Consider the following 142,062-nt stretch of genomic DNA (forward strand, 5'->3'; position numbering starts at 1 on the left):
TTCAACACAACCATGTTTTGATACAAGACACTCATGTTTCTTGTCTTTTAGTATTTAAAGAGCTGTAAAAGGGTTTTTAAGGTTCCCAAGAAGCACTTATGTGACAAGTAAATGCTAAAAGACAAGATACATGAGCGCATGTATCAAAACACAGTTGTGCTGAAATCATTTCCCAAAAAAAAAAACAGCAGTGTATTCACAAATAGTCTTTTTACATTACAAGGGAGTGGCCCTGGCAAGAAAAAGGGGCGAATATATCATTTCCGGATAAAATTTTCAGGAGGTACCCAAAACAAAAGGTTGGGAAAAAAATTCATGCTTTTTCAAGAACTCAAAATGGAAATTTTCTCGAATAAGATTATAATGAATATTAAGTTGCATTGGCTTCTAGAATTTTTTTTTTAATCTACACGACCATCTTTTGATAATTGGACGAATCTCCACGTTTTACATTTCACCAATTGGTTGCTGAGAATTTTTGGGAATTGTAATAGCTCTTGACAGCTGGATAAAATGGTTTGGGGAGTGATAAATCGACTCCCCAAAAGGATAAATCGACTCCCCATGTGTCTATCTCTCTCCTCTTTCTCTAGAGGAGAGAGATAGATACATGGGGAGTCGATTTATCCTTTTGGGGAGTCGATTTATCACAGCCCAATTGTAGACACCCCATTTTGACCTTACCCTAATAGCGTTATTTGGTTGCTAGTCCTGGTAAACTAATGTTTTAGAGCCCCAAGTTTCACCCCAGGTTAGCTTAGGATCCCACCAGATTCCCCTAAAAATTTCGTCAAAATCTGAGCTAGTTTGGGTAGTGAGCAATGCCGTGATAGAAGTGTAGTTCAAATATGGAAAGGGGGTAAATTATCTGCACTAGGGGGTGTATTTTCCAAGCTATTGAATCAAAGGCATGAAAGGAGGGTGAATTATCTCGTCTGGGCCGCGGCTGATTTGCGCTCCCATCAAACTGTGTGCGCTCATCAAAATGGGGAGTGCCAATATCAGCGGCCATTTCTTGGTTTATATATGCCGGTGAAAGAGAAAAAGGGGAGAGGATTTTCTTCATCTTCATTAGAGAAGTTTCGAGAAATCTGAGAGAGAGAAAGTTGCAGGCAGCTTCCAATCTCCTTCTCCGACGGATCCACCGGCCGGAATCTGAGCTCCGATCGCCGGGTGCTCCGTCTAAAATCCTTCTAGTAGTCCCTTCTTCTGCTTTATCTTCGCTATTCCTCTGTTTCATTTTTTTTCCGCCTAAATCCATATCAAATATCTTCTTCTTCGATTAACTGTGCCGGATTCCGGTTAGGTTTTGATCGAGTTCTTGTTTCTCCATCTTCATTACACTATCCTTTATCATTGCTTTGAATTTGAGGTTTGAGATTTAATTTTTGTGGTTGAAAATCTTAGATCTTAGGTCAACAAAACCCTAGTCTCTTCTTATCTTTTCCTTCGGCCAGGATATCAAAGCTCCGGCCAATTCGAACTAGAAATCCTAGATCCAATTATTGGAATCTTGATCTGCCATTTCCTTAGCCAGAGCCATAGATCTACCTTGGAAATCGTGGATCGAACTTTGACAACCTTGGATCTGATTTATTGTCCATTGAAATTGATCATTGTAGAGGATCTGCTTGGAATTTGACTATTATTCGCGGATCTGCTTATTGAAGGACATCATATCAGAGAGCAAGATAGGAAGGGAGATCTGTGGAAAATTAGAGAGGGAAAGAGGCCAGTGCGATTCATTTTATTCAATCAATTCATTGATCTCTATGATCTCATGAGATCCAGCTGTCGATCCACTATCTCTGGCATCTTTGGCTTCAACTTATATCATTGGTAAAGGATATTCTCGATTCAGGTAATTTGTTTATTCTTTACATGATTTATGCGTGAAAATGGTTTTTAGATTAATTATGGTTCTTAGATGATTAATTACGAAGATTTTATTTCTCTAAATTTGCTTGGATAAGTAGTCCTTCATGCTATATGCGATGGATTTTGTGAAGAAAAGAGATATGAGTAGGTGAAATTTTCATATATGGTTATTATTCTCTAATTTCTACATTAATTGTATGTTTATCCTGAAATTTGACATGAAGAAAATGATTTTGTTTTTACTGATGAAAGACAAATTAGATGTTGCTGCATGCTTGTATTTTTAGCATATATTTTGGATAATTTTATATGGATTCAAGAGTATTTGGTCTGATGCTTTATTCTGGAATTATATGGGCAACAGTTATATCAGTTTTATATTTATATTTATTAGAATCTAGAAAAGGCAGAAGTTTAATGGCTCCATTTTGAGTTTCTTTGTACTTATATGGTCAGTGTAGAGATCAAAGCATTGAAATATCCTCATTATTTACCATCAGTTTATAAATTTTCTATAAAGTGTTTCCTTGTCTCGAAAATCAGTTGGTTGTTTCAAAGTTTAATTATATCTTATTTGCTGTCTTATTAGTATATGAAGGAAGCTTTGAATAGAGAGTGCTTTATATGCAAATGAGTATTAAATTTTAAATAAGTAGGGAGGTTTTTCTGGATGATATTTGGCTGAAGATAAAAAAAGAAAGAAAGAGTGGAGAAGTTAAGGCTATAGTTTTATTGAATTTTGAGGTGTATAGTTGGGCCATTTGAGCTATACCTGTTATGTTGATTGTATTCTTGATATGTGCTTCATTTAGGCTATGTCGAGCTTCAGTTAAAAAAAAATGCTATGAAATGAGATATATAGTTGGAATTCTTGGAATTGAGCCATGAATTTGAGTTTCCATTTTTTTGGAAGGTAAGTGAAAATTCTGTCACTTCTATTTTATTCCCCCAAGCCAAACCTTTAAGCAATTCCAGTTGGATGAAAATGTTCAAACTTTGTGTTATTCCTAAAACAATTTTAGGGTCTTGAAATGAATTTGGACGGTTATATAAAGAAGGAAGTTGTTGATCAAGTTCTGTCCAGGTTTGGGAAGGAAGCTTTATTCACAATAGTATAAATGGATATCTATACATGCATGTTAAGATATTATTGTTGAATGATAAATGAAATAGTTTGCCATTGAAATTGGATATTACAAACTTGGTATAGCTTTTCTGTTTGAAAGTCAATCATCATTTCCTTGTGAACTCCATGCAAAGCATAATTGGATAAAATTTTTTTAGGCCAAGGATCATGGATGTTGAGTAAACTTGGGTTCACATTGTATAATTTTTCCATTCTCTGTTCAGTAGGAATAATTTGATTGGACCCCTTTACCATTCAAGGGGCTGTGCTCTAATATTATGAGGTTTTGACACCTTTTGGCAATTTGTTTTGTTTGGGACAAAGTTGGTATCATTGCTGATGAGTATTGGGATATTGTGGCATCTTGTTGAGAAATGCTTGGTAAACTGTAAAATGCTTCAGTGATACATTAGTAGCAGGTGTATTAGAATGTTTCTTGAGTTGGGTTTGTTATGATGATGGCTTCAACTTTACAAGTTTCACCATGATTCTCTAAAACTGAAATATGCTATGGTGCAATTATCAGAGCGTGGTAGTGTCCTTGTCATTGCTATTAAAAAAAGCCTATTGTTTCAGTCCTTGAGGGAGATCATATCAGCACAACCATATTTTTATTGTTGTTACATGCCTTGACTATAGCTTAACTTAATCTATCTTGTTCTTTGAATTTTTGGCAGCCCTCATGGATGTTGAATCATAAAATGTTCGTAACAGCCCTTTATTTTGTCGAAGTCTGGTAAGGTCACATAGTAGCCCTTTTTGTTTTGTTGTTGGCAGGACCAATGCCATATATTGATAAATGTGCAAAATGAGCTTGTTGTGGGTGTGTATGCGTCTATGAAATCTGTGAATGAGTGAGTATGGGTGGCTATGAGTGCATATATATGTGCCTATATGTGTGTGTATGTTATGAGAGTGTGCAAATATCTGTAAAAATATATGTTTTTGGAAGTGCCATCAGTAGGATTATACTATAAACTGTCGTGATCTTTGGGATTGTATCAATTAATGAAATCATTATAAAAGTAATGTCTACAATTTTGCCATTTTTTTGTGAGTACCTGTTTGTATTGAAATTGAGTACCTTCATAAGATGTCTGCAATTTTATCATGTGTTGAGCATGATATCTTTAGGAATATCTGAAACAATTGGATCTAATGATTCTTAAAGGAGAAGTAAGGGCATGGAGATTGTTATGTGGCCTTATTTTAGGCTATTATCCTTTCTTAAGAGGATGTGGTGTTTGAATCCCCTGAGTTTAAATTCATGCTTCTATACTAGATGATTTTTTTATAATTCTTTGTGAAGGGCCTAATTTCTTTTGAAATATATTTTTGTCTATATTTACGAATGCAAAAAGTCAAGGCAAGCTGTAGACACCCCATTTTGACCGAACCCTAAACCCTTGCTTTTGTTTAAAAAAAAAAATTTTAATAGGTGAATATGATGTCCCAAAATCACTCCTAGCATAGGTCAGGGTCCCATTTAGGTCCCTCTAAAATTTCAGAAAAATCCGTCGCGGTTTGCATAGCAAACGAGAGGGGTAAGTAGTGTTGTATAAATTTAGTGTCGCAGAAGGGGTGTGCATTATCCTGACCAGGAGGTGACCTGGTGGGAATAAAGCGTGGGTAATTTGCTGCAGGAGGGTGTCCCTGGGTAACCAGAGAAGCACGAATTTATCTTTTTTTTTATCTCATTAAAATTTTTACATGGGCCACCCTATGCAACCAAAGCCAAAGGCAAATAACATAGAAGGGGGTTGTACCAAGACAACTTATGGGGGGTAAAAATTATGGGATTCTTCTATAAATAGAGGGCAAGGGTCTTCATTTTGAAAGAGGGGGTTTTCTCAAAAAAAAAATTTAGAGAGAGAGAGAGTAGATCTCACGATCCAAACCCTAGATTTTTGTCTTCTCCGGCAAGGTCCGACGAGCTCCGGCCATTCACCTAACTGCCGGCGAGCACTCTATGACTTCAACTCTACTTCGTTACAACATTAGCCATCCTCTCCTTTGTCATCCTCTGTCAATTCTTTCCTTTTTTGAGGGATCAAAGAGAAATATAGATAGAAACAAAGAAAAGAGTGGAGAAGGACTGGAGACAAGTTGTCAATGGCAATTTCTGAAGCTATTACTCTCATACTTTTGTGTTAAAGCTTTGATATAAAGAAAATACAACGATCTTGCTCCAGGTATTCTTCTTTCAATTTTTATTCACTTTTCATATGTATGAGTACAAATTCCTCTTCTGTAGAAAATCAGTTTTCTTTTGGATGCTTATTAAATGAGTTTTGTTTTTTACTCTGAAATTGAAACAGGTGCTAGATTTATAATTTTTCTTTGTTGTCTTATAAGATAAAAGGCTTGATTTTGATACAAATGAAGGGGAAAGGAGTGTAATTGATCAGATTTACAAAATATTTGAGATTTATAGCACAAGAGAGGGGTTCTTCCGGAATAATTCAGACAACAATTTGATTTTAACTCAGACTTTATTCTCATGATCACTACTGCCCTTGCAATTATCAATTTGTTAAAATGCATATTTTTTACATTTTTCCTTTTCTAAGTCAAGATCTGTTGAGATAGAGTAGAGTTGCTTGGGTGAATTTTTTAAGAAAAAGAAGAAGAAAGCTCCGATCATCGTTGATACCTCATATAATTCAAAGAAAAAAGGTTTTTTTTTTTTTTCCTTGTTAATTGATTTGTGAGGTTAACCATTTTTAGTTCTAATTCGTGGTCTATATGTATTGGTTAGCATAAATTTGTTTATGATTTCCTTTTGAGGACACACCTATTAGTACACTTTCTTGTGAATAAATGGGTGTTTGGGCTAAAAATTATTTTCTCTACTTTAATCACAACACCACTCATCTTTATAACTTATTAGAATCAGCCCCTGTTTCAGCCCATTATTTGAATTAGCCCATGTTTCGGTCCCTGTTGAATCAGCTCCTGTTTTGGTCCCTGCTGAGTCAGCCCCTATGTTAGTCCCTGTTGAATCAACCCCTGTTTTGGCACAATTCAGCCTTTGTTTTAGCATAAAGCATCCCCTGTTTTGGTACAGTGTAATCTCTGTTTTGGCACAGTTTAAGCCTTGTTTTGGCATAAAACAGCTCCAGTTTTTTTTGAACAATTCAGCCAAAGGTTAGCCCTATGTTTTGGCAATGTGAGCCCATGGTTCGGCCACTGTTTAGGACAATATCTGTCCACCAAATCTGCCCCCTGTTTGGCACAATTCTGTCCACCAAATCTGTCCCTGTTTTGGATTAGAATCTGTCCCTGTATAGCACAAATTCTGTCCACCAAATCTGCCCCCTGTTTGGCACAAGTTCTGTCCACCAATTCAGCCCTTGTTATGCACAGTCCGAATCCAAAATTCAGCCCTTGTTTTTATGCACATTTCAGCCCAAGTTTTCTGTGTCATAATGTCAGCTCATTCATTTATATTTCAGCCCAAGTTATGTGTGTGTGTATACATATATATGTATGAGTATGTGAGTGTATAGTTGGTTCATATGATAAAGAGGAGAAGGTATTATAAATATCTATATTTCAATTGGGATAAATGATTATATGAATGTGATTGTATCATATAAAGTGTCTTCTGTCAAGCTTTATTGATATTCATAGCCATGTTATGTGTTAATTGGTTCTTGCTCACCAAATTTATGGGAATAGCTTTGAGCAGGGGATTTTCATGTATTTACACCATCAATTTCATTTAATGGCATTGAATCCTTTTGTTCCTCCCATCATATTAGACAGTTGGTTGAATTCTCAGAAAGGTGGTCATTTTGACCGGGAGCAAGACAAGAAATGCAAGCTTTTGTTCATATTATTGCTCTATCCTATGTCCTAACCTATAGCATTAGTCAGTTTCAGCAATAGTATGAAACAGGTCTGCCATTGTTATTTCAATCAATTGCTCATCATATCCTTTTGTGAAACTACAATAGTTTAGGTGGTTTACCTTGGTATAATTCGTGAGGCATGGCGATGCCCATAGCAGCCCCACCTTGTTTTCCTTCAATTTTTGCTTATGAGTTGGTGATGTTTCTATTTATTCTAGATGAATTTTGTGAGAATCCTTTTTAGGAATGGTAAGGACCCTTGATTATTAAGGTTATCATCATTTCTTATAATGACACAAGCTTAGCTTATCTAATCGTTTGCCCCTAACAATTTTTAACCAAACTTTGTTTGAACATTGGGTTAAAATGCATGCCTCAACATGTGGCTATGATATTAGCATCATCCCTGTTTCCATGTTTGCTTGAGTGTCATTTTGTTCATACAATGGAAGTGAATGTTTCTTTCATTTTACACTTTGTATGCTTAGAAAATACCCTTAAATGCTTGCTGTCCAGCCCTTTGTTTTCTATTTTCGGATTTCTAAAACTTAAAATCACCAAAAACAAACATATCAATTTTGTAGATCTCGTCAAGCCGGTCAGTTCGACATATGGCGGCCCAAATTTGGCCAAAAGACGAGAGAGTTATGCCCGTTTAAAGTTTTCAGCCCATAATGTTGTTTTTGTCAAGTTTTTTTTTAGAAATTTTCGTGTCGAGTAATTTTTGGGGTGCTTTTGATCGGAATTGTTCGAAACTGTCAACTGGAAAAGTGTTCGTTATAATATCTCCTAAAACTGTCTTATTGAGCAAATATTTTCATAAATGCTTTTTAATATGTCAAAAACGACTTGCAAGCTTCAGTTTTCCTGAAACAATTGTCATTTCTGCAACAGCAGCTTGTTGGCCATTTTTTAGGCTATTCCAGGTCTTTTCGTCCGAAGCCATATAAAGAAAAAATGTTCTTAAAAAGATTTTCTAATACTTTGTCCTTGAGTGAATTTTTCCAGAAGCGATGTTTTAAGTGTCAAAACTGAGCCCGAACTTTCAGTTAAAACACTAATATGTCTTTTAATGGCGATGGATCGGAAGAGGCCATTTTCCAGCCACTTCTGGCCAGATCCAAACAAAGTGGTCAACTGAGAGAATGTTTCTTATGCTGAGATCTACAATTTTGATTATTAGAGTTTTTGATGGTTTTGATGTTTGAGGGGTCCAAAAGTCAGTGAAAAGTTGCATTTTTCACACTATATGTCATAATTGTGCTATTTCTTGAAAATCATGGACAACTTGAGCTCTATTCAATTTTAATGATTGTTTTGGATGTTTTGAGCTTGGTAACAAGTTTTAAATCATATATTGAATAATATTCATGAATTGTTTGGCAGTTTTCGACCCTTTTTGGTGAAAATTACATGTTGAGTGGAAAGTTCATTTTTTTATATTTTTTATTTTTAGATTGTTTTGAGCCTATATTGATTATAATGCTTGTATTGAGACATGATGAGCATGCTAGCAAGTCACAAATCATATATTTATCAATTTTCATGATTTACTTTATATTTTAGAGCCTTATTTGCAAAAATTGCCTATTGTGTAGAGTGCTTTCAATTTTATTTTTTTATGTTAAATGAGTGGAACTCCTGCTATATGTCAACCTAGACATCTAAACTTCTAGGATCACTTCCAAATCATGTCCAGACCTTCCAAATTCCATGAGTCTCATTTTAGGGGACACACTTTGTCTCATTAGAATGTTTTCTTTTTTTGGAGACAAGTCTTGTCTCATTTAGAGAGTTTTCCCTTTAGAAGGCTTACCTAGCCTCATGTTAGAGCCCTCTTTTCTAGAGCGAGTCTTTGACTCATTTGCCCTCCCTTATAGAGCAATAGAGAGTCTTGGACTCATTGGCTTCCCATTTAGAGTTGGTTATCCTATATATTAGGAGTTTGCCCCGTAGCCTTTTGGTTCGTCTGTTAGATAGGAGTTTATCCTTTAAGATGCTTTTACCTGCTAGGGATCTTGGATCATTTTCATTGTTCTTGGGACACCAGTTACTTGTTGTGGATCGTCTCTTTGAGGCGTTAGTTGCTTGTTCGGGGTTTCCCCTTTGGATTTAGGGCTTTGCCCTAGTTTGTAGTGTTACTTGCGTGTTCCCTTTAAAAGTGAAAACATTTAAAGGTCCGAAGCATTGGAAAAGCTTTAAAATCCAAAAAACATTAGAAATTTGAAACTCAAAAACATTTGAAAAACATTAAAACCGTTAAATCATTTAAAGTGTTAGGAGAGTTCGTTTCGAACTACGTTGGCTTGATCCTCTCTCACGAGGTACGTAGTGCAGCTTGGGATCCACATCCCAAGTCCAGCCAAACCTTTAAAAATAAATTTGTCAAACCTTCCAAAAAAATACAAAAGCTTCTAAAAAACCTTTTCAAAAAGATCTTCCTCTAGAGTTAGGAGTCTGTCCTAGTTGTTTGATGTGTTCTAGAGTTAGGAGTTTGTCTTGATTTGTATTGATATGGTGTGTCTTGTCGTGTGAGTGTCCCTAGAGTTTGGAGGCCTCGAGTCGATCGGTTAGACATTTAGTCGAACCGATGGCTAGACTAGGCATATAGTCAGCCTATGGTTTTCATTAGGTTGCACAGCCTAGTTACACATAGGATGTAGGACCCACCTGCATTAGCTTAAGGCTAAACAACTTGCATTAGTTAGGGCATATAGAGTCCTAAAAATTACAATTCACTTGAACTTAAGTGATCGTACAAAAAGCTTTAAAAATTAGTCGAGTCTAGTGGAATCGAGTCTAGGATAGCGGTTCTAGATGGTTAGGCATCGTAGTTTAGAATAGGGCATCGAACTACGTGGACTCCGATTCTTCCCGAGGCCGGGATACGTAGCGCAGCTAGGATGGATGGCCATTCTGGTCCGAGTCCAGTCCTGCATTAGAGTTTTAGGATTTGTCTATTTCAGTCATATATAGCATTGATTTGTGTTTTATGTTTTGATGTGTTTTCTTACTTTCTTGTACTGATACTATACCTTTAGCTGTAGCTTGCATGTGTATGCCCACCAGAACTTAGACACCCATTAGGTATGTCACTCATAACCTAGCTTTGCTTAGGTAACACATTTTTCATTTCATTTTGTATGTTTATTTCTCCATCCTCAGGAAATGCATGCTTAGGTAGACGATTCCTGAGAATTGTTCCTATTTCATATGATTTTCGCCCGAAACTCTTCGAAGTTAATAATAAATGGCATAAGAGACCAAGTGTTCGCACTCGGACGAATTGGGGGTGCTCTTAAGACCTTCTCCATTCGTAATCAGGCACGAACCCATATATATTTCTGGTTATCCATGGTATACGGAGCCTATTTTGTTTAAGGATCCATGGCCGTATACCATGGATGGCGACTCTGAGTTTGTTTAGGTACGTTTCGAATCCGGACTTGTTCCCGAATCGAAAGGTATCTCTTTTATATCGCCACTCGTGCTATGCTATGAGAGTGGCATCCGTTTCGAGAGTTCCTTGGTAGAGCTCTCCTTCACACGTGGATGATCCAAGAGGCCGCCGGGGCTTGTCCCCCACCTCTCTCCCGGATCGGGGTCCACACAAGCCAGTATAAGTATTAGACTATATGTGTAGACAGCATATGTGAAAAGAGATTACAAATTCTCTAGGTGTTGTTTGGAGTATTTGATTCTATCGCAGGGCATTTGAGTCTTTTCAGGCGTGAAATTTGATTTGCAGAATTATTTGCAGGGGATGATATCAGAGTGATTATGATCTTAGAACGTTAGGTTCCCTCATTGCTTTGGCGATGAAGGCGTTAGCCCAAGCCTTTTTTTTATAGAGGGACTTGCTTAAGTCCTAGTAACACTCCCCTCTTTTGTTTAGCAGGCTTGCCCAGCCATTTAGAATTTTTTTTGATCTTTTTTTTGGAACCCTTCTCATTAGAAGGGCAATGAAAGAGTCATCTAGAGCTTTCATTTAGGAGACCATTGTGGTCTCATTAGGGAGTTATATTAGGAGACATGCTTTGTCTCATCAAGGCGATTTTCTCCTTTGGAAACAAGCCTTATCATTTAGAGCCTCCCTCTTTGGGAGTTTACTTTAGTTTAGTAAAGAATTTACCCATATGAGGCATTCCTTGCCTCACTTATAGAAACCCCATATTTTGGTGGCTTTATTAGAGAGTCTTTGACTCATTCACCTTCTGTTTTGGTGGCTTTATTAGAGAGTCTTTGACTCATTCTTTTGGTGATTTTCCTAGAGAGTCTTTAACCCATCTGTCCTTTTGGTAGCGCAGATAGTCTTTGACTTGTTCGTTCATCTCCTTAGTATTTTTAGTTAGGAGTTTTCTCTTTAGTGTTGTCGCTTTTCTTCTTTATAGACTAGCAGTCTCATTAGAGCTTTGCCTTTTGAGATCTTAGATCATTTCATTATCATTAGTTTATTTGGTTTAGGGGTTTCCCCTATTGACCCTGGGGTTTGGCCCAGGGCGTTGCTTTGTGTGTTCCCTTAGGTCTTTGACCAAAAGGGTGAAAACAGTTAAAAATCCAGAAAACATTTAAAACACTTTTTAAAAAAATATAAAAAAAATCTTTGGAAAAGCTTTAAAATCTCCAAAAACATCAGAAATTTAAAACATAAAAAACATTTGAAAGGCTTTAAAACCTAAAAAAGGTCTAAAGTGTTGAGCTTTAGGAGCGTAGTAGGAGAGTTCATTTCGAACTACGTTGGCTTGATCCTCTTCCACGAGGTACGTAGTGCAGCTTGGGATTTATATCCCAAGTCCAGCCAAACTTTTTTTGTAAATAGCATTTTAAATCTTTTTGAATAAGCAACCTTTAAAATCTTGTTTTCAAAAGATCTTCCTCTAGAGTTAGGAGTTTCTCCTAGATAAAGAGTTTTAGAGTTAGGAGTTTCTTTTGATAAGATGTTTGATTGTTTGTTTGTTGTGTGCTTGTTTTAGAGTTAGGGGTCTGTCCTAGAGTTATAGGAGCACCTCCGTCCGGTCAGTCGGCGATCCACATCGCCGAGTGATGACTAGAGTAGGATACGCTAGTCCACCCTTTGTTTTTCTTAGGAAACACAGCCTAGTTACACATAGGTTGTAAGAACCACCTGCATTAGCTTAGGGCTAATCTGCATATAGTTAGGGCATATAGGGTGTCCTAAAATTCATAATTCACTGAAATCTAAATGATCGCCCAAGAAGCTTTAAGAACTAGTTCAGTTTTTTTTTAGATCGAGTCTAGGATAGAGGTCTAGGTGTCTTAGGCATCATAGCTTAGAATTAGAGTAGGCTTCTTTGGAGGCGGGGATACGTAGGCTTCTTTGGATTCTCGTGGAGGCGGGGATACGTAGGCTTCTTTGGATAAATATCAGACCATCCGAAAACTCGGGCTTAATCATTAGAGTCTTAGGATTTGTTATGTCGTGTGTTTTGCTATGTTTTCTTACTTTCTTGTACAGACCCTATACCTTTAGGTGTAGCATGCATGCGTTTGCACATCAGAACTTAGACACCCATTAGGCATGTCACTCATAACTTAGCTATGCTTAGGTGACACATCTTTTATTTTATTTTGTGTGTACTTATTACTTCATCCCCGAGTCATGCATGATTAGGTCGACGTTCACTCGGGGATATTTTGTTCCTATTTCACATGATTTTGCCCAAAATTCTTTAGAGTTAATGAAAATGGCATAAGAGACCAAGTGCTTGCACTTGGACGAATTGGGGGTGCTCTTCGGACCTTCTCCATTCGTAATCAGGCACGAGCCCATATATATTTCTGGTTATCCATTGCACAGAAGATTTGATTTTGGGGTTCCATGGCCTATCCATGGATGGCGACTCTGAGTTATTTTAAGTGCGTCTTGGTTTCGATCCTTGGCTCCGGATCAAGAGGCATCTCTTTCTTTTTATATCGCCACTCGTGCTATGCTATGAGGGTCGCACCGTTTCGAGAGTTCCCTGGCAGAGCTCTCTTTCGCGTGGATGATCCAGAGGCCGTTGGGGGACCCGTTTCCTCATCGTATCTCAGATCGGGGTCCACACCAATGGTTTAAGACAATGAGATTGCTCTCATTATCAAAATGTGGTAGTGCAAATATCTGTGGACCCCGATCCGAGAGAGGCGGGGGGACGTGCCCCCACGCGAGTCTCGGGATCATCCACGTGAAGGAGAGCTCCACCAAGGAACTCTCGAAAGAGTGCCCCTCACAGCATGAGTGGCGATGTGAAGTGAGATACTGTAGACACCCCATTTTGACCGGACCCAAAAGTGCCCAAAATTGAATAAAGTTCCCAAAACCCGAGTTTCAAAACCGAATTTAGGGTCAATTTCAAATTCTCAAAATCGATCTCGAAATTTCTGAAATCTCCAGTCCTGAATGCGAAAGAGCCTGAAAAGTTTAAAATTCCGTCGTTTACAAAGCATTCGGAAACCCTGAAAGAGATACTGATGTCGTTTTCCTTCATTCAATGTTGAAGAAGGGTGGCTTATCGAAGCAGGGATGTTCCCATGTATTCTTAACCCAAAAGAGAAATGGCGAGCTAGGTGAGTGCGCCTACAAAAAAATAAAAATAAAAATGTTTGTTCTCTTATCACTTTCTTAGTTAAACCAGGCTAGAAGGGGAGTTATTTAGACAAGGAATGGGTGCCAATACTAATCCTTGTGCTAAATGGAAAAATGATATATTTGCCCCTCCCCTTTGCCTAGCCAGCCCCCTATAGGGTAGCAGAATAGTCATAAATTTATCCAAAGGGGTTGTCTCGGGAGAAAAGGGGTGTGCGAATTTTTCACCTCCCTATTTAACCCATCGAGTTAGGTTTTTTTGAGAGGAGGGGAAACCCATTTTTGAGCAGCCGCAAGAGGGAGAGAGAGACCGAAGAAGAAGAGGGTGGAGAAAACCCATCTCCTCCACTAGCCGCCGATCATCTCCACCATCTCCGGCGAGCCACCGTCAGCCACCTCTGTTGCTGCCTCCACCACCTTCTCCCAGCCACCGACTCCAATCGGAGATCCGACCACCGGTTAGCACCACCCCTTTTTTTCTTCCCCATTTTCTTCTTCTTTTCTTCCAACAGCCACCTCCATCCCCACCCTCGAAACCCCTTCTCTTCTCCCAAACCCATCTCCGGCCGATTACTCCTCCACCGGCACCACCACCTCCATTAAAAACCTCCACCACCACCATTAGACCCTCCTCCATTGCTCCTCCATTAAACCCTCTATATCTCCACCACTCTCTCCATTCTCCTCCCCCTCTGCAAACCCCTAATCCAAACCCATCCCCTCCATCTCCGACCTTCACCACCAATTCCACCACCACCACCCCATTCCCATACCACCTGCAACACCCAAACCCATTTCCACCTTCAAACCCATCCAAATCCGGCTAGCTCCATAACCTCCTCCACTTTCTTCTTCTCCCCATCACCTTCTCTGTTTTTTTTGCCAAACTAAAACCCATCTCACAAACCCCATTCTCCAGCCGAAACCCCATCTCCTCCGGCCACACCATCTCCTCACCTCCGTCCATCTCAGCCGCACCACCTCCACCTCTATCCCACCACCACAACCTTCTTCTTCTTCTTCTTCTTTCTTTCATTCCATTTACCTTTTTTTTTTTTTAAAAAAAAACCCACTCCTCACCACCACCGAGCCACCATCTCCGGTATCAACTTCAAATTTCACTCCTCCATCCGAATCCCACATCAACCACCCTTTTCTTCACAGCCATATCCTCCCTCTCTTCTCCATTTCCAAAACCGACCACCATCTTTCACAGATTTTACCCAAACCAGGCCCTAAACCCATTTCATTCCCACATCCAATTTCAGCCATCCTCTGCATCAAATCAGCGGGGATTCCATCTTCTTTTCCCCACCTCTTGGATTGCCCCCACTACCTCAGCCACTACCTCAAGTTTTCATCTCAGGTAATTTCATTTGAGCTATTTCCTTGTCATTTTCATGGTCTGAATATTTAACTCTCTACTTAGATTGGTTTTAAATTGGCTGCTCAGAATGTTTCTTGTGCAATATTTGATGTTAATTTCGTTCCAGCTGAGATTTGATACTTTGCCCCATGTCGTGGCTATAAGTACATGAATCATCTAGGGTTAATAGTTTGATGGTGTTCGTATTCGCTGCTCGTCATATGGCTGAATTTATGGGTTCCATGTCAATAGTTTTCTCTGAACTATATGCATTTTATTTGATAAGTTGTATGTGGAAATCAATATTGGAGTAAGGTTTAGCTGCTATGCCTTTGAAAATCTTGGGGTTATCTTGCACTCTTCAAATTAATTTTATGAATTCTTGATTATTGGAGATTTGAGTTTGAGGGCACTACACTGTTTCTGCTATCACGTGTCTTTATATCCTTTGGTCATGATTTATGCTTGCAAGGTTGGGGGAGTGCTAATTAGAAGCCTCTAAGGTCTTGGTTAGATGTGATCGCCATTTATCCATGCGTGTTTGAGTCATTGTCTTGATTCTATGTATCTCAAAATTTGCATGACCAAACTGTCATTTGTCTCTACTTGGGTAATATTCATATAGCCTAATAGTTTTGGTGTAGGCTTTCCCTTCCAAGGGCTCCCTTGAATGCACTTTTTTTTTTAGAATGTGTTTTCCCCATCTTAAGGCCATCTGTAGTATGTTTTCGATTGCCTTCATCCATATTTCTTTCATTCTTTCGTCTATTCCAAGGGTTGTTATTCTGTTAGTGTTCCTATACCAATTCATTTGATATCGCCTTGGTTAATTACCTTCATTTCTCTCGCATTTATATATGATCGGCGCTACTATAGAGTTGGAATTGTGAATTGTTCTTGGATTTGGTTCAGAAATTTCTGAAGCCTTAGCCGTATGATGATTTGATTTCAAGGAATTTTAAAAAAAAGCGATACTTTCGTATGGAAGGTCTTCTACTTAGTCTTTTCGGGATTTTATTCATATTCGCTCTTTGCAAAGGCGATGAAGGCGATAGCCCAAGCCCATCTTTAGGGGACTCGCTCAATCCAAGTAGCGCTCCCCTCTTTTGTTTAGTAGGCCTACCCAACCTTTTGGATTTCTTTTAACCATTTTTTTTATTTTAAAGAACCCTTCTCTGGGCAATGATAAGGTTACTTGGAGCCCGTCTTTATGTTTTGTGGCTCACCGCTTCGCACTTGGATCTGCACAAGTTGATGTCCCATGTATGCACTGAAATTTTTAATAAATTGGAATTATCATAATCTTTTGATTTTTTTTTTATATATTCTTCTCTTGTACTAATCTTTGAGTTAGGTTTTGAAGATGATAATAAATGGACTGCTCAGGTGAGACTCTCTTGAGGTTCATAAACTTGTCTTTTATTTAAATAAATTGTTTTAGGAAAGAAAGAGATCAGATGACTACTCTATTCGATATTATCGACATGAGTACTGTCTGATCTCAAGGCGGGCTTAGAAATATTATCCTGTGTATTTGTGATATCAGATGATTACTTTAGCATCATCTGATTTCACCCCCATATTGGGGCAGTGGTACTTGTGGTTGGGCATAGAAGTGTTTAATGTTGTTTCTTGCTTTATTAGGCTATCCAGCGGCTGGTCTGGACTAATTAATGTTGTTTACCATTTTATGGTTGATATTCTTACAGATTGTGCACTCTTTAGTTGTAAATCATACTTTGCGGATATTTGTTTTGTTTTTATAATAATTGATTGAAAATTTGAGTTTATCTGGTAGCCTTTTCTTCTCTCTTTGATAGACTAACACAGTCTTATAGATTTCTATTATTTTTCTTTAGATACTAGAATCCCCTCTCATTGCGAGGGCGATGAAGGCGCTAGCCCAAGCCCATCCTTAGGGGACTTGCTCAGTCCGAGTAGCATACCCCTCCTTTGTATATAGGAGACTTGCCCAGTCTCATTCTCTTGCTAAACCTCCTCTTTGTGCATCGTTTGGTTTTGGGAGAACACCCTACTCGGCTTGGCAGCATACCCCTACCCTTATGGGTATTGGGTTGCACATTTGTTGCACCCTAGGGCTAGGTAGCTGTCCGGCCCGGCTGGGTGTTTTACCTTTGCCAAATATGCACAGGGTCTCTTTTTCCTTTTTACGTCATTTGTGTCTCGGAGACAAGCCTTGTCTCATGTAGAGAGTTTCCCCTTTAGGAGGCTTACCTAGCCTCATGTTAGAGTGGCCTCCTCTTTTAGAGTGAGTCTTTGGCTCGGTAGTGTTATTAGAGAGTCTCTGACTCATTTGTTCTCCCGTCTTTAGTGTTTTTTTTAGTTAGGAGTTTCTCCTTTAGAGTTGTCGTTATTCCATTTTAATTAGAGACTAACTCAGTCTTATTAGAGCTTTGCTTGTTTGAGATCTTGGATCGTTTTCTCTCTTCTTGGAGCGCTATCTTTCTTGTTGTGGATCGTCTCTTTGAGACCTTTGTTGCTTGTTTGGGGTTTCCCCTTTTTGCTTTAAGGCTTTGCCTTAGTTTATGGTATTACTTGCGTGTCCCCTTTAAGATTGAAAGCATTTAAAGGTTTAGAGCATTGGAAAAGCTTTAAAATCCAAAAACATTAGAAATTTAAAACTCAAAAACATTTGAAAACTTTAAAAATATCAAAAACATTTGAAAAACATAAAAAAACCTTTAAAAATCTAAAGTGTTGAGTGTTTCTTTTAAAAGCGTATTAGGCGAGTTCGATTTTCGAACTACGTTGGCTTGATCCTCTTCCACGAGGTACGTAGTGCAGCTTGGGATTTACATCCCAAGTCCAGCCAAACCTTTTTGTAAATAAACGTTTTAAACCTTCTTCAAAAAACCTTTAAAATCTTGTTTTCAAAAGATCTTCCTCTAGAGTTAGGAGTTCCTCCTAGATAGAGAGTTTTAGAGTTAGGTTTTTTTCTTTTGATAGGTTGTTTGATTGTTTGTTTGCTGTGTGCTTGTTTTAGAGTTAGGGGTCTGTCCTAGAGTTATAGGAGCGCCTCCGTCCGGTCAGTCGGCGATCCGCATCGCCGAGTGATGACTAGAGTAGGATACGCTAGTCCACCTTTGGTTTTTCCTTAGGAAATACAGCCTAGTTACACATAGGTTGTAGGAACCACCTGCATTAGCTTAGGGCTAACCTGCATTTAGTTAGGGCATATAGGGTGTCCTAAAATTCACAATTCACTGGAATTTAAATAATCGTACAATAAACTTTAATAACTAGTCAGGTCTTTTAGATCGAGTCTAGGATAGAGGTCTAGGTGTCTTAGGCATCCTAGCTTAGAATAGATGCGAAGAACTACGTTGCCTTGATTCTCGTGGAGGCGGGGATACGTAGGCTTCTTTGGATGAATACCAGACCATCCGAGGACTCGGGCTAATAATTTAGAGTCTTAGGATTTGTTGTGTAGTTATTGTATTTCTTTTGATGTGTTTTCTTACTTTCTTGTACTGATCTTATACATTTAGCTATAGCTTGTATGTGTTTGCACATCAGAATTTAGACACCCATTAGGTATGTCACTCATAACCTAGCTATGCTTAGGTGACACATCTTTCATTTTATTTTATGGGTGTTTATTATCTTTGTCCTCAGGAAATGCATGCTTAGGTAGACGACTCCTGAGGATTGTCCCCATTTCACATGATTTTTGCCCAAAACTCTTCGAGGTTAATAATAAATGGCATAAGAGACCAAGTGTTCGCACTCGGGCGAATTGGAGGCGCTCTTCGGACCTTCTCCATTCGTCATCAGGCACGGACCTTCTGTATCTCTGGTTATCCATTGCAAACAGAGCATTTGTTTTGGTTCCATGGCTTGTCCATGGATGGCGACTCTGAGTTATTTTTAGATATATCTTGGTTTCGAGCCCTGGCTCCGGATCAGGATGTATCTATTTCCTTTTACATCGCCACTCATGCTATGCTGTGAGGGTGGTATCCGTTTCGAGAGTTCCTTGGCAGAGCTCTCTTCCATTGTGGAGATCTTAGAGGGTTGCAGGAGGGATCTCGCGTCCCTCGGCACCGTCCTCGGATCGGGGTCCACAGATACCTCTCGATTCGGGGACTAGCCCGGATTCGAGACGCACCTTAAACAAAGAAAGAGTCGCCATCCAAGGAAGCGGGCCCTGAATCCCATGCTGTGCTCTGTCGCAACAGATAACCAGAGATATAAAAGGTCCGTGCCTGATGACGAATGGGGAAGGGATTAAGCGCCCCCGATTCGCCCAAGTGCGAGCACCTGGTCTCTTATGCCATTTATTATTAACTTTGAAGAGTTTTGGGCAAAAATCATGTGAAATGGGAACGAATATCCCCGAGATAACGTCTAGCTAATCATGCATATCTCGGAGATGAATAAGAAGCACACACAAAAAGAAATGAAAGATATGACACCTAAGAATAGCTAGGTTATGAGTGTCATGCCTAATTGGTGTCTATGTTCTGATGGGCAAACGCATGCATGCTACAGCTAAAGGTATAGGATCTGTACAGGAAAGTAAGAAAACACAGCAAAAACATACAATATGACAAACCCTAGACTCTAATGCGATAATTGACTCGGACCAAGATGGCCATCCATCTTAGCTGCACTACGTATCCCGGCCTCGGGAAGAATAAGAGCCAACGTAGTTCGGCGACCTATGCTAAACTACAATGCCTAACCTTCTAAGACCGCTATCCTAGACTCGATCAACTAGACCTGACTAGTTTTTAAAGCTTCTTGCGCCATTGCTTAAGTTCAAGTGAATGGTAATTTTTAGGACTCCCTATATGCCCTAACTAATGCAGGTGGACCTACACCCTAAGCGTGACTAGGCTGCGTGTCCTAAGGAAAACCATGGGCTATCTAAGTGCATTCTAGTCTAGTCATCGGCTCGACTAAGTGTCTAACCGACCACGATTCGAGGCCTCCTAACTCTAGGGACACTCACACGACCAGACACACAAAGCAACACAATCAGGACAGACTCCTCACTCTATGACACCCCAAACGCCTAGGACAGCCTCCTAACTCTATGGGAAGATCTTTTGAAAATTGTTTCCAAGGTTATTTTGAAGGATTTTTGTATTTTGAGAAGACTTGAAAGGTCTTGAAGCTTATGGAAGTTTTCGAAGTTGTGAAGGATATTTGCAAAAATGGTGACTGAACTCAGGATGCCAGCTGCACGCCTGAGCTGCCTACGTACCCCTCAGCTAGGGATCAAGCTATCCGTAGTTCGGACCAGATTTTCCTAACTACACTCTAATGACTCGAGATTTCTGAGATTTTTGATTTTTCAGATGTTTTTGATGTTTTTGACTCAACAGGACAGAATCCTATCATCATAAGGGGAGGACAGACTCCTGATATCCCGCAAAGGTTGGACAGCATCCTATGCTTTGCGGGGGGGAATGAACAGAATAACAACTCTGCAAGGGTTGGACAGCATCCTATACCTTGCAGGAGCGGATAAAATCACACGATTTGACGAGGGGATGGACAGAATCACGACCCCTATGATGATAGGACAGACTCCTGAAAGACTGAAGGACTGACTCCTATGCTGAAAGCGGACTCTGGAAGATGGAAAGGCGGAATCCCAAACTTTATGAAGGGATAGGACAGAATCCTAAACTCTACAAGGGTAGGACAGACTCCCAAACCCTAGGACGGTAGGACAGACCCCTAAACCCTCTACGACCGACTCTATAGAGAAAGGAATCCCTTAACCTGCGAAGACCCTAAGGCAGGAAGGGAAGGGGTTGGCTCAAGATACATTCCGTCATAGCCTGAAGCCCGACAAGATATTCCCAAAATCGATATATCGTCCATAAACTGGTCAAAGTTCTGAAGACCAAGGAATTTCCTGACACCGAGGAAGATCCCAAAAATAGAAGAAGAACCAGTAGAGTGAGAGAATGAGACAATTGGAAATGGGACATTGAAGCTCAAATCTAGTTGAAATTGGAGGGTAAAATGTGCAAGTTACCCTTAAAGTCTAGAACAAGAAATTAGAATGAAGGGCCAAACCTATGACATTTCGAACGAAACATACACATGTCTTTTGGATGCCTACTGTAAAGATCAGGAAGAGAAAAACGTAAGGATGCAAGGGACTGGATCCTTGCCCTTACACAGCCTCGGTATACTTCAAAAGTTGAGTATCAAAGTGAGGTTCAAGTTGGGAATGAGACTACATTTCCATCTTCTCTAGTGGAAATATAAACTCCATTTGCTAACGGGTCACGGGCTAAGAAATCTATAGAGGGTTCACTTGTATTTGAAGTGATCTCTCTCCTTGACAGAATCTGAATCAAAAGGGGGCATCATACGGGTGTTGGGCTCATACAATATATGATCCACGATCGACCTCCACATTTCGATATTTGATAATGGCACTACCAATTTGGTTGCACTCCAATAAAGACCACGGGTAGGGAATGTAATCTAGACCAAGAAATGAAATCTATCATTAGGAAAAATATTAGCCCAACAATTCACACATAGCAGGACAAAGGGACACGATATGAGAAAATGGAACATGCGTTATCTCCTTCTCGCGTATGAGTTATGCTGCAAAGACCTCGAACAGATTATGGACTGTACATCGTCATAATTTGAGCAATGCGGGTCTTACCGTATTTCAATGAGCATACTCTCTCATTATAAACCAAGAATGAAAACTTTGATGCCTTGCACGAGTTCTGATGTCCGATTGTGGCCCAATAGAATACTAGACACAACAGAGAGAGCATATGTACTTAGTCCTTTCCTGAAATCAATCTGAATTTAACAAAACAGAGAGTGAAATGTAGCTAGGACTAACTTAAGGGATTCATCAAAAGGAAGTAGCAGAAAGATGACAATCAAGAGAAAAATAGGTTTCATACAGATACCTCCCAAGATCCAAGCAACAATCAACAAGATTCATGGAACATAATTCAAAGAAGCTGTAAAGCAACAAATTGCTAAACATAGCAAACATCAAAGCCAAGATTACCCACACAAGATTAAACAAGAAAGGAAATTGCAAGGAGAAGATAGAACTGATGTTACCTCTCGACCACGTCTTCTCCTCTTTGCCCAAAATGCCCAAGAAGATTCTTTCTTCTACCCAAGTAAAATCTTCTCCTTTTCTTCAATTTCCACAAAACCAGAGAGTTCTCAGATCTCTCTCCTTTCCCTTTTCTTCTTCTTCTTATGCTAATCCCTCCCAATTTCAGATCTGGGATGACAGGAAATGGGGATCCAATCGGCGGAGTGGGTGGCTATAATGGAGGCAAAGGGTATAGAAGTGGGGGCTATGGGTGGTGGTAATCGGAGAAAATGGGCATTTGACGACCAAAAAAATAAAAATGGAGGTGACGGCTGGGAAAACAGGGTCACGGAGTTGGATAAGAGAGTAAAAATGGATGAAATGGCCAAGAAATAGGGTTGAGAATGGAGATGGGCGATGGTCGGAGAAGGTGGGAGTGGCAGCTTGGGAGGCCGAAAATGGTGGATGGGCGGCAGCTTGGGAGGTCGGAACTCCGGCGAGACACCGGAGAAGACACGGTCGGGCCGAGCCTCCCTCTCCCTCTCTCTCTCTCTCTCTCTCTCTCTCTCAATCCTCTGTTAAATAATAAAAGAAAAAAAAGGGAATGGAAAATAGAGAAAAAGGAGGTGGGATGGGTAGAAATGGGATGGAGGATTTGGGTTTAATGGGGGTTGGGAAAAACAACGAGGTGGGGGAGAGGGTTTCGGTGGGTTTCGGTGGCTGGAGGAGGTGGAAAGGGGTCGGAGATGGTGGGATGGGTTTGTAGAGATAAAAATCGAGGTGGGTTTTGATGAAATGGGTGGAGGAAGAGGCCGGACGGTGGTGGGGTTTGGCTGGCAAAATGAAGAGGGTTTGGGTGGTTTTAAAATGGGTTTTGCAGAAAACAGGGGTGGATGAAGAAGGGGTGGCTGATGGGAGAAGAAGGTGAACGTGGGTTTTGCAAAAATCCGTGTGGAGGTTGAAGATGTGGGTTTGGTCGAGCGGTGGCCGGCCGGCGGGAGTGGATGGATGGGGGTTTGGAGGTGGTGGTGGTGGTTGGAGAAAGGCTTGCCGACGGCGAGGGAGGGGGTTTGGCCGGAGAAAATGGGTTTTGGTGGACAAACCAAAGCGGGTTTCGTCGGGAATAGCAGAGGTGGTGGTCTGTGGTGGTGGAGGTGGGGTGGGATTTGATGTGGTTGCTTTTGAAGTGGGTTTGATGGGGGTTTGGTGCGAACCGAATGGGTTTTGGGTAGAGGGTAGAGATGGGTTTGGATGTTTGGGGGTAGAGAGGAAGAAGAAGGTTTGTGGATGGGGGCTTGCCGGATTCCGGCAAGCTCGCCGGAGAAGAAGGTGTTCGTTTTTTTTTTTTTTTGTTTCTTTTTTTTTGGTTTTTGAAATGGGTTTTGCTGATGGAGGCTAGGTGGAGCTGAGTTTGTTCTTCTCTCCCTCACTCTTTTTCTTCCTCCCTCTGTTGCAAGAGAAAAAAAAATGAAAACCCTTCCTTCCAAGGAAAAAAAATGAAAAACCCTCCCCAAACCCTAATCAATTTGGGTTTTTTAAAGGAAATGGGTGATAACTTTGTACCCCTCTTCTTTACCTGGACAGCCCTTCCTAATGTATTTGTGAAGAAATTTTAACCAAGGGGGGGGGGGGGGGGGGGGGGGCAAGTAGAAAACAGGGTGAAGATTCTTCTTTCTCCAAATGATCCTCACCCTTAGATTTGATCCAAGGGTCCCTAGGGATTGCTTACACCCTAAGTATTATGAGAATTCCCAAAAATACCCTTCTAAAGGTGACAAACCACCATTTTACCAACAAAAATATCTTGTCTTTTTTGGAAAAAGGGGGGGGGGATATCCACACAACCATGCTTTGATAATTCACCCTACCACAGCCCAACTTTAATTATCGCACATACTTCGCCTGTCTTATTCTTCATTTTTCGCCCGATTGCCCTGAAATTTTACAGGGGGATTCTCGAGAATACTAACAACCTCCTGGGGATTCTCGTAATAAGGTGCTCCAAGACTCAAACCTTCTTCTCATTCTGGGCCCAGTCCCCAGGAATTTTTGAGATTAACTTCGGAATACTTGGGACTCGGAATTTGGGAATTTTATTCAATTTTGGGGATTTTTAGGGCCTTGTCAAAATGGGGTGTCTACAATATCACTCCCCATAATTTATTGTACCCACTTTACCCTTACATCAGTTGTGTATATATGGCCGCGAATTCAGTCTTCCATGCTCACACCCATAGTTAGCAAAACTTTGTTTTAAATGGATTTTTTTGTAAAAAAGAGTCTTGTTGGTTCGCCGTTTAATATTTCGTTTAAAACTTTTACAGCAAAATAACTTTGGTTTTTTTAGGAAAAAGGTTTAAAATGCGTGTTAAACATTTTAAAACATATTAAACACTTTTTTTTTACCAACTTTTCAATTTTACGCCTGCGTAAATCCTATCCAAACCATTGTCACCTGTCACTGATAAGATCAGACCATTGTAAATCTCTCAAACAGAAAAATAGAAGATCATTTATATACATCCATAAACATACAATTACATAGATGAGCAAGTCCTTTGATAAGAGACAACACCATTTACATTAATAAGCTAAACCATGACAAGCCAACCAACTTATTCTTCTAAAGCACTCCACAATTGCATTTTTCTGAATCTCTGTCACATTTTTTTAAGGACTTTGATTCCCTTCCAATGAGACTCCATGTAATTAGAATCGTTATCTTGTGCATAAACACCACATTTAAAGTAATGAGAAGCTCCCCCATGATCAGATGCCTTTAATTTTAGAACCCCATTGATAAAAACCCAAACTTCTCCAGCGCCAACATCGTGGATAACGTTTAATCGAAACCAACGATCGTATATATCCAGGATTATTGGGGCCCTGTAATATGTAAGTGTACCATTGTAGACCCGCATCATCAGTGTTGTGGCGTGGCCGTATGCACCAAATAGTTGCATGACACAGACCCCGGTTGTCCCGTTGGGAACAAACCCGTGCCCTTCGAATTGCCACACACCGGAGGAATAATCGTAGCCCTATAAACATACAAATATGTAAATGATAAAAGGAGAAAGATTAATTTTTTATAAAAAAAGTACACCTAGTTGTAAGATTAGTAACATAGTTGTGGTTGGAACATTATTAAGGCCATTTTTGATGGCCATGAAAGCTTTCTCCATGGTATATTGGTTTATCAAGTGGTGGGAGATGGGCAAGGAGGGCGGGAGAGGGAGAGAATTGAAAAGATTTCATTGAAAAGATTAGTGGTAGCCAAACATGGCTCAAGTGTTTGGTTTGGATGTTTATAGTTGGCCTATATTTTGAGAAAATCTTTTTGAACAAATCACCATTTTCATTGCAAAAAAATGGTCATTTTATGGTGTAGGCGCACCACCTCATGTACGATAGCTGGGTCTGGCTATTACTAGCCACACCATTGCCTGTTGCATGTGAGAGCAGCTACAAGTACGGGCTCACTTTTAAGCAGATTTTGTCTTCATTCATGAGGTGGCTGCTCTCAAATGCAACATGCCATCCACGAAATGCCTTTTGCGATGGATGCTACCAAATCCCCCCCCCCCCCCCCCCCCCCCCCCCTACAAATGTTTCTTTGTAGTTATTATCTTACATAATAGACAAATACATTGACGGAGCCCATGCTCTATTATAACTTGGTTCGTTCCATTATATATTAATAAGTACTTGATGATTTTTTTCCCAAATAATGTGACGCTCAAGTTTATTAAGACCATGATTGAAAAAAAAATTAAATTAAGGGCGAAGAAGAGATGCAGAGATGGTTTACCACTATTCGGATCTCAGTTCGTGGTTTGGTCTTGCTAGTGGGGGAGTGAGGCTTATCAGTAGAGTAAACCCAGAGCCTGTGGACTCCACTGATGAAGCTATATCGCGCACTTTGGGGCAAGTCGTAAGGTCTTTGGATCACAAAGTTAGAGGAGTTGAGAGGGAGAGAGGTGAACCCGGCCATCGGATCTGCACCTTTGGCTCTTTGGGTGCAAAGGTGGAGAAGGACTATATAGAAAAGTGCCAAGACAAAGCAAGAATAACCCATTTCTTCTTCTTCTTCTAATTCCAAGTCTTGCAAGAGTGTGTAAGGAGTTGGAGCTTGGATGTGTAGAGTGTTAGGTTAATAGGGGTCATTTATAAATGGGTTGGAAGAGCAAGGAATAGGAGTGGTTGGAGTAATGGGACAATGGGACGGCAATATATATGAATTCCTCTTGTTAAAATAATCGATGTGAAAGGATCATAATGTTTTTTTTTTTTTTTTGAATGGCAAGGAGATAATGACCATAATGTTTAGAACCCGGATAGAACTGAAGCAAGTCAATTTGTGTCAAAGTCACAAACATAATGGTAACAGCATCTTCGTGATATTATAACTTTTTTATTTGTGTACTCTTCGTGATTTTTATTCTTAAATATGGGGTTTGCTCCCCCATCCAAGGCATCGTGTTAGATTTTCTCAATTCTTTAGTTTACATGTTATCCGAGGATCCTAAGGCATATGTGTCCTATCAAACCATGCCCTCCAAGCTTCGGTTTAGTAAAAACCAATTGATTCCTAGTTGGCTCTGTTGGGAAGTTGCCTAGTTTCCCCCATACACCTGTTTCCCATTGTAAGTAGGTTACTAGTTACAGTTGGCGCTCTTATTTTTTATATTCCTGGTGGCATCTTTTTAAATAAAATGTTAGAGCACATTAAGTATTAGAAAGTAAGTTTATCACCTAATTTTTCGTGCAATCTTACCACCCCTTAAATTTCAATTCTTTTTTAGCATCTAATACTTAGAGAGAGGTAGGAAGAGAGAGATGAGCGCTCTTACACTTGTCATTTGAGAGAGAAAAGTTAAAGGTCTTACACTCTTATGATTAGGAACATACTATATATACACACACCCTTCAATAGTCCAATCTTGTTGGAATGCTAGTCGTAAGAAATGTGATGAGGATCTATGAATTTTGATACTTGTTTTCTTTTCTATTTCCTTTCTCTCTTCCTTCTCCCATGTTGTACGGTTGTACCCAAGGTTTCAAATTTCGGTTTCGGAATGCGTTTCGGTCCTCACTGAAACCGAAATTTCAGCTGAAATTTAGGGAAAATATTAAATAAAGAATAAAATCCAGATTTTTTGGTCATTCTCCTTAATTTCGGGGAAAACGAAATTTCGATCAAAATTATGAAATTTCAGTCGAAATTTTGTAATGTTTCGGGTTTACCCAATTTCGGTTTCGGTCTCACCAAAACCCAAAATTTCGGATATCGGTAGAAATTTAAAACCTTAGTTGTACCCAAGGTTTCAAATTTCAGTTTCATAATGCGTTTTGGTCCTCACCGAGAAATTTCGAACGAAATCTAACGAAACCAGATAAAATAATATTTTATCCCGTACAAAATTTCGGTTGAAATTTCAGAAAAATATTAAATAAAGAATAAAATCCAGAGTTTTTGGTGATTCACCTTAAATTTAGGAACGAAATTTCTGGGAAAACGAAATTTCCATCGAAATTTTGTAACCTTTCAGGTTTATCCAATTTCGCCTTTTGTCTCAACCGAAACCTTAAATTTCAGTCCGAAATTTAAAACCTTGGTTGTAACTACATATAGTATTGTAAAGTACATATACTTCCAACAACATTTTTTAAGAAGGTACTCTCTTATATCTTATATCATTAGAGTTTTCTATTTTTTCCCTATTAAGTATTAGAAATAAGAGATTACCAATGTAGAAACAATGTCGCTTCCAGGTCTAGCAATAGGATATAAGAGATTTGTTGGAATTTAATGGTCTGATCTGTGACTTAATCGAACCCGAGAATTGTTACTTGAAAGGAGAACTTTTGTCTGTTGGAAACCAGAAATGTAAATAAACCAGTACTTATCTTTTTTGTAGAAAAACGTTTCTGGAAAACCCGATTAAGAAGAAGAAGGCTGAGTCGTGCCACTGGTCACTCTCCTTAAGAATCGTATCCGCCCCCTACCGGTGCAACCGGGATCCGCAAACCGATGCTCCAAGATAAAACAGCCAAAGTTGGCTCCAGTCCACGTGCACTCGCTGACTGGTCCACCCAGAACCACCTTGGAATAGTGCTCAAACACAGAAAGATTGGAGGAAGAAGATGATAAAAAACAGTACAGAAGTTGCCTTTAGAAATTAGAATTCTTGTACATAAATCTGTTTTCCAAACGGTGTTGATCTCTCCTTTTTATAGATGATGAGGAAGTGACCGTTGGGAGTGATTAATCACCACCATTAGTGTCTTAAACGTTTCTCTCCCAACAGTCACAAATATGACTGTTGGATATGAAACGGTTTGCACACTTATTAGGGGTGTCAATACCAAAACATGGGGAGATTAAAAAGCAGATTTAAATTTAATGAGAAAAATTAAATATGATTTGGGCACTAAAAAGATACTTTAATTGTACCCAAACCCGGACCTCGGACCACGGGCCACGGCCCGGCCCGGCAAGGCGAGGCGTGCGTGCGCGTTTGTATGTGTTTTTTACACATGGGCTTGTGCTCTTCTAAAAGCCCAAGACCCAACAAATTCTAAAGCCCCTTGAAGGCTCAAGCCTTTCTCCAACTCTCCATCTTATATGGATGAGAAAAATTCTCTCAAGCTCCTATGTGGGACTATTTATTTTGCCTTGGTTTAGAGAGCACAACATTCACACACACACACACATCAAGGTCTTGGGTTCAAATCCCCATTCTTGCAATTGATTCTAGTTTTCAAAGAAAGAGGGGGATAACTTTAATTTGAATCTTCCCTCCAAATTTTAAACACCAAACAAAAGCATCTTTGACTTTTCTATTTAAAATTTTAGAAATTGTCTAACAATCCCCCACAAGATTCAAAATACAGTTGCAATTTGAAAACGGAAGTATTTGAGCACATTAGAAAAATAGAGTGGATTCATACCGGTGTCTTTTGGACTTCAACCGATATTTAGGATAAACAGATTAAGTTACCGAGTACGGGTAGAGTTATACTCCTTCAACCTTTCCTCGTAGGTGTAACCGACTAACCTGTCACCCACACCCTACTATCGATTCCTTGGTGATTCAATCACAGTTTTGGAACATTTTGGCATTGTTCCCCTCTTTGTTCTCATGAATGTTCTAGAGAATTACTCGTTAAATTCTCATAGGAAGCGGCCTAACCTCCACATTCACTTAAGTCAGTCGTCAAGTATGCACTGCAAGTAACATACCACCCGATACAGGTTATGAACTGATTAAGAGCCTATAACTCATCATTTCTCATTTGCAGTGAGAACTATCTTCCAACATTTTGCATTAGGAGTAGGGGGTGATAGTGTTAACAAACCATCCGGTGACTTGTTAGTACCTATTGAACCAAATTCCAGGGATCTCCTTTCACATTGGTTGGGTGTCCATCACTAATGGTTCATGCCACGAGCTTTAACCCCATTCCTTGCGATGCCTCATAAACCACTTTGTTTATCTGTGGCTTTGTCAGAGGATCTGCCAGATTCCTCTCCGACCTTACAAAGTCGAGTGCTATTGTTCCCTCACTCAAGTATTGCTTCACCAAATTATGCCTTAGGCGAATATGCCTTCTTTTGGCATTATAGGTCTTACTTTTGGCCTTGGCTAAAGCAGCTTGACAGTCACAGTGTAAAGACACTGAGGGAACCGGCCTTGGCCATAAAGGCACATCTACCATAAAATTCCTGAGCCATTTGGCTTCAGCTCCTGTTAGGGCTAAGGCTATAAATTCCGCTTCCATAGTGGAACTTGTGCTACATGTTTGTTTAACCGATTTCCACGAAATCGCACCACCACCAAGGGTGAATACATATCCACTGGTAGACACTGAATCTCCTGAATCAGAGATCCAATTCGCATCACTATAGCCTTCTAAGACAGCAGGAAACCCCCTAAAATGCAGTCCAAAGTTCATTGTACCTTTTAAGTACCTCAACAACCTAGTCAAAGCCTGCCAGTGTTCATGTCCGGGTCTATGTGTGTGTTGACTAAGTTTTCCAACTGCTAGTGCAATGTCAGGTCTAGTACAGTTCATTAAATATGACACTGAACCTATAATACTTGAGTATTCCTTTTGGGATACCATCTCACCTTTGTTTTTCTTTAGGTGAACCTGACAATCTAAATGTGTCTTTGCAGGTACCCAAACCCGGACCAGGACCCTGACCCGGACCGCGGACCATGGGCCACGGCCACTGCCCGGCGAGGCGCGCGCGCGCGTGTGTTTTTTACACATGGGCTTGTGCTCTTCTAAAAGCCCAAGACCCAACAAATTCTAAAGTCCCTTGAAGGCTCAAGCCTTTCTCCAACTCTCCATCTTATATGGATGAGAAAAATTCTCTCAAGCTCCTATGTGGGACTATTTATTTTGCCTTGGTTTAGAGAGCACAACATTCACACACACACATCAAGGTCTTGGGTTCAAATCCCCATTCATGCAATTGATTCTAGTTTTCAAAGAAAGAGGGGGATAACTTTAATTTGAATCTTCCCTCCAAATTTTAAACACCAAACAAAAGCATATTTGACTTTTCTATTTAAAATTTTAGAAATTGTCCAACAAGATTATAAATTTATGGTGCATTCATTATGAGAGCCCCAACAGTATGTGTGTTTTGCGTGGAGGCCAAAATAGAAGTTTTGGAAATCATATTGAAAGAAGACTAACACATGACCAAAACACAAGGGAAGAAAACTTGGACAGTTTCTTTTCAAGGTGATTATCTTTGATTCTTCAAACTAGGAAGGGAAGGAGAAGAACAACGTCGATGTAAGCTTTTGTGCTGACCATGTAAACTGAGTGTGTTTTTTGTGTCTGTCAATTTTCAACAAAGTGGTATCAGAGTTGTTAAGGGGAGAACTCGCTCTTAAAAGCTAAGGGAGAGGGTGCCCAAGTCCTTATAAGCCCATCCACACCCATTCACTTTTCTAATGTGGGAACTTTGCTTTTGTGTGGAGCCCTCGGCACAACAATCTTCCCCTCCATGCAGTAGCAACAAGGGAATTACAAGATCTTTCCCGAGGGATTTTTCTCTTTCCTCAAGGGGCTTACTGAGATCTAGCTTCCCTGTCAAGGGGAGGGTTTCCAAGTCCTTATAAGCTCATCCACATCCATTTGGGATCTTTTCTTTTGTGTGAAACCAACACGCTCATTTCTTCTCTCTCTCTCTCTCTCTCTCTCTCTCTCTCTCTCTCTCTCTCTCTCACACACACACACACACACACAAACACAAATTTTTGGGTTGTCCTCTTCCAAGGCCATATGGGAAACCTTGGAGAAGATGTTAGCATCTCCATCTCGTGCTCTAGTCATGCAGACTCTGTTGAACTATAGACCATATACAAGGACAATCTATCCATAACTATCTTTACATGGCTAAGTCCAAGTAATAATGGTTTGGATTAATGCTAAGTTCAAGTAATGGGTTAGCCTTGGTCAAGAGTATTAAACCTTCTCCTAACTAGCATGATGACTACTCACACCAATAACTTGTCCTTGTGAAGATCTTCACGGCCTCCTTTTCAGCCATGAATTAAGGTTGGAGATGAAAGCTCGATCGCTCTTCCACGTTACTACACCGGGAATAAATCTGGGTAGTGGCCGTGGCCGTGGTGTTGAATATTTTCAAAATATTTTTATTTTAAAACTGTGAAATATAGTTTTTGTTTTTCATGTGAAAAGGGTGCTTCATGTCTTTTTATTTTCTATAAAAGAAGATCAAGGGTCTATCTAAAACAATCTTCAAAATTGTCTAGGATTTTGAATTTGTGTGCTTCCTTGTCCCTTTTCCTTCCATCTAAATGCGCCTATTTCCTTGTCTTTCATGTGGATTTTATTTCCATGCACGTAGCAACCTGGATATTGTGGGACCGAAGTCATTTTTCAATATGATGCAAATGAGGTGTGTTTCAGTATTGGAATCAATGTAGTCAAATAATCAATATGGATTACTGAACCAAGGGGTCCTGCCTAATCCCAGCTTGCCTAAAAAAAAAAAAAATCATTTCCAAAAAATCAGTTCTCATTAGGGGATACTAACCATTTAATGACGACAGATTACAAAGGGATGATGGAATAAAAAAGGATTTGTTATTTGTTGGGCCCATAACAAATAATTAAAACAATCCCGTCGATGTTACTTTCGCGTGGGTCGCCCTTGAATGTGGGCCCACTATAAACAGAGGGCCAAACTGTTGAACAGATGTCACTCGGATGGGGCCCACATATTCTCGTGTAGTTGATTGGTCATTTTAAAATGACATGGCTAGACATTAAGCCAACGTATATACAGTTTCAAACCTTGTTTGCTTCCTAAAAGTTTTGGATGTTTGAGTAAATAAAGGTCATAATTGTCGCTAAGTTGGGGTCACAGGCAAGATTGATTTTGGCATTTCCTTCATGTCCATTTGCTTACTTCTCTCTATAAAAATAAAACGACAATCCCCCAATTATTTATATTCTATAGAATGGAAAGTTAAGAGTATGGTTTTAAAATTTAAGATTTCATAATCACCAAAAAAGTGCTTAAGTGTAGGGAAAGAGATTGGAATTAGTGATTAAATTAAAATTAGAATTGCTCATGCATATAGACTAGCTAATAATGTAGTCGTGATGTTTCTAATAGTGTTAATATCTATTCTATCTAAAATATATAGGAAATCTTATTTTTCACACACTTGACACTTTTCTAGCATTTTTCCACCTCCTTCCTTCTCACACCCTCTCACGTAGTTGGGCCCTCGAATATTCCATGGAATAATTTTTCATGGTTGCCAACATGGCCTCATTTAAAAGATGGGCCCTTAGAAAGATAACAATATATAAATCCTTCATACCATTGAAAGATAACAAGATAACGAGACTCCATGTAGTAGGAATCGTCACCTTGTGCATAAACACCACACTTGAAGTAGTGAAATGTCCCCCCACTATCATTGAACTCTAATTTTAAGATTCCATTGATAAAAATTGAAACTTTTCCGGCCCCAACATCATGGATAACATTTAAGCGGAACCATTCATCATAGATATAAGGAACCAGAATCTCCCTCCTGTAGTACATGCATCATATACTCGTATCATCAGTGTTGTGTTGGCGTTCTTTGCACGAAAGAGTTGCATGATACACACGCCTGATGTCCCATTCGGAACATAACCATATCCTTCGAATTGCCATACGCCCGAAGAATAGTCATAGCCCTGGGAGACCAATTCGTAGAATGAATGATAGAGGGATTCAAATTTTGCAAGTTAAAAGATTTTTGCAAATGATTAGAAAGTCGTCTTGAAATTTATTTAACAAGATGTGCGTTTGTGTGTGTACTTATTTCTCTAAGTGTATGTGTTTTCTGGATTAGGATGTGAGTTCCCTTTTCACTTGAGTGTTTATTCAATAAATTTGAATTTCTCGTGAGATTTACAACTAATATATAAGAAATCGGCAACTTATATAGTTTTCAAATTCCTGGTTTTAAATTAATCTCGTGAGATTTACAAATAATAAATAAGAAATCGGCAACTTATCTAGTTTTTTAATTCCTGGTTTTAAATTAAGAAAATTCACATTTTATCCAAGAAATAGGACAAATCCTAATTATTCAGGGCTATTTGGAATTCACAATTGATTTTGTTATAATTAAAATGGTAGTAAACATTATGTTTTTTTCTTGTTGAAAATCGGCTGGTATCCATGTTCTTCCTATTTTAACCAACCAACATTGTGGTGAATATCTATGACAATACCTAATATGTAGCAGTAACCACGCAATGATATCACCTATTTAATTTTCCGATGTGGGATTATTTTGCTTTCACGTGGAACCCCCCAATAATCTACCCTCCACGTGGAAGCACTGTGGACAATGTCGCCCCTCCACGCAATAGGAACGTGGAAACTACGAGATCTTCCCCGAGGGATTTTTCCGTCCTCGGAGGCATAACGGGGTTACCGAGATCTTCCCGGGAGTTACCACGCCCCAGCTCTGATACCATTTGTTGGGACCCGGGTAGAACTCACCCTCAAAAGCTAGCTTTTAGGGGCGAGTTCTACCTGGTTAAATTCCCTACAACTGGTATCAGAGCCGGGCACGTGGTAACCCCGGTTTAGCCCCTGAGGATAAAAAAAATCCCTCGGGGAAGATCTAGTAGTTCCCACGTTCCTGCCGCGTGGAGGGGCGAGATTGTCCACATTGCCTAAACCCAGCTTGCCTTTAAAAAAAAAAAAAATCATTTCCAAAAAATCAGTTCTCATTAGGGGATACTAACCATTTAATGACGACGGATTACAAACGGATGATGGAATAAAAAAGGATTTGTTATTTGTTGGGTCCATAACAAATAATTAAAACAATCCCGTCGATGTTACTTTCGCATGGGTCGCCCTTGAATGTGGGCCCACTATAAACAGAGGGCCAAACCGTTGAACATATGTCACGTGGATGGGGCCCACACATTCTCGTGTAGTTGATTGGTCATTTTAAAATGACATGGCCAGACATTAAGCCAACGTATATACAGTTTCAAACCTTGTTTGCTTCCTAAAAGTTTTGGATGTTTGAGTAAATAAAGGTCATAATTGTCGCTAAGTTGGGGTCACAGGCAAGATTGATTTTGGCTTAATTATAACTGCTCCCCTTGGCATTTCCTTCATGTCCATTTGTTTACTTCTCTCTATCAAAATAAAACGACAATCCCCCAATTATATATACTAGTAAAAATGCACGCGCGATGCACGTGTATCCATTTAAAATTGTACAGATCACATCATAGGTTGATCTAAACCATCCATGTGATGGAACACAACATCAATAGGTTGTGCCCGTAAAATCATTTCCATAGGCTGATCCTAGCCCTCTGATCTATAGAGGTTTCCATGATTGTTGTTCCTCTTAAGGTGCCCAGAATTCGTCAATATTTTTACAGGTGTCATGCATTCGTAATCTCAACATTTCTGTAATTTGACCCGCACATAGTGAATACGGAGAAGTAGTTTTTTCGTCATCGTTAGGGGTGCAACTTGGGTGGCAACCCGACCCAATTCGGGTTGGGTTGGGTCGGGTCGGGCTGAGCCGATTTGATACGGTACCAATTGTTGACCACCTCAACTCAAGCCGGGTTGTTTTGGATTTTGAGAACCAATAGTGAGTCATCAATAATCAGTTTTTAACTCACAATCAGTTCTCAAAATCCAAACCAAATAGGGACTAACAATTAACAAAGGGAAATATTATCCGCACTACTATATTTTGATGATCAGACTCCTCACTTTATTCAAGTATGGTATGGCCCGCACCATAGGATTATCCAAACCGTCCATTGTGGACTGTGGAGACTATTTCAAATTAAAAAAAGAAAAGCACAAATATACAGAACTTTTTCAGATAGAACCCAAATTCGGGTTTCGGGTCGGGTTGCCCGACAGCCCAACCTGATTTCCAATTGGGGTTGATTTTTCCCAACCCAACCCAACCCGATTTGCGAAAAATCTTAACCCGACCCAACCCAAATTCGGGTTGAACCCGTCGGGTTCGGGTTGAACCCGAACCTGCGTGGGAACATCCAAGTAACAACGACAGTTTGAAATTATATATAGTGCTAATGTCCTCACTACCATATTTTATAATGGCACTACTCACTGTATTTTGATGATCGCACTCCTCACTCTAGTAAATTGTACGGTGTGGCCCGTACCCTGTGTTGGTACTTTTCGTATGTAGATTACGATTTTTCCCTGAAATAATTTCTCATAGAGATAGATGTTAGATATCAGCAAAGGGGTTAATGGTAAAAGAGTAATGCTGACGTGTAAATCCCAGATAAAAAGAAAAGAAATTTCTTTTGGATGGGCCACTTCCTACATAGGTTGTGCCCCAAAAATAATTTTCATACGTTGATCCTAACCCTCCGATCTATAGAGGGTTATAGGTTGATCTAAACCGTCCATGTGATGGAACACAACATCAATCGGTTGTGCCTGTAAAACCATTTCCATAGGTTGATCCTAGCCCTCCAATCGATATAGGCTAATCCTAGCCCTCCAATTGATAGGGGTTTCCATAATTGTTGTTCCTCTTCAGGTGCCCGGAATCCATCAATATTTTGTAAGTGCCTTGCATGAGTAATATAAAGTAGTTCTTTCGTCATTGTCATATGTCTTTACCTCTTCTTCGTAGTTTTTTCCCGTAATTGTCATAGACAGGTACCCGTGTCGGTATTTTTCGTATGTAGATTACGATTTTACGCTCAAATAATTTCTCATAGAGACAGATGTTAGATATCATTAGCAAAGGGGTTAATGGTAAAAGAGTAATGCTGACGTGTGGATCAAAAGGTGAGACACAAGCGAAAATAACGGCAAATGACACAAATGCCCTTACATGTGGGATACAATTGGAATTATGGCAGTGGGACACAAGCGGAAATAACAGCAAAGGGTGGAACACATTAACCCATCATTTTGCCTTTATATATAGTAGTTAGATTAGATTAGATTAGATTAGATTCTATAGAATGGAAAGTTAAGAGTATGGTTTTAAAATTTAAGATTTTATAATCAACAAAAAAGTGCATTAGGGTAGGGAAAGAGATTGGAATTTAGTGATTAAATTAAAATTAGAATTGCTCATGCATATAGACTAGCTAATAATGTAGTCGTGATATTTCTAATAGTGTTAATATCTATTCTATCTAAAATATATAGGAAATTTTCTAAAATATATAGGAAATTTTATTTTCACACACTTGACACTTTTTTAGCATTTTCCACCTCCTTCCTTCTCAAACCGTCTCACGTAGTTGGGCCCTCGAATATTCCATGGAATAATTTTTCATGGTTGCCAACATGGCCTCAGTTAAAAGATGGGCCCTTAGAAAGATAACAATATATAAATCCTTCATACCATTGAAAAAAAGAACACCATTTATTACACTTACCGGACAAAACCATACACATTTGTAACCACCCCACAATACTTAAAAAAGTCACACTCATGGGTGCATCCCATTTATAAATCACATTTTTTAAGACTCCATGTAGTAGGAATCGTTATCTTGTGCATAACACCACATTGAAGTAGTGAAATGTCCCCCCACTATCATTCACCTCTAGTTTTAAGACTCCATTGATAAAAACAGAAACTTTTCCGGCGCCAACATCATGGATAACATTTAAGCGGAACCATTCATCATAGATATAAGGAACCAGGACCTCCCTCCTGTAGTACATGAGTTTACCATCATATACTCGCATCATCAGTGTCGTGGCGGTGCGATTTGCACCAAAGAGTTGCATGATACACACGCCTGACGTCCCATTTGGAACATAACCATATCCTTCGAATTGCCGTACGCCCGAAGAATAGTCATAGCCCTGGGAGACCAATTAGTAGAATGAATGATAGAGGGATTCCAATTTTGCAAGTAGTTAGAAGATGTAACCCAGATTCGCGGATAATTGGGCAAGTTAAAAAGATTTTTGAAAATGATTAGAAAGTGGTCTAGAATTTTTTGAAAAAAATGGATGTGTGTTTTATTTAACAACATGTGCGTTTGTGTGTGTACTTATTTCTCTAAGTGTATGTGTTTGCTGGATTAGGATGTGAGTTCCCTTTTCACTTGAGTGTTTATTCAATAAATTTGAATTTCTCGTGAGATTTACAACTAATATATAAGAAATCGGCAACTTATATAGTTTTCAAATTCCTGGTTTTAAATTAATCTCGTGAGATTTACAAATAATAAATAAGAAATCGGCAACTTATCTAGTTTTTTAATTCCTGGTTTTAAATTAAGAAAATTCACATTTTATCCAAGAAATAGGACAAATCCTAATTATTCAGGGCCATTTGGAATTCACAATTGATTTTGTTATAATTAAAATGGTAGTAAACATTATGTTTTTTTCTTGTTGAAAATCGGCTAGTATCCATGTTCTTCCTATTTTAACCAACCAACATTGTGGTGAATATCTATGACAATACCTAATATGTAGCAGTAACCAGGCAATGATATCACCTATTTAATTTTTCCATTTTGAATAATTGTTTTAGTGGATTGATATATGCACACAATTATTTCTCTAATTAAGAGACAGCAAATTAAAGCACATAGGAGAATAGTTAAGTGTATGTGTTGGGTAGATTAGGATGTGAGCTCCCTTTTCACTTGAATGTTTATTCCATAATTTTGAATTTCTCATGAAATCTACAAATAATAGATGAGAAATCAACAACTTATTTGGAAAATGCCTGTTTTTTTACAAAGAAAATTCACATTTCATGCAAACAAAGAGAGAAATCTTAATTATTCAGGATCATTTAAAGTTCAAAAGGGGCATTAGAAATCCCGAATCTTGTAATTATTCACAAAATTTTGTAACTATGTTGATAGCTACAAAGTGTAATAACAACAAGCAAGTTTTCAATTATACTTTAACATAAGTCAGTTGACATTAAATGAAGAAACTTAGGAGAGTCCGAGAATATGTACACGTATACGAATCTCGCTGCGAGGCTTGGTGTTGCTGTTGCGAGAGAGCGGCTTGTCGGTGGAGAAGACCCAAAACCAGTGGATTCCATCAATGAATCTATACCGTTGGTTTTCGGGCAAGTTCCTAGGTTTATGGATGTGAAAGTTAGAACTGTTGAGTGGAAGGGAAACAAATCCTTCCGTCCGATCAGACGGGGCCCAACCAATGGCTTTGTCGTAGATGCAAAGGAAAATGGTGAAGATTGAAACTGCTAAGAGAGAAGAACCCATCTCCTTGTTCTTCAAGAAGAAAGGAGAAGATAGATGAAAATGGATATGGTATAAGGGGAGGAAAAGTGAAGGATAAAAGTGGAAGAGAGGGGTTCAAATTAGTGAATTCTCCTCGTCAAGAAGTTCATGTTCTTCATTTACAAACTGACAAAGAGAATGATCACATTTTATTTTGGTAACCTAGTCAATTATTGGTGCAATTTGGTCCACCAAGGCAAAGAACTATAATTTTTTGTTCCACGTACTCTTTAAAATTAAGACTTTCACCTATGTCAGTTTGTCTTTCAAAAAAAAAAAAACTATGTCAGTTTGTCTTGTATGTGAAAAAAAAATGTAATCAAATACAAGAAACGGTGGCAGTGGAAGTGAAATTTTTGGTTAAGCTTTCGGAGCAATTGGTTGTTTCACAAACCCTAAAAGCTTATAGCTATGGAGAACTAGAGATTTTTTTATAATTATAATAGCTAGGCTGTGGATGTGAGCTTGATGGAGATTAATTATTTGAGTTTGTAATGGCTGACAGAGAGAAAAGTATGAAATGAAAGAGAAAAGTGTTCCTGCGCAGGAAGTTAATTGCGCATTAGTGGCTTATAAAGCCTCCCATTGGTTACTCTTTGTGGACCCGCGAAGGTGGACCTGATATACAAACCAATGGGAGGCTTTATAAGCCACTAATGCGCAGGTAACTCCCTGCGCAGCTGCGCAGGAACACTTTTCTCTTTCACAAATATCTACTTTACCCATTTATTTCATTAACAAATTAAACCACAAGAAGCCAAGTATATACAACACAGCACAAAGTTTCATATGCATGTTTTCATTTGTTTTCCCCTTCATCTCAATCACATTTTGTTAAGGACTTTGATTCCCTTCCAACGAGATTCCATGTAGTAGGAAGGCGTCCTTTGTGAATAAACACCACATTTGAAGTAATGAGAGGTCCCCCCATGATCATTCGCCTCTAATTTTAGACCACCATTAATGAAAACCCTAACTTTTCCGGCACCAACATCATGGATGACATTTAAGCGAAACCATTGATCGTAGATATGAGGAACCAAGACCGAGTTCAGGTAATATGAAAGTGTACCATTATTTACCACCATGGCAAGTGTTGTGGCTTGGCCACTTGCACCAAAGAGTTGCATTATACACACGCCAGACGTCCCTTTGGGCACGTACCCGTGCCCTTCGAATTGCCACACTCCGGAAGAATAATTATAGCCCTGTTACAAACAAATTATCAAAGAATTTTGAAGTAAAAATGATTAAATAACACCAACTCTTGCAGCTTAAGTGTCTGTTTGTTTTAGATTATGACAACCGATTGTGGAGTCCCCAGCCAATTACGGGACTCAAATTTAGTACAATATCGGTTCAATAATCTGTTGGGAGTTCACAATCTGTTGTCATAATCTAAAACAAACAGTAAGCTTTTGGAGTAATTGGTTGTTTCACATGGTATCAGAGCACTGCCTCACGGCACTCACGGCAGGTCTGGGTTCAAAACTGATAGTAAAAGATTCACATGTACCGCAAACCCAAAAAAGAGGAGCCACACATGAGAGGAAGTATTGAAGTATAAATGATTAAATAATACAACTCTATATATCAGCTTAAGCTTTTGGAGTAATTGGTTGTTTCACAAAGATAAACAATGGGAGAAAAAATCGGTAGTTGATATCTTATATTTTAGGTGCTAATAATACAAAAACAAAATAATTGGGTAGATTGCATTCGGAAAAACTACCAAAGACATCAATTTCTCCGTATTCCACATTTAAAGCGGTAAAAAATATGGTTTTTTTAAGGGATGTGGAGTAGCTTATGGAGATTCTCATTCTCCCATTTCCGCAGTTTCGTCCGCTCTAAAAGAGAGAAAATGATAAGCATTGTGAAATGGGCCCTTAATCATTCCTTGTTAGGATTTTTATATCCTTTTGAATGTGGTGATCAAGAAAATTATTATAATTAAGCTCTCCTTGGATCATTTTGGCGACCTTGTCTAAGGCTTGTTTATAGTAACATAAACAAGTTATATTTATAGATTGTAGTTAGTGCAATAATAATTATGGTAACATGTATGATCACCTTATCCACATAACCAAAGAAAAAAAAAATTAAAATTATCTGACATAAAGCTATTTACATATAAAAATATAAAAATAGAAGAGATGCAGAGATTCAGAGATGGTTTACCACTATTCGGATCTCAGTTCGTGGTTTGGTCTTGCTAGTGGGGGAGTGAGGCTTATCAGTAGAGTAAACCCAGAGCCTGTGGACTCCATTGATGAAGCTATATCGCGCACTTTGGGGCAAGTCGTAAGGTCTTTGGATCTCAAAGTTAGAGGAGTTGAGAGGGAGAGAGGTGAACCCGACCGTCGGATCTGCACCTTTGGCTCTTTGGGTGCAAAGGTGGAGAAGGACTATATAGAAAATTGCCAAGACAAAGCAAGAATAACCCATTTCTTCTTCTTCTTCTTTTTCCAAGTCTTGCAAGAGTGTGTAAGGAGTTGGAGCTTGGATGTGTACAATGCTAGGTTAAAATGGGTCATTTATAAATGGGTTGGAAGAGCAAGGAATAGGAGTGGTTGGAGTAATGGGACAATGGGACGGCAATATATATGAATTCCTCTTGTCAAAATAATCGTTGTGAAAGGGCCATAATGTTTTCTTTTCTTTTTTTGAATGGTTAGGAGGTAATGACCATAATGTTTAGAACCCGGATAGAACTTAAGCAAGTCAATTTGTGTCAAAGTCACAAACATAATAGTAACAGCATCTTCGTGATATTATAACTTTTTTATTTTTGTACTCTTCGTGATTTTTGTACTTAAATATGGGGTTCCTCCCCCATCCAAGGCATTGTGTTAGATTTTCTCAATTCTTTAGTTTACATGTTATCAGAGGATCCTAAGGCATATGTGTTAAATATGGGGTTGCTCCCCCATCCATTCCGAAAACTGAAATTTCAGGAAAATATTAAATAAAGAATAAAATCCAGATTTTTTTATGCTTCTCCTTAATTTTGGGGAAATTGAAATTTTGATCAAAACTATGAAATTTCAGTCGAAATTTTGTAATGTTTCGGGTTTACCGAATTTCGGTTTCGGTCTCACCGAAACCCTAAATTTTGGATTTCATTAGAAATTTAAAACCTTAGTTGTACCCAAGGTGTCAAATTTCAGTTTCGGAATGCGTTTCGATCCTCACCAAGAAATTTCAAACGAAATCAAACGAAAAAAGATAAAATAATATTTTATCCCATACAAAATTTCGGTCGAAATTACAGAATTTCGTAATTTAGGCTGAAATTTCGGGAAAATATTAAATAAAGAATAAAATCCAGATTTTTTGGTGATTCTCCTTAAATTTAGGAACGAAATTTTTGGGAAAACGAAATTTTGATCGAAATTTTGTGACCTTTCAGGTTTACCCAATTTCAGTTTTGGTCTCAACTGAAACTCGAAATTTCGGATTTTGGTCAAAACTTAAAACCTTGGTTGTACCTACATATAGTATTGTAAAGTACTTGTACTTCCAACAACATTTTTTAAGAAGGTGCTCTCTTATATCTTATATCACTAGATCTTTCTATTTTTCCCTTATTAAGTATTAGAAATAAGAGATTATAAATTACCAAGGTAGAAACAATGTCGCTTCCAGGTCTAGCAATAAGATATAAGAGATTATAAATTTATGGTGCATTCATTATGAGAGCCCCAACAGTATGTGTGTTTTGCGTGGAGGCCAAAGTAGAAGTTTTGGAAATCCTGTTGAAAGAAGACTAACACATGACCAAAAGACAAGGGAAGAAAATTTGGACGGTTTCTTTTCAAGGTGATTCTCTCTAGTTCTTCAACCTAGGAAGGGAAGGAGAAGAACAACGTCGAAGTAAGCTTTTGTGCCGACCACATAAACTGAGTGTGTTCTTTGTGTTTGTCAATTTTCAACGAAGTGGTGTCAGAGTTGTTAAGGGGAGAACTCGCCCTTAAAAGCTAACCGTTAAGGGAGAGGGTGCCCAAGTCCTTATAAGCCCCTCCACAGCCATTCACTTTTCTAATGTGGGAACTTTGCTTTTGCGTGAAGCCCTCAGCCCAACAATCTCCCCCTCCGCACAGTAGCAATGTGCGGATTACAAGATCTTTCCCGAGGGATTTTTCTCTGTCCTCAAGGGAACACCGGGCTTACTGAGGTCTAGCTTCTCCGTCAAGGGGAGGATTTCCAAGTCCTTATAAGCTCATCCACATCCATTTGGGATCTTTTCTTTTGCGTGGAACCCAACACGCTCACCTCCTGTAGTACATGAGTTTACCATCATATACTCGTATCATCAGTGTTGTGTTGGCGTTCTTTGCACGAAAGAGTTGCATGATACACACGCCTGATGTCCCATTCGGAACATAACCATATCCTTCGAATTGCCAAACGCCCGAAGAATAGTCATAGCCCTGGGAGACCAATTAGTAGAATGAATGATAGAGGGATTCAAATTTTGCAAGTAGTTAGAAGTTGTAAACCAGATTCTCGGATTTTTGAAAATGATTAGAAAGTCGTTTTGAAATTTTTGAAAAAAAAATGGATGTGTGTTTTATTTAACAACATGTGTGTTTGTGTGTGTACTTATTTCTCTAAGTGTATGTGTTTTCTGGATTAGGATGTGAGTTCCCCTTTCACTTGAGTGTTTATTCAATAAATTTGAATTTCTCGTGAGATTTACAACTAATATATAAGAAATCGGCAACTTATAAAGTTTTCAAATTCATGGTTTTAAATTAATCTCGTGAGATTTACAAATAATAAATAAGAAATTGGCAACTTATCTAGTTTTTTAATTCCTGGTTCTAAATTATGAAAATTCACATTTTATCCAAGAAATAGGACAAATCCTAATTGTTGGGACCCGGGTAGAACTCGCCGTCAAAAGCTAGCTATTAAGGGAAGGGAACCCATTCCCTTATAAGCCCATCCACATTGTCACACTTTTCCGATGTGGGATTATTTTGCTTTCACGTGGAACCCCCCAATAATCTACCCTCCACGTGGAAGCACCGTGGACAATCTCGCCCCTCCACGCAATATGAACGTGGAAAATACGAGATCTTCCCCGAGGGATTTTTCCGTCCTCGGAGGCATAACGGGGTTACCGAGATCTTCCCGGGAGTTACCACGCCCCAGCTCTGATACCATTTGTTGGAACCCGGGTAGAACTCGCCCTCAAAAGCTAGCTTTTAGGGGCGAGTTCTACCCGGTTAAATTCCCTGCAACTGGTATCAGAGCCGGGCACGTGGTAACCCCGGTTTAGCCCCTGAGGATGGAAATATTCCTCGGGGAAGACCTCGGTAACCTCGGTATGCCTCCGAGGACTGAAAAATCCCTCGGGGAAGATCTCGTAGTTCCCACGTTCCTGCCGCCTGGAGGGGCGAGATTGTCCACATTGCTTCTGCGTGGAGGGGGAGATTGTTAGGGTTCCACGCAAAAGCAAATAGTCCCACATCAGAAAAGTGATGGGAAATGGGCACCCTCCCTCTAACAGGTAGCTTTAAGGGGCGAGTTCTACCCGGTTAAATTCCCTACACTAATTATTCAGGTCATTTGGAATTCACAATTGATTTGTTATAATTATTTTTTTATCCTTTTATGTACAGTAATTAAAATGGTAGTAAACATTATGTTTTTTTCTTTTGAAAATCGGCTGGTATCCATGTTCTTCCTATTTTAACAAACCAACATTGTGGTGAATATCTATGACAATACCTAATATGTAGCAGTAAACACGCAATGATATCACCTATTTAATTTTTCCATTTTGAATAATTGTTTTAGTGGATTGATATATGCACTCAATTATTTCTCTAATTAAAAGACAATACGTGTATGTGTTGGGTAGATTAGGATGTGAGCTCCCTTTCACTTGAATGTTTATTCCATAATTTTGAATTTCTCATGAAATCTACAAGTAATATATGAGAAATCAACAACTTAATTATTTGGAAAATTCCTGTTTTTTAACTAAGAAAAATCACATTTCATCCAAAAAAAGAGAGAAATCTTAATTATTCAGGATCATTTAAAGTTCAAAAGGGGCATTAGAAATCCCCAATTTTGTAATTATTCAGAAAATTTTGTAACTATGTTGATAGCTACGAAGTGTAATAACAACAAGCAAGTTTTCAAGTACACTTTACAATAAGTCAGTTGCAATCAATAAAGAAACTTAGGAGAGTCTGAGAATAAGTACACGTATACGAATCTCGCTGCGAGGTTTGGTGTTGCTGTTGCGAGAGAGCGGCTGGTCGGTAGAGAAGACCCAAAACAGTGGATTCCATCGATGAATCTATACCGTTGGTTAAGTTCCAAGGTTTCTGGATCTGAAAGTTAGAACTGTTGAGTGGAAGGGAAACAAAACCTTCCGTCGGATCGGACGGGGCCCAACCAATGGCTTTGTGGTAGATGCAAAGGAAAATAATGAAGATTGAAACAGCTAAGAGAGAAGAACCCATCTCCTTGTTCTTCAAGAAGAAAGGAGAAGATAGATGAAAATGGAAATGGTATAAGGGGAGGAAAAGTGAAGGATAAAAGTGGAAGAGAGGGGTTCAAATTAGTGAATTCTCCTTGTCAAGAAGTTCATGTTCCTCATTTACAAACTGACAGAGAATGATCAGATTTTACTTTGCTAACCTAGTCAATTATTGCAATTTGGTCCACCAAGGGCAAAGAACTATATTTTTTTGTTCCAATCTTTAAAATTAAGACTTTCACCTCTGTCAGTTTGTCTTTCAAAAAAAAAAAAAAAAACTATGTCAGTTTGTCTTATATGTGAAAAAAATGTAATAAAATACAAGAAGTGGTGGCAGTGGAAGTGTTTAAATTTTTGGGTAAGCTTTCGGAGCAATTGGTTGTTTCACAAACCCTAAAAGCTTACAGCTATGGAGAACTGGAGGATTTTTTTTATATAAATAATAGCTAGGCTGTGGATGTGAGCTTGTTGGAGATTAATTATATAAGTTTGTAAGGGCTGACAGAGAGAAAAGAATGAAACGGATTTCACCTCCTTTACTGCAAAATAACACCATTTATTTCATTAACACAAGAAGCCAAGTATATACAACACAGTACAAAGTTTCATATGCATGTTTTGATTTGTTTTCCCCTTCATCTCAATCACATTTTTTTAAGGACTTTGATTCCCTTCCAACGAGATTCCATGTAGTAGGAAGGCGTCCTTTGTGAATAAACACCACATTTGAAGTAATGAGAGCTCCCCCCATGATCATTCGCCTCTAATTTTAGAACCCCATTAATGAAAACCGTTACTTTTCCAGCACCAACATCATGGATAACGTTTAAGCGAAACCATTGATCGTAGATATGAGGAACCAAGACCGAGCTCAGGTAATATGAAAGTGTACCATTATATACCACCATGGCAAGTGTTGTAGATTGGCCACTTGCACCAAAGAGTTGCATGATACACACGCCTGATGTCCCATTCGGAACATAACCATATCCTTCGAATTGCCATACGCCCGAAGAATAGTCATAGCCCTGGGAGACAAATTAGTAGAAGGAATGATGGAGGGATTCAAATAAATTAGAAGTTGTAGCCCAGATTCGCGGATAATTTGGGAAGTTAACAGACTTTTGAAAATGATTACAAAGTAGTCTTGAAATTTTTGAAAAAATATGGATGTGTTTTTTATTTGACAACATGTGCATTCGTGTGAGTGTGCGCGCGCGCGTGCGTGTGTACTTATTTATCTAAGCGTATTTGTTTGCTGGATTAGGATGTAAGTTCCCTTTTCACTTGAGTGTTTATTCAATAAATTTGAATTTCTCATGAGAATTGCAAATAATATATAAGAAATCAGCAACTTATATAGTTTTCGAACTCCTGGTTTGAAATTAATCTCGTGAGATTTACAAATAACATATAAGAAATCGGCAACTTATATAGTTTTTGAATTCCTGGTTTTAAATTAAGAAAATTCACATTTTATCCAAAAAATAGGACAAATCCTAATTATTCAGGGTCATTTGGAATTCACAATTGATTTGTTATAATTATTTTTTTGTCCTTTTATGTACCGTAATTAAAATGGTAGTAAACATTATGTTAAAAAAAAATAAAAAATAAAATAAAATCGGCTGGTATCCATGTTCTTCCTATATTAACCAACCAACATTTTAGTGAATATCTATGAAAATACCTAATATGTAGCAGTAAACATGCAATGATATCACCTATTTAATTTTTCCATTTTGAATATTGTTTTAATGGATCCATATATGTACACAGTTATTTCTCTAATTACGAGACAACAAATTAAAGCACATAGGAGAATAGTTAAGTGTATGTGTTGGGTAGATTAGGATGTGAGCTCCCTTTTCACTTGAATGTTTATTCCATAATTTTGAATTTCTCATGAACTCTACAAGTAATATATGAGAAATCAACAACTTATTTGGAAAATTCCTGTTTTTTTAACTAAGAAAAATCACATTTCATAAAAAAAGAAGAAGAAGAGAGAAATCTTAATTATTCAGGGTCATTTAAAGTTCAAAAGGGGCATTAGAAATCCAGAATTTTGTAATTATTCAGAAAATTTTGTAACTATGTTCATAGCTACGAAGTTTAATAACAACAAGCAAGTTTTTAAGTATACTTTACCATAAGTCAGTTTCAATTAATGAAAAAACTTAGGAGAGTCTAAGAATGTGTACACGTATACGAATTTCGCTGCGAGGCTTGGTGCTGCTGTTACGAGAGAGCGGCTTGTCCGTAGAGAAGACCCAAAACCAGTGGATTCCATCACTGAATCTATACCGTTGGTTTTCGGGCAAGTTCCAAGGTTTATGGATGTGAAAGTTAGAACTGTTGAGTGGAAGGGAGACAAAACCATCCGTCGGATCGGACGGGGCCCAACCAATGGCTTTGTGGTAGATGCAAAGGAAAATAGTGAAGATTGAAAGAGCTAAGAAAGAAGAACCCATCTCCTTGTTCTTCAAGAAGAAAGGAGAAGATAGATGAAAATGGCTACGGTATAAGGGGAGGAAAAGTGAAGGAAAAAAGTGGAAGAGAGGGGTTCAAATTAGTGAATTCTCCTTGTCAAGAAGTTCATGTTCCTCATTTCTTAACTGACAGAGAGAATGGTCAGATTTTATTTTGGTAACCTAGTCAATTATTGGTGCAATTTGGTCCACCAAGGCAAAGAACTATAATTTTTTGTTCCACTCTTTAAGATTAAGACTTTCAGGTGTTTCACCTATGTCAGTTTGTCTTTCAAAAAAAAAAAAACTAAGTCAGTTTGTCTTATATGTGAAAAAAAATGTAATAAAAAACAAGAAACGGTGGCAGTGGAAGTGTCTAAATTTTTGGGTAAGCTTTCGGAGCAATTGGTTGTTTCAGAAACCCTAAAAGCTAATAGCTATGGAGAACTGGAGGATCTTTTATATATATATAGCTGACAGAGAGAAAAGAATGTGGATGTGACCTTGATGGAGATTAATTATATAAGTTTGTAATGGCTGACAGAGAGAAAAGAATGAAACGAATTGCACCTCCTTTTTTGCAAAACAACACCATTTATTTCATTAACAAGTTAAACCACAAGAAGCCAAGTATATACAACATAGTACAAAGTTTCATATGCATGTTTTGATTTGTTTTCCCCTTCATCTCAATCACAGTTTTTAAGGACTTTGATTCCCTTCCAACGAGATTCCATGTAGTGGGAAGGTGTCCTTCGTGAATAAACACCACATTTGAAGTAATTAAAGGTCCCTCCATGATCATTTGCCTCTAATTTTTGAACCCCATTAATGAAAACCTTAATTTTTTCGGCACCAACATCATGGATAACGTTTAAGTGAAACCATTGATCGTAGATATGAGGAACCAAGACCGAACTCAGGTAATATGAGGAACCAAGATACGGATTACAAACGGATGATGGAATAAAAAAAAATTTGTTATTTGTTGCGCGGGAGATGATATTTTCACTCCCCCTGCGTTACGCATGCGCTCCCTTTATAACGTGATTTGACGTAAAAAAGTGTCAATCATCGCCCTTGTTGGGCCCATATCAAATAATTACAACAATCTCGTCAATGTTACTTTTGCGTGGGTCGCCCTTGAATGTGGGCCCATTATAAACATAGGGCCAAACTGTTGACCAGATGTCACACGGATGGGCCCCACGCATTCGCGTGTAGTTGATTGGTCATTTTAAAATGACATGGCCAGACATTATCCCAACGTATATACAGTTTCAAGCCTTGTTTGCTTCCTAAAAAATTTTGGATGTTTTGAGTAAATAAAGGTCGTAATTGTCGCTACGTTGGGGTACCGGGCAAGATTGATTTTGGCTTATAACTGCTCCCCTTGGCATTTTCCTTCGTTAGCATTTGTTTAATTACTTCTCTCTATCCAAACAAAACCACAATCCCACAATTATCTATATTCTATAGAATGGAAAGTTAAGAGTATGGTTTTAAAATTTAAGATTTTATAATCAATAAAAAAGTGCATAAGACTAGCTAATAGGGAAAGATTTTACAAAACCATACGCATTTGTAACCACCCCACAATACTTTAAAAAGTCACACTCATGGGTGCATCCCATTTATAAATCACATTTTTTAAGTACCTTGATTCCCTTCCAACGAGACTCCATGTAGTAGGAATCGTTATCTTGTGCATAAACACCACACTTGAAGTAGTGAAATGCCCCCCCACGATCATTCACCTCTAGTTTTAAGACTCCATTGATAAAAACCGAAACATTTCCGGCCCCAACATCATGGATAACATTTAAGCGGAACCATTCATCATAGATATAAGGAACCAGGACCTCCCTCCTGTAGTACATGAGTTTACCATCATATACTCGTATCATCAGTGTCGTGGCGGTGCGATTTGCACCAAAGAGTTGCATGATACACACGCCTGAAGTCCCATTCGGAACATAACCATATCCTTCGAATTGCCATACGCCTGAAGAATAGTCATAGCCCTGGGAGACCAATTAGTAGAATGAATGATGGAGGGATTCAAATATTGCAAGGAATTAAGAAAGTCCACATTTTATCCAAAAAATAGGAAAAATCCTAATTATTCAGGGTCATTTGGAATTCACAATTGATTTGTTATAATTATTTTTTTATCGTTTTATCTACAGTAATTAAAATGGTAGTAAACATTAATCTTGAAAGTCCACATTTCATCCAAAAAAAGAGAGAAATCTTAATTATTCAGGATCATTTAAAGTTCAAAAGGGGCATTAGAAATCCCGAATTTTGTAATTATTCAGAAAATTTTGTAACTATGTTGATAGCTACAAAATGTAATACCAACAAGCAAGTTTTCAAGTATACTTAGGAGAGTCTGAGAAAATGTACACGTATACGAATCTCGCTGCGAGGCTTGGTGTTGCTGTTGCGAGAGAGTGGCTTGTCAGTAGAGAAGACCCAAAACCAGTGGATTCCATCAATGAATCTATACCGTTGGTTTTCGGGCAAGTTCCAAGGTTTATGGATGTGAAAGTTAGAACTGTTGAGTGGAAGGGAAACAAAACCTTCCGTCGGATCAGACGGGGCCCAACCAATGGCTTTGTGGTAGATGCAAAGGAAAATAGTGAAGATTGAAACAGCTAAGAGAGAAGAACCCATCTGTCCTTGTTCTTCAAGAAGAGAGGGGAAGATAGATGAAAATGGATATGGTATAAGGGGAGGAAAAGTGAAGGATAAAAGTGGAAGAGAGGGGTTCAAATTAGTGAATTCTCCTTGTCAAGAAGTTCATGTTCCTCATTTCTTAACTGACAGAGAGAATGGTCAGATTTTATTTTGGTAACCTAGTCAATTATTGGTGCAATTTGGTCCACCAAGGCAAAGTACTATAATTTTTTGTTCACGTCTTTAAAATTAAGACTTTCACCTCTCAGTTTGTCTTTCAAAAAAAAAAAAAAAACTATGTCAGTTTGTCTCATATGTGAAAAAAAATGTAATCAAATACAAGAAACGGTGGCAGTGGAAGTCCCTAAATTTTTGGGTAAGCTTTCGGAGCAATTGGTTGTTTCACATACCCTAAAAGGTTATAGCTATGGAGAACTGGAGGATCTATATACTAGGCTGTGGATGTGAGCTTGATGGAGATTAATTATTTAAGTTTGTAATGGCTGACAGAGAGAAAAGAATGAAACTAATTTCACAAATATCTCCTTTACTACAAAACAACACCATTTATTTCATTAACCACAAGAAGCCAAGTATAACACAGAACAAACTTTCATATGCATGTTTTGATTTGTTCCCCTCATCTCTATCACATTTTTTTAAGGACTTTGATTCCCTTCCAACGAGATTCCATGTAGTGGGAAGGCGTCCTTTGTGAATAAACACCACATTTGAAGTAATGAGAGGTCCCCCCATGACCATCCGCCTCTAATTTTAGAACACCATTAATGAAAACCCTAACTTTTCCGGCACCAACATCATGGATGACGTTTAAGCGGAACCATTGATCGTAGATATGAGGAACCAAGACCGAGCTCAGGTAATATGAAAGTGTACCATTATATACCACCATGGCAAGTGTTGTGGCTTGGCTACTTGCACCAAAGAGTTGCATGATACACACTCCAGACGTCCCTTTGGGCACGTACCCGTGCCCTTCGAATTGCCACACTCCGGAAGAATAATCATAGCCCTATTACAAACAAATTATCAAAGAATTTTGAAGTAAAAATGATTAAATAACACCAAGTCTTGCAGCTTAAGGGCCTGTTTGTTTAAGATTATGACAACCGATTGTGGAGTCCCCACCGATTATTTGACACAAATTTAGTGCAATTTTCGGTCCAATAATTAGTTGGGGACTCCACAATCGATTGTCATAATCTAAAACAAACAGGGCCTAAGCTTTTGGAGTAATTGGTTGTTTCACATAGTATCAGAGCACTGCCTCAGCACTGCCTCACGGCAGGTCTGGGTTCAAAACCCGCCAACTTCTTGATATTAAAAGATTCACATGTACAGCAAACCCAAAAGAGAGGAGCCACACATGAGGGGAAGTATTGAAGTATAAATGATTAAATAATACAACTCTAACAGCTCAAGCTTTTGGAGTAATTGGTTGTTTCGCAGAGATAAACAATAGGAGAAAAACAATTTCTAGTTAATATCTTATATTTTAGGTGGAAAGAAAACAAAAAGGAAATAATTGCGTAGATGGCATTAGGCAAATCCTACCAAAGGCATCCATTTCTCCCTATTCCACATTTAAAGCAGTAAAAAATATGTTTTTTAAAAAAAAAAAAAAAAAAGGGATGCTGAGTTGCTTATGGAGATTCTCATTCTCCCATTTCCGCAGTTTCGTCCGCTTTAAAAGAGAGAAAATGAGAAGCCTTGTGAAATGGGCCCTTAATCAGTCCTTGCTAGGATTTTTATATCCTCTTGAATATGGTGATCATGAAAATTATTATAATTAAGCTCTAGGATCATCTTGGCGACCTTGTCTAAGGCTTGTTTATGGTAACATAAACAAGTTATATTTATAAGCTGTTGTTAGTGCGATAATAATTATGGTAACATGTATAAACAACTTATCTACATAACCATTCAAAAGAAAAGAAAAGAAAAAAACCAGCTACAAAGGTGCTCACATTGAACAATGTCATCAAAGGACATTAATAAAGGCACAGAAGAATTTAAAATTAAAATAATAATAAATGTGCATTGGTGAGATTAGGGGTGGACATGGTTCCGGTTCAAACGGGGAACCAAACCGAACCGGCACATTTGGTTCGGTTCGGTTCGGTTCTAGATCTATATGGTTCGGTTCCGGTTCGGAATTCTGGAACCGGTGTAAATTCGGTTCGGTTCTGGGTTTGAGATCCTAGAACCGAGAGCCGACCCTCACCTTAAAACCTAATGCCTCCATTTGATAAAATCACCCCACCCCCTTTTAATTCACCCCTCTTTAATGTGTTGCTTTGTAGTTCATATATAATATTTGCACTGCCCAAATTTGTGCCTGTTAGTGTTTGTAGTTCATTTATAAACAAGACTGAACCGAACCAATTATAAACACGATTAGGCAAAATATCTACATTTGGTGAAGGTTTGGTAAACCAAGAACCGAACCGATTATATATGGTTCTGGTTCGGTTCGATTCCAAACATATATGGTTGGGTTCTGGTTCCAATTTCAGGGAACCGATTATATATGGTTCGGTTCTGGGTATACGCCAAAACCGAACCGAACCGAACCATGTCCACCTCAAGGTGAGATGGTCCAATGGGGTTACCCTTGTAGCCGGGTTTTTTTTTCAATGGTAACCTTTAGTTTAGCATTCCTCTTATAAATATTATTTGCAAATAAGACCACACGCATATAAGATTAGAGATTGTTTTAACTCCTTTTTTGCAAGATCGCCCTTCAGTTTAGCATTCCTCTTATAACAGTTATTTGTAAATAAGACCACATGCATATATGATTTGATATTGTTTCATCGTGACTTCACCCAAAAAACAGTGAGGGGTGACGTACTAGTCGACTTAGTCTCGATCATGTGAAACAATTAATCTTATATATGATTATACCCAAATATTGGGTTATTCAAGGAGGTTCAACATCTCCACTGAAAATCCAGTTCAAATTTTAGAGTTGAGGCCATGATTAGGGCCCAACACTTGTTCAAGGTATCAACCTACTTGGTTGAGTCCGGGAACTCCCTACAAGGTGTTGGACTCACCCATCACAGCAATATATTCACGATTGAAACAAAAACAAAAGTAGAGATGCAGAGTTTTAGAGATGGTTTACATGTATGCGGATCTCAGTTCGTGGTCCGGTCTTGCTTGTGAGGCTTATCAGTAGAGTAAACCCAGAGCCTGTGGACTCCATGGATGAAGCTATATCGCTTATTTTCCGGCACATCGTAAGGTCTTTGGATGACAAAGTTAGAGGCATTGAGAGGAAGAGAGATGAACCCGTCCGTCGGATCTCCACTGACCCCACCTTTGGCTCTTTGGATGCCAAGGTGGAGCAGGACTATATAGAAAAGAGCTAAAACAAAGCCAGAAGAACCCATTTCTTCTTCTAATTCTTCTTCTCCTCCTCCTTTAAGAGAATATATAGAACGCAAATAGGATCAAATAGCTACAAGAATTATAATAGTCAAGTGGGTAAAAAATTGAAAATCTCTAGAGAAGGACAATCCACACTGGCTCTAGCAAGACGATCCTCCTAGCCTTCGCCGACCGCTGGAATATAATGGAACCAAACCGGTTAGCCTTACAAGATTGTCGTGTCTATATAAGTTTGTCTAATCCAATCTATCCTCTTTTGTCAAACAAAGTAAGCCAAGTTCTGCATAAGCATAATTTATACTTCAGACACAAGCTACTACATGGTCACGTCCTACGCCACCCACCCAATATTCTAGTGAAATGTACATAAACTATAATATATGTATTTAAGTAGATATAAATCTAAAAAAAAAACTTCGATGCATCCAAAACTCGATTGCCATTTGGGTTGAGGGCCCTTGATCAACACTTCAACTATATTTTGATAATGGGACGCAAACCTTGTTTTTACACTTCTCTAATCGGCTGCTGAGAGATTTTTGGGAATTGTAATAGCCTTTGACAATTGGTTAAAACATGTAAAACAAAGTGAGTTTGTCCCATTATCAAAACATGGTGGCACCAATATATACATAGGGATTTGGCACGGAATTTTGTGCAAAGCCATTTCGCATCTCGCTTTTCCAGGGAGAACAGCCACACATGATCACTTTTTAGCAGATTTTGTCTTATTCATTCAATGCGTGTGAGGTGGCTGTTTCCTCCGGCAAAAGTAAACCACTAAATGGCTTCCTGTGAAATTGCCTAGCAAATCTCATTTACATATATATTGATAAACTGAAGAGCAACATAGCACTTTGATGGTGTGGATCCATTGGGAGCACCATTGCGGGTGGTTTTTCAAGGAAGCCCTTCAGTTTAGCATTCCTCATATTCAATCAGATGTGCGAAAAGCCACTTCTGATTAGTTGAAGGAAGAATGTTAATCACAGATGCACATTCATAAAAAAGAGTTTCAAGCATTATCTTTATTTTCTTTCAGAAAAGCAACCAAATTCTAGCAGCATCTAAGCTTAAACATTTTTGCATGAGATGTTGAGGGTGAGAAACAATTCTATATACATTAGATCCAGAAGAGGGTCCTTTTTTTTAATGGCAATAAGGGGCACTTTTGAATGTTAGACTTACCTTCTTTTTTCAGATTCTTCTTGGAAAATTCTCCAATCACTTCTTCAATTTTCGTAAGTGAAAATTAGATACAGAATGCTTCTGTTTTAACAGATATTTTCAACATTTTCTGACAGAGAAGAGACCTCCCCACCATAGAGAAGGTTTCTAACATGGCCAATCAAGTAGCAGTGAGGGCCATAGCATACACTTGTTAGATATCCTCCATAGAGCAAGCAATGAAGAGCAAATAGAACAAGACCCTTCCAAATGGTTTCTTCTTCAATGTATGCAACTCCTTCACATTCACAACCACCAATAAGAGCCTGTGCTTCATGCCTCGCTGTCATTCCCAGCCAGTGGAAATCCAATGGGTCATTAATATCCTTCAAGTAAGGTAGGCCATGAACCAAGAAAGGCCAGACCTTCGGCGAAATCCTTGAGACGCAAGCAAGAAAGTCTTTACACACCACATCAAACCCATCACGCAAAACAAAACCAAGTTCCAACTCTGTTAATAGCAAGCACTTTCCACTTCTCTGAGTGAGCAGAGAAGAAAGGTTAAACCCAGAACTCTTTTTAATGATTGAGCTCCATTTCGAGCTTTAACAAGTCCCATTAAGGATTCCTCGGCACTTACCCAAAAATGTGCGGCTGGTGCAATTAAAGAAGAGTCAGACGAAAATAAGTGGTGGGTCGCACCTGCGAGCAACAAGGAGTATGCTGCACCAGCCCTGCTCAACTCAAAAGCTTCCAACTGATTGTCTTTACCAGAATCAAGTGTGTGGATCCTATAGGCGGATGCTAGTGTCATGTAAGAATTGATAGAGAGATGGTGCAAGGGGTGCAATTTGAAATTTGATGGTGATGGTTCCAATGGCTGAGATTGTTCAGTTTTGGAACTTTCAATAAGCATCTTTTCAAGCATTTCACAGCAAGATTCAGGATTCCCAGATGACATGTACTCAGTAATAGCTTGGTCTAGGCAATCAGTTAGCTCTCTATATGCCTCCTCTATGCACAAGCTGTGGTCTAAATCCAAGCAAGTAGAGTGGTTGGCAGCATTTTGCTGCAAATTGATACACCAAAAGTATATTAGATCCCATTCTCGAGTTGGAAGCTAAACAACTCGAGCATGTCTAGTATGTATGATCGAAGTGTTAAAACATTATTTGCAGAGATGGTCAGAGCATAATGCTGCTAGAAGATATCTGCTGCCTCAGAATCAGAACAAAAATCCACATTTTATGGAGCCACTTCTCATTTTTCATGAAATAAAAATTAATAAAAAATAAGTCAAAGTAGGTGGTAAAATCAAAACAATATAAGGTTTTGCATTGGAGGCTGGACGGGAGTCCGGGACACTAGAGAAGATATACATGGTGTCCTCTTCAAGAAGGATAGAAGGATTTAACTCAACATCACAAGCTATTGGCAGTACAGTTGCGAGCTTCAGCACTAGGACAGTCCGTTAATGAACGAAGAAATATTAAAATGTTCCCAAAAGATATAGACAAACTTCTTAAACATAAAACCAAAAAAAATAATGTACATTTACGATCACTCCCTCCCAATGCAAGAAAAGATGGTTCAATTTGGTTTCTCCAATAAAGGGCATGATGGAGAAACACTTGTAGGTTCCAAATCATTGTTGCATCACACATCCGTTGCTTGTTCTGGTGACCGTGGCATTAACAAGGAGAGACTAGACTAGAACAAATATAATATACAGTATAGCACCACAAAACAAATTCGAGAATGAACCATTCAAAAAAAAAAAACAAAAACAAAAACAAAAGCAAACAACTAGGTTAATATTAAAAGAGATTCTGTAAGGAGCAGTAGGGCTTGCACCACTAGGTTAATATTGCATTCTACTAGATGGGTGGAGCCTTTACCAATAACCTAAAGCCATGAACAATTATGCTTCCTGCAACCTGCACTTAATTCGCAACTTTGTGCATCTAAGAAAGGCATCCCCAGAATTTCAAACAAAAACATTCTTCCTAATTTGTAGCCATAAATTATTGGTTGAGGCCCTCAAAATGAATGGACTAGCTAGCTAGGGAGCTAAGGTTCTAGTACTTCCTGCAAGAGTTGCAGAAAGTATGCCTAGAATGTGGAGTTTCTTGGCGGTATTTAATTATTTATACAAATTTTTCTGTAGCAATTTAAACAATTACTCCTGCTGAGATATATTTATGTACAGAAGCAATTTTAATCTTCAGGGAAACAAAGCTATGATACATCTAAAAACAAAGCCTGCCACTCAAAACAGCATGAACAGCATTCGTCATGATACAATGAGAGTAAAAATACAAAAATATAAAAAAATCAACTCAAGTACTGAATTAAGCCGAAGAGATGACAGGTAATAAGATTTTTTTTTCATCTTATGACAGGTAATAAGATTATAAGCTAACACAGTGCTTACGAAGGAAAACAAAACACAAAAAAACAGATCATGCTTTTATTATGTATCATTTCTTACTTGTAAAATACGATCCACATATGCTGGTGGTGACGAATTACATCTGTCACAGCAGCAAACAAATCGATATTTTTCCCACAATTCTGACTGCCTTATTGCCTGTAAATATAAATCGGAACTCACAAAAGATTATCAATCATGAAATAAACTGAAGTAAAAGTAATGATGCTACTGAAAAATGTAACAGGATATCTTAGCGAACAACATCAATGGTCATGCTAGAGTGGACATCTACAAAGATCGAAAAACCTTTCTATGAGATTTTTTTTCTTGAAATGGTAATCAGATTTTATTGAAGAAAGCAAAAGAAAATAGCAATACAAAAATTATATAGGGGGCAGAGATTTTCCCTCAAAAATAACCCCTCTGATCTCTAATCATCCCATCTTTACTGGACAGACACAGGTTTCCAACAGAAGCATAATCAAAATTCAGCTGGGGAATGTTGGAACCGGAGGGTTTCCATCTCACTTTCATTTTGCCTTTAAACACTATAAAAAATTATCACCAACCACTTCCGATATAGATCTTGAACCGAACATCCCTTGAACCCCTCCCTTGTTATGGCCCACTAAAAATAGTACTTTTGATTCCACTAAATACCTTACTATTAGTGGATCTCTTGTTATAAAAAATTCTTCGGTTTCTCTCCGCCAAATCATCCAAATGACCACAAAGGATTAATTGACCAAAGAATATGGCCTTTCGCACTCAATTGCCTAGTCCATAGGCAATCCAAGAGGTCCATATCGTATTGAAGGAAAACCCAATGAAACCGAACCTCATGCCACTCAATACTCACAAACTCAATTTGAATGAATAGGTGGTTGGAAGACTCTTCTTCCTTCAATCAAAGGTCACACAGGTTTCCCAATTCGAAACTCCTCTTTAATAGATATAGAGTGCTAATCTTTTGGTGCACAACTGTCCAACAAAATCTTTGGACCTTGGGCAGCCCAAGACTTTCAAATTTTCATCCATCTAAAAGACGGATGCTCCCTTTTCACCAAAACATGGAAACCGACCAGATTAAGAAAATCCCATTAGGATATGAGCTCCAACTCTATAAATCAAAAATAGCAGAAAAGATGACAGAAAAGAGAACAAGCGAGTAGATCCACATCGTTGTTGGCTAACAGCCAAACATGTCGAAACTCAATCGAGTGTCCCTCCGATACACCCAAGATCTACTCAAAAGCATTTGTAAACCTCTAATGGTAATTATTGTCACCTTTGATCAACTTGATAACATTGAGGGAATCTCCCTCAGTGATAATATGACACAATTGATCGTGCTCCAACAGCCTAACTCCATGAAGTAGCTCCTGAACCTCATATCACACCTAGAGGTCCTGGATATATACAAATTGTCTCTCTTTGGGCATTTTTTAACAAATTGCCAATCCCCGCCCGACCTAGGTTACCAAGACGAGAACCATCAAAGTTCAATTTCAGTGTCGATGCATGTATTTTGCAACTAGTGGCCTACATGATAGTCCTAGTTGGGTGTTGCATGTGTATGAATCTGAGTCAACACTCAACCCACTATTTTTGTTAGCTTCTTCAAATGTCTACCCAATCTAACATGGTAAACACATCAGCTGTGTTGCCCCTGAAATAAGACTTCCATTAAGTTTGTGGTAAGATAATGAACAAACTCCCAAGAACAATATTTCAAGAGGAAGATGGGTAGCAAGGACTAACAAAATATGCAAGTCTTGTTGAAAAAAATCAAGAGTTACCATGTAAGTCCAGATTAACTACTTATAGAAGTAAAAGAAAAACTAATTACAAACTCCTAGCATCTATATGTACCCATTGTTAGAGTAATTAGGTCAAGCAAGAGGTTGCTTGAAGCATTACACCCAAGGTATCTAATTTGGAATACCAAGTTTGTTGCCTCCAGCCCCTATATATATATATAGATACACTAGGGTTATAAGAGGTTAATGGGCTCCAGCCCATATGGGCCCACTACACCTGATCCATTACCTATTGGGCTTATATTAGAACATACATGGGTTATATTATATACCCAACAATCTCCTCCTATGTTCTACATATAGCACAATCCAATAGATAGAAAGTGTAATGTTCACAACAAAATATTGAATCATCCACATTACCATATGGTCTATATCATAAAAGATCTGTAATCTAACTAAAAACACGAATCCTTTTATGACAAACCAAGAGTTTTAGATATACAACAAGCTAAACTCAACCAAAAGGTAGTTTCACATATAAGTGAACCCCACTGATCTTAGAGGAATTCATTCATGGGGTATGATTCTCATCGAGATCCAAAATAAAGTTCCACAAAAAAGTGAACTCTATACATACTGAAATAAAAGCATAGTCTTTATGACTTTATAAGATTTAAGTAAGTCATCTTCATCAAAGTCCAAATCAAGACAAGCTCCATCTTTTCGCCAATCCCTGTGAATTACCAAATATGGATTTCATGAAAATAAATCCAATAATTTGTGTAAAACACTAAAGTATCTAGTTCTACCTGAAGAAGAACTTAGTACAATTCCATAATTCACGAAAGTATCTAGTTCTACCTGAAGAAGAACTTAGTACAATTCCATAATTCACGAAAGTATCTAGTTCTACCTGAAGAAGAACTTAGTACAATTCAAAATGACTGAAAAAAATATCAGTATCACTCTCACTATAAGCATCATTGTCAAGTTTCAATAAAGAACAAGACTTAAACAGCTTCATTTGCAAATAACCATTTTTTATTGTCAAGTTTCAATAAAGAACAAAACCAAATAGTTTCTTTTGCAAAGAATCATTTCATGTTTATTTTTTGAAATGTTACAGTCATCTTATCCATATTTGAGTTAAGCTGTATCATAAAGTTTGGAATGTACAACCTTTCCCAAAAAAGGACATGTCATCAAATGTGGAATGACATACAACAACTGTAAACATCATCGAAACATATCAAGTGCCTGTCTTAGCCAAAACAGAGGGAGATTCGAAAAATTCAAAATAACATGGATGTAGGTTAAGACATGTCTACACGGTCTTTAACCCCATCTCCCCCACAATTTTGAGTATTCGATCTTTGGTCAGTCCCTGTTGTGAGAGCATCGACCATATTATCCTTCGATCTCACATCAATCAAAGTGATAATCCCGTGTTCAATGAGATAATTCAGCATGGCATGTTTCAGCCTAAGATGTCTCCTCTTACCATTAAAGAATGAGTTCTTCACAATCGTAATTGTAGCTTGATTATCACAGAACACACTTAAGGAACTAATCCTTAACTGGGTCAATGGAATGACCATAACCATGATCAAAATCTTTATCTCATCTGCTTTCATTTGCAACTGAAGCTAGAGCATAAAGTTTCAATTCGACTTCCACACGACAGCAGTAGATTTGCTGTCCCCTGATTCTGATCCCCATGATTCATCAGAATATTCTTCCACGAGAAGTGGATGATCATCATAGTTTTGAGCATACTCTTGAGTACACGAAAGGTATCTCATCAGCCTCATAAGGGCATCTCTATGCTCATGGCCATGATTGCTAGTAAAACGACTCAGCATGCCAGCTATAAAGGCTATGTCTGGCCTAGTGCAACACAAACATGAGGCTACCAATCAGTTTAGAATAATCTAACTGACTCACACTGTCTCTTCCTTAGAGATCAGCTTCTTCGTATAATTAAAATGGTGTCTCAATCGGTTTGCACTCACTGCATCCTCAAAAAGGAAAGTAGTTGGTCATATAATGGGCTAGGCCAATGGTGATTTCCTGCCTTTCAAAAAACTGACTTTCATACCAAGAATGATGTTAACAACACCCAGGTCTTTTCATGTCGACGTCTTTACCCAAGAGTAGTTTCACATTTTTCATCACAGAAAGAGATTGGAAAGAAGAATCAACATCTACATACAAACAAATAATCATGACCTTATTCGATACAAAACGATAGTAAAGGCATTTATCCGAGTTATATGTCAGAAACCCAAAGCTCTATACTACTTTGCCAAATTTCTGATGTCACAATTTAGGTGCTTGATTAAGACCATAACAAACTTTGTATAATCATAGACAAATATCTACTTGCAGCCCGCAATCTTAGCCCCTTTTGGCAAATCGACTAGCTGCCAAGTTAGATTTTCTAACAGAGAGCTCATTTCATCATGAATGGCTTCTGCCCACAACATAGAGTCCCTAAATCTCATCACGTCCTGATAGGATGATGGATCATTCTCCAATTGGTAGGTCACAAAGTCCTCACCAAATTCTTGGGTACTCTATCACATGGAGGAGCATATAGAGATTTAGGATGTGATTTGCAGTCAAAGCTGCCTCTTCCCAAATGCAACTAGGCATGCCAGCTAATATTAACATGGAGTTGAACATTGAAGTTAACGTCATGTTCTTACACTCAGCTATGCCAATTGATTGAGGCGAGCGAGGAGCAGTAGTTTCAAGGATTACGCCCTGAGAGGCACAGAATTCCTTGAACCCTGTCAATGTGTATCTTCTCCTTCTCTATCACCCCTAACTCTCACACTTGTCAAATGTAATTGACATATATAATGGTATCTTATGAGTATTAGTAAATTAGACCATTTTGTGATAGTGCACATGTCCCAATCGGTTGTGTAACAACTTAGGAGCAATTAGCGGTGAACTAGCCTAGTTAGGATAGATCTCAAAGGGAACTCCAGTCTTTTCCATTTTTAATAACAAAAAATAAATTGGAAAGAGTGCACCTGATTTGCGAATCGCGAGAACCGTATCACGTGAATCAAATCGAGAACCAAATCGCAAACCAAATCCACAACCGACGGCTCAACAAACAAAGCTATGAGCCTAATCGAGGAACGAAAGCCAAGAACCAAGTCATTCCGCCCACAATAATTTTCCTCTAAAGTGTCGGCTCCACCACAATCCACAATCCAATTACCCACTCAAATTTACCAAGGCAAGTCCTTTTTGAGAAAAGGGGTTTCGGCCAGGAAGGTTTTGGTCTTCAGTGATGCAACCACCAAAGTGTTGTACAAAAAACAAAAGTGAAGAACCCCAACCCCTACTGCCTTGAGATCCCCAACAATTTAGAGAGATGGAACCCCAAAACGAAAATTCCTCTCCCTCCAAAAACGAGAATTCCCACTGAAATTACATAGGAGCAATGATTCTCCAACAATCAACGGCAAAGAGGGTTCTGCTCCTAGAGGAAACCCCAAAAAACTGAGAAATTTGTGCCGTGAAGCTTCCTGCCTCGAGTCAAAAGAAGAAGATGGGTTTCCGCCCAGGCACGAAACCCACTTTAACAGACCCCAAAATCAAGATTTTGATTCCGCAAAAACAGATGGTCGTATAGTTTCTTCTTGGAGAAGCAAACCTCAAGAACCAAAATTCCGATCCTACCCACTTCCAATCAAAATCTGTGGGATTGAAACGCAATTAGGGGTGTAAATGGATATTCGGAAATTCAATTACCATCCGCATCCGAATCCGTTTAAAGCGAATATTATCTGAATCCGTTTCAAGCGGATATTATCCGAATCCGTTTATGAGATATCCGGAATGACACACTATCTTTTGTTTCTATAAGAAAAGTGAATATTCTTTTTAGAAAAAAAATATAAAAACAAAAATAGCCCAAACCCATTCCATCAAAATAGCCCAAACTCATTCCATCATATACAAAAAAAAGGAAAAACTCAAAGACAACTACCAACACTATCATCCATCCCCATCCCCATCGCCTCCCTCTCTCTCTCTCTGCCTTTGTTTTAAAAGGAAGAAGAGGATCTCATATATTTTAGGGTTTGAGAGTTAATTTTGTGAAGAGAATGTAGAGGTCTAATTTTAAGGTTTAGAAAATTCATTCGAGTAAGTAGGAGAAAAAAGATAAAGTGCTGCAATAAAATGTTCGAATTTACCGGATAAACGGATACGGATAATATTCGAATTCGAACAATATCCAACGGATACGAATTCGGTAATAGATATTAAATATCCGTCGAATCCGAATCCGAATTCGGATGGTGTATACTGTAATCGAATTCGGATATAGCCATATCCGCTCCGAATTCGATCCGTTTACACCCCTAAACGCAATCAAGGTCTATTGGAGAGAAGGCCACACCCAAAACAGGGGTTTCATGTTAGAACAGTTTTGCACAAAGCAATCCGATGGATTCTTCTCCAACTACAACCCATATCTTGCTTGAGAGAGAGTCAACTCGTCTCTGTTTTGTTCTCCACAGAACGTGAGTTGCAGAGACAGGCACAAGAGAGAAGAAACCCACCCCCAAAGCTTTCTCCACACCCAAATCGATTCTCTGATAGAATCCAATGAAGAAGAAAAAATTGACGTTAGTGTAGAACCACTCCCAAATCGATGTTTCGGGGGTTAAAACCCACGCCCAAAACGATTAAAAATTAGGGTTGCAGAATAATGCTTCAAGATTGTTAGAGTAATTAGGTCAAGCAAGGGGTTGCTTGAAGCATTACACCCAAGGTATCTAATTTGGAATACCAAGTTTGTTGCCTCCAACCCCTATATATTATATATATATATATATATATAGACACACTAGGGTTATAAGAGGTTAATGGGCTCCAGCCCATATGGGCCCACTACACCTGATCCATTACCTATTGGGCTTATATTAGAACATACATGGGTTATATTATATACCCAACACCCATATCCTAGTGCATCAAATTCAAAATTCTACAAACTACCAGACTGTAATCATACTGTATTGCATAAAGATAGGTAAGAAATGGCAATGTACCTTAGGCTGCAACAAGTCAGCGTATGCAACACACACCTCTTCCCCTTTCTTAATCGACTTTATACTTCGTATCATGACTTTCGGCCCATATTTACATGATCCTGCCTTAGATCGATAAAAAGACAAAAAAAAAAAAAAAAAAAAAACTTGGGTATCAAAAGAAGAACCCAAAACAATCCAAATCAAGAAAAAAATAGAATATCACCATTAGTTAATTTGTCTTCATCACCATTCCAAGCCTTGAACTGCAACAAACATAGAATTAAAAAACACTCACTAGATGCACACACACACAAAAAAACAAAAGGGGCGGGAGGGGGGGATTGAGATTTTTACTCCCTTGTTTTGATAATTACACCTTCAAAAGATTTGTATGTAAGGGGGTGCAGCTATCAAACAAGGGGGTGTAAATATCACATTCCGAAGAACAAAAAAACGTAAATCCCAGAACCTACTTACCGTACCCTCTTCTCCGCAAGGGGTAACACGAAAACCCGGTTCGAGAGAACCCGGTTCACCAATAAACCCGGTCAAGGAGAACCGGTAAGAAGCATTAGGCGAGCAACTATGGTTAAACCAAGAGAAACCCGGCCCGTAAACCGCTACCCCAATCGTGCGCCCTTCGCTAACCTGCACCTCAACGGCGTTCGTTAGCACGAGGCACAAGACCATTTCATCCGTCGCACTCTCTCCCACAACATTTCCAAACCGTCCGTCGCGCATTCTTCTCGCCAAACACATTATTCTCCCTCCCTCACTAATTCTCCCCGATATATCGAATTTCTCGCGATTAATCATCAACCCGCCGATTCTCCCCGAGACGAGAAACTCGGGAGAGAGAAACCCTAGCTTCTGGAAGCAGAGGAAAAGGCGGAGGGCGAGTCGGAGTTGGGATAATTCGGAAGGCCACGTGGAGGTATCGGATTGGAGGAAGAGGTGGCACTCTCCGCTGGACACGTGGAGGTCAGCGTCAGCGTGACGGCAGTGATGGGAGCAGTAGAGAAGTGAAGAATTGCAGTGGGAATTGCAAGGGATAGGGACGGGATTGTGGGAATTGTTAGGTTTAGGTTTGGGGATTTTGGGATTTAGAGGGTGAAAGCAAGAGGAGCAATGGGAATGGAGGGAGGAATCGGAAAGGGTGAAGGCGAGTGGTAAAATTGGGGGTGTGACATCTTGGCCTATTTCGATCTCCTCTGGAGCTCTCATCTCCATTTCTTTTTCATTCTGTTTTTCGGAATTGATGGAGGAGTTCTTTTATCGTTGTTTGGTTAAAAGGTGGGGGTACGAATGAGATTGTGCCCAATATCTGATAGGAATGTGCCACGAAGAAGTATACTGTGCCCTAGGAAAAAAACAAGCTATATAGTCTAAGGACAACTATTTTTTTGAGTGATCCGAAAGGTGGCCTGAAAAAACTTGGACTGAGTTTGGATTGGTGGAATCATTGAAATCTATGTCCTAATGGAATGGGAAAAATCAAAATTTAGGGAAATGTTAACGAGGGCACTCCTCACTTTATTAAAGGAACAATTATCAATGGGGACAAACATTAGGTGAAATTATCAACACGACCCGTGCTTTTCAAAAATTAGACAAAAGAGGTCTTGTCAGTAAAAGTTGGACGAAAATGCCCTTTGGCATTTACAACACATTTTGACCTTGTTTTTTCCTTCTTCCCTCTACTTTTACTTTTCCATTATCACCTTTTTTATTTTCCTCCTTGTTCAGCGACCATTGTTGCTAGCAAATCTTGAAAACTTGAATGTTGAGTTCTTACCATCTATCTCTTTGTATCTAGGTTTTGTTTTTCTTTTTCTTTTTTAGGGTTTTGCACTATTTTTCATTCATCTGTTTCTGATTTATCTTGTTTAGGGTTTAAGCAGTTTGTATTTTAGGGTGTCATCTGGAGATAATGCATGAATGGCTTCACTCACTTTTTTGGAAGACATGAATGGATGGCTACATATTTTTTGATGTACTTAAATTTTTTTTGTAATACACAAATTGGGATGTAATACATGAAACACATTTAATGAAAACAACATCCATTTCTTTTGTTATTTCTATCATGAGCATAATTGTAGTGCCATTAGAAGAGCTGTTATATGCAGGGGGTTTTGTAGCAGAAGGGGTTTATCAACTCTCTTGAAGGGGGTTAGTAACTCTCAAAAGTAGGGTTACCAATTTTCGAATGGGCTTATCAAGTGCTTGAAAATTGGCCGAGGATACTGGAGTTTTGGAAGGGGGCTTTCAAGCCTCTATGATTGGGGTTATCTAGTATAAAAAATGGGGTTACCAATTTTTGAATGGGGTGATCAAGTCCCTAAAAATTGGCCAAGGGTACTGGAGGTTTGGAAGGGGGTTTTCAAGTCTCTGGGATTGGGGTTATCTAGTATAAAAAATGGGGTTACCGATTTCTGAATGTGCTTATCAAGTCCTTGAGAATTGGCCGAGGGTACTGGAGTTTTCGAATGGGGTTTTCAAGTCTCTGAGATTGGGGTTATCAAGTATCAAAATGGGGTTACCAATTTTCGAATGGGCTTATCAAGTCCCTGAAAATTAGCCGAGGGTACTAGAGTTTTGGAAGGGGTTTTAGAGTATTTTGGATTGGGGTTATCTAGTATCAAATGGGGTTACCAATTTACGAATGGGCTTATCAAGTCCCTTAGAATTGGTCGAGGGTACTGGAGTTTTGGAAGGGGGTTTTCAAGTCTTTGGGGTTGGGGTTATCCTATATCAAAATGGGGTTACCAAATTCTGAATGAGCTTATCAAGTTCCTTATGAACACATTTTTACTTGCTGTTTTTTCTTCACTCTATGCATGGAGGCCGAAGTAGAAGTTTTGAAAATCCTGTTGAAAGAAGACTAACACATGACCAAAAGACAAGGGAAGAAAATTTGGACCGTTTCTTTTCAAGGTGATTCTTTCTGGTTCTTCAACCTAGGAAGGGAAGGAGAAGAACAACGTCGAAGTAAGCTTTTGTGCCGACCGCGTAAGCTGAGTGTGTTCTTTGTGTTTGTCAATTTTCAACGAAGTGGTGTCAGAGTTGTTAAGGGGAGAACTCGCCCTTAAAAGCTAACCGTTAAGGGAGAGGGTGCCCAAGTCCTTATAAGCCCCTCCACATCCATTCACTTTTCTAATGTGGGAACTTTGCTTTTGCGTGAAGCCCTCGGCCCAACAATCTCCCCCTCCACACAGTAGCAATGTGCGAATTACAAGATCTTTCCCGAGGGATTTTTCTCTGTCCTCAAGGGAACACCGGGCTTACTGAGGTCTAGCTTCTCCGTCAAGGGGAGGATTTCCAAGTCCTTATAAGCTCATCCACATCCATTTGGGATCTTTTCTTCTGCGTGGAACCCAACACACTCATTTCCTCTCTCTCTCTCTCTCTCTCTCTCTCTCTCACATACACACACACACAAATTGTTGGGTTGTCCTCCTCCAAGGCCATATGGGAAAACTTGGAGAAGATGTTGGCATCTCCATCTCGCGCTCTAGTCATGCAGATTCTACTGAACTATAGACCATATGAAAGGACAATCTCCATAACTATCTTTACATGGCTAAGTCCAAGTAATAATGGTTTGGACTAATGCTAAGTTCAAGTAATGGGTTAGCCTTGGTCAAGAGTATTAAACCTTCTCCTCACAAGCATGATGACTACTCACGCCAATAACTTGTCCTTGTGAAGATCTTCACGGCCTCCTTTTCAGCCACGAATTAAGGTTGGAGATGAAAGCTCGATCGTTCTTCCACGTTACTACACCGGGAATAAATCTGGGTCGTGGCCGTGGCCGTGGCCGTGGCCATGGTGTTGAATGTGGGGCCACTATAAACAGAGGGCCAAACCGTTGACCAGATGTCACGAGGATGGGGCCCGTGCATTCTCGTGTAGTTGATTGGTCATTTTAAAATGACATGGCCAGACATTAAGCCAACGTATATACAGTTTCAAACCTTGTTTGCTTCCTAAAAGTTTTGGATGTTTGAGTAAGTAAAGGTCATAATTGTCGCTAAGTTGGGGTCACAGGCAAGATTGATTTTGGCTTAATTATAACTGCTCCCCTTGGCATTTCCTTCATGTCCATTTGTTTACTTCTCTCTATCAAAATAAAACGACAATCCCCCAATTATTTATATTCTATAGAATGGAAAGTTAAGAGCATGGTTTTAAAATTTAAGATTTTATAATCACCAAAAAAGTGCTTAAGTGTAGGGAAAGAGATTGGAATTTAGTGATTAAATTAAAATTAGAATTGCTCATGCATATAGACTAGCTAATAATGTAGTCGTGATGTTTCTAATAGTGTTAATATCTATTCTATCTAAAATATATAGGAAATTTTAGTTTCACACACTTGACACTTTTCTAGCATTTTCCACCTCCTTCCTTCTCACACCCTCTCACATAGTTGGGCCCTAGAATATTCCATGGAATAATTTTTCATGGTTGCCAATATGGCCTCAGTTAAAAGATGGGCCCTTAGAAAGATAACAATATAAATCCTTCATACCATTTAAAAAAAACACCATTTATTACACTTACAGGACAAAACCATACACAGTTGTAACCACCCCACAATACTTAAATTAAAAAAGTCACATTCATGGGTGCATCCCATTTATAAATCACATTTTTTAAGTACCTTGATTCCCTTCCAACGAGACTCCATGTAGTAGGAATCGTCACCTTGTGCATAAACACCACACTTGAAGTAGTGAAATGTCCCCCCACTATCATTGAACTCTAGTTTTAAGATTCCATTGATAAAAATTGAAACTTTTCCGGCCCCAACATCATGGATAACATTTAAGCGGAACCATTCATCATAGATATAAGGAACCAGAATCTCCCTCCTGTAGTACATGAGTTTACCATCATATACTCGTATCATCAGTGTTGTGTTGGCATTCTTTGCACGAAAGAGTTGCATGATAGACACGCCTGATGTCCCATTCGGAACATAACCATATCCTTCGAATTGCCAAACGCCCGAAGAATAGTCATAGCCCTGGGAGACCAATTAGTAGAATGAATGATAGAGGGATTCAAATTTTGCACGTAGTTAGAAGTTGTAATCCAGATTCTCGGATTTTTGAAAATGATTAGAAAGTCGTCTTGAAATTTTTGAAAAAAAAATGGATGCGTGTTTTATTTAACAACATGTGCGTTTGTGTGTGTACTTATTTCTCTAAGTGTATGTGTTTTCTGGATTAGGATGTGAGTTCCCTTTTCACTTGAGTGTTTATTCAATAAATTTGAATTTCTCGTCAGTGTTTACAACTAATATATAAGAAATCGGCAAGTTATAAAGTTTTCAAATTCCTGGTTTTAAATTAATCTCGTGAGATTTACAAATAATAAATAAGAAATAGGCAACTTATCTAGTTTTTTAATTCCTGGTTTTAAATTAAGAAAATTCACATTTTATCCAAGAAATAGGAGAAATCCTAGTTGTTGGGACCCGGGTAGAACTCGCCGTCAAAAGCTAGCTATTAAGGGAAGGGAACCCATTCCCTTATAAGCCCATCCACATTGTCACACTTTTCCGATGTGGGATTATTTTGCTTTCACGTGAAACCCCCCAATAATCTACCCTCCACGTGGAAGCACCGTGGACAATCTCGCCCCTCCACGCAATAGGAACGTGGAAACTACGAGATCTTCCCCAAGGGATTTTTCCGTCCTCGGAGGCATAACGGGGTTACCGAGATCTTCCCAGGAGTTAGCACACCCCAGCTCCTGATACCATTTGTTGGGACCCGGGTAGAACTCGCCCTCAAAAGATAGCTTTTAGGGGCGAGTTCTACCCGGTTAAATTCCCTACAACTGGTATTAGAGCCGGGCACGTGGTAACCCCGATTTAGCCCCTGAGGATGGAAATATCCCTCGGGGAAGATCTCGGTATGCCTCCGAGGACGGAAAAATCCCTCGGGGAAGATCTCGTAGTTCCCACGTTCCTGCTGCGTGAAGGGGTTAGATTGTCCACATTGCTTCTGCGTGGAGGGGGAGATTGTTAGGGTTCCACGCAAAAGCAAATAGTCCCACATCAGAAAAGTGATGGGAAATGGGCATCCTCCCTCTAACAGCTAGCTTTTAGGGGCGAGTTCTACCCGGCTAAATTCCCTACACTAATTATTCAGGGTCATTTGGAATTCACAATTGATTTGTTATAATTATTTTTTTATCCTTTTATGTACAGTAATTAAAATGGTAGTAAACATTATGTTTTTTTCTTTTGAAACTCGGCTGGTATCCATGTTCTTCCTATTTTAACCAACCAACATTGTGGTGAATATCTATGACAATACCTAATATGCAGCAGTAAACACGCAGTGATATCACCTATTTAATTTTTCCATTTTGAATAATTGTTTTAGTGGATTGATATATGCACACAATTATTTCTCTAATTAAAAGACAACAAATTACAGCACATAGGAGAATAGTTAAGTGTATGTGTTGGGTAGATTAGGATGTGAGCTCCCTTTCACTTGAATGTTTATTCCATAATTTTGAATTTCTCATGAAATCTACAAGTAATATATGAGAAATCAACAACTTAATTATTTGGAAAATTCCTGTTTTTTAACTAAGAAAAATAACATTTCATCCAAAAAAAGAGAGAAATCTTAATTATTCAGGATCATTTAAAGTTCAAAAGGGGCATTAGAAATCCCGAATTTTGTAATTATTCAGAAAATTTTGTAACTATGTTGATAGCTACGAGGTGTAATAACAACAAGCAAGTTTTCAAGTACACTTTACAACAAGTCAGTTGCAATCAATAAAGAAACTTAGGAGAGTCTGAGAATAAGTACACTTATACGAATCTCGCTGCGAGGTTTGGTGTTGCTGTTGCGAGAGAGCGGCTGGTCGGTAGAGAAGACCCAAAACCAGTGGATTCCATCGATGAATCTATACCGTTGGTTTTCGGGCAAGTTCCAAGGTTTCTGGATCTGAAAGTTAGAACTGTTGAGTGGAAGGGAAACAAAACCTTCGGTCGGATTGGACGGGGCCCAACCAATGGCTTTGTGGTAGATGCAAAGGAAAATAGTGAAGATTGAAACAGCTAAGAGAGAAGAACCCATCTCCTTGTTCTTCAAGAAGAAAGGAGAAGATAGATGAAAATGTTTATGGTATAAGGGGAGGAAAAGTGAAGGATAAAAGTGGAAGAGAGGGGTTCAAATTAGTGAATTCTCCTTGTCAAGAAGTTCATGTTCCTCCTTACAAACTGACAGAGAATGATCAGATTTTATTTTGGTAACCTAGTCAATTATTGGTACAATTTGGTCCACCAAGGGCAAAGAACTATATTTTTTTGTTCCAATCTTTAAAATTAAGACTTTCACCTCTGTCAGTTTGTCTTTCAAAAAAAAAAAAAAAAAACTATGTCAGTTTGTCTTATACGTGAAAAAAATGTAATCAAATACAAGAAATGGTGGCAGTGGAAGTGTTTAAATTTTTGGGTAAGCTTTCGGACCAATTGGTTGTTTCACAAACCCTAAAAGCTTACAGCTATGGAGAACTGGAGGATTTTTTTTATATAAATAATAGCTAGGTTGTGGATGTGAGCTTGTTGGAGATTAATTATATAAGTTTGTAAGGGCTGACAAAGAGAAAAGAATGAAACGGATTTCACCTCCTTTACTGCAAAATAACACCATTTATTTCATTACCAAAAGAAGCCAAGTATATACAACACAGTACAAAGTTTCATATGCATGTTTTGATTTCTTTTCCCCTTCATCTCAATCACTTTTTTTTAAGGACTTTGATTCCCTTCCAACGAGATTCCATGTAGTAGGAAGGCGTCCTTTGTGAATAAACACCACATTTGAAGTAATGAGAGGTCCCCCCATGATCATTCGCCTCTAATTTTAGAACCCCATTAATGAAAACCGTTACTTTTCCAGCACCAACATCATGGATAACGTTTAAGCGAAACCATTGATCGTAGATATGAGGAACCAAGACCGAGCTCAGGTAATATGAAAGTGTACCATTATATACCACCATGGCAAGTGTTGTAGATTGGCCACTTGCACCAAAGAGTTGGATGATACAGACGCCTGATGTCCCATTCGGAACATAACCATATCCTTCGAATTGCCATACGCCCAAAGAATAGTCATAGCCCTGAGAGACCAATTAGTAGAATGAATGATGGAGGGATTCAAATAAATTAGAAGTTGTAGCCCAGATTCGCGGATAATTTGGGAAGTTAACAGACTTTTGAGAATGATTAGAAAGTAGTCTTGAAATTTTTGAAAAAATATGGATGTGTTTTTTATTTGACAACATGTGCATTCGTGTGAGTGTGCGCGCGGGCGTGCGTATGTACTTATTTATCTAAGCGTATGTGTTTGCTGGATTAGGATGTAAGTTCCCTTTTCACTTGAGTGTTTATTCAATAAATTTGAATTTCTCATGAGAATTGCAAATAATATATAAGAAATCGGCAACTTATATAGTTTTCGAACTCCTGGTTTGAAATTAATCTCGTGAGATTTACAAATAATATATAAGAAATCGGCAACTTATATAGTTTTTGAATTCCTGGTTTTAAATTAAGAAAATTCACATTTTATCCAAAAAATAGGACAAATCCTAATTATTCAGGGTCATTTGGAATTCACAATTGATTTGTTATAATTATTTTTTTGTCCTTTTATGTACCGTAATTAAAATGGTAGTAAACATTATGTTTAAAAAGAAACAATAAAAAAAATCTGCTGGTATCCATGTTCTTCCTATATTAACCAACCAACATTTTGTTGAATATCTATGAAAATACCTAATATGTAGCAGTAAACATGCAATGATATCACCTATTTAATTTTTCCATTTTGAATAAGTGTTTTAATGGATCCGTATATGTACACAGTTATTTCTCTAATTACGAGACAACAAATTAAAGCACATAGGAGATTAGTTAAGTGTATGTGTTGGGTAGATTAGGATGTGAGCTCCCTTTTCACTTGAATGTTTATTCCATAATTTTGAATTTCTCATGAACTCTACAAGTAATATACGAATTTCGCTGCGAGGCTTCGTGCTGCTGTTACAAGAGAGCGGCTTGTTCGTAGAGAAGACCCAAAACCAGTGGATTCCATCAATGAATCTATACCGTTGGTTTTCGGGCAAGTTCCAAGGTTTATGGATGTGAAAGTTAGTGTTAGAAAAAATTGATGTGCAAATCTGTAATTTAGGATTCGAAAAATACCTTATAAGAAATTAATCTCACAACTTGAAGACAGAGATTACTAATACTATTTTCTGCAATAATAATCTGTGAAGGAAAAATAAATCGTTAGATCACTTATCGAGTTGAGGCACGAAGAATCTTCGTTGTCCTTAAGGTAAATCTCGCCCCCACTATGACGAATCAACGGTGCAGATGGGCGTCTCGGCGTATGCCTCCAGGATACAACAACTCTCGCTCCAGGGGTGTGCACTCACGCAGCCCAGATGCCTAAGAACTTGCTTATATTTGCCAAAAGCCTTGAGCAGAAAACCAGAGAGAAAGCCAGAGAAGAGAAAGAGCAGAAGAAGAATCCGTCAAGGATGATCTTCTGTTTTCTCTAAAACCGATTTATATAGAAAGGTAATCGATCCGTTATGATGAAACGTCTCACTCTTTTAGTGCGTGAGAGACGTTTTCCAAACGGTCACTAAACCACGATTAAGAAATCTCAAACGGTAAAAAAAGAATTAAAACAAAATAAATAAATGCTTGACCGTTAAAAGGAAAAATAAATAATAGAAAAAGAAAAGAATTAGGTCCACGCGCGCGGCTGAGCCGCGCCGGGCCGGGCGGCGCGCGTGTGTGGTAAGATCAAAAGCCCACCGGACCCAAGTGGGCGATCCGTGCGCGTAGGATCCCCATAACCTCTTGCTCATTTACAAGGTTAAGAGAGTGAAAGTATATATATGGCCACTCTCATCCTCTTACACTTCCCATCTAGGACTAAAGTTTTCTCATGACTTTAGTCTTTTTGGAGGGAAGCCCAAAAGCATACATAAAATTACTAAAAACACCCCATTGTAAGTTTGAATTACAAAAAGACTTCTTTTCACATAAAGAGTCAACAGTTAGAACTGTTGAGTGGAAGGGAGACAAAACCATCCGTCGGATCGGACGGGGCCCAACCAATGGCTTTGTGGTAGATGCAAAGGAAAATAGTGAAGATTGAAAGAGCTAAGAAAGAAGAACCCATCTCCTTGTTCTTCAAGAAGAAAGGAGAAGATAGATGAAAATGGATACGGTATAAGGGGAGGAAAAGTGAAGGATAAAAGTCGAAGAGAGGGGTTCAAATTAGTGAATTCTCCTTGTCAAGAAGTTCATGTTCTTCATTTACAAACTGACAAAGAGAATGATCACATTTTTTGTTCCACTCTTTAAGATTAAGACTTTCAGGTGTTTCGGAAAGTTTGTCTTTCAAAAAAAAAAAAACTATGTCAGTTTGTCTTATATGTGAAAAAAAATGTAATAAAAAACAAGAAACGGTGGCAGTGGAAGTGTCTAAATTTTTGGGTAAGCTTTCGGAGCAATTGGTTGTTTCAGAAACCCTAAAAGCTAATAGCTATGGAGAACTGGCGGATCTATATACTATATATATATAGCTGACTGAGAGAAAAGAATGTGGATGTGAGCTTGATGGAGTTAATTATATAAGTTTGTAATGGCTGACAGAGAGAAAAGAATGAAACGAATTTCACCTCCTTTTTTGCAAAACAACACCATTTATTTCATTAACAAGTTAAACCACAAGAAGCCAAGTATATACAACATAGTACAAAGTTTCATATGCATGTTTTGATTTGTTTTCCTCTTCATCTCAATCACATTTTTTAAGGACTTTGATTCCCTTCCAATGAGATTCCATGTAGTGGGAAGGTGTCCTTCGTGAATAAACACCACATTTGAAGTAACGAAAGGTCCCTCCATGATCATTTGCCTCTAATTTTTGAACCCCATTAATGAAAACCTTAACTTTTTCGGCACCAACATCATGGATAACGTTTAAGTGAAACCATTGATCGTAGATATGAGGAACCAAGACGGAGCTCAGGTAATACGAAAGTGTACCATTATATACCGCCATGGCAAGTGTTGTGGCTTGGCTGTTGTACGTAGTCACACTATTTGTTGTAAACCATTAATAGAATTGGAATGTATAGAAGAATTGTTAGTGAGATAATCAAATAATGAAGTGAGGTACGGTTTACCGAATCTCCTTAAAGCGATTTGTTCCTGCCTATGGTGCAAAGATAATGAACAATGCTTCCCAAGATACAACACTTCCAACCAGGCTTGATTAGCACTATCAAACTTGGGCGCGATCGAAATTTACTTAGATCAACACACTCAGAGAAAACATTTGGAAAATTTGATTTGATATCAAAATGATGATCAAAAGATAGTTTTCTTTCAGAGAACAACTCTTTCTGCAGAAGAAAAATTGTGTCTTGGATGAGAAATTCGTTTGCTATTTATAGAAAATGAATGGACATGTCTTTTCACCAAAAAATTAAATGGAGAATTTGTAACGTTCAGGAAATAAATAGAGAATTTATAACTGTCATGAAATGAATGGAGAATTTGTAACTTTCAGGAAATAATGGACATGAACCATTAAACCATTTTAAGTTACAACAATCCATTTTAAATTACAAAGGAAATAATGGACATGAGCCATTAAACCATTTTAGGTTACAACATTGGCCACTTGCACCGGCCAAAGAGTTGCATTATACACACGCCAGACGTCCCTTTGGGCACGTACCCGTGCCCTTCGAATTGCCACACTCCCGAAGAATAATCATAGCCCTATACCAAACAAATTATCAAAGAATATGAAAGTAAAAAATGATTAAATAACACCAACACTTGCAGCTTAAGTGTCTGTTTGTTTTAGATTATGACAACCGATTGTGGAGTCCCCAACCGATTACTGGACTCAAGTTTAGTACAATATCGGTCCAATAATTTGTTGGGAGTCCACAAGTGGTTGTCATAATCTAAAACAAACAGTAAGCTTTTGGAGTAATTGGTTGTTTCACATGGTATCAGAGCACTGCCTCACGGCATGTCTGGGTTCAAAACCCACCAACTCGTTGATAGTAAAAGGTTCACATGTACGGCAAACCCAAAAAAGAGGAGCCACACATGAGAGGAAGTATTCAAGGATAAATGATTAAATAATACCAGTCTATATATCAGCTTAAGCTTTTGTAGTAAGTGGTTGTTTCACAAAGATAAATAATGGGAGAAAAAATCGCTAGTTCAATCTTATATTTTAGGTGCTAATAATACAAAAACAAAATAATTGGGTAGATGGCATTCGGAAAAACTACCAAAGACATCCATTTCTCCCTATGCCACATTTAAAGCGGTAAAAAATATGTTTTTTTAAGGGATGTGGAGTAGCTTATGGAGATTCTCATTCTCCCATTTCCGCAGTTTCGTCCGCTCTAAAAGAGAGAAAATGATAAGCGTTGTGAAATGGGCCATTAATCATTCCTTGTTAAGATTTTATATCCTTTTGAATATGGTGATCATGAAAATTATTATAATTAAGACTTGTGTTGGGGTCATATGGCTCTCCTTGGATCATTTTGGCGACCTTGTCTAAGGCTTGTTTATAGTAACATCCACAAGTTATATTTATAGACTGTAGTTAGTGCGATATCATTTCCAGAAAATCATTTGTCATTAGAGGATCCTAACCATTTTGTGACAACGGATTACAAACGGATGCGCTCTCTTTATAACGTGATTTGACGTAAAAAAGTGTCAATCATCGCCCTTGTTGGGCCCATATCAAATAATTACAACAATCTCGTCAATGTTACTTTTGCATGGGTCGCCCTTGAATGTGGGCCCATTATAAACATAGGGCCAAACTGTTGACCAGATGTCACACGGATGGGCCCCACGCATTCGCGTGTAGTTGATTGGTCATTTTAAAAAGACATGGCCAGACATTATCCCAACGTATATACAGTTTCAAGCCTTGTTTGCTTCCTAAAAAATTTTGGATGTTTTGAGTAAATAAAGGACGTAATTGTCGCTTCGTTGGGGTACCGGGCAAGATTGATTTTGGCTTATAACTGCTCCCCTTGGCATTTTCCTTCGTTAGCATTTGTTTAATTACTTCTCTCTATCAAAACAAAACCACAATCCCACAATTATCTATATTCTATAGAATGGAAAGTTAAGAGTATGGTTTTAAAATTTAAGATTTTATAATCAATAAAAAAGTGCATAAGACTAGCTAATAGGGAAAGAGATTATAATTAATTTAGTGATTAAATTAAAATTAGAATTGCTCATGCATATAGACTAGCATTTTCCACCTCCTTCCTTCTCACACCCTCTCACATAGTTGGGCCCTCGATTATTCCGTGGAATAACTTTTCATGGTTGCCAACATGGCCTCAATTAAAAGATGGGCCCTTAGAAAGATAACAATATAAATCCTTCTTACCATTGAAAAAAAACACCATATATTACACTTATAGGGCAAGATCATACACATTTGTAACCACCCCACAATACTTAAAAAAGTCACACTCATGGGTGCATCCCATTTATAAATCACATTTTTTAAGTACCTTGATTCCCTTCCAACGAGACTCCATGTAGTAGGAATCGTTATCTTGTGCATAAACACCACACTTGAAGTAGTGAAATGCCCCCCCACGATCATTCACCTCTAGTTTTAAGACTCCATTGATAAAAACCGAAACATTTCCGGCCCCAACATCATGGATAACATTTAAGCGGAACCATTCATCATAGATATAAGGAACCAGGACCTCCCTCCTGTAGTACATGAGTTTACCATCATATACTCGCATCATCAGTGTTGTGTTGGCATTCTTTGCACCAAAGAGTTGCATGATACACACGCCTGAAGTCCCATTCGGAACATAACCATATCCTTGGAATTGCCATACGCCTGAAGAATAGTCATAGCCCTGGGAGACCAGTTAGTAGAATTAATGATGGAGGGATTCAAATATTGCAAGGAATTAGAAGTTGTAGCCCAGATTCGCGGATAAATTGGCAAGTTAACAGATTTTTAAAAATGATTAGAAAGTGGTCTTGAAATTTTTGAAAAAATATGGGTGTGTTTTTTATTTGACAACATGTGCATTTGTCTCTGTGCGCGCTCGCGCGCTTATTTATCTAAGTGTATGTGTGCTGGATTAGCATGTGAGTTCCCTTTTCACTCGAGTGTTTATTCAATAAATTTGAATTTCTCGTGAGATTTACAAATAATATATAAGAAATCTTCAACTTATATAGTTTTTTAATATTCCTGGTTTTAAATTAAGAAAGTTCACATTTTATCCAAAAAATAGAACAAATCCTAATTATTCAGGGTCATTTGGAATTCACAATTGATTTGTTATAATTATTTTTTTATCCTTTTATGTACAGTAATTAAAATCGTAGTAAACATTAATTTTATTTTATTTTATTTTTTGGAAAATCGGCTGGTATCCATGTTCTTCCTTTATTAACCAACCAACATTGTGGTGGATATCTATGACTAGGGGTGCAAGTTTGGCCCTGTCCGCCCTGACCAGCCCTAAGCCCGAACAGGGTCAGGGCTGGATTTTCCAACCCTGAGGGCGGGTCAGGGTTCATTTTTTTAGACCCTGACTCAGGTCGGGTCGGGTTCTGGGTTAATGCCTCGGGTACCCTGACCCGGCCCGACATTATGTTTTATGTTTTCTATTATCTTGGATTGATGTTTTTTTAGATTATTATTATTAATTGTCTCTGTTGCCCGTCATGTTGTTGAATTCATATTGTCTTATTTTGTTCCCTTTCTCTGTTTATTGATCATTTTGTTCTATATGATAAGTGGTTGCTTTATTTTTGGCACTCTTAACAGGTACTTGCACTAGGGTCAATTAGGGCCGGCCCGGCTCGGCCCAGCCCAATCAGGGCCCATCAGAGTGGGCCAGGGCCAGCACTGAGCCCTGTAGGACGGGCAATGGGTTGAGGTTTTTCGGCTCTGACTCAGGGTCAGGGCGGGTCAGGGCCGAGATAATGGGTTCCAGGGTTGGGCTAGGGTTTTGAAAAACCCGACCCTGTTGCAGCCCTATCTATGACAATACCTAATATGCAGCAGTAAACATGCAATGATATCACCCATTTAATTTTTCCATTTTGAATAATTGTTTTGATGGATCGTTATATATGTACACAGTTATTTCTGTAATTAAGAGACAACAAATTAAAGCAAATAGGAGAATACTTAAGTGTATATGTTGGGTAGATCAGGATGTGAGCTCCCTTTTCACTTGAATGTTTATTCCATAATTTTGAATTTCTCATGAAATCTACAAGTAATATATGAGAAATCAACAACTTATTTGGAAAATTCCTGTTTTGAAAAATCACATTTCATACAAAAAAAGAGAGAAATCTTAATTATTCAGGATCATTTAAAGTTCAAAAAGGGCATTAGAAATCCCGAATTTTGTAATTATTCAGAAACTTTTGTAACTATGTTGATAGCTACAAAATGTAATACCAACAAGCGAGTTTTCAAGTATACTTTACCATAAGTCAGTTGCAATTAATGAAGAAACTTAGAAGAGTCTGAGAAAATGTACACGAATACGAATCTCGCTGCGAGGGTTGGTGTTGCTGTTGCGAGAGGGTGGCTTGTCAGTAGAGAAGACCCAAAACCAGTGGATTCCATCAATGAATCTATACCGTTGGTTTTCGGGCAAGTTCCAAGGTTTATGGATGTGAAAGTTAGAACTGTTGAGTGGAAGGGAAACAAAACCTTCCGTCGGATCAGACGGGGCCGAACCAATGGCTTTGTGGTAGATGCAAAGGAAAATAGTGAAGATTGAAACAGCTAAGAGAGAAGAACCCATCTCTCCTTGCTCTTCAAGAAGAGAGGAGAAGATAGATGAAAATGGATATGGTATAAGGGGAGGAAAAGTGAAGGATAAAAGTGGAAGAGAGGGGTTCAATTAGTGAATTCTCCTTGTCAAGAAGTTCATCTTCCTCATTTCTTAACTGACAGAGAGAATGGTCAGATTTTATTTTGGTAACCTAGTCAATTATTGGTGCAATTTGGTCCACCAAGGCAAATAACTATAATTTTTTGTTCACGTCTTTAAAATTAAGACTTTCACCTCTCAGTTTGTCTTTCAAAAAAAAAAAAAAAAAAACTATGTCAGTTTGTCTCATATGTGAAAAAAAATGTAATCAAATACAAGAAACGGTGGCAGTGGAAGTCCCTAAATTTTTGGGTAAGCTTTCGGAGCAATTGGTTGTTTCACATACCCTAAAAGCTTATAGCTATGGAGAACTGGAGGATCTATATACTAGGCTGTTGATGTGAGCTTGATGGAGATTAATTATATAAGTTTGTAATGGCTGACAGAGAGAAAAGAATGAAACGAATTTCACAAATATCTCCTTTACTACAAAACAACACCATTTATTTCATTAACCACAAGAAGCCAAGTATAAAACAGAACAAACTTTCATATGCATGTTTTGATTTGTTCCCCTCATCTCTATCACATTTTTTTAAGGACTTTGATTCCCTTCCAACGAGATTCCATGTAGTGGGAAGGCGTCCTTTGTGAATAAACACCACATTTGAAGTAATGAGAGGTCCCCCCATGATCATTCGCCTCTAATTTTAGAACACCATTAATGAAAACCCTAACTTTTCCGGCACCAACATCATGGATGACGTTTAAGCGGAACAATTGATCGTAGATATGAGGAACCAAGACCGAGCTCAGGTAATATGAAAGTGTACCATTATATACCACCATGGCAAGTGTTGTGGCTTGGCTACTTGCACCAAAGAGTTGCATGATACACACTCCAGACGTCCCTTTGGGCACGTACCCGTGCCCTTCGAATTGCCACACTCCGGAAGAATAATCATAGCCCTATTACAAACAAATTATCAAAGAATTTTGAAGTAAAAATGATTAAATAATACCAAGTCTTGCAGCTTAAGGGCCTGTTTGTTTAAGATTATGACAACCGATTGTGGAGTCCCCAACCGATTATTTGACACAAATTTAGTGCAATTTTCGGTCCAATAATTAGTTGGGGACTCCACAATCGGTTGTCATAATCTAAAACAAACGGGCCCTAAGCTTTTGGAGTAATTGGTTGTTTCACATAGTATCAGAGCACTGCCTCACGGCAGGTCTGGGTTCAAAACCCGCCAACTTCTTGATATTAAAAGATTCACATGTACAGCAAACCCAAAGGAAATATTCACATGTACAGCAAACCCGCCACACATGAGGGGAAGTACTGAAGTATAAATGATTAAATAATACAACTCTAACAGCTCAAGCTTTTGGAGTAATTGGTTGTTTCGCAGAGATAAACAATAGGAGAAAAATAATTTCTAGTTAATATCTTATATTTTAGGTGGAAAGAAAACAAAAAGGAAATAATTGCGTAGATGGCATTCGGCAAATCCTACCAAAGACATCCATTTCTCCCTATTCCACATTTAAAGCAGTAAAAAATATGTTTTTAAAAAAAAAAAAAAAAAGGGATGCTGAGTTGCTTATGGAGATTCTCATTCTCCCATTTCCGCAGTTTCGTCCGGTTTAAAAGAGAGAAAATGAGAAGCCTTGTGAAATGGACCCTTAATCAGTCCTTGCTAGGATTTTTATATCCTCTTGAATATGGTGATCATGAAAATTATTATAATTAAACTCTAGGATCATCTTGGCGACCTTGTCTAAGGCTTGTTTATGGTAACATAAACAAGTTATATTTATAAGCTGTTGTTAGTGCGATAATAATTATGGTAACATGTATAAACAACTTATCTACATAACCATTCAAAAGAAAAGAAAAGAAAAACACGAGCTACAGAGGCGCTCACATTGAACAATGTCATCAAAGGACATTAATAAAGGCACAGAAGAATTTAAAATTAAAATAATAATAAATGTGCATTGGTGAGATTAGGGGTGGACATGGTTCCGGTTCAAACCGGGGAACCAAACCGAACCGGCACATTTGGTTCGGTTCGGTTCGGTTCTAGATCTATATGGTTCGGTTCCGGTTCGGAATTCTGGAACCGGTGTAAATTCGGTTCGGTTCTGGGTTTGAGATCCTAGAACCGAGAGCCGACCCTCACCTTAAAACCCAATGCCTCCATTTGATAAAATCACCCCACCCCCTTTTAATTCACCCCTCTTTAAGGTGTTGCTTTGTAGTTCATATATAATATTTTCATTGCCCAAATTTGTGCCTGTTAGTGTTTGTAGTTCATTTATAAACAAGACTGAACCGAACCAATTATAAACACGATTAGGCAAAATATCTACATTTGGTGAAGGTTTGGTAAATCAAGAACCGAACCGAACCGAACCGATTATATATGGTTCTGGTTCGGTTCGATTCCAAACATATATGGTTCGGTTCTGGTTCCAATTTCAGGGAACCGATTATATATGGTTCGGTTCTGGGTATAAGCCAAAACCGAACCGAACCATGTCCACCTCAAGGTGAGATGGTCCAATGGGTTTACCCTTGTAGCCGGGTTTTTTTTTCAATGGCAACCTTTAGTTTAGCATTCCTCTTATAAATATTATTTGCAAATAAGACCACACGCATATAAGATTAGAGATTGTTTTAACTCCTTTTTTGCAAGATCGCCCTTCAGTTTAGCATTCCTCTTATAACAGTTATTTGTAAATAAGACCACATGCATATATGATTTGATATTGTTTCATCGTGACTTCACCCAAAAAACAGTGAGGGGTGACGTACTAGTCGACTTAGTCTCGATCATGTGAAACAATTAATCGTATATATGATTATACCCAAATATTGGGTTATTCAAGGAGGTTCAACATCTCCACTGAAAATCCAGTTCAAATTTTAGAGTTGAGGCCATGATTAGGGCCCAACACTTGTTCAAGGTATCAACATACTTGGGTGAGTCCGGGAACTCCCTACAAGGTGTTGGACTCACCCATCACAGCAATATATTCACGATTGAAACAAAAACAAAAGTAGAGATGCAGAGTTTTAGAGATGGTTTACATGTATGCGGATCTCAGTTCGTGGTCCGGTCTTGCTTGTGGGTGTGTGAGGCTTATCGGTAGAGTAAACCCAGAGCCTGTGGACTCCATGGATGAAGCTATATCGCTTATTTTCCGGCACGTCGTAATGTCTTTGGATGACAAAGTTAGAGGCATTGAGAGGAAGAGAGATGAACCCGTCCGTAGGATCTCCACTGACCCCACCTTTGGCTCTTTGGATGCCAAGGTGGAGCAGGACTATATAGAAAAGAGCTAAAACAAAGCCAGAAGAACCCATTTCTTCTTCTAATTCTTCTTCTCCTGCTCCTTTAAGAGAATATATAGAACGCAAATAGGATCAAATAGCTACAAGAATTATAATAGTCAAGTGGGGAAAAAATTGAAAATCTCTAGAGAAGGACAATCCACACTGGCTCTAGCAAGTAGGCCAAGTTCTGCATAAACATAATTTATACTTCACAGACACAAACAACTACATGGTCACGTCCTACGCCACCCGCCCAATATTTTAGTGAAATGTACATGAACTATAATTTATGTATTTAAGTAGATATAAATCTAAAAAGAAAAAAAAAAAAAAAAAAAAAAAACCTTCGATGCATCCAAAACTCGATTACCTTGTGGGTTGAGGGCCCTTGTTCAACACCTCAACTATATTTTGATAATCGGACTCAAACCTTGTTTTTACACTTCTCGAATCGGCTGCTGAGAGATTTTTGGGAATTGTAATAGCCTTTGACAACTGGTTAAAACATGTAAAACAAAGTGAGTTTGTCCCATTATCAAAACATGGTGGCACCAATATTAGTAACCTGTATATACATAGGGATTTGGCCCGGAATTTTGTGGAAAGCCATTTCGCATCTCGCTTTTGCAGGGAGAACAGCCACACATGATCACTTTTTAGCAGATTCTGTCTTATTCATTCAATGCGTGTGAGGTGGCTGTTTCCTCCGGCAAAAGTAAACCACTAAATGGCTTTCTGTGAAATTGCCTAGCAAATCTCATTTACATATATATTGATAAACTGAAGAGCAACATAGCACTTTGATGGTGTGGATCCATTGGGAGCACCCTTGCGGGTGGTTTTTCAAGGAAGCCCTTCAGTTTAGCATTCCTCATATTCAATCAGATGTGCGAAAAGCCACTTCTGATTAGTTGAAGGAAGAATGTTAATCACAGATGCACATTCATAAAAAAGAGTTTCAAGCATTATCTTTATTTTCTTTCAGAAAAGCAACCAAATTCTAGAGCATCTAAGCTTAAACATTTTTGCATGAGATGTTGAGGGTGAGAAACAATTCTATATACATTAGATCCAGAAGAGGGTCCTTTTTTTTAATGGCAATAAGGGGCACTTTTGAATGTTAGACTTACCTTCTTTTTTCAGATTCTTCTTGGAAAATTCTCCAATCACTTCTTCAATTTTCGTAAGTGAAAATTAGATACAGAATGCTTCTGTTTTAACAGATATTTTCAACATTTTCTGACAGAGAAGAGCCCTCCCCACCATAGAGAAGGTTTCTAACATGGCCAATCAAGTAGCAGTGAGGGCCATAGCATACACTTGTTAGATATCCTCCATAGAGCAAGCAATGAAGAGCAAATAGAACAAGACCCTTCCAAATGGTTTCTTCTTCAATGTATGCAACTCCTTCACATTCACAACCACCAATAAGAGCATGTGCTTCATGCCTCGCTGTCATTCCCAGCCAGTGGAAATCCAATGGGTCATTAATATCCTTCAAGTAAGGTAGGCCATGAACCAAGAAAGGCCAGACCTTCGGCGAAATCCTTGAGACGCAAGCAAGAAAGTCTTTACACACCACATCAAACCCATCACGCAAAACAAAACCAAGTTCCAACTCTGTTAATAGCAAGCACTTTCCACTTCTCTGAGTGAGCAGAGAAGAAAGGTTAAACCCAGAACTCTTTTTAATGATTGAGCTCCATTTCGAGCTTTAAACATAAAACAACAAAAAATAATGTACATTTACGATCACTCCCTCCCAATGCAAGAAAAGATGGTTCAATTTGGTTTCTCCAATAAAGGGCATGATGGAGAAACACTTGTAGGTTCCACATCATTGTTGCATCACACATCCGTTGCTTGTTCTGGTGACCGTGGCATTAACAAGGAGAGACTAGACTAGAACAAATATAATATACAGTATAGCACCACAAAACAAATTCGAGAATGAACCATTCAAAAAAAAACAAAAAACAAAAACAAAAGCAAACAACTAGGTTAATATTAAAAGAGATTCTGTAAGGAGCAGTAGGGCTTGCACCACTAGGTTAATATTGCATTCTACTAGATGGGTGGAGCCTTTACCAATAACCTAAAGCCACGAACAATTATGCTTCCTGCAACCTGCACTTAATTCGCAACTTTGTGCATCTAAGAAAGGCATCCCCAGAATTTCAAACAAAAACATTCTTCCTAATTTGTAGCCATAAATTATTGGCTGAGGCCCTAAAAATGAATGGACTAGCTAGCTAGGGAGCTAAGGTTCTAGTACTTCCTGCAAGAGTTGCAGAAAGTATGCCTAGAATGTGGAGTTTCTTGGCGGTATTTAATTATTTATACAAATTTTTCTGTAGCAATTTAAACAATTACTCCTGCTGAGATATATTTATGTACAGAGGCAATTTTAATCTTCAGGGAAACAAAGCTATGATACATCTAAAAACAAAGCCTGCCACTCAAAACAGCATGAACAGTATTCGTCATGATACAATGAGAGTAAAAATACAAAAATATAAAAAAATCAACTCAAGTACTAAATTAAGCCAAAGAGATGACAGGTAATAAGATTTTTTTTTCATCTTATGACAGGTAATAAGATTATAAGCTAACACAGTGCTTACGAAGGAAAACAAAACACAAAAAAACAGATCATGCTTTTATTATGTATCATTTCTTACTTGTAAAATACGATCCACATATGTTGGTGGTGACGAATTACATCTGTCACAGCAGCAAACAAATTGATATTTTTCCCACAATTCTGACTGCCTTATTGCCTGTAAATATAAATCGGAACTCACAAAAGATTATCAATCATGAAATAAACTGAAGTAAAACTAATGATGCTACTGAAAAATGTAACAGGATATCTTAGCGAACAACATCAATGGTCATGCTAGAGTGGACATCTACAAAGATCGAAAAACCTTTCTAAGAGATTTTTTTTCTTGAAATGGTAATCAGATTTTATTGAAGAAAGCAAAAGAAAATAGCAATACAAAAATTATATAGGGGGCAGAGATTTTCCCTCAAATAACCCCTCTGATCTCTAATCATCCCATCTTTACCGGACAGACACAGGTTTCCAACAGAAGCATAATCAAAATTCAGCTGGGGAATGTTGGAACCGGAGGGTTTCCATCTCACTTTCATTTTGCCTTTAAACACTATAAAAAATTATCACCAACCACTTCCGATATAGATCTTGAACCGAACATCCCTTGAACCCCTCCCTTGTTATGGCCCACTAAAAATAGTACTTTTGATTCCACTAAATACCTTACTATTAGTGGATCTCTTGTTATAAAAAATTCTTCGGTTTCTCTCCGCCAAATCATCCAAATGACCACAAAGGATTAATTGACCAAAGAATATGGCCTTTCGCACTCAATTGCCTAGTCCATAGGCAATCCAAGAGGTCCATATCGTATTGAAGGAAAACCCAATGAAACCGAACCTCATGCCACTCAATACTCACAAACTCAATTTGAATGAATAGGTGGTTGGAAGACTCTTCTTCCTTCAATCAAAGGTCACACAGGTTTCCCAATTCGAAACTCCTCTTTAATAGATATAGAGTGCTAATCTTTTGGTGCACAACTGTCCAACAAAATCTTTGGACCTTGGGCAGCCCAAGACTTTCAAATTTTCATCCATCTAAAAGACGGATGCTCCCTTTTCACCAAAACATGGAAACCGACCAGATTAAGAAAATCCCATTAGGATATGAGCTCCAACTCTACAAATCAAAAATAGCAGAAAAGATGACAGAAAAGAGAACAAGCGAGTAGATCCACGTCGTTGTTGGCTAACAGCCAAACATGTCGAAACTCAATCGAGTGTCCCTCCGATACACCCAAGATCTACTCAAAAGCATTTGTAAACCTCTAATGGTAATTATTGTCACCTTTGATCAACTTGATAACATTGAGGGAATCTCCCTCAGTGATAATATGACACAATTGATCGTGCTCCAACAGCCTAACTCCATGAAGTAGCTCCTGAACCTCATATCACACCTAGAGGTCCTGGATATATACAAATTGTCTCTCTTTGGGCATTTTTTAACAAATTGCCAATCCCCGCCCGACCTAGGTTACCAAGACGAGAACCATCAAAGTTCAATTTCAGTGTCGATGCATGTATTTTGCAACTAGTGGCCTACATGATAGTCCTAGTTGGGTGTTGCATGTGTATGAATCTGAGTCAACACTCAACCCACTATTTTTGTTAGCTTCTTCAAATGTCTACCCAATCTAACATGGTAAACACATCAGCTGTGTTGCCCCTGAAATAAGACTTCCATTAAGTTTGTGGTAAGATAATGAACAAACTCCCAAGAACAATATTTCAAGAGGAAGATGGGTAGCAAGGACTAACAAAATATGCAAGTCTTGTTGAAAAAAATCAAGAGTTACCATATTAGTCCAGATTAACTACTTATAGAAGTAAAAGAAAAACTAATTACAAACTCCTAGCATCTATATGTACCCATTGTTAGAGTAATTAGGTAAAGCAAGAGGTTGCTTGAAGCATTACACCCAAGGTATCTAATTTGGAATACCAAGTTTGTTGCCTCCAGCCCCTATATATATAGATACACTAGGGTTATAAGAGGTTAATGGGCTCCAGCCCATATGGGCCCACTACACCTGATCCATTACCTATTGGGCTTATATTAGAACATACATGGGTTATATTATATACCCAACAATCTCCTCCTATGTTCTACATATAGCACAATCCAATAGATAGATAGTGTAATGTTCACAACAAAATATTGAATCATCCACATCACCATATGGTCTATATCATAAAAGATCTGTAATCCAACTGAAAACACGAATCCTTTTATGACAAACCAAGAGTTTTAGATATACAACAAGCTAAACTCAACCAAAAGGTAGTTTCACATATAAGTGAACCCCACTGATCTTAGAGGAATTCATTCATGGGGTATGATTCTCATCGAGATCCAAAATAAAGTTCCACAAAAAAGTGAACTCTATACATATTGAAATAAAAGCATAATCTTTATGACTTTAGAAGATTTAAGTAAGTCATCTTCATCAAAGTCCAAATCAAGACAAGCTCCTCCTTTTCGTCAATCCCTGTGAATTACCAAATATGGATTTCATAAAAATAAATCCAATCATTTGTGTAAAACACTAAAGTATCTAGTTCTACCTGAAGAAGAACTTAGTACAATTCCATAATTCACGAAAGTATCTAGTTCTACCTGAAGAAGAACTTAGTACAATTCCATAATTCACGAAAGTATTTAGTTCTACCTGAAGAAGAACTTAGTACAATTCAAAATGACTGAAAAAAATATCAGTATCACTCTCACTATAAGCATCATTGTCAAGTTTCAATAAAGAACAAGACTTAAACAGCTTCATTTGCAAATAACCATTCCTAATTGTCAAGTTTCAATAAAGAACAAAACCAAATAGTTTCTTTTGCAAAGAACCATTTCATGTTTATTTTTTGAAATGTTACAGTCATCTTATCCATATTTGAGTTAAGCTGTATCATCAAGTTTCGAATGTACAACATTTCCCAAAAAAGGACATGTCATCAAATGTGGAATGACATACAACAACTGTAAACATCATCGAAACATATCAAGTGCCTGTCTTAGCCAAAACAGAGGGAGATTCGAAAAATTCAAAATAACATAGATGTAGGTTAAGACATGTCTACACGGTCTTTAACCCCATCTCCCCCACAATTTTGAGTATTCAATCTTTGGTCAGTCCCTGTTGTGAGAGCATCGACCATATTATCCTTCGATCTCACATCAATCAAAGTGATAATCCCGTGTTCAATGAGATAATTCAGCATGGCATGTTTCAGCCTAAGATATCTCTCTTACCATTAAAGAATGAGTTCTTCACAATCGTAATTGTAGCTTGATTATCACAGAACACACTTAAGGAACTAATCCTTAACTGGGTCAATGGAATGACCATAACCATGATCAAAATCTTTATCTCATCTGCTTTCATTTGCAACTGAAGCTAGAGCATAAAGTTTCAATTCGACTTCCACACGACAGCAGTAGATTTGCTGTCCCCTGATTCTGATCCCCATGATTCATCAGAATATTCTTCCACGAGAAGTGGATGACCATCATAGTTTTGAGCATACTCTTGAGTACACGAAAGGTATCTCATCAGCCTCATAAGGGCATCTCTATGCTCATGGCCATGATTGCTAGTAAAACGACTCAGCATGCCAGCTATAAAGGCTATGTCTGGCCTAGTGCAACACAAACATGAGGCTACCAATCAGTTTAGAATAATCTAACTGACTCACACTGTCTCTTCCTTAGAGATCAGCTTCTTGGTATAATTAAAATGGTGTCTCAATCGGTTTGCACTCACTGCATCCTCAAAAAGGAAAGTAGTTGGTCATATAATGGGCTAGGCCAATGGTGATTTCCTGCCTTTCAAAAAACTGACTTTCATACCAAGAATGATGTTAACAACACCCAGGTCTTTTCATGTCGAAGTCTTTACCCAAGAGTAGTTTCACATTTTTCATCACAGAAAGAGATTGGAAAGAAGAATCAACATCTACATACAAACAAATAATCATGACCTTATTCGATACAAAACGATAGTAAAGGCATTTATCTGAGTTATATGTCAGAAACCCAAAGCTCTTTACTACTTTGCCAAATTTCTGATGTCACAATTTAGGTGCTTGATTAAGACCATAACAAACTTTGTATAATCATAGACAAATATCTACTTGCAGCCCGCAGTCTTAGCCCCTTTTGGCAAATCGACTAGCTGCCAAGTTAGATTTTCTAACAAAGAGCTCATTTCATCATGAATGGCTTCTGCCCACAACATAGAGTCCCTAAATCTCATCACGTCCTGATAGGATGATGGATCATTCTCCAATTGGTAGGTCACAAAGTCCTCACCAAATTCTTGGGTACTCTATCACATGGAGGAGCATATAGAGATTTAGGATGTGATTTGCAGTCAAAGCTGCCTCTTCCCAAATGCAACTAGGCATGCCAGCTAATATTAACATGGAGTTTAACATTGAAGTTAACGTCCTGTTCTTACACTCAGCTATGCCAATTGATTGAGGCGAGAGAGGAGCAGTAGTTTCAAGGATTACGCCCTGAGAGGCACAGAATTCCTTGAACCCTGTCAATGTGTATCTTCTCCTTCTCTATCACCCCTAACTCTCACACTTGTCAAATGTAATTGACATATATAATGGTATCTTATGAGTATTAGTAAATTAGACCATTTTGTGATAGTGCACATGTCCCAATCGGTTGTGTAACAACTTAGGAGCAATTAGCGGTGAACTAGCCTAGTTAGGATAGATCTCAAAGGGAACTCCAGTCTTTTCCATTTTTAATAACAAAAAATAAATTGGAAAGAGTGCACCTGATTTGCGAATCGCGAGAACCGTATCACGTGAATCAAATCGAGAACCATATCGCAAACCAAATCCACAACCGACGGCTCAACAAACAAAGCTATGAGCCTAATCGAGGAACGAAAGCCAAGAACCAAGTCATTCCGCCCACAATAATTTTCCTCTAAAGTGTCGGCTCCACCACAATCCACAATCCAATTACCCACTCAAATTTACCAAGGCAAGTCCATTTTGAGAAAAGGGGTTTCGGCCAGGAAGGTTTTGGTCTTCAGTGATGCAACCACCAAAGTGTTGTACCAAAAAACGAAAGTGAAGAACCCCAACCCCTACTGCCGTGAGATCCCCAACAATTTAGAGAGATGGAACCCCAAAACGAAAATTCCTCTCCCTCCAAAAACGAGAATTCCCACTGAAATTACAGAGGAGCAATGATTCTCCAACAATCAACGGCAAAGAGGGTTCTGCTCCTAGAGGAAACCCCAAAAAACTGAGAAATTTGTGCCGTGAAGCTTCCTGCCTCGAGTCAAAGGAAGAAGATGGGTTTCCGCCCAGGCACGAAACCCACTTTAACAGACCCCAAAATCAAGATTTTGATTCCGCAAAAACAGATGGTCGTATAGTTTCTTCTTGGAGAAGCAAACCTCAAGAACCAAAATTCCGATCCTACCCACTTTCAATCAAAATCTGTGGGATTGAAACGCAATTAGGGGTGTAAATGGATATTCGGAAATTCGATTACCGTCCGCATCCGAATCCGTTTAAAGCGAATATTATCTGAATCCGTTTCAAGCGGATATTATCCGAATCCGTTTATGAGATATCCGGAATGACACACTATCTTTTGTTTCTATAAGAAAAGTGAATATTCTTTTTAGAAAAAAAATATAAAAACAAAAATAGCCCAAACCCATTCCATCAAAATAACCCAAACTCATTCCATCATATACAAAAAAAAAGGAAAAACCCAAAGACCACTACCAACACTATCATCCATCCCCATCGCCTCCCTCTCTCTCTCTCTGCCTTTGTTTTAAAAGGAAGAAGAGGATCTCATATATTTTAGGGTTTGAGAGTTAATTTTGTGAAGAGAATGTAGAGGTCTAGTTTTAAGGTTTGGAAAATTCATTCGAGTAAGTAGGAGAAAAAAGATAAAGTGCTGCAATAAAATGTTCGAATTTACCGGATAAACGGATACGGATAATATTCGAATTCGAACAATATCCAACGGATACGAATTCGATAATAGATATTAAATATCCGTCGAATCCGAATCCGAATTCGGATAGTGTATACTGTAATCGAATTCGGATATAGCCATATCCGCTCCGAATTCGATCTGTTTACACCCCTAAACGCAATCAAGGTCTATTGGAGAGAAGGCCACACCCAAAACAGGGGTTTCATGTTAGAACAGTTTTGCACAAAGCAATCCGATGGATTCTTCTCCAACTACAACCCATATCTTGCTTGAGAGAGAGTCAACTCGTCTCTGTTTTGTTCTCCACAGAACGTGAGTTGCAGAGACATGCACAAGAGAGAAGAAACCCACCCCCAAAGCTTTTCCACGCCCAAATCGATTCTCTGATAGAATCCAACGAAGAAGAAAAAATTGACGTTAGTGTAGAACCACTCCCAAATCGATGTTTCGGGGGTTAAAACCCACGCCCAAAACGATTAAAAATTAGGGTTGCAGAATAATGCTTCAAGATTGTTAGAGTAATTAGGTCAAGCAAGAGGTTGCCTGAAGCATTACACCCAAGGTATCTAATTTGGAATACCAAGAGGTTAATGGGCTCCAGCCCATATGGGCCCACTACACCTGATCCATTACCTATTGGGCTTATATTAGAACATACATGGGTTATATTATATACCCAACACCCATATCCTAGTGCATCAAATTCAAAATTCTACAAACTACCAGACTGGAATCATACTGTATTGCATAAAGATAGGTAAGAAATGGCAATGTACCTTAGGCTGCAACAAGTCAGCGTATGCAACACACACCTCTTCCCCTTTCTTAATCGACTTTATACTTCGTATCATGACTTTCGGCCCATATTTACATGATCCTGCCTTATATCGATAAAAAGACAAAAAAAATAAAATTACTTGGGTATCAAAAGAAGAACCCAAAACAATCCAAATCAAGAAAAAAATAGAATATCACCATTAGTTAATTTGTCTTCATCACCATTCCAAGCCTTGAACTGCAACAAACATAGAATTAAAAAACACTCACTAGATGCGCGCACACACACAAAAAAACAAAAGGGGGCGGGCGGGGGGGGCGGATTGAGATTTTTACTCCCTTGTTTTGATAACTACACCTTCAAAAGATTTGTATGTAAGGGGGTGCAGCTATCAAACAAGGGGGTGTAAATATCACATTCCGAAGAACAAAAAAACGTAAATCCCAAAACCTACTTACCGTACCCTCTTCTCCGCAAGGGGTAACACGAAAACCCGGTTCGAGAGAACCCGGTTCACCAATAAACCCGGTCAAGGAGAACCGGTAAGAAGCATTAGGCGAGCAACTATGATTAAACCAAGAGAAACCCGGCCCGTAAACCGCTACCCCAATCGTGCGCCCTTCGCTAACCTGCACCTCAACGGCGTTCGTTAGCACGAGGCACAAGATCATTTCATCCGTCGCACTCTCTCCCACAACATTTCCAAACCGTCCGTCGCGCATTCTTCTCGCCAAACACATTATTCTCCCTCCCTCCCTAATTCTCCCCGGTATATCGAATTTCTCGCGATTACTCATCAACCCGCCGATTCTCCCCGAGACGAGAAACTCGGGAGAGAGAAACCCTAGTTTCTGGAAGCAGAGGAAAAGGCGGAGGGGAGTCGGAGTTGGGATAATTCGGAAGGCCACGTGGAGGTATCGGATTGGAGGAAGAGGTGGCACTCACCGCTGGACACGTGGAGGTCAGCGTCAGCGTGACGGCAGTGGTGGGAGCAGTAGAGAGTGAAGAATTGCAGTGGGAATTGCAAGGGATAGGGACGGGATTGTGGGAATTGTTAGGGTTAGGTTTGGGGATTTTGGGATTGAGAGGGTGAAAGCAAGAGGAGCAATGGGAATGGAGGGAGGAATCGGAAAGGGTGAAGGCGAGTGGTAAAATTGGGGGTGTGATATCTTGGCCTATTTCGATCTCCTCTGGAGCTCTCATCTCCATTTCTTTTTTATTCTGTTTTTCGGAATTGATGGAGGAGTTCTTTTATCGTTGTTTGGTTAAAAGGTGGGGGTACGAATGAGATTGTGCCCAATATCTGAATGAGCCACGAAGTATATTGTGCCCTAGGAGAAAAACAAGCTATATAGTAGGGCTGCAACTCGGGTCGGGCGGGTCGGGTTTTGGAGAACCCAACCCCTACCCGAGAAATATCTCGGGTCGGGTCAGGTCGGGTTTTTTTTCGGAAAACCCATGATTCCCAAACCCGGCCCTACCCATGATAAATCTCGGGTCGGTTCGGGTCGAGTTTTTTCACGTTGCCGCAATTTTTTAAGGAAAATTCTTATTTGGCAAGGCAACTCAACTCATAGAAGCAGAAATTACACTCACATTACACTTGAATCAAACAATGATGTAATTACACTCACATTACACTTGAATCAAACAATGTTGTAATCAAACAATGTTGTAATTACAATCAAACAATGCTGAATCAAACACTTGAATCAACTCAATTCATAGAAGCAGAAATTACACTCACATACAATAACAGTGGGTACGTGGGTTTTCACTTTTAACTTTTAACTAACAATAGAAAAAAATGGACATACTATAACTTATGTAATTCGGGTCGGGTCGGGTCGGGCCCCTTCAAACCCGGCTCGACCCGAGATTCATACGGGCTTTTGAATGCTCAACCCGGCTCGACCCGAAACCCATGAAACATGAACCCAACTCAGGCTATTTTCGGGTCGGGTTGATGCGGGTTGGGTAAAACCCGGCTCGAGTTGCAGCCCTACTATATAGTCTAAGGACAACTATTTTTTCAGTTATCCGAAACATTTATTTGCTTATGGTGGCCTGAAAAAACTTGGACTGAGTTTGGATTGGTCGAATCATTGAAATCTATGTCCTAATGGAATGGGAAAAATTAAAATAAAAAATTTAGGGAAATGTTATCAACACTACTGTATTTTAACGAGGGCACTCCTCACTTTATTAAAGGAACAATTACCAGACAAACATTAGTTAAATTATCAACACGACCCATGCTTTTCAAAAATTATCAATGAGGGACAAAAGAGGTCTTGTCAGTAAGAGTTGGACGAAAATGCCCTTTGGCATTTACATTACATTTTGACCTTGTTTTTTCTTTCTACCCTCTTCTTTTACTTTTCCATTATCACCTTTTAATTTTTCATCCTACTAGTCATCTTCCTCCTTGTTCAGCCACCATTGTTGCTGGCAAATCTTGAAAACTTGAATGTTGAGTTCTTACCATCTATCTCTTTGTATCTAAGTTTTGTTTTTCTTTTCTTTTTTTAGGGTTTTGCACTATTTTTCATTCCTCTGTTTCTGATTTATCTTGTTTAGGATTTAAGCGGTTTGTATTTTAGGGTGTCTTCTGGAGATAATGCATGGATGGCTTCACTCACATTTTTGGAAGACAACTGGTTGTATAAGAAAAAGTTAATGTAATACATCAATGGATGGTTACATATTTTTTGATGTACTTAAATTTTTTTTTGTAATACACAAATTGGGATGTAATACATGAAGCACATTTAATGAAAACAACATCCATTTCTTTTGTTATTTCTATCATGAGCATAATTGAAGTGCCATTACAAGAGTTGTTATATGCAGGGGGTTTTGTAGCAGAAGGGGTTTATCAACTCTCTGGAAGGGGGTTAGTAACTCTCAAAAGTAGGGTTATCAATTTTCGAATGGGCTTATCAAGTGCTTGAAAATTGGCCGAGGGTACTGGAGTTTTGGAAGGGGGTTTTCAAGTCTTTATGATTGGGGTTATCTAGTATAAAAAATGGGGTTACCAATTTTCGAATGGGGTGATCAAGTCCCTAAAAATTGGCCAAGGGTACTGGAGGTTTGGAAGGGGGTTTTCAAGTCTCTGGGATCGGGGTTATCTAGTATAAAAAATGGGGTTACCGATTTCTGAATGTGCTTATCAAGTCCTTGAGAATTGGCCGAGGGTACTGGAGTTTTCGAATGGGGTTTTCAAGTCTCTGAGATTGGGGTTATCAAGTATCAAAATGGGGTTACCAATTTCCGAATGGGCTTATCAAGTCCTTGAAAATTGGCCGAGGGTACTAGAGTTTTGAAAGGGGTTTTCAAGTATTTTGGATTGGGGTTATCTAGTATCAAATGGGGTTACCAATTTACGAATGGGCTTATCAAGTCCCTTAGAATTGGTCGAGGGTACTGGAGTCTTGGAAGGGGGTTTTCAAGTCTTTGGGGTTGGGGTTATCCTATCAAAATGAGGTTACCAAATTCCGAATGGGCTTATCAAGTCCCTTATGAACACATTTTTACTTGCTGTTTTTTCTTCACTCTTTCATTTTCACCATTTTTTTCTTTCTACGCTACGATTCATCTTCCTCATCCTCCATTGAAAGGGAGAGAGAAATGCAAAACCCTAAAACAAACGAAAAACAAAACCTAGATATAGAGAGATAGATGGGAATGAGCTCACGTTCAAGTTTTCGAGCTTTCCCGCCTCCAATGGTGGCTAAATGATGAAGAAGATGACTGGTAAGGTAAAAAACAAAGTTGAAAATGAAAAAGTAAAAAAAAAAAGAGGGAAAGAAGAGAGAAGAGGGAAAAGTGGAAAAGCAAAACATGTTGCTTAAGAAAAGGGCATTTTCGTCCAGCTTTTAATGACCAGACCTCTTTTGTCCCTCGTTGATAATTTCTGAAAAGCATGGGTCCAGTTGATAATTCCGCCTAATTTTTTTCCCCCATTGGTAATTGGTCCTTTATTAAAAGTACGGTATGTCGATATGGCCCGCAGTATAGGATGATCCAAACCGTCCATTAGATGGGCCACAGCCTATATAGGTTGTGCCTCAAAATCATTTCCATAGGTTGATTCTAACCCTCCGATCTGAATGTTAGAGGGTTGATCCTAACCCGGTTGACCCTCTATAGATCGGAGGGTTACAATCAAGCTATAGAAATAATTTTTGGGGCACAACCTATTTAGGCTATGGCCCATCTAATTTTTGGGGCACAACGCATTTCAGTTTCGGAATGCGTTTCGGTCCTCACCGAGAAATTTCAAACGAAATCAAACGAAACAAGATAAAATAATATTTTATCCCTTACAAAATTTTGGTTGAAATTGCCGAATTTCATAATTTAGCCTGAAATTTCGGGAAAATATTAAATAAAGAATAAAATCCAGATTTTTTGGTCATTCTCCTTAAATTTAGGAATGAAATTTTTGGGAAAACTAAATTTCGATCGAAATTTTGTGACCTTTTGTGGACCCGCGATCCGAGACGGGGCGCGGGGGACGTGCCCCCACGACGCGAGTCTCGGGATCATCCACGTGAAGGAGAGCTCCGCCAAGGAACTCTCGAAAGAGTGCCCCTCACAGCATGAGCGGCGATGTGAAGTGAGATACCTCTCGATTCAGGGACCAGCCCGGATTCGAGACGCACCTCGAATAAAGAAAGAGTCGCCATCCAAGGAAGTGGGCCCTGGATCCCATGCTGTGCTCTGTCGCAACAGATAACCAGAGATATAAAAGGTCCGTGCCTGATGACGAATGGGGAAGGGGTTAGGCGCCCCCAATTCGCCCAAGTGCGAGCACCTGGTCTCTTATGCCATTTTTAATTAACTTTGAAGAATTTTGGGCGAAAATCATGTGAAATGGGAACGAGCATCCCCGAGAAAACGTCTATCTAAGCATGCATGACCCGGGGATGGGCAAAAGAAAATAGACATCCAAATCCTAACTCATCGCATCTAATCCTAACTCATCACATCTAAGAAAGCAATAAACAATCGCACGCATAGCTACAGCTAAGCAGATAATGACAGATATGGTAAGCAGAAAAGCAGTAAATAGCCACAGCTAAGCATGTGAAACTAAGCGCACAAATAATAAGCAAGCTGAAAGTAAACACACAAGGAACCAAAGACAAACACACGATAAACAAAAGATGCAAGGAAAGAAATGAATCGATAAATCGATGGTACATGAGGACCGAGAATGCCAGGGAAAATAAAAGGGAGCGTACGATAGGCTCAGGGAGCGATTCTAATGAATCAAACTCAAAAATCCTGATCCGCTAAAGATCGGATAGGTCTCACGATCGTCATAGCCTATCGTTGGGCTCAGCGAGGACAATCCCTGCGAAGGGGCCACGCTACGTCGTCGCCCGTCCCAAAACGCGATAAAAACGTCGGAAAATCGATAAAACCGGCAAACCACGATGAAAACCGGAAATGGAATGAAAAGAGGGCTCCGAGTGACCTGGCAATCACCGTCCTTGCCCTTTTTTTTTTGCTTTTGTTTTGAAATATTTGAAAATATTTATTAAAAGGGTTTGACTGAACTTGGGTGGACGAAAATGTGAGAAATATTTACAAAATGGTGTAAAAAGAGTGGAAAAAATAATGGTGACTGCACTCAGGATGCCAGCAGCACGCCTGAGCTGCCTACGTACCCCTCAGCTAGGGATCAAGCCATCCGTAGTTCGGAAGGATTTCCTAACTACTCCTAATGACTCGAGTTTTTGAGATTTTTGATTTTTCAGATGTTTTTTTGATTTTTTCGACACAAGAGGACAGAATCCTATCATCACAAGGGGAGGACAGACTCCTGATATCCCGCAAAGGTTGGACAGCATCCTATGCTTTGCGGGGGGGAATGAACAGAATAACAACTCTGCAAGGGTTGGACAGCATCCTATACCTTGCAAGAGCGGATAGAAGAATCACGCGATTGGACGAGGGGATTGACAGAATCCTAACCCCTATGATGACAAGACTGACTCCTGAAAGACTGAAGGACTGACTCCTATGCTGAAGACTGACTCTGAAAGATGGAAGGACGGAATCCTAAACTCTCTATGACAGACTCTAAAAAAAGAAGAAATCCACACAAACGGGCCCCACACAAACGGGTCCCACATCAGCGGGCCCCACACAAGCGGGCCCCACATAAACGGGCCCCACACCAGCGGGCCCCACATCAGCGGGCCCCACATAAGCGGGTCCCACACACAGCGGGTCCCACATCAGCGGGTCCCACATCAGCGGGCCCCACACAAGCGGGTCCCACATAAGCGGGCCCCACACAAGCGGGTCCCACATAAGCGGGCCCCACATAAGCGGGCCCCACATCAGCGGGCCCCACACAAGCGGGTCCCACACACAGCGGGTCCCACATCAGCGGGCCCCACACCAGCGGGCCCCACACAAGCGGGTCCTACATAAACGGGTCCTACATAAATGGGTCCCACACAAACGGGCCCCACACAAACGGGCCCCACACAAACGGGCCCCACATCAGCGGGCCCCACACCAGCGGGCCCCACACAAAAGCGGGTCCCACACAAGCGGGCCCCACACAATATGCCGTGACAAATCAACTAGAACAAAAGAAATGAAAACTAGCAGACCTATTCAAAACCAAAATAATCAAAGTACCAGACTCTTCCTATCATCAAGAATTACAGCAGCACTCCATGATGAATTTGCAAGAAGAAATGAGAAAATTATAAGTAAAACCCTTACCTGAAAAGATGATTTGATTCTTATGGGCTAGGCATTTGCTGGTAACCAGGTGTTGTCATTCAAGTGATCGGATTTCAGCGGAACTACAAAGGAACTAGCCAACCGGGACATGGCCGGAATCCGGCAATGGTGCGATCGGAGAAGATGAAGTGAGGGAAGGGTTTTGGGATTTTTTTTTTCTCTCTCTCTCTCTCTCTTTCTTTCTCTCTCTTTCTCTCTCTCTCTCTGCCGATTTCCCTTTTCTTTTCTGGTCTTTTTTCTTTGGTTTTTCTCCTCTGGTTTTTCCTCTGCTCTCTTTTTTTCTCCTCTGGTTTTTTTTTTTTGCCTTTTTTCTTCCACTCGTCCCTCTGTGCGAGAGATAGAGGGAGACTCATCATGAGTCATCATGAGGGGGAGAAGAATGAGAGTTTTTTGTCCCCCTCATGTCCCCCCCATTTCTTCCCCATTTTCTCATTTTTTGTAAAAAAAAATCAAAAACAATCATCACATCACATGGCATCGGATGCCGAAAGAAAACAAAAATCATTACTGCCCACTTTAAAAAAACAAAGAAAATGATGACATTCCTTATTCTGTCTTTGAATACAAGCGGGTCCCACATCAGCGGGCCCCACACAAACGGGTCCCACAAAGCGGGTCCCACACCAGCGGGCCCCACACAAATGGATCCCACACAAGTGGGTCCCACACAAGCGGGTCCCACAAAAGCGGATCCCACACAAGTGGGCCCCACATTATCTTTTGCTTGGATTAATGCCATTCATTTTCCGCCTGACCTCGAGATTTCATTTGAATACGCAGGTTTAGGGCCCTGTCAAAATGGGGTGTCTACACCTTTCAAGTTTACCCAATTTTGGTTTTGGTCTCAATTGAAACCCGAAATTTCGGATTTCGGTCAAGACTTAAAACCTTGGTTGTACCTACATATAGTATTGTAAAGTACTTGTACTTCCAACAACATTTTTTAAGAAGGTCCTCTCTTATATCTTATATCACTAGATCTTTCTATTTTTCCCTTATTAAGTATTAGAAATAAGAGATTATAAATTACCAAGGTAGAAACAATGTCGCTTCCAGGTCTAGCAATAGGATATTAGATATTATAAATTTATGGTGCATTCATTTTTTTTTGAAATGGTGAAAAATATCATAAAAAGAACAGGGGGGACCGAGATGGACCACACCCGAGAATACAGGAAACAAGAAAAAGAAAGAAAAATTACAAAATAATACTCACGGAGGGAGAAAATCAAACCATTCCAATTCCGATCGACTAACTCCACCCCTAGCCAAACCATCCGCCTCTCCATTAGCGGACCTCCGCACATGATTAAACACAATACTCGAACCCGAGATTAAATCCTCTATTTCATCAAAAATAGAATAGAATCTCCATGGAGGCAACACCGCCCTACTTAACCACCGAATCACATTGAGTGAATCACCCTCCACAATAGTTTTGTCCATGTTCTCTCTATCAATTCTTTTGATACCTTGATAAGCCGCCTTTATTTCGGCCTCCGAAGCATCACATATTCCAAGAGGGCCAGAATAAGCCCACACAACTCCACCACAATCATTGCGAAACACACCTCCAACCCCGGCCGGACCCGGGTTTCCAAGACTCGAACCATCAAAATTCATTTTAAGCATTCCACAAGGAGGAGTCTCCCACCGTTGAGCAATCCGAGGCCTATTATCCGAACAAAAACAAACTTCCTTCCACCCCTCCCAAAGGTCATAAGCCGATACAAAACGGAAAGCCGAAAGACATCTCGCCCAAGATATTGATAGTGCAATGATTTTTATGTAAAGCCAATACGGAGATTTGGCTATCCCTTCAAAAACTCGAGAGTTTCTCTCTTTCCAAATCACCCACCACGTCGCAAGCAAACAAATATTCCATAATATTTTTCCTTTCTTCCTCCAAGGCACAAAACCCCATTGATCTACCAAATTCGGAATAGATGATGGAAAGACCCAAGCAATACCAAACCTCGAAAGTATGAGACTCCATAGCTGACGAGTGAAGGAACAATGCATGAAAAGATGACCCACAGATTCCCCATCATTCAAGCATAGAGGGCAATGGTCAATGAGCAACATACCACGCTTTCGTAGAAAGTTAATCGTTTGAATCCGATCGCGACATACTGCCCAACCGAAGATACAAACACTAGGCGGGCAATGAAATTTCCATACCTTGGCTGATATAGAGGATACATCACCAGGCACCAAGAGAAAATAGAAAGATTTGACAGAGAAGATACCTGAAGATTCCGCAGTCCATATTCTTTTATCCACACCATTCCTCTTAATGTAACACCCATCAAGAAGCTCAAGAAAACGGGATACCGACTCTAACTCCCTATCAAAGAAATTCCTCCTGAAAACCGGGGACCATACAAGAACACCCCTAGTACGGTCAAAACAATCACCAACAAAAGCCTCTTTATCAGAAGCTGCTCTATAAAGATCCGGGAACAATTCCAAGAGTGGCTTCTCCGCACACCACACATCACTCCAAAATTTAATCCTATCCCCCGAATAAACTCTAAACCTAATGTTCAAATTAAAGGAGTGAGACATTTTCAAAATGTCGCTCCAAACAGACAATCCTTTATTCTTCAAGCGATTGTCAGATGCCCACAACCCCGACAGACAACCATATTTACTGTTAATAACTTTAACCCACATTTGAGATTGTTCTTCTCCAAACCTCCATAGCCATTTACCCAATAAAGCATGATTAAATTCCCTGATTCTTCTAATACCCAAACCACCTTTCTTAATGGGTAAGCACACATTTTTCCAGCTAACTAGAGGGATACAATTTTTCACGACATTTCCTCCCCATAAGAATCTTCGTTGAATTTGTTCAAGTCTCAAAACAACACTAATTGGACACTTGAACAAGGACAAAAAATAAATAGGGATATGGGCCAAAACCGCCTTGACCAATACAAGCCTTCCCCCTCTAGAGACAAGATTCCTTTTCCATGAGTCCAACCTCCTTTCAATTCTTTCAACAATAGGTTCCCACAAAAGTCTATTAGGTCTTCTTACCCCCAACGGGAGACCCAGATAATTTATGGTGCATTCATTATGAGAGCCCCAACAGTATGTGTGTTTTGCGTGGAGGCCAAAGTAGAAGTTTTGGAAATCCTGTTGAAAGAAGACTAACACATGACCAAAAGACGAGGGAAGAAAATTTGGACGGTGTCTTTTCAAGGTGATTCTCTCTGGTTCTTCAACCTAGGAAGGGAAGGAGAAGAAGAACGTCGAAGTAAGCTTTCGTGCCGACCACGAAAACTAAGTGTGTTCTTTGTGTTTGGCAATTTTCAACGAAGTGGTGTCAGAGTTGCTAAGGGGAGAACTCACCCTTAAAAGCTAACCGTTAAGGGAGAGGGTGCCCAAGTCCTTATAAGCCCCTCCACATCCATTAACTTTTCTAATGTGGGAACTTTGCTTTTGCGTGAAGCCCTCGGCCCAACAATCTCCCCCTCCACACAGTAACAATGTGCGAATTACAAGATCTTTCCCGTGGGATTTTTCTCTGTCCTCAAGGGAACACCGGGCTTACTGAGGTCTAGCTTCTCCGTCAAGGGGAGGATCTCCAAGTCCTTATAAGCTCATCCACATCCATTTGGGATCTTTTCTTTTGCGTGGAACCCAACTCTCTCTCTCTCTCTCTCTCTCTCTCTCACACACACACACACACACACACACACACACAAATTGTTGGGTTGTCCTCCTCCAAGGCCATATGGGAAACCTTGGAGAAGATGTTGGCATCTCCATCTCGCGCTCTAGTCATGCAGATTCTACTGAACTATAGACCATATGCAAGGACAATCTATCCATAACTATCTTTACATGGCACAAGTCCAAGTAATAATGGTTTGGACTAATGCTAAGTTCAAGTAATGGGTTAGCCTTGGTCAAGAGTATTAAACCTTCTCCTCACTAGCATGATGACTACTCACGCCAATAACTTGTCCTTGTGAAGATCTTCACGGCCTCCTTTTCAGCCATGAATTAAGGTTGGAGATGAAAGCTCGATCGTTCTTCCATGTTACTACACCGGGAATAAATTTGGGTCGTGGTCATGGCCGTGGCCGTGGTGTTGAATGTGGGCCCACTATAAACAGAGGGCCAAACTGTTGAACAGATGTCACGCGGATGGGGCCCACACATTCTCGTGTAGTTGATTGGTCATTTTAAATTGACATGGCCAGACATTAAGCCAACGTATATACAGTTTCAAACCTTGTTTGCTTCCTAAAAGTTTTGGATGTTTGAGTAAGTAAAGGTCATAATTGTCGCTAAGTTGGGGTCACAGGCAAGATTGATTTTGGCTTAATTATAACTGCTCCCCTTGGCATTTCCTTCATGTCCATTTCTTTACTTCTCTCTATCAAAATAAAACGACAATCCCCCAATTATTTATATTCTATAGAATGGAAAGTTAAGAGTTTGGTTTTAAAATTTAAGATTTTATAATCACCAAAAAAGTGCTTAAGTGTAGGGAAAGAGATTGGAATTTAGTGATTAAATTAAAATTAGAATTGCTCATGCATATAGACTAGCTCATTAAAATTATTATACTTACAGGACAAAACCTTACACAGTTGTAACCACTCCACAATACTTAAATTTAAAAAGTCACATTCATGGGTGCATCCCATTTATAAATTAATCACATTTTTTAAGTACCTTGATTCCCTTCCAACGAGACTCCATGTAGTAGGAATCGTCACCTTGTGCATAAACACCACACTTGAAGTAGTGAAATGTCCCCCCACTATCATTGAACTCTAGTTTTAAGATTCCATTGATAAAAATTGAAACTTTTCCGGCCCCAACATCATGGATAACATTTAAGCGGAACCATTCATCATAGATATAAGGAACCAGAATCTCCCTTCTGTAGTACATGAGTTTACCATCATATACTCGTATCATCAGTGTTGTGTTGGCGTTCTTTGCACGAAAGAGTTGCATGATACACACGCCTGATGTCCCATTCGGAACATAACCATATCCTTCGAATTGCCAAACGCCCGAAGAATAGTCATAGCCCTGGGAGACCAATTAGTAGAATGAATGATAGAGGGATTCAAATTTTGCAAGTAGTTAGAAGTTGTAACCCAGATTCTCGGATTATTGGGCAAGTTAAAAGATTTTTTAAAATGATTAGAAAGTCGTCTTGAAATTTATTTAACAACATGTGCGTTTGTGTGTGTACTTATTTCTCTAAGTGTATGTGTTTTCTGGATTAGGATGTGAGTTCCCTTTTCACTTGAGTGTTTATTCAATAAATTTGAATTTCTCGTGAGTATTTACAACTGATATATAAGAAATCGGCAACTTATAAAGTTTTCAAATTCCTGGTTTTAAATTAATCTCGTGAGATTTACAAATAATAAATAAGAAATCTTATCTAGTTTTTTAACTCCTGGTTTTAAATTAAGAAAATTCACATTTTATCCAAGAAATAGGACAAATCCTAATTGTTGGGACCCGAGTAGAACTCGCCCTCAAAAGTTAGGTATTAAGGGGAGGGAACCCATTCCCTTATAAGCCCATCCACATCGTTACACTTTTCGGATGTGTGACTATTTTGCTTTCACGTGGAACCCTCCAATAATCTCCCCTCCATGTGGAAGCACCGTCGACAATCTCGCTCCTCCACGCAACAGGAACGTGGAAACTACGAGATCTTCCCCATGGAATATTTTTCCGTCCTCGGAGGCATAACGGGGTTACCGAGATCTTCCCGGGAGTAACCACGTCTCAGCTCTGATACCATTTGTTGGGACCCGGGTAGAATTCGCCCTCAAAAGCTAGCTTTTAGGGGCGAGTTCTACCCGGTTAAATTCCCTACAAGTGGTATCAGAGCCGGGCACGTGGTAACTCCGGTTTAGCCCCTGAGGATGGAAATATCCCTCGGGGAAGATCTCGGTAACCCCGGTATGCCTCCGAGGATGGAAAAATCCCTCGGGGAAGATCTCGTAGTTCCCACACTCCTGCCACATGGAGGGGTGAGATTGTCCACATTGCTTCTGCGTGGAGGGGGAGATTATTAGGGTTCCACGCAAAGGCAAATAGTCCCACATTAGAAAAGTGATGGGGATGGGGCTGGGTTATAAGGGAAATGGGCACCCTCCCTCTAACAGCTAGCTTTTAGGGGCGAGTTCTACCAGCCGATTTTCAAAAGAAAAAAACATAATGTTTACTACCATTTTAATTACTGTACATAAAAGGATAAAAAAATAATTATAACAAATCAATTGTGAATTCCAAATGACCCTGAATAATTAGTGTAGGGAATTTAACCGCGTAGAACTCGCCCCTAAAAGCTAGCTGTTAGAGGGAGGGTGCCCATTTCCCATCACTTTTCTGATGTGGGACTATTTGTTTTTGCGTGGAACCCTAACAATCTCCCCCTCCACGCAGAAGCAATGTGGACAATCTCGCCCCTCCACGCGGCAGGAACGTGGGAACTACGAGATCTTCCCCGAGGGATTTTTCCGTTCTCGGAGGCATAACGGGGTTACCGAGATCTTCCCGGGAATTACCACGCCAGCTCTGATGCTATTTGTTGGGACCCGGGTAGAACTTGCCCTCAAAAGCTAGCTTTTAGGGGCGAGTTCTACCCGGTTAAATTCCCTACAACTGGTATCAGAGCCGGGCACGTGGTAACCCCGGTTTAGCCCCTGAGGATGGAAATATCCCTCGAGGAAGATCTTGGTAACCTCGGTATGCCTCCGAGGACGGAAAAATCCCTCGGGGAAGATCTCGTAGTTCCCACGTTCCTGCCGCGTGGAGGGGCGAGATTGTCCACATTGCTTCTGCGTGGAGGGGGAGATTGTTAGGGTTCCACGCAAAAACAAATAGTCCCACATCAGAAAAGTGATGGCAAATGGGCACCCTCCCTCTAACAGCTAGCTTTTAGGGGCGAGTTCTACCCGGTTAAATTCCCTACACTAATTATTCAGCGTTATTTGGAATTCACAATTGATTTTTTATAATTATTTTTTTATCCTTTTATGTACAGTAATTAAAATGGTAGTAAACATTATGTTTTTTTCTTTTGAAAATCGGCTGGTATCCATGTTCTTCCTATTTTAACCAACCAACATTGTGGTGAATATCTATGACAATACCTAATATGTAGCAGTAAACACGCAATGATATCACCTATTTAATTTTTCCATTTTGAATAATTGTTTTAGTGGATTGATATATGCACACAATTATTTCTCTAATTAAAAGACAACAAATTAAAGCACATAGGAGAATAGTTAAGTGTATGTGTTGGGTAGATTAGGATGTGAGCTCCCTTTCACTTGAATGTTTATTCCATAATTTTGAATTTCTCATGAAATCTACAAGTAATATATGAGAAATCAACAACTTAATTATTTGGAAAATTCCTGTTTTTTAATTAAGAAAAATCACATTTCATCCAAAAAAAGAGAGAAATCTTAATTATTCAGGATCATTTAAAGTTCAAAAGGGGCATTAGAAATCCCGAATTTTGTAATTATTCAGAAAATTTTGTAACTATGTTCATAGCTACGAAGTTTAATAACAACAAGCAAGTTTTTAAGTATACTTTACCATAAGTCAGTTTCAATTAATGAAAAAACTTAGGAGAGTCTAAGAATATGTACACGTATACGAATTTCGCTGCGAGGCTTGGTGCTGCTGTTACGAGAGAGCGGCTTGTCCGTAGAGAAGACCCAAAACCAGTGGATTCCATCAATGAATCTATACCGTTGGTTTTCGGGCAAGTTCCAAGGTTTATGGATGTGAAAGTTAGAACTGTTGAGTGGAAGGGAGACAAAACCATCCGTCGGATCGGACGGGGCCCAACCAATGGCTTTGTGGTAGATGCAAAGGAAAATAGTGAAGATTGAAAGAGCTAAGAAAGAAGAACCCATCTCCTTGTTCTTCAAGAAGAAAGGAGAAGATAGATGAAAATGGATACCGTATAAGGGGAGGAAAAGTGAAGGATAAAAGTGGAAGAGAGGGGTTCAAATTAGTGAATTCTCCTTGTCAAGAAGTTCATGTTCTTCATTTACAAACTGAAAGAGAATGATCACATTTTATTTTGGTACAATTTGGTCCACCAAGGCAAAGAACTATAATTTTTTGTTCCACTCTTTAAGATTAAGACTTTCAGGTGAAAACTATGTCAGTTTGTCTTATATGTGAAAAAAAATGTAATAAAAAACAAGAAACGGTGGCAGTGGCAGTGTCTAAATTTTTGGGTAAGCTTTCGGCGCAATTGGTTGTTTCAGAAACCCTAAAAGCTAATAGCTACGGAGAACTGGAGGATCTTTTATATATATATATATATATATATATATATATATATATATATATATATATATAGCTGACAGAGAGAAAAGAATGTGGATGTGAGCTTGATGGAGATTAATTATATAAGTTTGTAATGGCGGACAGAGAAAAAAGAATGATACGAATTTCACCTCCCTTTTTGCAAAACAACACCATTTATTCCATTAACAAGTTAAACCACAAGAAGCCAAGTATATACAACATAGTACAAAGTTTCATATGCATGTTTTGATTTGTTTTCCGCTTCATCTCAATCACAGTTTTTAAGGACTTTGATTCCCTTCCAACGAGATTCCATGTAGTGGGAAGTGTCCTTCGTGAATAAACACCACATTTGAAGTAATGAAAGGTCCCTCCATGAACATTTGCCTCTAATTTTTGAACCCCATTAATGAAAACCATAACTTTTTGGGCACCAACATCATGGATAACGTTTAAGTGAAACCATTGATCGTAGATATGAGGAACCAAGACCGAGCTCAGGTAATACGAAAGTGTACCATTATATACCGCCATGGCAAGTGTTGTGGCTTGGCTGTTGTAATCACACTATTTGTTGTAAACCATTAATAGAATTGGAATGTATAGAAGAATTGTTAGTGAGATAATCAAATAATGAAGTGAGGTACGGTTTACCGAATCTCCTTAAAGCAATTTGTTCCTGCCTATGGTGCAAAGATAATGAACAATGCTTCCCAAGATACAACACTTCCAACCAGGCTTGATTAGCACTATCAAACTTGGGTGCGATCGAAATTTACTTAGATCAACACACTCAGAGAAAACACTTGGAAAATTTGATTTGATATCAAAAGATAGTTTTCTTTCAGAGAACAACTCTTTCTGCAGAAGAAAATTGTGTCTTGGATGAAAAATTCGTTTGCTATTTATAGAAAATGAATGGACATGTCTTTTCACCAAAAAATTAAATGGAGAATTTGTAACGTTCAGGAAATAAATAAAGAATTTATAACTGTCATGAAATGCAAGGAGAATTTGTAACTTTCAGGAAATAATGGACATGAACCATTAAACCATTTTAAGTTACAACAATCCATTTTAAATTACAAAGGAAATAATGGACATGAGCCATTAAACCATTTTAGGTTACAACATTGGCCACTTGCACCGGCCAAAGAGTTGCATTATACACACGCCAGACGTCCCTTTGGGCACGTACCCGTGCCCTTCGAATTGCCACACTCCCGAAGAATAATCATAGCACTATACCAAACAAATTATCAAAGAATATGAAAGTAAAAATGATTAAATAACACCAACACTTGCAGCTTAAGTGTCTGTTTGTTTTAGAATATGACAACCGATTGGGGAGTCCCCAACCGATTACTGGACTCAAATTTAGTACAATATCGGTCCAATAATCAGTTGGGAGTCCACAAGCGGTTGTCATAATCTAAAACAAATAGTAAGCTTTTGGAGTAATTGGTTGTTTCACATGGTATCAGAGCACTGCCTCACGGCATGTCTGGGTTCAAAACCCACCAACTCGTTGATAGTAAAAGATTCACATGTACGGCAAACCCAAAAAAAGAGGAGCCACACATGAGAGGAAGTATTGAAGTATAAATGATTAAATAATACAAGTCTATATATCAGCTTAAGCTTTTGTAGTAATTGGTTGTTTCCCAAAGATAAACAATGGGAGAAAAAATCGCTAGTTCAATCTTATATTTTAGGTGCTAATAATACAAAAACAAAATAATTGGGTAGATGGCATTCGGAAAAACTACCAAAGACATCCATTTCTCCCTATTCCACATTTAAAGCGGTAAAAAATATGGTTTTTTTAAGGGATGTGGAGTAGCTTATGGAGATTCTCATTCTCCCATTTCCGCAGTTTCGTCCGCTCTAAAAGAGAGAAAATGATAAGCGTTGTGAAATGGGCCATTAATCATTTTTGTTAAGATTTTATATCCTTTTGAATATGGTGATCATGAAAATTATTATAATTAAGCTCTCCTTCGATCATTTTGGCGACCTTGTCTAAGACTTGTTTATAGTAACATCCACAAGTTATATTTATAGACTGTACTTAGTGCGATATCATTTCCAGAAAATCATTTGTCATTAGAGGATCCTAACCATTTTGTGACAACGGATTACAAACGGATGATGGAATAAAAAAAAAAATTGTTATTTGTTGCGCAGGAGATGATATTTTCACTCCCCTGCATTACGCATGCGCTCCCTTTATAACGTGATTTGACGTAAAAAAGTGTCAATCATCGCCCTTGTTGGGCCCATATCAAATAATTACAACAATCTCGTCAATGTTACTTTTGCATGGGTCGCCCTTGAATGTGGGCCCATTATAAACATAGGGCCAAACTGTTGACCAGATGTCACACGGATGGGCCCCACGCATTCGCGTGTAGTTGATTGGTCATTTTAAAAAGACATGGCCAGACATTATCCCAACGTATATACAGTTTCAAGCCTTGTTTGCTTCCTAAAAAATTTTGGATGTTTTGAGTAAATAAAGGACGTAATTGTCGCTTCGTTGGGGTACCGGGCAAGATTGATTTTGGCTTATAACTGCTCCCCTTGGCATTTTCCTTCGTTAGCATTTGTTTAATTACTTCTCTCTATCAAAACAAAACCACAATCCCACAATTATCTATATTCTATAGAATGGAAAGTTAAGAGTATGGTTTTAAAATTTAAGATTTTATAATCAATAAAAAAGTGCATAAGACTAGCTAATAGGGAAAGAGATTATAATTAATTTAGTGATTAAATTAAAATTAGAATTGCTCATGCATATAGACTAGCATTTTCCACCTCCTTCCTTCTCACACCCTCTCACATAGTTGGGCCCTCGATTATTCCGTGGAATAACTTTTCATGGTTGCCAACATGGCCTCAATTAAAAGATGGGCCCTTAGAAAGATAACAATATAAATCCTTCTTACCATTGAAAAAAAACACCATATATTACACTTATAGGGCAAGATCATACACATTTGTAACCACCCCACAATACTTAAAAAAGTCACACTCATGGGTGCATCCCATTTATAAATCACATTTTTTAAGTACCTTGATTCCCTTCCAACGAGACTCCATGTAGTAGGAATCGTTATCTTGTGCATAAACACCACACTTGAAGTAGTGAAATGCCCCCCCACGATCATTCACCTCTAGTTTTAAGACTCCATTGATAAAAACCGAAACATTTCCGGCCCCAACATCATGGATAACATTTAAGCGGAACCATTCATCATAGATATAAGGAACCAGGACCTCCCTCCTGTAGTACATGAGTTTACCATCATATACTCGCATCATCAGTGTTGTGTTGGCATTCTTTGCACCAAAGAGTTGCATGATACACACGCCTGAAGTCCCATTCGGAACATAACCATATCCTTGGAATTGCCATACGCCTGAAGAATAGTCATAGCCCTGGGAGACCAGTTAGTAGAATTAATGATGGAGGGATTCAAATATTGCAAGGAATTAGAAGTTGTAGCCCAGATTCGCGGATAAATTGGCAAGTTAACAGATTTTTAAAAATGATTAGAAAGTGGTCTTGAAATTTTTGAAAAAATATGGGTGTGTTTTTTATTTGACAACATGTGCATTTGTGTGTGTGCGCGCTCGGGCGCTTATTTATCTAAGTGTATGTGTGCTGGATTAGCATGTGAGTTCCCTTTTCACTCGAGTGTTTATTCAATAAATTTGAATTTCTCGTGAGATTTACAAATAATATATAAGAAATCGGCAACTTATATAGTTGTTTAATATTCCTGGTTTTAAATTAAGAAAGTTCACATTTTATCCAAAAAATAGAACAAATCCTAATTATTCAAGGTCATTTGGAATTCACAATTGATTTGTTATAATTATTTTTTTATCCTTTTATGTACAGTAATTAAAATCGTAGTAAACATTAATTTTATTTTATTTTATTTTTTTGAAAATCGGCTGGTATCCATGTTCTTCCTTTATTAACCAACCAACATTGTGGTGGATATCTATGACTAGGGGTGCAAGTTTGGCCCTGTCCGCCCTGACCAGCCCTAAGCCCGAACAGGGTCAGGGCTGGATTTTCCAACCCTGAGGGCGGGTCAGGGTTCATTTTTTTAGACCCTGACTCAGGTCGGGTCGGGTTCTGGGTTAATGCCTCGGGTACCCTGACCCGGCCCGACATTATGTTTTATGTTTTCTATTATCTTGGATTGATGTTTCTTTAGATTATTATTATTAATTGTCTCTGTTGCCCGTCATGTTGTTGAATTCATATTGTCTTATTTTGTTCCCTTTCTCTGTTTATTGATCATTTTGTTCTATATGATAAGTGGTTGCTTTATTTTTGGCACTCTTAACAGGTACTTGCACTAGGGTCAATTAGGGCCGGCCCGGCTCGGCCCAGCCCAATCAGGGCCCATCAGAGTGGGCCAGGGCCAGCACTGAGACCTGTAGGGCGGGCAATGGGTTGAGGTTTTTCGGCTCTGACTCAGGGTCAGGGCGGGTCAGGGCCGAGATAATGGGTTCCAGGGTTGGGCTAGGGTTTTGAAAAACCCGACCCTATTGCAGCCCTATCTATGACAATACCTAATATGCAGCAGTAAACATGCAATGATATCACCCATTTAATTTTTCCATTTTGAATAATTGTTTTGATGGATCGTTATATATGTACACAGTTATTTCTGTAATTAAGAGACAACAAATTAAAGCAAATAGGAGAATACTTAAGTGTATATGTTGGGTAGATCAGGATGTGAGCTCCCTTTTCACTTGAATGTTTATTCCATAATTTTGAATTTCTCATGAAATCTACAAGTAATATATGAGAAATCAACAACTTATTTGGAAAATTCCTGTTTTGAAAAATCACATTTCATACAAAAAAAGAGAGAAATCTTAATTATTCAGGATCATTTAAAGTTCAAAAAGGGCATTAGAAATCCCGAATTTTGTAATTATTCAGAAACTTTTGTAACTATGTTGATAGCTACAAAATGTAATACCAACAAGCGAGTTTTCAAGTATACTTTACCATAAGTCAGTTGCAATTAATGAAGAAACTTAGAAGAGTCTGAGAAAATGTACACGAATACGAATCTCGCTGCGAGGGTTGGTGTTGCTGTTGCGAGAGAGTGGCTCGTCAGTAGAGAAGACCCAAAACCAGTGGATTCCATCAGTGAATCTATACCGTTGGTTTTCGGGCAAGTTCCAAGGTTTATGGATGTGAAAGTTAGAACTGTTGAGTGGAAGGGAAACAAAACCTTCCGCCGGATCAGACGGGGCCGAACCAATGGCTTTGTGGTAGATGCAAAGGAATATAGTGAAGATTGAAACAGCTAAGAGAGAAGAACCCATCTCTCCTTGCTCTTCAAGAAGAGAAGAGAAGATAGATGAAAATGGATATGGTATAAGGGGAGGAAAAGTGAAGGATAAAAGTGGAAGAGAGGGGTTCAATTAGTGAATTCTCCTTGTCAAGAAGTTCATGTTCCTCATTTCTTAACTGACAGAGAGAATGGTCAGATTTTATTTTGGTAACGTAGTCAATTATTGGTGCAATTTGGTCCACCAAGGCAAAGAACTATAATTTTTTGTTCACGTCTTTAAAATTAAGACTTTCACCTCTCAGTTTGTCTTTCAAAAAAAAAAAAAAAACTATGTCAGTTTGTCTCATATGTGAAAAAAATGTAATCAAATACAAGAAACGGTGGCAGTGGAAGTCCCTAAATTTTTGGGTAAGCTTTCGGAGCAATTGGTTGTTTCACATACCCTAAAAGCTTATAGCTATGGAGAACTGGAGGATCTATATACTAGGCTGTTGATGTGAGCTTGATGGAGATTAATTATATAAGTTTGTAATGGCTGACAGAGAGAAAAGAATGAAACGAATTTTACAAATATCTCCTTTACTACAAAACAACACCATTTATTTCATTAACCACAAGAAGCCAAGTATAACACAGAACAAACTTTCATATGCATGTTTTGATTTGTTCCCCTCATCTCTATCACATTTTTTTAAGGACTTTGATTCCCTTCCAACGGGATTCCATGTAGTGGGAAGGCATCCTTTGTGAATAAACACCACATTTGAAGTAATGAGAGGTCCCCCGTGATCATTCGCCTCTAATTTTAGAACACCATTAATGAAAACCCTAACTTTTCCGGCACCAACATCATGGATGACGTTTAAGCGGAACCATTGATCGTAGATATGAGGAACCAAGACTGAGCTCAGGTAATATGAAAGTGTACCATTATATACCACCATGGCAAGTGTTGTGGCTTGGTCACTTGCACCAAAGAGTTGCATGATACACACTCCAGACGTCCCTTTGGGCACGTACCTGTGCCCTTCGAATTGCCACACTCCGGAAGAATAATCATAGCCCTATTACAAACAAATTATCAAAGAATTTTGAAGTAAAAATGATTAAATAACACCAAGTCTTGCAGCTTAAGGGCCTGTTTGTTTAAGATTATGACAACCGATTGTGGAGTCCCCAGCTGATTATTTTACATCATTAAGTTTCAGGAGTATTTTAGTCTCCTGTATTTTTTCGCAACTCGAATAAATGTCTGGATGTTAACCCTATTTTAGGAACTTTTGATATTTCATTTAAGAAGGATTTGTGGAGATTAGCCTAGGAATTTTGGTTTCTCTTTTCGTATCCTTTGGTTTCTTTAGACCTTGGGTCAATCTTCCATCAGATTGGTATCGGAGCCAGGTTACCACCTCAAGCACAACATGCTGCCATGAAGGAGGGTTTGTATGATTGGGATGGAAAACCTGGGTCAGAGGGAAGTAGCGAAACTTTGTCAGTGATTGAATCCCTAACCCAATGTTATCAGTTTTGGAAAATCCACGATAAAAGGATGAGGAATCCATACCATGAAGTGACTCCAAGATGACCGAAACAAGAGAGATGGTCAACCGAGACGTTCACGAACGCCGCTAAAAGGCAGAATGTACGCTGGTATTACATTTACCGTCGTTCATGAATGCCGGTAATATGTGTTGCAGAAATTATTACAAAAAGTTAGTAAGCGGACCCTCAATGACCAATGCAGGCAAAGTGTAAATTAGTCCAGCCATCCCACCCCCACCCACCCAAGTGTAAAGTCCTTACTCCGCCCCTGTCTCCGGATGGTAATCTCTTCTTCCAGCTCTCTTGGAATTCAGTGAGATTCCCTTCCAATTTCTGGCGGCATAACTTTGTTTGGACTTTGGAATAAATTCATTTCCCCCAAGGGTCTCTTTTCTTTATTGTAGTGCTTTGCTCAATCACACCCCGACTGACTTGAGGCTCAACTCGGGGCAGTTTTAGCTGGCCTCTAGGTGCTATTTGTGCAACAGAAATGAGAAATCTGAAGTACATCTCTTCTCACGTCTCATTGCTGGATCCATTTGGGCCTTGAGAACTGGTTTAGAATACATTGTCTCCCAGCTTATAGTTTCTCGATCTCTTTTGCAATTAGTCCTGGCAAAATCTTTGTTTTTGCGTCTCTGTTATGTTACTGCGTGGGGATTCAGACTTGATTCCAAGTTCCATGGCATCGAGATCTCTAGATTCAAAATCATCTACGCTAACAAACAGTGGTGGACTGCTATGATCAGATCTCACCATGATTTCTGGTCCAAAGATCCCAAGTTTAGTTCACTCGTTGCCAAGAAACTTAAAACCTCTATCTGAAAGCTCCTAAGATTGATCCAGTGCATTCATCTCCAAACAGCTTAATATTGAATATCTAGCTATTCTCAGAAGAATTAGACGGAAAATTACTCAGTTCATTTCGTTGTATTCTTCTCGTTTCTTTATAAAGCTTTGCATTGGTTCACAAAAAAAAAAAAAAAGTCTTATTGGTGATCTTGATTTTTTGTTATAGGTGAAGTCAAGGGTGATAGAATTAGCGAAACAAATAGAGAATGAATATGGGGTTGCCGCGGCATCAACATTTATCTTCAGAATTACCAATTCCCAATGCCTCAGATGAACCTTCAGAGCCAAACCCTTTCCAGTGGTTGCTTCTGGCTATAGTGAAATGGTGTTAGTCTTCCTTGGGTATCATAGCAATTTTCTCAATACTTTGCATGTGTATATAATTTCGTTACCAGTTCTTTAGGTGAGCTCTAGTCTTGATAGGTTGTATTATTGGTTTACACATGCTTGATTAATAAAAAGAAATTCAAATATGTTAGTTGTTTTAGCCAGTCCTCTCTTTTCAAAAACACCCATGAAAACTGAAAACTGCAAGTAGAAAGCAAGAAAAAATTGCAATATCTACAAAACTGCTAAGGATTATGAGTTTGGTTAACTGTATTGATGAGAGCGTCCTTCTGTTTGGATTAGAAGTTGACATCAACTGTATAATGGACTAAAAATAATAATTAATGGTTTAGCTTGTCTTAATTTAACCTTAAACAAAAGGGGGATGAATCAGTTGGCTGGGGTTCATCCGGTGAAGGTAGAATCAACATAAAAGAAATGTGAATATGCAACCATTTGTCTTTATAGTATAAAAAAACAGGTATTATGATATTATTCAGATGGTTCAAGAGTCCAAGCATGTCTTACATAACATGGTCTTCTTTCATGTGTTTGTCTCTTTCCATTCATCTGATCTTCCATCATTTCTCCTGTAGCAATCAATTTCTCACGTTGCTGTGTTTTGTATTTTGTTGTTGGTGTGTTTTGTATTTTTGTTACAGGGTGGGTTCCAAAAGGGATCAATCCCGTGACCAAAACCATGACGTTGGGCATGTTTGGCAACCAAGGAAAATTATTCCATGGAATATTCTTGGGCTCAATTGTGAAAGAAGAGCTGAGAAGGAGGGAGGGGGGGGGGAAGATTTGAGAGTAGGGCTGCACATGGTTCGGTCCGGTTCGGTTTAAGGGAATTTCTTAAACCGAACCGATCCCATCGGTTTGGATTTTTTCCAAACTGTAACCGAACCGATTGGCAGTTGAAGCAAACCAAACCGAACCGGTTTTGACCGGTTCGGTTTGGTTCAGTTCACGGTTTATCTGTATTTTACCTATAAGCAATGGGCAGTCATAAATAGAAAAAGACATAATGGATTACTATTGGACGAACCCTTTGATTTTGGGGATAATGGACAACTTTGGACCATTTGATTTTGGGGATAATGGACGAACCGTTTGAAGTTTGAAGTTGAGTGGCAAAAAATACTAAAAAGAGATATCTGAACCGGTTCGGTTCGGTTTTCATATCAATTGCGGTTTGGTTCGGTTTTGTGGATTAATATTTTTTGAACCGTGAACAGAACCGATTGGATTGGTTTTGTGAAAATCGTAACCACGACCGAACCGGTAGATATAAAAACCGAACCGAACCGAATGGTCTGGTTCGGTTCGGTTTATCGGTTTGAGCGGTTTTGTTGTGCAGCCCTATTTGAGAGGGCCTACTGGAGAGAGCATGGTGACAGCATGAGAAATTCATAAAAACCACTGAAAATAATACACTATTCAAATTCGTTTTTTTTCTTCCTGTTTTTAGGGGGGCTTTTCATGCTCTCCTCAATCCCTTCCAGTAAGTATCTCCCTCTCTGCTCTTCTCTCACAACCAGCCCTACCAGTATTCTATGGAATATTTTTTCTTAGTTACCAAACATGGCCTAAGTAACAAAGTATTTTCGGATGAGTCATTTTCAATTAAAAGGCTAAAAAAAAAAAGGGGAAATGATTTCAACACAACCATGTTTTGATACAAGACACTCATGTTTCTTGTCTTTTAGTATTTAAAGAGCTGTAAAAGGGTTTTTAAGGTTCCCAAGAAGCACTTATGTGACAAGTAAATGCTAAAAGACAAGATACATGAGCGCATGTATCAAAACATAGTTGTGCTGAAATCATTTCCCCAAAAAAAAAAAAACAGCAGTGTATTCACAAATAGTCTTTTTACATTACAAGGGAGTGGCCCTGGCAAGAAAAAGGGGCGAATATATCATTTCCGGATAAAATTTTCAGGAGGTACCCAAAATAAAAGGTTGGGAAAAAAATTCATGCTTTTTCAAGAACTCAAAATGGAAATTTTCTCGAATAAGATTATAATGAATATTAAGTTGCATTGGCTTCTAGAATTTTTTTTTATCTACACGACCATCTTTTGATAATTGGACGAATCTCCACGTATTACATTTCACCAATTGGTTGCTGAGAATTTTTGGGAATTGTAATAGCTCTTGACAGCTGGATAAAATGGTTTGGGGAGTGATAAATCGACTCCCCAAATTGATAAATCTACTCCCCATGTGTCTTTCTCTCTCCTCTAGGTTAGAGAGAGAGAAAGAGGAGAGAGATAGACACATGGGGAGTCGATTTATCCTTTTGGGGAGTCGATTTATCACTGCCCAATTGTAGACACCCCATTTTGACCGTACCCTAATAGCGCTATTTGGTTGCTAGTCCTGGTAAACTAATGTTTTAGAGCCCCAAGTTTCACCCCAGGTTAGCTTATGATCCCACCAGGTTCCCCTTAAAATTTGGTCAAAATCTGAGCTAGTTTGGGTAGTGAGCAATGCCGTGATAGAAGTGTAGTTCAAATCTGGAAAGGGGGTAAATTATCTGCACTAGGGGGTGTATTTTCCAAGCTATTGAATCAAAGGCATGAAAGGAGGGTGAATTATCTCATCTGGGCTGCGGCTGATTCGCGCTCCCATCAAACTGTGTGCGCTCATCAAAATGGGGAGTGCCAATATCAGCGGCCATTTCTTGGTTTATATATGCCGGTGAAAGAGAAAAAGGGGAGAGGATTTTCTTCATCTTCGTTAGAGAAGTTTCGAGAGATCTGAGAGAGAGAGAATGTTGCAGGCAGCTTCCAATCTCCTTCTCCGACGGATCTACCGGCCGGAATCTGAGCTCCGATCGCCGGGTGCTCCGTCTAAAGTCCTTCTAGTAGTCCCTTCTTCTGCTTTATCTTCGCTATTCCTCTGTTTCATTTTTTTTCCGCCTAAATCCATATCAAATATCTTCTTCTCTGATTAACTGTGCTGGATTCCGGTTAGGTTTTGATCGAGTTCTTGTTTCTCCATCTTCATTACACTATCCTTTATCATTGCTTTGAATTTGAGGTTTGAGATTTAATTTTTGTGGTTGAAAATCTTAGATCTTAGGTCAACAAAACCCTAGTCTCTTCTTATCTTTTCCTCCGGCCAGGATATCAAAGCTCCGGCCAATTCGAACTAGAAATCCTAGATCCAATTATTGGAATGTTGATCTGCCATTTCCTTAGCCAGAGCCATAGATCTACCTTGGAAATCGTGGATCGAACTTTGACAACCTTGGATCTGATTTATTGTCCATTGAAATTGATCATTGTAGAGGATCTGCTTGGAATTTGACTATTATTCGCGGATCTGCTTATTGAAGGACATCATATCAGAGAGCAAGATAGGAAGGGAGATCTGTGGAAAATTAGAGAGGGAAAGAGGCCAGTGCGATTCATTTTCTTCAATCAATTCATTGATCTCTATGATCTCATGAGATCCAGCTGTCGATCCACTATCTCTGGCATCTTTGGCTTCAACTTATATCATTGGTAAAGGATATTCTCGATTCAGGTAATTTGTTTATTCTTTACATGATTTATGTGTGAAAATGGTTTTTAGATTAATTATGGTTCTTAGATGATTAATTACGAAGATTTTATTTCTCTAAATTTGCTTGGATAAGTAGTTCTTCATGCTATATGCGATGGATTTTGTGAAGAAAAGAGATATGAGTAGGTGAAATTTTCATATATGGTTATTATTCTCTAATTTCTACATTAATTGTATGTTTATCCTGAAATTTGACATGAAGAAAATGATTTTGTCTTTACTGATGAAAGACAAATTAGATGTTACTGCATGCTTGTATTTTTAGCATATATTTTGGATAATTTTATATGGATTCAAGAGTATTTGGTCTGATGCTTTATTCTGGAATTATATGGGCAGCAGTTATATCAGTTTTATATTTATATTTATTGGAATCTAGAAAAGGCAGAAGTTTTATGGCTCCATTCTGAGTTTCTTTGTACTTATATGGTCAGTGTAGAGATCAAAGCATTGAAATATCCTCATTATTTACCATCAGTTTATAAATTTTCTATAAAGTGTTTCCTTGTCTCGAAAATCAGTTGGTTGTTTCAGAGTTTAATTATATCTTATTTGCTGTCTTATTAGTATATGAAGGAAGCTTTGAATAGAGAGTGCTTTATATGCAAATGAGTATTAAATTTTAAATAAGTAGGGAGGTTTTTCTGGATGATATTTGGCTGAAGATAAAAAAAGAAAGAAAGAGTGGAGAAGTTAAGGCTATAGTTTTATTGAATTTTGAGGTGTATAGTTGGGCCATTTGAGCTATACCTGTTATGTTGATTGTATTCTTGATATGTGCTTCATTTAGGCTATGTCGAGCTTCGGTTAAAAAAAAATGCTATGAAATGAGATATATAGTTGGAATTCCTGGAATTGAGCCATGAATTTGAGTTTCCATTTTTTTGGAAGGTAAGTGAAAATTCTGTCACTTCTATTTTATTCCCCCAAGCCAAACCTTTAAGCAATTCCAGTTGGATGAAAATGTTCAAACTTTGTGTTATTCCTAAAACAATTTTAGGGTCTTGAAATGAATTTGGACGGTTATATAAAGAAGGAAGTTGTTGATCAAGTTCTGTCCAAGTTTGGGAAGGAAGCTTTATTCACAATAGTATAAATGGATATCTATACATGCATGTTAAGATATTTGTCACGCCCCGAACCCAGAATTCGAGGTAAGGCGCACGTGACAGCCGCCGCATGCCCATAGGGTCGCCCCCACAAGCATGCAAGGCTCCTTTACAATCAACTATTCTCAACATTCAGAGTAACTAATAAATGCAGAAATTTTAGTCTCAATTAGAGTTCAAATGAAATACAAATATAGATTAGGCCCATAAGTCTAAATCCAAACAATACTTATTAGATGACAATCACCTTAATAACGTAATAAAAGTCTCTAGCTCGAATAATGAAAGAAAGCAAGAAATTTCCTAAGCTCCAATCCAAGTGCCTGATCTCAGCAAGTCTACTGCCGCTCCTCTGTGTCTGAAAATTGTTAAATCACATAATGAGCTAACAGCCCAGCCGGTTTTCCAAATCCAAGCCAGCTAATAGGAAAACGAAAACAAAGCTGGTGCGGAAAAGAAGTAACATGCCATAAAATTTAGCCAATGCAGAAATTGATAAGAATTAAGAAGATCAATTCTACATAAGCTATATAAGAAAGATACATGTTTTTACAAAAACAGTTCCAACCACTCGGTTATGCAGTTTTCCACTTGGAAATCAATGACAAGAATATATATTTTCAAACACTTGATTTTGCATCTTTCCACTTGGAAATCAAATACTTAACAGTCTTCTCTGTGGCCAATTTCCAACCTTATTGGCAAGTAGCATACCCAAGGCGAACACTCGTTCGCAGGACTCACAGGTCCTAAAGCGCGCAATTTAATATTATCAATAGCCAGAGGACTCCCTACTGGCCGCCCGAGATCAACCTTACGAGCAGATAAAATTTGACCGGTCAACGTGATCACGTCCAGTGTACTCACCCACTGGCAGGTTGGGCAGTAGATCCCCACCAGAGATCAACCTTACTGGCGGAATCCATTCCATACCAAGACTGTATACAAATATAGAGAAAAACAATTTAATGTTTTCAATACCGTGCCATAAATTTTGAAGACGTTTCAACCCATTGGGGGCTCCCCCGTTCCAAACCATTGAAACCATATCATATATATAATGCTTTTCAATAGTGTTTCATGAATTTGAGTTTCCAAAACCATGTTAGTTACAAAACTCTTTTTGTATAAATAAGGAGGCATGTTCGGACTAAAAACATTTCATGGATAATGACAATTCAACCATTTAGTATGACATGCTAAAAGATATCAGTGAGAAACATTTTCAAAACAAGTTCCATAAAATGAACTGTAATAAAAACTTGCAACAAATCTAAATATATGCAAATATACGTAATACACTGACATAGGGTAGGATCACCTACCTCTCGCGCAAATCCCAAGATCAAGATCCTATGAAAATGACCAACCTGTTAGTGCCCAGAGGTACAGGTTTCGCCTGCAAGGTTGCGGTTGTGAAGTTCAGTTTACTATATTTGATAAAGTTTTAAGTAGACGCTTTGATGTGGAGAAAGATGTCACGGCAACATTTTGATAGTGCTGTAGGAGGGTTTTAATACCATCCTTTTTAAATTTAGAGAGTGAATGCCCTTAATTTTGGAACTCAAAAGTCAACACTCAATTCGTCTCTGTTTTAGTAGTTGCTCCTGTTGTTGACAAATACCAACCAGTAATGTTCATGTGGTTGAGGTTGAGCAATTTAAGTGCTTGCTATTCCATTTTAATATTGAAACAAACTACCATTGTTTAGATTGCTACTAATCCTACCAGACAACTACACATCATAGGTTCTAATATGGTCTGTCTTAGAGGTTGGGCTGGCCATATGCTAGCCCCCCCCCCCTCCAGGAGTTACTCAAGGTACAGTACACTAGTGATCCGAGCATTACAAGGGTTCACCAAAGAGATACAAGGCTATTTGGCTTGATTGTGTCAGAACAAAAATGTGTAGACAATTGCAAGGTAGCAACCAAAAGACCTGGCACTATGGGCCCTCTTCCCTGAAGGGTTAGAACCATCCTATGGGCATGATGTGCAGTCGTCACTCTAATTGTGTTGTTAATTTCAGATGGGTGTTGTGATTGCAATGTTTTAAGCATATCAGGAAAGAGTGTACGAAGGGTCATCACACTTTGTTTTGTATCTTATATGGGTGGGTTTTTCAAACCATGGGAGTGTTGAAACAAGGACAGCAGGTGGCTAAAGTTTAGTTGCAAATGGGCTGCTTGGATGATGAAAATTCTACATAGATATTTCTCATAGGAGTCTTAATTGGTGTCAAATTAAAATGGCAGTAAGAGAGTTTGGAATATAGAACTTACATATATCAATGACCTCGTTGGCTACTAGATGTATGAGAGGAGATTCTTGAATTGTCTCTTCACCTCCAAGTATTCTTCTTTAGATAGACTACTTGCTGCTCCTTCAAATCCATACCTCTTCTCACAAACAAAATACCTTTCTTTTCTTCCTCTAATAAGAATGGAATCCCATCTAACTATGGAAGCAAGGACCTCCCATAAGCCTATGAAGCAGCTCCTTTCTATAGATACGATAACCCAAAATGTCCCCCATAGGAACTGTCCAAAACGATGAGGCTCACATGCCTTTTTTTTTTTTTGTTATGCAAGCAATATTTCTAACAAGGAATTATTGAACTGTCATTTTCCTTTTGAATAAATAGAAGCTACCTTATTTTCTACTAGTTGAAAAACTATAGGAGGAAACCTACGAAGCTTGAATCTTGAAATGATAGAGCTTCCAAAAAATCCTACCTACTAAAGAGATATTCTATTCAAAGCCAATTTTAACTTTAGTGGAGATGTTATTTTCGGTCAATCTTATGGTGCTTTCCAAAATGAGCAGCCTTTTAAAAAGAAGGTTTAAATGGACTTTACTCCATTGATGATAATAGCACCCTTTACCATTTTCAATGTCTCTTGCCTAAACATTATGCTTCAAATTGAAAAAGACACCCACTTCCAAGTAATTATTCTTATACTCGATTTGGTAACGACACTCATTTCTAAGCAAATAAATCCTGAGCTTGATTTTTGGTAATGACACCCATTTCAAGAAGTTAAAACGAGTTCAAGCATTGGGGCTGGGTGTTACAATATTATTGTTGAATGATAAATGAAATAGTTTGCCATTGAAATTGGATATTACAAACTTGGTGTAGCTTTTCTGTTTGAAAGTCAATCATCATTTCCTTGTGAACTCCATGCAAAGCATAATTGGATAAAAATTTTTTAGGCCAAGGATCATGGATGTTGAGTAAACTTGGGTTCACATTGTATAATTTTTCCATTCTCTGTTCAGTTGGAATAATTTGATTGGACCCCTCTACCATTCAAGGGGCTGTGCTCTAATATTATGAGGTTTTGACACCTTTTGGCAATTTGTTTGTTTGGGACAAAGTTGGTATCATTGCTGATGAGTATTGGGATATTGTGGCATCTTGTTGAGAAATACTTGGTAAACTGTAAAATGCTTCAGTGATACATTAGTAGCAGCAGGTGTATTAGAATGTTTCTTGAGTTGGGTTTGTTATGATGATGGCTTCAACTTTACAAGTTTCACCATGATTCTCTAAAACTGAAATATGCTATGGTGCAATTATCAGAGCGTGGTAGTGTCCTTGTCATTGCTATTAAAAAAAGCCTATTGTTTCAGTCCTTGAGGGAGATCATATCAGCACAACCATTTTTTTATTGTTGTTACATGCCTTGACTATAGCTTAACTTAATCTATCTTGTTCTTTGAATTACTGGCAGCCCTCATGGATGTTGAATCATAAAATGTTCGTAACAGCCCTTTATTTTGTCAAAGTCTGGTAAGGTCACATAGTAGCCCTTTTTCTTTTGTTGTTGGCAGGACCAATGCCATATATTGATAAATGTGCAAAATGAGCTTGTTGTGGGTGTGTATGCGTCTATGAAATCTGTGAATGAGTGAGTATGGGTGGCTATGAGTGCATATATATGTGCCTATATGTGTGTGTATGTTATGAGAGTGTGCAAATGTCTACGTGTCTGTAAAAATATAGGTTTTTGGAAGTGCCATAAGTAGGATTATACTATAAACTGTCGTGATCTTTGGGATTGTATCAATTAATGAAATCATTATAAAAGTAATGTCTACAATTTTGCCATTTTTTTGTGAGTACCTGTTTGTATTGAAATTGAGTACCTTCATAAGATGTCTGCAATTTTATCATGTGTTGAGCATGATATCTTTAGGAATATCTGAAACAATTGGATCTAATGATTCTTAAAGGAGAAGTAAGGGCATGGAGATTGTTATGTGGCCTTATTTTAGGCTATTATCCTTTCTTAAGAGGATGTGGTGTTTGAATCCCCTGAGTTTAAATTCATGCTTCTATACTAGATGATTTTTTTATAATTCTTTGTGAAGGGCCTAATTTCTTTTGAAATATATTTTTGTCTATATTTACGAATGCAAAAAATCAAGGCAAGCTAGTATAAGTATTAGACTATATGTGTAGACAGCATATGTGAAAAGAGATTACAAATTCTCTAGGTGTTGTTTGGAGTATTTGATTCTATCGCAGGGCATTTGAGTCTTTTCAGGCATGAAATTTGATTTGCAGAATTATTGGCAGGGGATGATATCAGAGTGATTATGATCTTAGAACGTTAGGTTCCCTCATTGCTTTGACGATGAAGGCGTTAGCCCAAGCCTTTTTTTTTTTAGAGGGACTTGCTTAAGTCCTAGTAACACTCCCCTCTTTTGTTTAGCAGGCTTGCCCAGCCATTCAGAAATTTTTTTAATCTTTTTTTTTTGGCAATGAAAGAGTCATCTAGAGCTTTCATTTAGGAGACCATTGTGGTCTCATTAGGGAGTTATATTAGGAGACATGCTTTGTCTCATCAAGGCGATTTTCTCCTTTGGAAACAAGCCTTATCATTTAGAGCCGCCCTCTTTGGGAGTTTACTTTAGTTTAGTAAAGAATTTACCCATAGGAGGCATTCCTTGCCTCACTTATAGAAACCCCACATTTTGGTGGCTTTATTAGAGAGTCTTTGACTCATTCACCTTCTGTTTTGGTGGCTTTATTAGAGAGTCTTTGACTCATTTTTTTGGTGATTTTCCTAGAGAGTCTTTAACTCATCTGTCCTTTTGGTAGAGCAGATAGTCTTTGACTTGTTCGTTCATCTCCTTAGTATTTTTAGTTAGGAGTTTTCTCTTTAGTGTTGTCGCTTTTCTTCTTTATAGACTAGCAGTCTCATTAGAGCTTTGCCTTTTGAGATCTTAGATCATTTCATTATCATTAGTTTATTTGGTTTAGGGGTTTCCCCTATTGACCCTAGGGTTTGGCCCAGGGCGTTGTTTTGTGTGTTCACTTAGGTCTTTGACCAAAAGGGTGAAAACAGTTAAAAATCCAGAAAACATTTAAAACACTTTTTAAAAAATATAAAAAAAAATCATTGGAAAAGCTTTAAAATCTCCAAAAACATCAGAAATTTAAAACGTAAAAAACATTTGAAAGGCTTTAAAACCTAAAAAAGGTCTAAAGTGTTGAGCTTTAGGAGCGTAGTAGGAGAGTTCATTTCGAACTACGTTGGCTTGATCCTCTTCCACGAGGTACGTAGTGCAGCTTGGGATTTATATCCCAAGTCCAGCCAAACTTTTTTTGTAAATAGCATTTTAAATCTTTTTGAATAAGCAACCTTTAAAACCTTGTTTTCAAAAGATCTTCCTCTAGAGTTAAGAGTTTCTCCTAGATAAAGAGTTTTAGAGTTAGGAGTTTCTTTTGATAAGATGTTTGATTGTTTGTTTGTTGTGTGCTTGTTTTAGAGTTAGGGGTCTATCCTAGAGTTATAGGAGCACTTCCGTCCGGTCAGTCGGCGATCCACATCGCCGAGTGATGACTAGAGTAGGATACGCTAGTCCACCCTTTGTTTCCCTTAGGAAATACAGCCTAGTTACACAGAGGTTGTAGGAACCACCTGCATTAGCTTAGGGCTAATCTGCATATAGTTAGGGCATATAGGGTGTCCTAAAATTCACAATTCACTGAAATCTAAATGATCGCTCAAGAAGCTTTAAGAACTAGTTCGTTTTTTTTTTTTAGATCGTGTCTAGGATAGAGGTCTAGGTGTCTTAGGCATCATAGCTTAGAATTAGAGTAGGCTTGTTTGGAGGCGGGGATACGTAGGCTTCTTTGGATTCTCGTGGAGGCGGGGATACGTAGGCTTCTTTGGATAAATATCAGACCATCCGAAGACTCGGGCTTAATCATTAGAGTCTTAGGATTTGTTATGTCGTGTGTTTTGCTATGTTTTCTTACTTTCTTGTACAGACCCTATACCTTTAGGTGTAGCATGCATGTGTTTGCACATCAGAACTTAGACATCCATTAGGCATGTCACTCATAACCTAGCTATGCTTAGGTGACACATATTTTATTTTATTTTGTGTGTACTTATTACTTCATCCCCGAGTCATGCATGATTAGGTAGACGTTCACTCGGGGATATTTTGTTCTCATTTCACATGATTTTGCTCAAAATTCTTTGGAGTTAATGAAAATGGCATAAGAGACCAAGTGCTTGCACTTGGACGAATTGGGGGTGCTCTTCGGACCTTCTCCATTCGTAATCAGGTACGAGCCCATATATATTTCTGGTTATCCATTGCACAGAGGATTTGATTTTGGGGTTCCATGGCCTATCCATGGATGGCGACTCTGAGTTATTTTAGGTGCGTCTTGGTTTCGATCCTTGGCTCCGAATCAAGAGGCATCTCTTCCTTTTTATATCGCCACTCGTGGGTGGCACCGTTTCGAGAGTTCCCTGGCAGAGCTCTCTTTCGCGTGGATGATCCAGAGGCCGTTGGGGGACCCGTTTTCTCATCGTATCTCAGATCGGGGTCCACACCAATGGTTTAAGACAATGAGATTGCTCTCATTATCAAAATGTGGTAGTGCAAATATCACTCCCCATAATTTATTGTACCCACTTTACCCTTACATCAGTTGTGTATATATGGCCGCGAATTCAGTCTTCCATGCTCACACCCATAGTTAGCAAAACTTTGTTTTAAATGGATTTTTTTGTAAAAAAGAGTCTTGTTGGTTCGCCATTTAATATTTCGTTTAAAACTTTTACAGCAAAATAACTTTGTTTTTTTAGGAAAAAGGTTTAAAATGCGTGTTAAACATTTTAAAACATATTAAACACTTTTTTTTACCAACTTTTCAATTTTACGCCTGCGTAAATCCTATCCAAACCATTGTCACCTGTCACTGATAAGATCAGACCATTGTAAATCTCTCAAACAGAAAAATAGAAGATCATTTATATACATCCATAAACATACAATTACATAGATGAGCAAGTCCTTTGATAAGAGACAACACCATTTACATTAATAAGCTAAACCATGACAAGCCAACCAACTTATTCTTCTAAAGCACTCCACAATTGCATTTTTCTGAATATCTGTCACATTTTTTTAAGGACTTTGATTCCCTTCCAATGAGACTCCATGTAATTAGAATCGTTATCTTGTGCATAAACACCACATTTAAAGTAATGAGAAGGTCCCCCATGATCAGGTGCCTTTAATTTTAGAACCCCATCGATAAAAACCCAAACTTCTCCGGCGCCAACATCGTGGATAACGTTTAATCGAAACCAACGATCGTATATATCCAGGATTATTGGGGCCCTGTAATATGTAAGTGTACCATTGTAGACCCGCATCATCAGTGTTGTGGCGTGGCCGTATGCGCCAAATAGTTGCATGACACAGACCCCAGTTGTCCCGTTGGGAACGAACCCATGCCCTTCGAATTGCCACACGCCGGAGGAATAATCGTAGCCCTATAAACATACAAATATGTAAATGATAAAAGGAGAAAGATTAATTTTTTATAAAAAAAGTACACCTAGTTGTAAGATTAGTAACATAGTTGTGCGTGGAACATTATTAAGGCCATTTTTGACGGCCATGAAAGCTTTCTCCATGGTATATTGGTTTATCAAGTGGTGGGAGATGGGCAAGGAGGGCGGGAGAGGGAGAGAATTGAAAAGATTTCATTGAAAAGATTAGTGGTAGCCAAACATGGCTCAAGTGTTTGGTTTGGATGTTTATAGTTGGCCTATAGTTTGAGAAAATCTTTTTGAACAAATCACCATTTTCATTGCAAAAAAATCGTCATTTTATGGTGTAGGCGCACCACCTCATGTACGATAGCTGGGCCTGGCTATTACTAGCCACGCCATTTCCTGTTGCAAGTGAGAGCAGCTACACGTACGGGCTCACTTTTAAGCAGATTTTGTCTTCATTCATGAGGTGGCTGCTCTCAAATGCAACATGTCATCCACGAAATGCCTTTTGCGATGGATGCTAGCAAATCTCTCTCTCCCCCCCCCCCCCCCCCCCCCCTCTTCCCCCTCACAAATGTTTCTTTGTAGTTATTATCTTACATAATAGACAAATACATTGACGGAGCCCATGCTCTATTATAACTTGGTTCGTTCCATTATATATTAATAAGTACTTGATGATTTTTTTCCCAAATAATGTGACGCCCAAGTTTATTAAGACCATGATTGAAAAAAAAATCAAATTAAGGGCGAAGAAGAGATGCAGAGATTCAGAGATGGTTTACCACTATTCGGATCTCAGTTCGTGGTTTGGTCTTGCTAGTGGGGGAGTGAGGCTTATCAGTAGAGTAAACCCAAAGCCTGTGGACTCCATTGATGAAGCTATATCGCGCACTTTGGGGCAAGTCGTAAGGTCTTTGGATCGCAAAGTTAGAGGAGTTGAGAGGGAGAGAGGTGAACCCGGCCATCGGATCTGCACCTTTGGCTCTTTGGGTGCAAAGGTGGAGAAGGACTATATAGAAAAGTGCCAAGACAAAGCAAGAATAACCCATTTCTTCTTCTTCTTCTTCTTCTTCTTCTTCTTCTAATTCCAAGTCTTGCAAGAGTGTGTAAGGAGTTGGAGCTTGGATGTGTAGAGTGTTAGGTTAATAGGGGTCATTTATAAATGGGTTGGAAGAGCAAGGAATAGGAGTGGTTGGAGTAATGGGACAATGGGACGGCAATATATATGAATTCCTCTTGTCAAAATAATCGATGTGAAAGGATCATAATGTTTTTTTTTTTTTTTTTGAATGGCAAGGAGATAATGACCATAATGTTTAGAACCCGGATAGAACTGAAGCAAGTCAATTTGTGTCAAAGTCACAAACATAATGGTAACAGCATCTTCGTGATGTTATAACTTTTTTATTTGTGTACTCTTCGTGATTTTTATTCTTAAATATGAGGTTTGCTCCCCCATCCAAGGCATCGTGTTAGATTTTCTCAATTCTTTAGTTTACATGTTATCAGAGGATCCTAAGGCATATGTGTCCTATCAAACCATGCCCTCCAAGCTTCGGTTTAGTAAAAGCCAATTGATTCCTAGTTGGCTCTGTTGGGAAGTTGCCTAGTTTCCCCCATACACCTGTTTCCCATTGTAAGTAGGTTACTAGTTACAGTTGGCGCTCTTATTTTTTATATTCCCGGTGGCATCTTTTTAAATAAAATGTTAGAGCACATTAAGTATTAGAAAGTAAGTTTATCACCTAATTTTTCGTGCAATCTTACCACCCCTTAAATTTCAATTCTTTTTTAGCATCTAATACTTAGAGAGAGGTAGGAAGAGAGAGATGAGCGGTCTTACACTTCTCATTTGAGAGAGAAAAGTTAAAGGTCTTACACTCTTATGATTAGGAACATACTATATATACACACACCCTTCAATAGTCCAATCTTGTTGCAATGCTAGTCGTAAGAAATGTGATGAGGATCTATGAATTTTGATACTTGTTTTCTTTTCTATTTCCTTTCTCTCTTCCTTCTCCCATGTTGTACGGTTGTACCCAAGGTTTCAAATTTCGGTTTCGGAATGCGTTTCGGTCCTCACTGAAACCGAAATTTCAGCTGAAATTTATGGAAAATATTAAATAAAGAATAAAATCCAGATTTTTTGGTCATTCTCCTTAATTTCGGGGAAAACGAAATTTCGATCAAAATTACGAAATTTCAGTCGAAATTTTGTAATATTTCGGGTTTACCCAATTTCGGTTTCGGTCTCACCAAAACCCGAAATTTCGGATATCGGTAGAAATTTAAAACCTTAGTTGTACCCAAGGTTTCAAATTTCAGTTTCGTAATGCGTTTTGGTCCTCACCGAGAAATTTCGAACGAAATCTAACGAAACCAGATAAAATAATATTTTACCCCGTACAAAATTTCGGGAAAATATTAAATAAAGAATAAAATCCAGAGTTTTTGGTGATTCACCTTAAATTTAGGAACGGAATTTCTGGGAAAACGAAATTTCCATCGAAATTTTGTAACCTTTCAGGTTTATCCAATTTCCCTTTTTGTCTTAACCGAAACCTTAAATTTCAGTCCGAAATTTAAAACCTTGGTTGTAACTACATATAGTATTGTAAAGTACATATACTTCCAACAACATTTTTTAGGAAGGTACTCTCTTATATCTTATATCATTAGAGTTTTCTATTTTTTCCCTATTAAGTATTAGAAATAAGAGATTACCAATGTAGAAACAATGTCACTTCCAGGTCTAGCAATAGGATATAAGAGATTTGTTGGAATTTAATGGTCTGATCTGTGACCTAATCGAACCCGAGAATTGTTACTTGAAAGGAGAACTTTTGTTTGTTGGAAACCAGAAATGTAAATAAACCAGTACTTATCTTTTTTGTAGAAAAACGTTTCTGGAAAACCCGATTAAGAAGAAGAAGGCTGAGTCGTGCCACTGGTCACTCTCCTTAAGAATCGTATCCGCCCCCTACCGGTGCAACCGGGATCCGCGAACCGATGCTCCAAGATAAAACAACCAAAGTTGGCTCCAGTCCACGTGCACTCGCTGACTGGTCCACCCAGAACCACCTTGGAATAGTGCTCAAACACAGAAAGATCGGAGGAAGAAGATGATAAAAAACAGTACAGAAGTTGCCTTTAAAAATCAGAATTCTTGTACATAAATCTGTTTTCCAAACGGTGTTGATCTCTCCTTTTTATAGATGATGAGGAAGTGACCGTTGGGAGTGATTAATCACCACCATTAGTGTCTTAAATGTTTCTCTCCCAACAGTCACAAATATGACTGTTGGATATGAAACGGTTTGCACACTTATTAGGGGTGTCAATACCAAAACATGGGGAGATTAAAAAATTAAAAAACAGATTTAAATTTAATGAGAAAAATTAAATATGATTTGGGCACTAAAAAGATACTATAATTGTACCCAAACCCGGACCTCGGACCACGGGCCACGACCCGGCCCGGCGAGGCGAGGCGCGCGTGCACGTTTGTGTGTGTTTTTTACACATGGGCTTGTGCTCTTCTAAAAGCCCAAGACCCAACAAATTCTAAAGCCCCTTGAAGGCTCAAGCCTTTCTCCAACTCTCCATCTTATATGGATGAGAAAAATTCTCTCAAGCTCCTATGTGGGACTATTTATTTTGCCTTGGTTTAGAGAGCACAACATTCACACACACACACATCAAGGTCTTGGGTTCAAATCCCCATTCTTACAATTGATTCTAGTTTTCAAAGAAAGAGGGGGATAACTTTAATTTGAATCTTCCCTCCAAATTTTAAACACCAAACAAAAGCATCTTTGACTTTTCTATTTAAAATTTTAGAAATTGTCTAACAATCCCCCACAAGATTCAAAATACAGTTGCAATTTGAAAACAGAAGTATTTGAGCACATTAGAAAAATAGAGTGGATTCATACCGATGTCTTTTGGACTTCAACCGATATTTAGGATAAACAGATTAAGTTACCGAGTACGGGTAGAGTTATACTCATTCAACCTTTCCTCGTAGGTGTAACCGACTAACCTGTCACCCACACCCTACTATCGATTCCTTGGTGATTCAATCACAGTTTTGGAACATTTTGGCCTTGTTCCCCTCTTGGTTCTCATGAATGTTCTAGATAATTACTCGTTAAATTCTCATAGGAAGCGGCATAACCTCCTCATTCACTTAGGCCAGTCATCAAGTATGCACTGCAAGTAACATACCACCCAATACAGGTTATGAACTGATTAAGAGCCTATAACTCATCCTTTCTCATTTGCAGTGAAAACTATCTTCCAACATTTTGCATTAGGAGTAGGGGGTGATAGTGTTAACAAACCATCCGGTGACTTGTTATTACCTATTGAACTAAATTCCAGGGATCTCCTTTCACATTGGTTGGGTGTCCATCGCTAATGGTTCATGCCACGAGCTTTAACCCCATTCCTTGCGATGCCTCATAAACCACTTTGTTTATCTGTGGCTTTGTCAGAGGTATCTGTGGCTTTGTCAGAGGATCTGCCAGATTCCTCTCCGACCTTACATAGTCGAGTGCTATTGTTCCCTCACTCAAGTATTGCTTCACCAAATTATGCCTTAGGCGAATATGCCTTCTTTTGCCATTATAGGTCTTACTTTTGGCCTTGGCTAAAGCAGCTTGACAATCACAGTGTAAAGACACTGAGGGAACCGGCCTTGGCCATAAAGGCACATCTACCATAAAATTCCTGAGCCATTTGGCTTCAGCTCCTGTTAGGGCTAAGGCTATAAATTCCGCTTCCATAGTGGAACTTGTACTACATGTTTGTTTAACCGATTTCCACGAAATCGCACCCCCACCAAGGGTGAATACATATCCACTGGTAGACACTGAATCTCCTGAATCAGAGATCCAATTCGCATCACTATAGCCTTCTAAGACAGCAGGAAACCCCCTAAAATGCAGTCCAAAGTTCATTGTACCTTTTAAGTACCTCAACAACCTAGTCAAAGCCTGCCAGTGTTCATGTCCGGGTCTATGTGTGTGTTGACTAAGTTTTCCAACTGCTAGTGCAATGTCAGGTCGAGTACAGTTCATTAAATATGACACTGAACCTATAATACTTGAGTATTCCTTTTGGGATACCATCTCACCTTTGTTTTTCTTTAGGTGAACCTGACAATCTAAAGGTGTCTTTGCAGGCACCCAAACCCGGACCCGGACCGCGGACCATGGGCCACGGCCACTGCCCGGCGAGGCGCGCGCGCGTGTGTTTTTTACACATGGGCTTGTGCTCTTCTAAAAGCCCAAGACCCAACAAATTCTAAAGTCCCTTGAAGGTTCAAGCCTTTCTCCAACTCTCCATCTTATATGGATGAGAAAAACTCTCTCAAGCTCCTATGTGGGACTATTTATTTTGCCTTGGTTTAGAGAGCACAACATTCACACACACACATCAAGGTCTTGGGTTCAAATCCCCATTCATGCAATTGATTCTAGTTTTTAAAGAAAGAGGGGGATAACTTTAATTTGAATCTTCCCTCCAAATTTTAAACACCAAACAAAAGCATCTTTGACTTTTCTATTTAAAATTTTAGAAATTGTCCAACAAGATTATAAATTTATGGTGCATTCATTATGAGAGCCCCAACAGTATGTGTGTTTTGCGTGGAGGCCGAAATAGAAGTTTTGGAAATCGTATTGAAAGAAGACTAACACATGACCAAAACACAAGGGATGAAAACTTGGAAGGTTTCTTTTCAAGGTGATTATCTTTGATTCTTCAAACTAGGAAGGGAAAGAGAAGAACAACGTTGATGTAAGCTTTTGTGCTGACCATGTAAACTGAGTGTGTTCTTTGTGTCTGTCAATTTTCAACAAAGTGGTATCAGAGTTGTTAAGGGGAGAACTCGCCCTTAAAAGCTAAGGGAGAGGGTGCCCAAGTCCTTATAAGCCCATCCACACCCATTCACTTTTCTAATGTGGGAACTTTGCTTTTGTGTGGAGCCCTCGGCCCAACAATCTTCCCCTCCACGCAGTAGCAATGAGGGAATTACAAGATCTTTCCCGAGGGATTTTTCTCTTTCCTCAAGGGGCTTACTGAGATTAGCTTCCCTGTCAAGGGGAGGGTTTCCAAGTCCTTATAAGCTCATCCACATCCATTTGGGATCTTTTCTTTTGTGTGAAACCAACACGCTCATTTCCTCTCTCTCTCTCTCTCTCACACACACACACATACAAACACAAATTTTTGGGTTGTCATCTTCCAAGGCCATATGGGAAACCTTGGAGAAGATGTTAGCATCTCCATCTCGCGCTCTAGTCATGCAGACTCTGTTGAACTATAGACCATATACAAGGACAATCTATCCATAACTATCTTTACATGGCTAAGTCCAAGTAATAATGGTTTGGATTAATGCTAAGTTCAAGTAATGGGTTAGCCTTGGTCAAGAGTATTAAACCTTCTACTAACTAGCATGATGACTACTCACACCAATAACTTGTCCTTGTGAAGATCTTCACGGCCTCCTTTTCAGCCATGAATTAAGGTTGGAGATGAAAGCTCGATCGCTCTTCCACGTTACTACACCGGGAATAAATCTGGGTAGTGGCCGTGGCCGTGGTGTTGAATATTTTCAAAATATTTTTATTTTAAAACTGTGAAATATAGTTTTTGTTTTTCATGTGAAAGGGTGCTTCATGTCTTTTTATTTTCTATAAAAGAAGATCAAGGGTCTATCTAAAACAATCTTCAAAATTGTCTAGGATTTTGAATTTGTGCCTATTTCCTTGTCTTTCATGTGGAATTTATTTCCATGCACGTAGCAACCTGGATATTGTGGGACCGAAGTCATTTTTCAATATGATGCAAATGAGGTGTGTTTCAGCATTGGAATCAATGTATTCAAATAATCAATATGGATTACTGAACCAAGGGGTCCTGCCTAATCCCAGCTTGCCTAAAAAAAAAAAATCATTTCCAAAAAATCAGTTCTCATTAGGGGATACTATCCATTTAATGACGACGGATTACAAAGGGATGATGGAATAAAAAAGGATTTGTTATTTGTTGGGCCCATAACAAATAATTAAAACAATCCCGTCGATGTTACTTTCGCGTGGGTCGCCCTTGAATGTGGGCCCACTATAAACAGAGGGCCAAACTGTTGAACATATGTCACGCGGATGGGGCCCACACATTCTCGTGTAGTTGATTGGTCATTTTAAAATGACATGGCCAGACATTAAGCCAACGTATATACAGTTTCAAACCTTGTTTGCTTCCTAAAAGTTTTGGATGTTTGAGTAAGTAAAGGTCATAATTGTCGCTAAGTTGGGGTCACAGGCAAGATTGATTTTGGCTTAATTATAACTGCTCCCCTTGGCATTTCCTTCATGTCCATTTGCTTACTTCTCTCTATCAAAATAAAACGACAATCCCCCAATTATTTATATTCTATAGAATGGAAAGTTAAGAGTATGGTTTTAAAATTTAAGATTTTATAATCACCAAAAAAGTGCTTAAGTGTAGGGAAAGAGATTGGAATTTAGTGATTAAATTAAAATTAGAATTGCTCATGCATATAGACTAGCTCATTAAAATTATTACACTCACAGGACAAAACCTTACACAGTTGTAACCACGCCACAATACTTAAATTAAAAAAGTCACATTCATGGGTGCATCCCATTTATAAATTAATCACATTTTTTAAGTACCTTGATTCCCTTCCAACGAGACTCCATGTAGTAGGAATCGTCACCTTGTGCATAAACACCACACTTGAAGTAGTGAAATGTCCCCCCACTATCATTGAACTCTAGTTTTAATATTCCCTTGATAAAAATTGAAACTTTTCCCGCCCCAACATCATGGATAACATTTAAGCGGAACCATTCATCATAGATATAAGGAACCAGATCGAATCTCCCTCCTGTAGTACATGAGTTTACCATCATATACTCGTATCATCAGTGTTGTGTTGGCATTCTTTGCACGAAAGAGTTGCATGATACACACGCCTGATGTCCCATTCGGAACATAACCATATCCTTCGAATTGCCATACGCCCGAAGAATAGTCATAGCCCTGGGAGACCAATTAGTAGAATGAATGATGGAGGGATTCAAATAAATTAGAAGTTGTAGCCCAGATTCGCAGATAATTTGGGAAGTTAAAAGATTTTTGAAAATGATTAGAAAGTGGTCTTGAAATTTTTGAAAAAATATGGATGTGTTTTTTATTTGACAACATGTGCATTCGCGTGTGTGTGTTCGCGCGCGCGTGCGTGTGTGTGTACTTATTTATCTAAGTGTGTGTTTGCTGGATTAGGATGTAAGTTCCCTTTTCACTTGAGTGTTTATTCAATAAATTTGAATTTCTCATGAGAATTGCAAATAATGTATAAGAAATCGGCAACTTATATAGTTTTCGAACTCCGGGTTTGAAATTAATCTCGTGAGATTTACAAATAATATATTAGAAATCGGCAACTTATATAGTTTTTTAATTCCTGGTTTTAAATTAAGAAAATTCACATTTTATCCAAAAAATAGGACAAATCCTAATTATTCAGGGTCATTTGGAATTCACAATTGATTTGTTATAATTATTTTTTTGTCCTTTTATGTACCGTAATTAAAATGGTAGTAAACATTATGTTTTTTTTTTTAAAAAATAAAATAAAATCGGCTGGTATCCATGTTCTTCCTATATTAGCCAACCAACATTTTTGTGAATATCTATGAAAATATCTAATATGTAGCAGTAAACATGCAATGATATCGCCTCTTTAATTTTTCCATTTTGAATAATTTTGTTAATGGATCCATATATGCACACAGTTATTTCTCTAATTAAGAGACAACAAATTAAAGCACATAGGAGAATAGTTAAGTGTATGTGTTGGGTAGATTAGGATGTGAGCTCCCTTTTCACTTGAATGTTTATTCCATAATTTTGAATTTCTCATGAACTCTACAAGTAATATATGAGAAATCAACAACTTATGTGGAAAATTCCTGTTTTTTTAACTAAGAAAAATCACATTTCATAAAAAAAAGAAAAAAAAGAGAGAAATATTAATTATTCAGGATCATTTAAAGTTCAAAAGGGGCATTAGAAATCCAGAATTTTGTAATTATTCAGAAAATGTTGTAACTATGTTGATAGCTACAAAGTTTAATAACAACAAGCAAGTTTTTAAGGATACTTTACCATAAGTCAGTTGCAATTAATGAAAAAACTTAGGAGAGTCTAAGAATATGTACACGTATACGAATTTCGCTGCGAGGCTTGGTGCTGCTGTTACGAGAGAGCGGCTTGTCCGTAGAGAAGACCCAAAACCAGTGGATTCCATCAATGAATCTATACCGTTGGTTTTCGGGCAAGTTCCAAGGTTTATGGATGTGAAAGTTAGAACTGTTGAGCGGAAGGGAGACAAAACCATCCGTTGGATCGGACGGGGCCCAACCAATGGCTTTGTGGTAGATGCAAAGGAAAATAGTGAAGATTGAAAGAGCTAAGAAAGAAGAACCCATCTCCTTGTTCTTCAAGAAGAAAGGAGAAGATAGATGAAAATGTATACGGTATAAGGGGAGGAAAAGTGAAGGATAAAAGTGGAAGAGAGGGGTTCAAATTAGTGAATTCTCCTTGTCAAGAAGTTCATGTTCCTCATTTCTTAACTGACAAGTGAGAATGGTCAGATTTTATTATGGTAACCTAGTCAATTATTGGTGCAATTTGGTCCACCAAGGCAAAGAACTATAATTTTTTGTTCCACTCTTTAAGATTAAGACTTTCAGGTGTTTCACCTATGTCAGTTTGTCTTTCAAAAAAAAAAAACTATGTCAGTTTGTCTTATATGTGAAAAAAAATGTAATAAAAAACAAGAAACGGTGGCAGTGGAAGTGTCTAAATTTTTGGGTAAGCTTTCGGAACAATTGGTTGTTTCAGAAACCCTAAAAGCTAATAGCTATGGAGAACTGGAGGATCTTTTATATATAGCTGACAGAGAGAAAAGAATGTGGATGTGAGCTTGATGGAGATTAATTATATAAGTTTGTAATGGCTGACAAAGAGAAAAGAATGAAACGAATTTCACCTCCTTTTTTGCAAAACAACACCATTTACTTCATTAACAAGTTAAACAACAAGAAGCCAAGTATATACAACATAGTACAAAGTTTCATACGCATGTTTTGATTTGTTTTCCCCTTCATCTCAATCACAGTTTTTAAGGACTTTGATTCCCTTCCAACGAGATTCCATGTAGTGGGAAGGTGTCCTTCGTGAATAAACACCACATTTGAAGTAATGAAAGGTCCCTCCATGATCATTTGCCTCTAATTTTTGAACCCCATTAATGAAAACCTTAACTTTTTCGGCACCAACATCATGGATAACGTTTAAGTGAAACCATTGATCGTAGATATGAGGAACCAAGACCGAACTCAGGTAATACGAAAGTGTACCATTATATACCGCCATGGCAAGTGTTGTGGCTTGGCTGTTGTAATCACACTATTTGTTGTAAACCATTAATAGAATTGGAATGTATAGAAGAATTGTTAGTGAGATAATCAAATAATGAAGTGAGGTACGGTTTACCGAATCTCCTTAAAGCGATTTGTTCTTGCCTATGGTGCAAAGATAATGAACAATGCTTCCCAAGATACAACACTTCCAACCAGGCTTGATTAGCACTATCAAACTTGGGCGCGAACGATATTTACTTGGATCAACACACTCAGAGAAAACACTTGGAAAATTTGATTTGATATCAAAAGGATGATCAAAAGATAGTTTTCTTTCAGAGAACAACTCTTTCTGCAGAAGAAAAATTGTGTCTTGGATGAGAAATTCGTTTGCTATTTATAGAAAATGAATGGACATGTCTTTTCACCAAAAAATTAAATGGAGAATTTGTAACGTTCAGGAAATAAATAGAGAATTTATAACTGTCATGAAATGAATGGAGAATTTGTAACTTTCAGGAAATAATGGACATGAACCATTAAACCATTTTAAGTTACAACAATTCATTTTAAATTACAACGGAAATAATGGACATGAGCCATTAAACCATTTTAGGTTACAACATTGGCCACTTGCACTGGCCAAAGAGTTGCATTATACACACGCCAGACGTCCCTTTGGGCACGTACCCGTGCCCTTCGAATTGCCACACTCCCGAAGAATAATCATAGCCCTATACCAAACAAATTATCAAAGAATATGAAAGTAAAAATGATTAAATAACACCAACACTTGCAGCTTAAGTGTCTGTTTGTTTTAGATTATGACAACCGATTGTGGAGTCCCCAACTGATTATTTGACTCAAATTTAGTACAATATCGGTCCAATAATCAGTTGGGAGTCCACAAGCGGTTGTCATACTCTAAAACAAACAGTAAGCTTTTGGAGTAATTGGTCGTTTCACATGGTATCAGAGCACTGCCTCACGGCATGTCTGGGTTCAAAACCCACCAACTCGTTGATAGTAAAAGATTCACATGTACGGCAAACCCAAAAAACGAGGAGCCACACATGAGAGGAAGTATTGAAGTATAAATGATTAAATAATACCAGTCTATATATCAGCTTAAGCTTTTGTAGTAATTGGTTGTTTCACAAAGATAAACAATGGGAGAAAAAATCGCTAGTTCAATCTTATATTTTAGGTGCTAATAATACAAAAACAAAATAATTGGGTTGATGGCATTCGGAAAAACTACCAAAGACATCCATTTCTCCCTATTCCACATTTAAAGCGGTAAAAAATATGGTTTTTTTAAGGGATGTGGAGTAGCTTATGGAGATTCTCATTCTCCCATTTCCGCAGTTTCGTCCGCTCTAAAAGAGAGAAAATGATAAGCGTTGTGAAATGGGCCATTAATCATTCCTTGTTAAGATTTTATATCCTTTTGAATATGGTGATCATGAAAATTATTATAATTAAGCTCTCCTTGGATCATTTTGGCGACCTTGTCTAAGGCTTGTTTATAGTAACATCCACAAGTTATATTTATAGACTGTAGTTAGTGCGATATCATTTCCAAAAAATCATTTGTCATTAGAGGATTCTAACCATTTTGTGACAACGGATTACAAACGGATAATGGCATAAAAAAAAATTTGTTATTTGTTGGGCGGGAGATGATATTTTCACTCCCCTGCATTACGCATGCGCTCCCTTTATAATGTGATTTGACGTAAAAAAGTGTCAATCATCGCCCTTGTTGGCCCGATATCAAATAATTACAACAATCTCGTCGATGTTACTTTTGCGTGGGTCGCCCTAGAATGTGGGCCAAACTGTTGACCAGATGTCACACGGATGGGCCCCACGCATTCGCGTGTAGTTGATTGGTCATTTTAAAATGACATGGCCAGACATTATCCCAACGTATATACAGTTTCAAGCCTTGTTTGCTTCCTAAAAAATTTTGGATGTTTTGAGTAAATAAAGGTCGTAATTGTCTCTACGTTGGGGTACCGGGCAAGATTGATTTTGGCTTATAACTGCTCCCCTTGGCATTTTCCTTCGTTAGCATTTGTTTACTTACTTCTCTCTATCCAAACAAAACCACAATCCCACAATTATCTATATTCTATAGAATGGAAAGTTAAGAGTATGGTTTTAAAATTTAAGATTTTATAATCAATAAAAAAGTGCATAAGACAAGCTAATAGGGAAAGATTTTACAAAACCATACGCATTTGTAACCACCCCACAATACTTAAAAAAGTCACACTCATGGGTGCATCCCATTTATAAATCACATTTTTTAAGTACCTTGATTCCCTTCCAACGAGACTCCATGTAGTAGGAATCGTTATCTTGTGCATAAACACCACACTTGAAGTAGTGAAATGCCCCCCCACGATCATTCACCTCTAGTTTTAAGACTCCATTGATAAAAACCGAAACATTTCCGGCCCCAACATCATGGATAACATTTAAGCGGAACCATTCATCATAGATATAAGGAACCAGGACCTCCCTCCTGTAGTACATGAGTTTACCATCATATACTCGCATCATCAGTGTTGTGTTGGCATTCTTTGCACCAAAGAGTTGCATGATACACACGCCTGAAGTCCCATTCGGAACATAACCATATCCTTGGAATTGCCATACGCCTGAAGAATAGTCATAGCCCTGGGAGACCATTTAGTAGAATTAATGATGGAGGGATTCAAATATTGCAAGGAATTAGAAGTTGTAGCCCAGATTCGCGGATAAATTGGCAAGTTAACAGATTTTTAAAAATGATTAGAAAGTGGTCTTGAAATTTTTGAAAAAATATGGGTGTGTTTTTTATTTGACAACATGTGCATTTGTGTGTGTGCGCGCTCGCGCGCTTATTTATCTAAGTGTATGTGTGCTAGATTAGCATGTGAGTTCCCTTTTCACTCGAGTGTTTATTCAAAAATTTGAATTTCTCGTGAGATTTACAAATAATATATAAGAAATCGGCAACTTATATAG

The 142,062-nt window shown here is 38.6% G+C and overlaps 12 protein-coding genes and 5 pseudogenes across 14 annotated transcripts; all 17 read right to left on the reverse strand.

Annotated features, from left to right (window-relative positions):
* Window positions 1-13,832: 13,832 nt before the first annotated feature.
* On the reverse strand, window positions 13,833-26,009 carry LOC143880581 (citrate-binding protein-like). The gene is made up of 4 exons (XM_077383573.1): window positions 25,682-26,009; window positions 24,535-24,911; window positions 21,731-21,784; window positions 13,833-14,220 (listed from the first exon to the last, which is right to left on the reverse strand). Exons 1-4 carry the CDS (start codon window positions 25,946-25,948, stop codon window positions 13,833-13,835), a joined length of 1,086 nt encoding a protein of 361 aa, XP_077239688.1. The 5' UTR covers window positions 25,949-26,009.
* A 3,304-nt stretch (window positions 26,010-29,313) lies between these two features.
* On the reverse strand, window positions 29,314-38,670 carry LOC143880582 (citrate-binding protein-like). Its single transcript, XM_077383575.1, has 4 exons — window positions 38,401-38,670; window positions 37,016-37,282; window positions 32,751-32,854; window positions 29,314-29,566 (listed from the first exon to the last, which is right to left on the reverse strand). Exons 1-4 carry the CDS (start codon window positions 38,668-38,670, stop codon window positions 29,314-29,316), a joined length of 894 nt encoding a protein of 297 aa, XP_077239690.1.
* Window positions 38,671-39,512: 842 nt separating this feature from the next.
* Window positions 39,513-41,136, reverse strand: LOC143880583 (citrate-binding protein-like). The gene is made up of 2 exons (XM_077383576.1): window positions 40,870-41,136; window positions 39,513-39,896 (listed from the first exon to the last, which is right to left on the reverse strand). The coding sequence occupies exons 1-2, from the start codon at window positions 41,134-41,136 to the stop codon at window positions 39,513-39,515; spliced, it is 651 nt and encodes a 216-aa protein (XP_077239691.1).
* Window positions 41,137-45,709: 4,573 nt separating this feature from the next.
* On the reverse strand, window positions 45,710-47,992 carry LOC143880985 (citrate-binding protein-like). Its single transcript, XM_077383960.1, has 2 exons — window positions 47,395-47,992; window positions 45,710-46,218 (listed from the first exon to the last, which is right to left on the reverse strand). Exons 1-2 carry the CDS (start codon window positions 47,662-47,664, stop codon window positions 45,835-45,837), a joined length of 654 nt encoding a protein of 217 aa, XP_077240075.1. The 5' UTR covers window positions 47,665-47,992; the 3' UTR covers window positions 45,710-45,834.
* A 1,175-nt stretch (window positions 47,993-49,167) lies between these two features.
* Window positions 49,168-50,415, reverse strand: LOC143880987 (citrate-binding protein-like). The gene is made up of 2 exons (XM_077383961.1): window positions 50,071-50,415; window positions 49,168-49,685 (listed from the first exon to the last, which is right to left on the reverse strand). Exons 1-2 carry the CDS (start codon window positions 50,338-50,340, stop codon window positions 49,296-49,298), a joined length of 660 nt encoding a protein of 219 aa, XP_077240076.1. The 5' UTR covers window positions 50,341-50,415; the 3' UTR covers window positions 49,168-49,295.
* Window positions 50,416-50,992: 577 nt separating this feature from the next.
* On the reverse strand, window positions 50,993-53,883 carry LOC143880584 (citrate-binding protein-like; annotated as a pseudogene).
* Window positions 53,884-54,781: 898 nt separating this feature from the next.
* LOC143881922 (protein SET DOMAIN GROUP 41-like) lies at window positions 54,782-65,524 on the reverse strand (annotated as a pseudogene). Its single transcript, XR_013252044.1, has 5 exons — window positions 64,662-65,524; window positions 64,408-64,447; window positions 64,203-64,303; window positions 57,419-57,517; window positions 54,782-55,996 (listed from the first exon to the last, which is right to left on the reverse strand). The product of XR_013252044.1 is annotated as a protein SET DOMAIN GROUP 41-like (transcript).
* Window positions 65,525-68,826: 3,302 nt separating this feature from the next.
* Window positions 68,827-71,296, reverse strand: LOC143880585 (citrate-binding protein-like). The gene is made up of 2 exons (XM_077383577.1): window positions 71,027-71,296; window positions 68,827-69,216 (listed from the first exon to the last, which is right to left on the reverse strand). The coding sequence occupies exons 1-2, from the start codon at window positions 71,294-71,296 to the stop codon at window positions 68,827-68,829; spliced, it is 660 nt and encodes a 219-aa protein (XP_077239692.1).
* Window positions 71,297-71,900: 604 nt separating this feature from the next.
* LOC143880988 (citrate-binding protein-like) lies at window positions 71,901-74,542 on the reverse strand. The gene is made up of 3 exons (XM_077383962.1): window positions 74,305-74,542; window positions 73,230-73,381; window positions 71,901-72,344 (listed from the first exon to the last, which is right to left on the reverse strand). Exons 1-3 carry the CDS (start codon window positions 74,423-74,425, stop codon window positions 71,961-71,963), a joined length of 657 nt encoding a protein of 218 aa, XP_077240077.1. The 5' UTR covers window positions 74,426-74,542; the 3' UTR covers window positions 71,901-71,960.
* Window positions 74,543-77,761: 3,219 nt separating this feature from the next.
* LOC143880989 (citrate-binding protein-like) lies at window positions 77,762-80,242 on the reverse strand. Its single transcript, XM_077383963.1, has 2 exons — window positions 79,845-80,242; window positions 77,762-78,191 (listed from the first exon to the last, which is right to left on the reverse strand). Exons 1-2 carry the CDS (start codon window positions 80,112-80,114, stop codon window positions 77,802-77,804), a joined length of 660 nt encoding a protein of 219 aa, XP_077240078.1. The 5' UTR covers window positions 80,115-80,242; the 3' UTR covers window positions 77,762-77,801.
* A 526-nt stretch (window positions 80,243-80,768) lies between these two features.
* Window positions 80,769-83,559, reverse strand: LOC143880586 (citrate-binding protein-like). The gene is made up of 2 exons (XM_077383578.1): window positions 83,284-83,559; window positions 80,769-81,152 (listed from the first exon to the last, which is right to left on the reverse strand). Exons 1-2 carry the CDS (start codon window positions 83,557-83,559, stop codon window positions 80,769-80,771), a joined length of 660 nt encoding a protein of 219 aa, XP_077239693.1.
* Window positions 83,560-84,562: 1,003 nt separating this feature from the next.
* Window positions 84,563-94,218, reverse strand: LOC143880587 (protein SET DOMAIN GROUP 41-like; annotated as a pseudogene). The gene is made up of 6 exons (XR_013251763.1): window positions 93,377-94,218; window positions 93,116-93,155; window positions 92,917-93,017; window positions 86,211-86,309; window positions 85,598-85,656; window positions 84,563-85,241 (listed from the first exon to the last, which is right to left on the reverse strand). The product of XR_013251763.1 is annotated as a protein SET DOMAIN GROUP 41-like (transcript).
* A 10,145-nt stretch (window positions 94,219-104,363) lies between these two features.
* Window positions 104,364-107,703, reverse strand: LOC143880990 (citrate-binding protein-like). Its single transcript, XM_077383965.1, has 2 exons — window positions 107,348-107,703; window positions 104,364-104,750 (listed from the first exon to the last, which is right to left on the reverse strand). Exons 1-2 carry the CDS (start codon window positions 107,615-107,617, stop codon window positions 104,364-104,366), a joined length of 657 nt encoding a protein of 218 aa, XP_077240080.1. The 5' UTR covers window positions 107,618-107,703.
* A 3,331-nt stretch (window positions 107,704-111,034) lies between these two features.
* Window positions 111,035-113,387, reverse strand: LOC143880588 (citrate-binding protein-like). Its single transcript, XM_077383580.1, has 2 exons — window positions 113,118-113,387; window positions 111,035-111,464 (listed from the first exon to the last, which is right to left on the reverse strand). Exons 1-2 carry the CDS (start codon window positions 113,385-113,387, stop codon window positions 111,075-111,077), a joined length of 660 nt encoding a protein of 219 aa, XP_077239695.1. The 3' UTR covers window positions 111,035-111,074.
* Window positions 113,388-128,188: 14,801 nt separating this feature from the next.
* On the reverse strand, window positions 128,189-129,627 carry LOC143880589 (citrate-binding protein-like). Its single transcript, XM_077383581.1, has 2 exons — window positions 129,361-129,627; window positions 128,189-128,569 (listed from the first exon to the last, which is right to left on the reverse strand). The coding sequence occupies exons 1-2, from the start codon at window positions 129,625-129,627 to the stop codon at window positions 128,189-128,191; spliced, it is 648 nt and encodes a 215-aa protein (XP_077239696.1).
* Window positions 129,628-136,266: 6,639 nt separating this feature from the next.
* Window positions 136,267-138,108, reverse strand: LOC143880590 (citrate-binding protein-like; annotated as a pseudogene).
* A 1,553-nt stretch (window positions 138,109-139,661) lies between these two features.
* Window positions 139,662-141,744, reverse strand: LOC143880591 (citrate-binding protein pseudogene; annotated as a pseudogene).
* Window positions 141,745-142,062: the final 318 nt, after the last annotated feature.

The sequence above is a fragment of the Tasmannia lanceolata genome, unplaced genomic scaffold (genome assembly GCF_043159265.1).
Source record: "Tasmannia lanceolata isolate RefF3 unplaced genomic scaffold, GAP_Taslan_0.1 ptg000007l, whole genome shotgun sequence".
Classification (NCBI taxonomy): domain Eukaryota; kingdom Viridiplantae; phylum Streptophyta; class Magnoliopsida; order Canellales; family Winteraceae; genus Tasmannia; species Tasmannia lanceolata.

What these genes read in the sequence shown, in the direction of transcription:
- LOC143880990 (XM_077383965.1), bottom strand. Translation starts at nt 107,617, where the DNA reads ATGGGTTCTTCTTTCTTAGCTCTTTCAATCTTCACTATTTTCCTTTGC. An exon ending in GCAGCGAAATTCGTATACGT is followed by an intron (nt 104,751 to 107,347) that starts GTACATATTCTT and finishes TTGGTCTCCCAG; the next exon opens with GGCTATGACTATTCTTCGGG.
- LOC143880585 (XM_077383577.1), bottom strand. Translation starts at nt 71,296, where the DNA reads ATGGGTTCTTCTCTCTTAGCTGTTTCAATCTTCACTATTTTCCTTTGC. An exon ending in GCAGCGAGATTCGTATAAGT is followed by an intron (nt 69,217 to 71,026) that starts GTACTTATTCTC and finishes TTGGTCTCCCAG; the next exon opens with GGCTATGACTATTCTTCGGG.
- LOC143880583 (XM_077383576.1), bottom strand. Translation starts at nt 41,136, where the DNA reads ATGGGTTATTCTTGCTTTGTCTTGGCAATTTTCTATATAGTCCTTCTC. An exon ending in GAACTGAGATCCGAATAGTG is followed by an intron (nt 39,897 to 40,869) that starts GTAAACCATCTC and finishes TGTTTGTAACAG; the next exon opens with GGCTATAATTATTCTTCCGG.
- LOC143880581 (XM_077383573.1), bottom strand. Translation starts at nt 25,948, where the DNA reads ATGGGTTATTCTTGCTTTGTCTTGGCACTTTTCTATATAGTCCTTCTC. An exon ending in GAACTGAGATCCGAATAGTG is followed by an intron (nt 24,912 to 25,681) that starts GTAAACCATCTC and finishes GTATGTTTATAG; the next exon opens with GGCTACGATTATTCCTCCGG. An exon ending in ATCAAAGTCCTTAAAAAAAT is followed by an intron (nt 21,785 to 24,534) that starts GTGACAGAGATT and finishes GTTGCTTTACAG; the next exon opens with CTTCTTTGAATTATGTTCCA.
- LOC143880589 (XM_077383581.1), bottom strand. Translation starts at nt 129,627, where the DNA reads ATGGGTTATTCTTGCTTTGTCTTGGCACTTTTCTATATAGTCCTTCTC. An exon ending in GAACTGAGATCCGAATAGTG is followed by an intron (nt 128,570 to 129,360) that starts GTAAACCATCTC and finishes GTATGTTTATAG; the next exon opens with GGCTACGATTATTCCTCCGG.
- LOC143880985 (XM_077383960.1), bottom strand. Translation starts at nt 47,664, where the DNA reads ATGGGTTCTTCTTTCTTAGCTCTTTCAATCTTCACTATTTTCCTTTGC. An exon ending in GCAGCGAAATTCGTATACGT is followed by an intron (nt 46,219 to 47,394) that starts GTACACATTCTT and finishes TTTGTCTCCCAG; the next exon opens with GGCTATGACTATTCTTCGGG.
- LOC143880586 (XM_077383578.1), bottom strand. Translation starts at nt 83,559, where the DNA reads ATGGGTTCTTCTGGCTTTGTTTTAGCTCTTTTCTATATAGTCCTGCTC. An exon ending in GAACTGAGATCCGCATACAT is followed by an intron (nt 81,153 to 83,283) that starts GTAAACCATCTC and finishes TGTTTGTAATAG; the next exon opens with GGCTATGATTATTCTTCCGG.
- LOC143880588 (XM_077383580.1), bottom strand. Translation starts at nt 113,387, where the DNA reads ATGGGTTCTTCTCTCTTAGCTGTTTCAATCTTCACTATATTCCTTTGC. An exon ending in GCAGCGAGATTCGTATTCGT is followed by an intron (nt 111,465 to 113,117) that starts GTACATTTTCTC and finishes CTGGTCTCCCAG; the next exon opens with GGCTATGACTATTCTTCAGG.
- LOC143880988 (XM_077383962.1), bottom strand. Translation starts at nt 74,425, where the DNA reads ATGGGTTCTTCTTTCTTAGCTCTTTCAATCTTCACTATTTTCCTTTGC. An exon ending in CTCCCTTCCACTCAACAGTT is followed by an intron (nt 73,382 to 74,304) that starts CTAACTGTTGAC and finishes TTTTTTCTAACA; the next exon opens with CTAACTTTCACATCCATAAA. An exon ending in GCGAAATTCGTATATTACTT is followed by an intron (nt 72,345 to 73,229) that starts GTAGAGTTCATG and finishes TTGGTCTCTCAG; the next exon opens with GGCTATGACTATTCTTTGGG.
- LOC143880582 (XM_077383575.1), bottom strand. Translation starts at nt 38,670, where the DNA reads ATGGGTTCTTCTCTCTTAGCAGTTTCAATCTTCACCATTTTCCTTTGC. An exon ending in ATGGAGTCTTAAAACTAGAG is followed by an intron (nt 32,855 to 37,015) that starts GTGAATGATAGT and finishes TTAAAATTAGAG; the next exon opens with TTCAATGATAGTGGGGGGAC. An exon ending in TATCTTGTTATCTTTCAATG is followed by an intron (nt 29,567 to 32,750) that starts GTATGAAGGATT and finishes TTTATGGCCAAG; the next exon opens with GCCGGTTCCCTCAGTGTCTT.
- LOC143880987 (XM_077383961.1), bottom strand. Translation starts at nt 50,340, where the DNA reads ATGGGTTCTTCTCTCTTAGCTGTTTCAATCTTCACTATTTTCCTTTGC. An exon ending in GCAGCGAGATTCGTATACGT is followed by an intron (nt 49,686 to 50,070) that starts GTACATTTTCTC and finishes TTGGTCTCCCAG; the next exon opens with GGCTATGACTATTCTTCAGG.
- LOC143880989 (XM_077383963.1), bottom strand. Translation starts at nt 80,114, where the DNA reads ATGGGTTCTTCTCTCTTAGCTGTTTCAATCTTCACTATTTTCCTTTGC. An exon ending in GCAGCGAGATTCGTATTCGT is followed by an intron (nt 78,192 to 79,844) that starts GTACATTTTCTC and finishes CTGGTCTCCCAG; the next exon opens with GGCTATGACTATTCTTCAGG.